Source organism: Idiotropiscis lumnitzeri, chromosome 6 (genome assembly GCF_059441095.1).
Source record: "Idiotropiscis lumnitzeri isolate Australia: NSW breed Sydney's pygmy pipehorse chromosome 6, RoL_Ilum_1.0, whole genome shotgun sequence".
In the NCBI taxonomy this organism is placed as follows: domain Eukaryota; kingdom Metazoa; phylum Chordata; class Actinopteri; order Syngnathiformes; family Syngnathidae; genus Idiotropiscis; species Idiotropiscis lumnitzeri.
This window is the reverse complement of record NC_142396.1, coordinates 19330103-19473927: the sequence shown is the minus strand read 5'-3', so window position 1 is coordinate 19473927 and position 143825 is coordinate 19330103. Positions and strand designations below refer to the sequence as shown.

Here is a 143825-nt window from a genome sequence, read left to right as displayed (position 1 = left end):
CATATTGTGGCCCTGATCGCTCAGAGGGGACAGTTTTCAAAGACATCAGCCTTGATAGTTTTGGACGGCTTGGTGGATAAGGTTGGCGATGTCAAATGTGGTGGAAATGCCAAGGAGGGAATGACTGCAATTGGGGAAGCCTGCTCGCTACCATGGACCGCCGAACAGGTTTTTGCTTTAAAAAAATATATATAAACACAGAAAATAGGGTTGGGCAATATAAATTTAATATTGGAAAAACATGTATGACGAGATTAACATTTTAAATGTTCAACAAATGAACATGATAGAAAGTAATCCGCAGCATAGTGTAGTTTATGAAGGCTATACTGTATTCACTTTTTTTTTTAATAGGTTGTGTCTTTGGCATTTGCACAAAAGAACCCCAAGAACCAGGCAGAGACTCTCAACTGGCTGGCGAATGCCATGAAGGAGTTTGGCTTTGCTGGGTAATCTTTATTTATTTATATTTGTTTTAGTCAATTTCAACTTAAAGAATTCTAACTATAAAATTGACTGGACTTAAGACACTGAAGAGTATTTTGCAAGTATAGAGTAAGAGGAAAGAAACATTTAACCTCTCCTTCCTAGTATTAATGTGAAAGGTTTTATCAACAATGTGAAGACGGCCCTCGGTGCTACTAACCCAGCTGTTAGGACAGCGGCGATTACCCTGCTGGGTGTTATGCATCTCTACATGGGAGCTCCTCTCCGCATGTTTTTTGAGGATGAGAAGCCTGCTCTCTTGTCACAAATAGATGCGGCATTTGAGAAGGTAATGGCTTTTTGTAATCCTCACAATGGTAACCATTTTTTTTGTTCCTGCTAGCAAGAGAACCACTCAACCTACCTTCATTTTCTTTTGCATTTCTGCACCATAGATGCAAGGCCAATCACCTCCAGCTGCGACAAGATTCACCAAGAAATCTGGAAATGAGGATGAGGGTGACAATGCAGAGGAGCAAGAAGATGATGCCGGAGGACAGGACATCATGGACCTTCTGCCCAGAACAGAGATTAGGTGATTTCCTGAATATTGAAGTATGCCATTTGCTAGTTGTGCCAATTACCTACTTTTATTGATTGGTGTGTGTATATAGCAGTTCTTAGAACTTTTAAAATAAGTTCAAATAAGAAGTAAACAAAAGCTAATTCAACCTTTTGTCCCGCCTTTTAGTGACAAAATCACTTCTGATCTGGTTTCTAAAATCGAAGATAAGAATTGGAAGACTAGAAAGGAGGGCCTTGAAGAGGTTGCAGCCATCATCTCGGAAGCAAAATTTATCACAGTCAATATCGGAGAGCTCCCTCTGGCCTTGAAAGGACGACTCGGTGATTCCAACAAGATCCTGGTAGGTGGAATATGATTATATGAATGTATGAGTTAGGGAGCAAATTCATCCTGTTTTTATCCATTTTGGTGGATTTAGTCACTTGTACTGACATGCCAATTTGAGTTGACAACAAGAGCTCAGCTTGCAAATGTCACATGACCAAACCTAGAAAACGGGTTAGCTGTGATGGTCGTTACCTGAGCCCTTAGGCACTCTGTCATTTTTAGTTGACAGCAAGTGGGTAAATGGTTGCTCCCTGAGATCTAGACTAGTGGCTCGACTTGGCGTTTAGAACATATTGTAAAGAAAATTTTGGACTTGAATTCCCCTTCAACATTAAGATACCATATTAAGAAACTGATGATTTACGTATGACTACATGCACAAACACCAATTCCATTGAAATTGAGCCATTGTGAATAAGGTAAATAAATACAGGGGTTCAATACCTTTCCTGCTGAACCAGCCAGCCAATAATATGACATATAATAATATTTTATATATTATGTAAAATATAATATATAAAAAATAAAATATTTTAAATAACTCTGCATATGTCCAGGTCCAACAGAGCCTGACGATTCTGCAGCAGCTTGCCGCAGCCATGGGGCCAGGACTCAAACAGCATATTAAAACACTCGGATTCCCCATCATAAATGTGCTTGGTGACAGTAAGGTACATAAGCTGAGGGCACAAAATATATCCATGTGCATTAATTCTCAATTTTCTGCATAAAATCATGTTTACGATTGCATTGACTGTCCATACGTGCTCTTAATGAACATTGTTTATCTGTAGACCAATGTCAGGGCAGCTGCAATGGTCACCTTGCAGGCGTGGGTGGAGCAAACTGGGATGAAAGAATGGCTGGAAGGAGAGGATTTATCAGAGGAGTTAAAGAAGGAAAATCCCTTTCTACGTCAAGAGGTACATAGAGCATGACAGACTTTAGAGTAACACATAATGGATGGCGGGAGAAAAAAAAAAGTGCTTATTCAAAAAAAGTTACCCTCTATCCATCCATTATCTGTTTGGCTTATCCTTATGAGCGATGATTGTAATAATTCCTGATAGAAAACGAGGTCCATATGCTTCTTGAAGTTATTATTTCTATTAATTGGCTTCTAAAACGTAACCATTTCCTTCCTCTTAAAGTTGTTAGGCTGGTTAGCCGACAAGTTGCCCTCCCTGAGATCCGTGCCAGGAGATCTGATGGGTTGCGTCCCCAATCTATATGCGTGCCTAGAAGACAGAAATGGTGACGTGAGAAAGAAAGCTCAAGATGCTCTTCCCACATTCATGATGCACCTTGGCTATGACAAGATGAACAAGGCTACGGGCAAACTCAAGGTAATAGAGAATGATTTTGAGCTTTAAATCGCAACATTTAAAAAAATGTGTTTTTAACAGTTATTCAACAGTACTACGTGCATCCTATAATATTTGGGGTCTATTCTTGTCTCCTATTAGCCATCTTCTAAAGACCAGGTCGTAGCCATGTTAGAAAAGGCCAGAGCAGTAATGCCGGCTAAACCTGCAGCTCCTGCCAAAACCGGAGGAACCAAAGGCCCATCAGAGACAAGTAGGCCAGGTTAGTATCACTCAGTAACTTTCTCTCGGAGCATTAACTACAGGGACAAAACTGTTAATTTGTCATGATTATAGTCAGGGATATGTGCGTGTTTCTTAAATGAGCCCCCCTCCACCCTTTATAGAAAGATCTTTCAGATGTACACTTATGGCCAGATTGACATGTGTTGCTATATGACTAAAACTTCACATAGTCTGCTCTGTTTGTAGTTTACAAATGTTTTCCTGTTTTCTCCAGCCTCCAGGTCTCAGGCAGTCAGTGAGGATAATGCCGATAATAAACCTGAAGCTAAAAAGGTCAGAGGTGGAGTAGCTGCTAAGAAGGTACTTAATGTCTGTATCAACACTTGTTGTAAAGACAGTATCAGTTATTATTATGCAGCGATTTATGTGGATTTGGGATTTTCCTTTGTAATAGTCATAGGGCTAGGCAACATGGTGATAAAAATATTTCATATTGAGTGCCAATTGTATTTAACTATTCAAACTAAGGACCCGCAGAAAAAAAGTTGAATATTGGTAATTTTTTTCCCCCATATTTAACTTGTTAATACTAATAATTCAATAAAACAAATTATTAAGAGGGAGAATAACATTTAAAAATGTCTGATTATCAAGGAATGTACACGATTTTTGTGTTACATTGGAGTGTAATGTGCAAAGTTGCTCATTCGATGTTCATGCAATGTAAATTTAGCACACTAAAACTCTCTTCAGGTACACATATTACAGTTGACCAACTTTCTTCCGTCTACTTTATCCTTTTTTTTGTGGACTCATTATTGGCTGTCGTGCCAGGAGTGAAAGTTCATTAATCTTTTACGTGGGGCTTGGGTGCGAAACTGAAGGTCATAGCTGGCTAAAGGCTTCTTTCTACTCACTGTGTCAATATCGCTCTCAGTTGGCCTTCACGCTCTCACACACCCAAATACGTTGTTTTGAAAATGTGCTGGATGTCGCTTCGGCTGATAGGACGCCACAGGTTATGGCCAATTCTGGTAGCAGTTTTTATTTTGCGAAACGAGGAACAAAGTGACAACGATGGTGACTATCATATAAATCAGAGGTATTCAATTAAGTCACAGAGGTCCACGACTAAAATTTCTTCCAATTAAAAGGTCCGAACCAAAGTCCAACTTCCCTTAATGTCTAGCCTATGTTTACATTTTTAGTTTCAATATTTAGTCATTTTCAACAGAGCACACTTATATACTAAATATTTAGCAATGTTCACATTAAACACCTTTGCCAGTCAAACAAATATAAGGCGTTTATTTCACATTCAAGAAAATGTGGCTCCGGGAATTTAAGGCTGCCACTTCCAGAAAAAAAAACAGTCAAATATCTCCTGCAGAAATATATCAAGTACTAAGCATTGAGTTAACATATTTTACTTTTTTTTTCCTCAAATCAAAGAGATATCAGCCTAGAAAAAAACGGAAAGCCAAGTAAAGTATCCAAGTAAAACAGGTCGACATGTTCAGTACATAATCAATAAAAATGGCTGTCCTCATGAAAAACTAATTCAAAATGAGCTTTGACACCACCTTTTTTTTTTTTTTTAATATTTTTTTAACATCTCTTAATGAGAAAAATGAGTTTGTGACTGCCCTGCCAGTGACTTAATTCTGGGTTGGAATGGAGTCAGGGCCATTGGGATTTGGTAGATTATTTCACACATCTGGGCTTTGTGTTTTCCTTTAAATATTGTTTGTGCAACAGCATTTAAGCACTCCTTCACAACTTCCCCATCACTGAATGTTTTTTTTTATGTTTCCCCAAAATCCACGATACTTTTAGTGAACATTCGTTTGCATGCCGCTGGGCTGTAAACGAAAATGTAAAAATCTGTTATACTGCACTCGAAGTTCGATGTTTTTGCGTGCGCTCACCTCAAACTTCAGCGGATAACTTTGCACAAAAGGGCGGTGCTTTGTTTCGTAGTGGCGCTTCGAAATGTTGCGACTGTTTCGGAGCATATGATGCACACTGGTTTTGAATCGGCTGCAGCCAGAACGAAACTAAATTTCTCCGTCTATTCATTGAAAACAACACGCTAACTTTTTAGCAAGGCATAGTGTCAGCAGCACTCTCTTCCGGTCTGCTGCGCAATTGACAGTGGATCGTAAACAAAAGATTTGATTGGCTCAAATCAGTGACGCCTTTTCCGTATTAACTAGAATTGCTGCGCCGACCTTTGCGAATGCGCCCTGAAAAAAAATTCATCGTAGATTGGTCATGGGTCCGGTCCGAACCATCCAACCATCCGGATCCGGACCGCGGCCCGCCATTTGGTGATGCCTGATATAGATGAATACATTTGTGCACCTCCTCTCATCAACCGGATCCATGTTTGGTGTTTTTAAACATGACGGTATTGTGGAACCTTGCCGAGCAACCTGATTACGTAATTGCGGCCAGTCACGACAGAGAGAATTTGCGCTGCAACCTCTGCGCAGCAACAATTTCTGACGCGTGCGCTGCATTTGTTGCAGACGTTTTATCAACGTGTGTGTCACATGTTGCATTGCGGCTGTTGTCACCCGTGATTACGCAGGAGTATAAAGAAGCCTTAACACCAGAGCTCTAGTATGTCAAAGACGCTGAATTGTGTAATTATCGATTTTGATGTGTTTAATCACATTTGTGGGCACAAATAATCTAATTGCAAGAATTGATTCGACTGGTCAATTATTTGAACAAAGTTACGCAATACTGTGTGCGTGCTTCACATGTGCGAGAGTGTGCGCACATACTATCATTGGGTTAGCTTCTTTGTACTCGATGTCCCTTTTTAGATGCTTATAGTTTTGCCACAAATGTAATGCTGCACTGTAGTCTCTCCCTACATGCACAATGTCAGGTTCGGAGTTTGTGTCCACATTAAATTTTGATAACCCGTGTTTTAGACGTGTTTAGTGTTGTTTGTCTCTGTGTATTTGCCACCCCTCAGTTAGTTCTTGACTGATTATCAACATCATTTGGTTTTTCTGTTCGCTCAGCAACCCTCTCCCCCCGAGGAACCTGACCCTACCCCTCCCTCAAAGGACAAGGACAGTAATGCTAATAAAAAGCCCCTCAACAAAGGGAAGACTGCTGCTGGCAGTCAACAGGTAGATGTGGAACAGATGTGCTCCTAATGAGACAATTGTTGCACAACTACCACTGATTAAATGTTTCTGTGAGCTCTTGTTGTCATTGAGCAATGGTCCAGCAAACGTACAAACGTTTTGATAGACTAATAAGTGTGCACTTAGTTTTAACATTAGTCGTGGCACTTGGCTTGGTGGTTACACTGTTCAATCCTGAGACCTTAGCCACTACTTGTGGTGTTAGTATTTTAATGTTTAATCTAACTAATACTCTCCTCTTTCTCTGAGGTAATAGCTTCCTAACCCACCCACAAATCAGTTTTAATGAAATGAATGTCGTTCTCCTTTAAATTGCAGTACCTGCATGCTGACTGCGATCTCATGCGTGTGCCATTTTTGTCTTTTTCTCTCACTCCACTGCATTGAAGTTGTGGCATGTTTAGGAACTACTCATCACTTTCCACTTGTCACAGGCACTTGCATATTTCTTTCGTTTCAGTGTGATATACATTTATCGTAAATAACGTTTGTCGTGTTTAACTGAAAATCTATGACATTTTGATCTTGCCTCACTTGTATTTCAGAGTGTATCTGCCAAAAAGCCTGCAGCCAAAGGAATGAAAGATGAAGAGGACAGGTCTGGGCCCCTCTTCGTCCTTGTCCCCAATGCTAAGGAGCAGAGGATCAAAGAGGAGAAGCAACTGAAGGTAAGTGACTGACTGTGATGATCTATAAACAAGAGAGCAGAGCATATAGTCTTCTGGGTTGCCTGTGTTTTGACAAGCTAGATAGTTGTCTGGAAATTTCGCTGAACGGGACTGCTTTACAGACAGAACAAGTGATATGGATGTTTAAAAAAAAAAAAAAAAAAATCATGGGACACATTGACAAGACGCCTATTCGCTGGTGGGTCCGGTGACGCAAGCGTCTCTATGGAAGCTACACAGATACTAGCAGTCCAAAGTTAGCTGAAAACTAACAACTTGTCTCTGCCCCAATCGCTGTTAGTTTTAATAGATTCATATAAGCATTGAGAAACAAACACCGACGAACGCAGACCAGTCAAGAGTTAGCTGAAAGTTAAAGATGTTACTTGACATTGATCACTGTTAGCTTTAATAAATTCATATCAGCGACCTAAACAAACACAAAAGCTAGCAGACAGAGCTGGGCAGTCCGTCCTGGGGGCAGAATGGAGGTTTTATGAATAAGGCTGGATGGGCAGTGAGATAGCGGCCGGAGGGCGGGGGACTGACCGGCAAAAATGGGTCAAGTGCCCAGCTCTCTTCGCAGTTGTGATCAAAGTTGGCCAAAAGCTCATGACCTGCTCCATTGGCATATTATGTCCTTTAATGCCCAGACAAGAAGTGTGTGCCAACAACTGCTTTATCCATCATTTAACAACAAACGCCACCACACTACACTTTGTTGTCAGTGTCAGAATGATTACTTGTATCCAACTCTCTATTTTCTAAGTGGCTTCTCCTCACAAGGTTTGCGGGGGTGCTGGAGCCTGAAATTTAAAACACAGTTTTAAGTTGCAGACCATACAAGAATACAATTTATTGAACAATCTCGTATCGTCAATGCTTTATCCAGGAATATTGACTTTATACTGACTGCAAAATTGTGCATTCCTCAGTGAAATAAATACTAAAAACTTTTCAGCCCTGGAGTTTCATGGCTCAGACCAGCCCCCGTTAGTTCACAACCTTTTATTAATGATATATGTGATCATTTTGCCCTTGTTAGTGCAGCAATAAATTGCTTACCATTTCCATCAACGTTGATATTCATACCCTACAAGATCAAATATCCAAATTAAAAGTAAATGTGCTTACAAGATCACGGTCAGTTCAGGATGAGAACAATCATCCATTGTCTTTTTCGCTTCTCCTCACAATGGTCGCGGGTTGTGCTGGAGCCTACCTCAGCTTATCATCGGACAGTAGTTGGGGTACACCCTGAACTGGTTGCCAGCCAATTGCAGGGCACACAGAGACGAACAACCATCCACGCTCACATTCACACCTAGGGACAATTTAGAGCGTCCAATCAATCTGCCATGCATGTTTTTGGAATGTGGGAGGAAACCCACGCAGGCACGAGGAGAACATGCAAACTCCACACAGGAAGTTTGCTTGTTCTCCCCGTTACTCTCCGTCAGGACCTTTTAAACCTGACATTTATTGGTGCCGGTCAACCCGGGAGCCACACCCGGGCGGGCGAACGTCGCTGGATATTTCGGGGGCCAACGAATCTGACGTCAGCGCTTCACCATTTGAAAGCGGGTCCCTGAGCTGCGGCGCGGCCGTCCGCCCGGATGTCGGTTCCCTGTCGGACCAGGCGGATCCGGAGGAAGCCAGGTATTGTTTTTCAAATTATTTTGTGCCACCATTTTAAAATTTAAAATATTAACACAATTCGTAAGGGGTGATTTATGTGAGTAAGGAAGAGCGCGCCGGCCGTTTTGCAGTAGTTCGGTCGAAAAGAAAAGAAACTGGATCGTGCTCGTCTAAGGAGTTATAGAAAAATAATTAGGCCATAACTCATTGAGAAACTGGGTTTCTCGGGAGACTGGGTCTCCCTTACGGAAAGCACGGTTGCGTTGATTGACGGTTCTGCGGTCCGTCTGATAAAAAAAAAAAGAAGAAAAGAAAAAAACCGGATCGCGTTATTCAAGGAGTTACAAATAGTATTAGGCCGTAACTCATTGAGAAACTGGGTTTCTCGGGAGACTGGGTCTCCCTTACAGATAACGCGGTGGTAAAAAAGAACGTCCTGCGGTACGTCTAAACCGGATCGTGTTGTTTAGGGAGTTACAAAAAGAAGAAATTAGGTCGTAACTCGTTCAAACCGACAGCACGGTAGAGTCTATTAAAAGTTCCTCGGTGTCGATAAATAGAAATTATCGACGACTTAGAGGTCTACTCACAATTTCACATTGAAATTTAGGGAATAACAAGGCATTATTTTTGGTGGTTTTTATTATTTTTATTTGAATATTCTTTGTAGCTGCGCAGCTGTGTGTGTGTGTGGGTGTATGAGGACAAAGAGAAAAAAAAAAGGTGAGAAAGAGCATACGTGCGGGGGTGTGCGTGTGTGCGTGCGTGTGTGTGTGTGTGGGTTTGGAGAAGTAGCTGACCAGACAACAGCAAAAGAAGAGGTCTGGCTGGGCCAAGCCTGAAGGATCAGGTTTCAGGGTAGTGAGAGTGCGGGAGAGTGAACTGGCAAGACGTCTACTTCACTTCCTGGCTTCTCCTCCCATCGCGATGGAGAAAAGACAAAACCTTCCCTGGTTATTCCTCTGGTTCTCTGCATTTAATTCAGTCTAATGAAGGCGTCAGGACCTTTTAAACCTGACACTCTCCGATTTCATTTACAATATAATCGCAATTTGACAAAGTGTGATTTTTGTAATTGTAAAGGCTGCAGTTTAAATGGTCGTGGTAAACGATACAAACAAAAAAATACATGGTTGAGGCTAATTATGATTATACATTAATGATTATGTTGTGTAATTGAACGGGTAGGTTTTTTCAAATTTTTGCATAACGTAGTAACGGGGTTTTGTGCTAATGTTCTTGACAAAAGGTTCATACTAAGAAAATTCAGACAAATAGTTCTAGCTGTGAATTTTAATAGGTTGGCACTCTTTGTTAGTCTTTCACTCAGTATTGAGGAAAATCCTATTCAGTGAATTGCAAAAGACACTCCTTCAGTGTATTGAAATATAATGGTGCGTGGTCTTATGTGACCAGAATCACTGAAACATAAGAACCAATATTTTCTGTAAAATGTAACACCTGCTTTTAGCTTTGAACTTAGTTGTTGTGTCCGAATAGATTTTGAAGTGGAACTTCATCACTCCTCGAGATGAATATTTGGAGCAGCTTAAAACTCAGATGTCTACCTGCTTTGCAAAGTGGCTGCAGGATGAACTCTTTCATCTTGACTTCCAGAAACACGTAAAGGCCATTAGTGTCATGATTGAGGTGAGAACGGATGTGTTGATTTTTCTTTTGAAATTTCCGACGTACATGTAGGTGCATGTTTCTTTGGATGCATAGATCTCACCGTATTATCAAAGCACTCACTGAACTTGTGTTATTTGACAGAGGTTGGAGAGTGAGAGTGATGCCACAATAAGCTGCCTGGACTTAATTCTCAAATGGTTCACTCTGCGCTTTTTTGACACCAACACAACAGTCCTCATGAAGGTGCTGGAGTATTTGAAGTTGCTTTTTGCCATGCTCGATAGGGAGAACTATCATCTCACTGAGTATGAGGCCAACTCCTTTGTCCCCTACCTTCTCCTCAAGGTAAGGACACACTACACTTGGCTCCACACTCCTTTTCTCTGTGAATGATCTTTAAGTCTTGGTTCCTCTTTCTTCCTTTTCTAAGGTCGGCGAGTCTAAAGATGTGGTTCGCAAAGATGTTCGGTCAATACTGGCCATGCTATGTAAGGTTTACCCTGCATCTAAGGTCTTTCCTTACCTCATGGATGGTACAAAGTCCAAAAACTCCAAACAAAGAGCTGGTGAGTCACTATAATATCCCATCTCGCTGTCATTGCCTTACATTCTTTTCACATTTTATTGCTGTCTATGATTGTAAGCTTTCTTACAATGTTTCTTTGGATTTATGTCTTCAGAATGTCTTGAGGAGCTGGGTTGTTTGATAGAAGGCTATGGAATGAATGTATGCCAACCAACTCCAGCCAAGCCTTTGAAAGAGATCGCAGTTCATATTGGTGATAGAGACACTTCTGTCCGAAATGCTGCTCTAAACACAGTGGTGGCCGTCTACAACGTCTGTGGAGACCAAGTCTATAAACTAATTGGAAATGTGAGTTTGCGGATTGCAGTTGACTTGCTTTAAAAAAACACAACTCCAAAGTTGTCATTGCCCATCCCCTTGCATATTTTCCAGTTGTCAGACAAAGATATGAGCATGTTGGAAGAGAGGATCAAACGTTCATCTGCAAAGAAGACTGCTGCTGCTCCAGCCAGGCAGAGTGTAAATGAGCGGTCTCCAAGGGATCACCCAGCTAACCCCAATGGCACTTTCCTTCGCAAGTCTGCACAGGAAGAACCAAACAAACTCAAGTAGGTTTCCAAAGGGACGTTTGCACCCTGAATGGGTGTTTAAACGGAACCAACAATGTTTTGACATATGAGAGGCCCGTTCATGAATGATTTGGCGGAATCTTTATCTCCCCCAAAATTATCAAGAGAAACCCCCAAAATGGCAAGTTAGTTCAACTAATATCATTGCACAACAAAGAGAGGAAGCCATTTGCAACTGTAATTTGTAAAAATAACACATGAAAACTGACCAATAGTGAAGTTTGATTTTCACACTAAAACAATAGTAAGTTATGGAGTTGTCATAAAATGTTTTCTTATGTGAATAATTAATTGGAATTTAATTTTTTTAAATGCTCCGCCACTGAGTAAATGTAGAATGTCAGAGCATTTTAGCATGCGCAATACTACTAAAACAATAACTGCTTAAATGGGGAATTGAGATTTTCCCCTCAATACTTGTATTGATTATTTTCTGTCAGTTGACGTCGCTAGGACTTCCCGGTGTCAACTGATGAAAAAGTTTATTGTGATTTTGACTTTTATTTAACCGATGAAGGACTGAATCTTACTGGGTCATAAACTCCTATCTTCTCGGAATAGTCAAATGAATGAATGAAATGGATCAATTCCACTGCTTGCTTTCCTGTAGGTATCATGGCCTGATAAAATAAGTTTGTTCGTGTATGGCTCTTAATTGACAGGATCTGAGAGTGAAAGCAAGCATTGTGTGGTTTTTTTTGCCTGGAAGGTGGGGTTGCTGCCTGCATGTCTCTTAACTCCTCATCTTTTTTCCTGTGATTTCCTCCTTTCTGTATTCTTCTTGCCTACCTTTCCGGAGCAGAATTATGTATCGCACCTATAGGATGTGAGTACATCCTCCTCCTCCTCCAACTTCTCCTCCTCTTGTGTCCGTGTCCTTTGCTCGTGTCCTCAAAATGTAAACTAGAATTTTATCATCCTAATGCAAGTAGACACCATATTTTGGATTTGCCTCATTCAACAGATGGTGTCGTGCGAATGATCATCAAATGTAGCTTTGGAATTATTTACATATATATTTAATTGAATCATCATCCATTTTTACTTGCGCTGCATAGCAACTATGGCTGCCATGATTAGTCGACTAATCACAAGGACGTCGACAATCCTAATCGTCGACAATTAATATAAATGGTTGACAAGTCGTTTGTTTATATACATTTTTTTTATTATTTATTTGCCACATTGGCTTTCTCTTGAAACAGCCTCATCTCGCGCATTTCATTGCTGGCTGTTTTCCTTTCTAGGGCGCACATGCGCCGTCGCGGTTATTCACGTCATCCGTGGACGCATTGTGGGTAGTGAGGCGGGGTATCACAGCTACCTGGTGTTAGCAAAAGAATGCTAAAGTTACGGCATAAGTCTTACGATGCATACATCCTGATGGATTTTTTTTTTAAATGTCAATCAGGTGTTTCAAATAGAGGTGGCTATTGATTCTTAAATCCGTAACGTTTTTGTTGATTTTTGTATCAAGTGGAACCTAAAATGTAAGTATAACACCTCCAATGGCATGGCTGATTTCCTAAATTATGTGCAACTTGGGTCTCAGATGTGTTTATATTGACAAAAAAATAATTAAGGTTGGAACCACATGTAGATTAGTGACTCATTGGCAGCATTTAACGTATTAACCTTCTGAGAATATGGGAACGTCTTAGTCAACAACTAAAAATATTGAACTTTGACAGTTTGAGGATTAGTAGCGTGAAGTTGATGAGATGAATTCGGCACTTGGGCTCATTTTTAAACAGACTGTACAGATTAAGCTGTAGCTCTTTTTTTCTTTTGAAATTTGCCATTTCTTTTCCACTACAAGAAGCTTTGTGTTTTGTTTTGTTTTTTTTAACTGTTCAATGATTAAACATCACAAACTACGCTGTGAAATTACATGGCTTGGCTGGTCCGTTTTTGTAAGATGTCTCCATGGCTTCAGTCAAAGTTTTGAGTTTTGAAGGCAACTTTGGCAAAATATTTAAAATTCATGCCTTGGGTCAAAAGTCTAAAACCTTGATACATCCATGATTTTTTTTTTTCTCTTTGGCAATTCTCAGCGTGAATGATTTCCTTTCAAATCTAGTAAAAGAAAATATATCATTGAGAAGTCCTGAGCAATAAACTTAAAAAAACAACAAAATCTAAATAAAAAATCACCCTGTCCTACCACACTTAACCTGACGTTGGGTTCTCTTCTCCAGCCAAGCCCGTCAAAACGCCCAGCACAGTGAGTCCTCTCACATGCCCATCCCCAAGGAGTTCCAATTAGACCTGGACATGATTGAGATGGACCAGGGTAGAGTAAACGAGCTGCCGGACCTCGTCCAGCACAAGCTAGATGAGCTGCTGGAGCCCATTGTGATCCCTGAGCCCAAGTATGTCGAACTAACGCACACAAGATCCATATATCTAACAGATCTCGAACGTGGAAGTTGATGTTCATTTTAATGATGTTGTGGTTTTTCCTCAAAAGGATGCGTACCATTTCGCCACACTTGGATGACCTCCATAACAGCACTGCGTCCACGATAAACTTTGTCATCTCTCAAGTGGCCAGTGGAGACATCAACACCAGCATACAAGCACTTGCACAGGTAAAGATCACTGCTTAGCGTTTACTGTGTAGGTTTTCCCGACAACTTTGGGTTTCTATTTAATATGCCTGCAGCTGCGATAGGCTCCAGCAAGCCCGCGACTTGGATAAGAGTAAGCGGCTTGGATAATGGTTGGATTTCATTTCTTGCATTAGATATGTTACCTCACCTGTAGGAAGTGTTTTGAATTGTATTTGTCAGAGCTGTAATGATTTTTATTTTAATGGGTTAGCTGATCAGCAACACAATGCAGAGGAGACTCAGAACTACAACACAATTGGTTAGCGTCTTTTCATAGTACACTTTGCCAACATTGGACATTTTAGCATTGTAATGGAAATTTATCGAAATAAATTGTTGGATGTCATCAGATAAAAGATGTGTATATACAGCATGCCTTGTTCCAAGTAATGTTAACGGTTCGCATGTTCGATTCCAGTTGTGCGCTTGTTTAGTGTGTGGAAGAGATACTTATGGCCTCCTGCCCAATTGATCTTCCTTTTGTGTTAATTAGAATTAGAAATTAGAAATTCCTTTATTGTCATTGTACTCAAGTGTGCAACGAGATTAGAGGGCTCCCCTCTCCAGTGCAATACAACAATAATACAGACAAATATATAAATTAGATAAATAAATAAGAGTGCAATGGAATTTAGTACTGAATAGGGTACATAAAAACACATCACGATGCTGTTCTGCAAGGTAAGGGTGTTCTCGTGTGTGTGTGAGCGTTCAGAATGGAGATGGCTCTCGGAAAGAAACTGTTTCTCAGTCTATTGGTCCTCGATTTGATGCATCTGTAACGCCTGCCAGAGGGCATCAGGTCGAACAGGTGTGAGTTTGGGTGGGTATTGTCTTTGACGATGTTGAGAGCCCTGCTGAGGCACCGGGCGGTGTAGATGTCCGACAGTGAGGGGAGAGGGCAGCCAATAATCCTTTGCGCTGTTTTGACTGTCCTCTGGAGCCTCACTCTGTCCACCTCAGTGCAGCCGCTGTACCAGGTGGAGACACAGTACGTCAGCAGGCTCTCGATGGACGAGTGGTAGAAGGCCAGCAGCAGCTTCCTGTCCAGGTTGAATTTCCTGAGGACTCTCAGGAAGTGCAGACGCTGGTGGACCTTCTTTACCACTGCTGTGGTGTTGTGAGTCCACGAAAGGTCATCGGAGATCTGTACTCCCAGGAACTTGAACGTGTGGACCCTCTCCACACACACGCCTTCGATGCAGAGGGGGGGGCGGCACCGTCTTGTTCCTCCTGAAGTCCACGACGATCTCCTTTGTTTTTGCAGTGTTAAGGTGCAGTCTGTTGTCCTTGCACCAAGCCGTCAGCCTCTTTACCTCCTCTCTGTAGGCTGTCTCGTCACCTTCCGAGATCAGACCGACCACTGTCGTGTCGTCAGCAAATTTGACGATGGTGTTGTTGCCGCGGGCCGGGCTGCAGTCGTAGGTGTAGAGGGCGTACAGGAGAGGGCTCAGCACGCATCCTTGAGGGGAACCGGTGCTCAGCGTACGGGTGGAGGACGTGTGGGGGCCGAGCAACACAGTCTGGGGTCTGTTGGTCAGAAAGTCCTTAATCCAGATGCGTGTGAGGGCAGGGAGGCCGAGAATGTCCAGTTTGGCGACGAGGATGTCTGGGATGATCGTGTTGAATGCCGAGCTGTAGTCCACAAAGAGCATTCTTGCATAGCTCTGCTGTTGTTCCAGGTGGCCCAGCACAACATGCAGAGCAGTGTCGATGGCGTCCTCAGTGGATCTGTTAGCCCGGTATGCAAACTGGTAGGGGTCCAGAGTGGGAGGAAGGCAGTCCCTGATGTGCTGGAGAACCAGCCTCTCGAAGCACTTCATGATGACTGGTGTGAGAGCAACAGGACGGTAGTCATTCAGGTGGACGGCGGGTGACTTTTTGGGGACAGGAATAATGGTGGATGTTTTCAAGCAGGAGGGGATGACTGCTTGAGCCAGGGAGCGGTTGAAGATCCTGCAGAAAACATGTGCCAGTTGGTGGGCACATGCTCTGAGGACCTTGCCTGGTATTCCGTCGGGTCCAGTAGCTTTCCTGGGGTTAACAGCCAGGAGCGCGCGCCTCACATCGTGTTCCTCTACGGTGAGTGGGGGGGAGTTGGAGCATGAAGTGCGGGGGTGTGACGGTTGGGGCGAGTCAAAGCGAGCGAAGAAGCAGTTAAGCTCCTCTGCCAGCGATGCACTCGGGTCTACAGAGGTCGTGCTGCTGCCACGGAAGTTGGTGATGCTCCGTAGACCCTGCCACACCTCCCGTGGTCTGTTACTGGCAAGGTGGGCCTCCAGCCTCCCCTTGTAGATTGCCTTGGCTAGCTTGAGACCTTTGCTCAGGTCAGCACGAGCCACCCTGTACTGGGCTTTGTCGCCTGACCTGAAGGCAGCGTCACGGGCTTTGAGGCGAGAGCGAACCCTGCTGGACATCCAGGGCTTCGCATTTGGGAAGGTCCGTATAGTCTTTTGTTGGGACACAGTTTCCATGCAGAACTTGATGTAGTCCAGTACACAATGTGTGTAGACATCAAGGTCCTGATGTCTAATGGATGGATGCTTGGAATAAAATGACAGAATACACTTGTTTTGTTCCTGTTTATTGCAATAATGGAGAAAATATTGCCTCAGGCAGTATTAATTGTCAGTGCAAGTGCAAAATGAAGCACAAATAGGTTTTTAGCTAGCTTTTTAGCTGCCTTTTGTGAAAAGCCCAGTCAATGGCATTTGCTCATCTTCTCTGAAATGGATGCCGTTGTTCCACATCTCTTTAATAAAAACAAAGATGCACAAACCTGAAGACATTGCAAAGTATTACCATACATCAATACGTGTGAAATAGCAATTAATGCCGAATTTTTATTTATTTTTTCCACATAGATTGATGAAGTCTTGTGGCAGGAGAACAAGGCAGAGGTCATGTCAGGACACATTGATCAGTTCCTCATTGCCACCATCATGCAGCTAAGGCTCATTTATAATACCCACATGGCAGATGACAGACTGGACAAGAAGGTCATATTTAAACTATATAGCTGCATCCTTGGCAACATGCTGTCTGTAAGTATGTCCCACATAGAAATGTTATTGAACAAGTCCGAGGTTGATACACTGTATGCATTCATGGATCGCCTTATTCTTGTCTTCAGTTATTCTCTTTGGAGTCTTTGGCGAGGGAGGCATCCATGGGTGTGTTGAAGGACCTGATGCATGGCCTGATAACATTGATCCTGGACAGCAGAGTGGAGGACACCGAGGAGGGGCAGCAGGTCATCAGATCAGTGAACCTGCTCGTAGTCAAAGTGTTGGAGAAGTCTGACCAGACCAACATAATTAGGTAAATGAGCCCTAAATGTTGGCAAACAGGTGCATGAGCATCAACTTTAACCTCAATCTTAATTTAATTTCTGAGAAACCATTGAGGGTTTACATTGTTCTTCAATAACAAGAGAAGCGAAACAAAATTGTTCCAACAGGAACAGTTATTGCAAAACATTTAAAAATTATTACTGTCAAATAGCACTGTGCCAGTTTTGAATTTTATTATAAAGTAAATGTTTGTTGTAGGGCTGAACGATAATTCAATGTCATAATATATCGCGATAGACACGTGATCATGGTCAGCAGATATTGTGCTTGATTATATCTATTTAAGAAATCAAATAAAATTAAATATCGGAAATAAGCTCAGACCCTGGCATTCAGCGCGCTGTTGGCAGGGTCTACATTGTGACGTGAGATTTGTCTCATAATTACAAGTGCCTAAGAGGACATTTGGAGCACAACAGTGTGTATTCATTGCACAAGAACCATTTCTGTGAACCTTATCCACAGAAGAAGTGCGTGCCTGTGTGCAACTGTGGCATTCGGACGCTGAATGAAAGTGTATCTTAACCTTAACTTTATTCAAATGCATGAGCAATTGCCTCAGTGCAACTGTTTAATAAATCAGATTAACAGAGAGGTGGGCGTGTCAGTAAATGTGGGCGGTCAGTCATTCTTCAGCGGTCAGCCCACCCACCCGTCATCGTCAGTCCATCATTACTTGAAGCAGAACCTAACTACTCGTCAGTCTCTCATTCTGTCATCGCCGGTCATCCAGTCTGTCATACTTATTTTAATCCACACTTCCTTCTCTTGATCTCTAAAACGCTAAAATGTAATCAAAAAGATATTGCTTTACGCTGTTTAACTCATTAACTACCAGCTGGGGGGAAAAAAAATAGACGTATTTGACGTATTTATCCGTCAATGGTATTAAACGAGTTAATAACGACCTAGTTGGTCTGATGTAAAACTAAACCCACAACAAAAAGAATTACCGTATTTTTACGGCCAAAAGACGTGCGGTATCAAAGGGCGCAGTACCAGTTGAGGGTGCTATTTCGGTATTTGATACATGGATAGAACGCACCGTATCATTGGGCGCAAACAGAACCGAGCAGTCGCGCTGGCTGCTCAGTCGCGCTAGCGTGTTTTTAAAATGGCAGCGGGAGTTTGGTGGTACTTTATTTTAGCTTTTAACAACGTGCTGAAGTTGTCCTCATCCAAAAATGCACCAAGTCCTTGTCGTCTGTATCCAAGATAAACAGCTGGACACGTTCGCCACCAAAGACGAGAGTCATTATCAGTCTGCCTCGCCGTCTCGTTGCCGCGCAGCCCCTCAGATGGGATGCCGACACAATGCCGGTGTGAGCAAGTCACTAATCAACAAACGATGTGCGGTCACGGTGTTACATCAAAACTAAAACTATCATCCCAAATCAACTGAATAGCATAAGAGTGTAGGCCCAGCAAAATCCCGCCTCCCAGCCTAGCATACAATACCTTAGTTTACAGGCATGCACACTAAAACAGAAGATAGCGTGGCTAGCTGTTTTTAAAAAGGCAACAGGAGCAAAACTGAGTTTGGTTGTATTTTATTGAACTATTTAACAATGTACTCACATTATTATTAATCAGTCATCATCCACAAATCCATCAAAATCGTCTTCTGTATCAGAAATAATCAGCTGGGCAAGTTCTCCGCCAGGTTCCCTCTCGTCATTGTCAGATTCCCCGTGTCGCTGCTGCGTGCGGCTCCTCATGATTGCCGGCTTTTGCGAAAGCCTGAACAACAGAGCTAGCAGACACGGTTGCCCATATAAGGGCATTGGGGGCTGCTTTGCACTGGGGGCGTGCCTTTGCGTTGTCATTCACGCCCATCTCCCCTCTCACGTCCGCCTGCTGTCGTTAGCCACGCCTGCCTTCTCTCTATAGAAGCAGTGTGCCGGCAGTTCATGTTCGCAGTCAGCCCAGCGGTGCACTTGGTGCACTTAATGGGCGCTCCGCCTCAAAAGGCGCCCTGGCTTTTTTTGGACGAGTTTCAGGACTTTAAAGTGCGCCTTATGGCTGCGAAAATACGGTATTAACATTGAATAATTAAATACAAAACGTGCTTTGTTTTCAAAACATCGCTAGCACTAATGCTAAAGGGAAATTAGCATCAACTTCGGGGGTGATTTTCCTTGAAACAACGAATATTCACACACAAACTGTGTGGAAACGCATACACGTAGGTAAGATTACACTTCTCAAAGGCACAGATTCTTCCCAATCTGTGAAAAATGAGATTATAGAGTTCAATCACAACTTCTGTTTTCATTCTGTTCTCATGCACATCATCATGCACTGCACCACACTGCCCCTAAGAGGCCGTGCAGGAATAACGTTTTCTTTGTTTTTTGCCATTATTGTTGCAAGTATGTCCTTATTTAACCACGTGTGAAAATAACACAAGATATTATATGAAAAAGTGGTAAGGGTAATGCTTATTTAAAGCTTCAGTGTATATAAAGATGTAATGCATCAGAAGTGTGCATTTAGCAGAATGAAAATGTAATCGGCTTAAATTTCACAGATGTACTAGTTAATTTTGTACTTGACAATAATACTAGAGCATTCACGATTAGGTGACTCACAAGGATTTATTTTATTTGTAATATATCTCGCTTTTGACTCTTCAGTGCCCTACTGGTGATGCTTCAAGACACTTTGGTCCCAACAGCTGGGTCTCCCTTGTTCTCGGAACTGGTGCTAAAGGCAAGTTTCTCAGCTAAGGACGCGAACCCGAAGTTGCAGAAACTGGGACTCCAGACGGGCTGTTTAAACAGAAATCAAGGCTAATGTGATGTTTTTTTCCCTCAGTGCCTGTGGAGGCTGATCCGCCACCTCCCGGAGACCATCAACAGCATCAACCTAGATAGGATTTTATTCGATGTCCACAATATCATGAAGGTTTTTCCCAAAGAGAAACTTAAGCAGCTCCAGAGTGACATTCCACACAGAACCCTCAAGACGTTACTACACACGCTTTGCAAGCTTACTGGAGCTAAGGTAACAAGCCCTACTGGACTGTAGCAGGCAATGTTTTGTTTTCCTTCTTCTGGACTCTTTTGTCATTGAAGTACAATCTCATTATAGAAGCGTGCACTAAATACAATACCAGTAAATATGAACCCTGATAACAGAGGTACACTCTATTGTAAATGCCTCTGTAAGCACCACGAGAGGTGTTAGCAAACATTTTAAGACGGTTAATTAGGAACTCTTTTGCTTTTGATAAATTGTTAATCTTTAATTTATATATTTAAATTATTACCACCGTAGGACTGTTTTGTTTTGTATGTAGTCATTCAGCTTTTTTCCCCCCTCCATGATCAACAGATCCTGGACCACCTTTCAATGATTGAGAATCGAAATGAGTCTGAATTGGAGGCCTATTTGAGGAGGGTTGTCAAACACTCGAGTAACCTGTTTGGTAGCAAGAGTGACCGAGGTAACGAGAAGGGTGGCCTGGTCGTGGTGAGTAACCTACTGAATGCAAGTAATTGTTTCCAGTCAGTGTTGTATTGCTTTTAGGTGATAAATGCATTCAAATGGAAATAGAGGTCATGTAACGTAAAGAAGATTGACACAGTAGATTATGACTGTTAGAAATGCCTTTGTATGGTTTTCAAATATTACTGTTATTATTTTATTGTATTAATTAATTTTTTTTACAAACTGTCATTAAACCTGGACTATGTAACTATTTCTCCCCTCTTCTTTACGTCCGCCATTGAGTGTTTTAATAAAACAAATGTATTTGAAGTATGTAGGGAAATGATTTTGAAAGTTTCTTTGACTTTGAAGTTTGGAAATTCAACTTTGAGAAATTAACTTTTGTTCCCAGGAGGATGGGATGTCAAAGGCAAAGGTCCGTGACATTCTGCCTGAAATCTTCAAGAAGATTGGCTCCAGGGAGAACACTAAAGAGGTCAGTTTGATCATTTACGCAACTCTTCAGCTTTATATTGTAAAATATCCTATATTGGTGGAGTATATATTTTTTTTAATATTGTACCTGAATATCCACAGGGTTTAACCGAACTATACGAGTACAAACAGAAGTGTAGTGATGTGGACCTTGAGCCCTTCCTCAAAAGCACGACACCATTCTTCCAGAGTTACGTGGAGCGAGGGCTTCGGATGATCGAGTCCGAGCGAGAGGGCAAACCTCGCATTCAAAACCCTGCAGGTACGGGAATTTGTAAAAAGCATGATGTAACTTTGTCAACAGATAGCAATTGGTAATGTGTGGTTCTGCAGTGATTGCACAGCATGCTGCTGACACCAGTCTCAGCAGTAACGATGAAGATCTGAAGCCAGCGGTCTACTACGAGAGACTCAAGATCCTACGTCAGCGACAAGGCCTGGAAAACACCAGGGTGAGGTTCTCATGCACACGTTCAAATGTTCACTTTATAACACTGTTTTACATGACCAGAAAGTTGTCAAATGTCACAATTTCTCTCTTGGCCTAAGACAGTGCTCCTCAATTGTTTTTTGTCACGCCCCCCCTACCAAGAAGAAAATAATTCGTGCTCCCCGCACCACCATTTATTTTTTTTTACATTTCGGTACTAATGTGCATGTTCTTTGTATATTGATGTACCCCACTATTTGAGAAGCACTGGCGTAAGAGAATATTCTCATTCAAGGTCCAAATATTCCTTTTTCAAGTTGCTCCAAGATTTTGTGTTCAAATTAGTTGTGTGGATCGTTGCGCCCCATAAAGCCTAAAATTGTTTCCGCTTTTTTTGAAATTTTATTTTTACTCTAAAAGTAAATTAGTAAATTTAATCACATTTTTGCTCAGGTGTCAAGGTGGCCAATTTACCATTCAACACCTAATCCACTTAATTCATATTGTTGGTTTGCTATTTTTGTCTTTTTGCTCCTGATGAAAAGCAACTTAGCTTACGTCTGTACACTGCCATCCGCCTAAACCGAGCATGAGTTGATTGCTTCTTGACGTCACTCTCGTGTATCCTTCTGACATTTTAATTGGATGATGGGGCCCAGTTAATGTGGCCCCATGGCAGTTTTGGACGTGCACAATGATTTGAGTGTCTCATTACCTAAACAGGCGCTCATGGTCTGGCTGGATTTTTGTCCTGTTTGGAGAAGTTAGACCATTTGACCTTGGCTTTGGTAAAGCCTTTGTATTATGCATAAATGTTTAGAACAAAATTGCCTTAGTAACACTATTAGTATTTATTGCTTATTATTATTCTTGTTATATTTCTAAATTATCTGTAATGAAGCCCAATTCTCGTTACAATTATTTTCAGCTTGCATAGGGCACAACAGCGCCATCTGGTGGGGCCAGGTAAAGATGTCACTGGAATGACATTTTTATTATCTAAAAGGAATCCAATTTATTATGCTGCAAAGTAAGCAAGCTCAATGTGTTCTTCACTAATTAATTCTAATTCCTCAAGATAATGTCAACTATTGGGTGTTGATGTACATTTGATTGGTCAAATTCAGGTAAAAGCATACAATTCCATAAAAAAATTGTTGCATGTCTTTACGATATGCATATAGCAGCCAGAGGTCATTATCATGATATTGATTTTAGTTGTAATATATTGTGCTTCCCTAAATAAGGAGGAAGGAAGGAATTTTCCTTAAGGTTGAGATTTGGTGCTAATGTGTGCACTGTGCTAATGCATGTTCATTGTCTATCTCCCTTCTTGCTCACTGTTGTGTGACCAAAATTCCCGATGAGAAAGTGGAAAATACATCCCAAGAATCAATTGTGTTTACCTTTGCCACTTGATTTTTCAGCTCAGCTCTATTGGGTTCATAAAGCACAGAAAAATGTTCTATACATCGAGGAAAAATAAGTCCTACAATAAACCAAATTAATAATGAAGTCTGTAAAAAGCGCCAACATTTGCACACTGTCAATAGACTTTTTTATTTTTTTTGTATTGTAGGCATATGTCTTAGAAATTCAGAAAAAAATATTGAAGTTATGTTTTAAAACAACTTTAGTCGTCGAGGGCCATAATCCTGCATGTTTTAGATGTTTCCCTCTTCTAACACTCCTGATCAAATGCCCAGCTCATTAGCAAGCGTTGCGGGAGCCTGAGAGCTATCCTCATAGCAATCTTATTCTGGTCGCCAATCTCTTTAAGTTAGTTCAATAATTTTACATGAAACAATGATTCTAATTGACTCACAACACAAAGCATAATATTTTCTAAGCAACAACTCTAAACTATGATGCATTTTCAATACCTTTCAGTACCTTTCTGGAGTTTAAATGGAAGAACATGATGTAATTTAGTTTATGTTCTCAAAGGCTTGCCTTTACCTATGTGTTGCAGAGCATCAGTGGGGGTGATAATGAGCCCCATGAGCGAGGCACCATCTCCTCTCTGCTGTCATCGAAGCCATCGGTGGCCTCCTCCACCGACATGCTCCACAGCAAGCTGTCGCAGCTCAAAGAGTCCAGAGAGCTCTATCAGCAGGAACAAAACGCTCAGCCCCGCTCACCGTCCAACGCACACACCCGCTCGGCCTCGCCAGCGGCGAACCTAGGCGACCTGAAGAAACGTCTGGAGCGCATAAAAAACAATCGGGAGTAGGAACTCCGGTATCCTCGTTTCACGGCACGGTTCTGTTTCTCTTCCTGCGCTTATAGATGGACCTAACAAGCATCTGGAACCTAAATGTCACTCTTCCCGTGTATAAAAGTCTTTTAAATCTAGTAGATTTTTTTTTTTTTTTAAGATGCTCATCTGTCTACTAGAGCTGCATTACATTGTATGCAATCTGATGCATCTCAGAATTTACAGTGTGGCGCAGTTCTTACTATTCTCCTTTGATTAAACAGTTGCCAGACTTTCTCTTACAACAGATTTTTGGTGTTTTAAGGCTGTATAACCACTGCTTTTACTGTGACCGACAAGTTACACAGTAAACGCGAGTCTTGTATTGTCGCCATTTATAATCCGCAGAGCCATATCTCTGTGTTGAAGTCGATTGTGCTGTGCGTGGACTACAGATGAAACCATGTGAAAATTTCACATCACCTTTATCAATATTGTATCCATCCAACCAATTCCTGTGCCACGTATTCTTCGTAGGCTTGCGGCTGAGTTGTAGCTTTTCCCAGTTTATTTTGGGTGAGAGTCAAGTATCACAGATAAATGCTCCAGAAACAGTTTTATTTTGGGGAAAAAAATAGCAACCCATTGTACTTTCTAGCCTTATAACTTGTAAACTGCTGTTACCAAAGGGAATTTTCATAGAATTAATAACTGTGGGACTCAAAACAGTCTAATTAGAGGCTACGTTCATTCTCTTAATCAAATAGAAATATTTGACAATGTGAAGTGAACATAAACAACAAAAATCAAATTTTAAGCCCAGAGACTACAGGGTACAGATTACATTAATGCCGATTTTAACAAAAGTGCAATTATAGTAATTAGATTTAAAGGTGAATTTCAAGCAGACAACAGATTTCAATTCAAGTTGGCTTCACTTGATTGACTCTTTAAAGGACAAGCAATTTCCACATGCGATGACGCATTGTACTTCAGGCTCTTGACCCGCCGTCGTCTGCGACCCGAGGGCTCGCGACACTTCAGGGATAATTCCCGTTCCTCATGCATCCCCACAGGAATGAATGGACAGACTATGATTGTGGTTTCTCATTTGACCCACCTTTAGTCACGTGAAACGTGTAGCCCGCTCTTTATCACTCACTCCCTTGTTCTCTCACCATGGAAGAGGCCACGCATAGCTAAGCACATAAAGTTGATTTAGAATTGAAATTTTATTACCGTTTAGCGATCTACCTTAAACAGCTTCATCCTTAGCGTGGACACTGTGAGTCCCTGTAAATACTGTTTGTATGTACTAATGTCATGTCCTTGTTTAACACAGACGTTTCTTTGGAACGTGAGTCCTAAGCCAATATGAGTGTCATGAAAAGTGCTTCAAACCAACTCTTGTGTTCAACCCTTCATCCCACTGAAGGAAATTCTCGCTGCCCCAGGGTTGAAAGAGTATTACATTACATCTGTGATTGTTTTTATTTTTGTGATGTAAATAAACTTTAAATTGCATAACATGGTTCATTTTTAGTTTATTCTTCCCTTTTGGTCATTTTTTTTGTTTTTTACTGCAATTTTTTTTGTTGTTTCTATATGGGATATTATTTAAACGCAAGTACATGCATGCGAGCACTCACATATGCACATGGTGTTCTGATTAACATTTTGTTGGTGCAATGTGAGCTAAGCAATAAAATACACCTTTTATAGCCATGTTTGAGGGTGGCCATTTTGTAACTTATGTTGACTGCATATGACATCACAGTTGCTCACGACTCTGCTAAGGACCAATCATGGCTCAGCCTCAGAAAACATCTTTTTGGGTTATGCAGATTTACTGTATTGCAAAGTAAGTGATCTCGCCACATACAAATTTAGTCTGCTGATACAAATTGTTGAGGTAAACTAATGTGACATTGTTAGACTTTTTCCAAATTTATTTATGAAAATAAAAAATAGTCTGTTGAAATTGTACTGCGTCTTTAGGAGTTAAAAAAATAGAGTATTGTACACAGAGTCAATCTAAAATTGCTCAGTATATATTTTACAATGTGTAAACAATATATTGAACTAAAGATAAAAAGTCATATGCAAAACACTGTACAGAATTAGAGATTAGATGCTGATAGAATGTAGGCCATTCACAAAGCCACTAGAAGCACTTGTGGTTTTCACCTTTCATCATCCCACCTAACTGACACTTTAAAGCAAATACGTAGAGCAAAGAATGAGTCTTTTTCAATCCTGTTCTTATGAAACAGTGATTTCTTCACTCTCTGACTCGGATTGTTTACTGGACTCTGATGGCGAGGAGCGATGATAGTGGTGATGATGATTCTGATGATGGTGGGGCAGATGTGACTCTTGGCTCACTAACTGTCCTTGACTGGCAGCTGCAATCCTCTGCAGGCCACTGTGGCAGTCGGTACTGCCCACATCGGTGAGGTCTGGGTGGGGGTTGGTTTTGGTGGGGAGGGTCTGCTGGCGGCAACCCCCTGTCGACAGGAGCTCCCTTTCTTTTGAGTTCCTCCATTTCATCCTCCGGTTCTGAAACCAGATCTTCACCTATGGGAATGCATAAACCAAAGTTCTGTCAGTCCTCTTTTTGTTATACATACAGTATGGCAACGGGTGTATAAGTTGGTAGGTTGGGTGAAAAATTGATGACTTTTGATAGTTAACTGCTGATTGCCAACCCAATGGACGAGGCTGTTCTTTACGTCTGTTGTCTCTGGTACCGGTCAGGAAACATAACATATTGCTCTGTGATTGGCTGACAACCAATCATCAAAGATCGGCTCACCCATGACCCTAATGAAGATCGAGCTATAGAAAATGGATGGATAATGCCACCATTTTTGCCAATTTTAGCATTTAAGGTACATTCATTGGATTTTATTTTATTTTTTTAACTTCAGGCTTTGTGTTTGTTACATTAATGGTTTACACTTTACAGTTTTTGTATTTACGACAGTGACTTAAGCAAGAACTCAAGTCCAATATTTTCAATACAATATGTTCTATGCAAGCCCACTAGTCTGGCATGGCATTCTGATTAATATTGAGTTCCTGGACTATGAATTAAGTGGGAAAATATACCCATTTTTATCAATCTCTCATTCTTATCAATCTGCTATTTTGCCACTTTCAGGGCTCAGTAAACAATCAACCTGTTTTCTGGGTTTGTTCACGTGAAATTCGCAAGCTGAGAACATTTTTGACTTGACTTGTACTTTAAATGTAGTTTAATGTTATAGCTGTAGCATTACATAATATTACTAAGAACAATATGTTCTGAATTATTAACTAATCGTTTGAAGGGAACTCCATAAATAGGTTTGAATAAACTTGACGTTTTATTTTTAACCTCATAAAATGTATAAATGGGTACTTAACCCTATTTTTCCGGTCTGTCCTCCATCTACAACCTGGGCACCATTTTGTCTTTACACTTTTTGTTCATATTCATAAAAATAAGAAGAGACGGAAGGACGGACAGACCGTTCCGTCCCACGGACAAAATGCCCATCTCTGATAAACTGATTGTAGAGTGTTAAAGATTTTTTCCCAGAATAATGAAATAGTAATTTAATTGGCCTTCCTTTTTTTTTTTCTTTTTTTTTTTACATCCATCCATCTTATATAGATAGCGCTTGTCCTCCTTACAGTCACGGGTGAGATGGCGCCTGCCTGTCCCAGCTGATTTTGGACACAAAGTGGGGTGCACTGTGAACTAGTTGCCAGTCAGTCGCAGAGCAGAAAGAGGCAAACAGGTTCACACTCACAGTCACACCTATGAACAATTTTGTCCTTAATTAACCAATCGCGTGGCCTGATCTTGGAATGTGGGAGGAAGCTGGAGTACCCAAAGAAAACCCACACAAACGTGGGAAAAACATCTAAATTGCACACAGGCCGATTTGTGAGGCAGATTTATAATTATTATATTTAAAATTATAATGTAACTTTTCAAATGTTTAAAATCTATTTGAGTTCATTTTGGCTCGTTTTTATCTGTTGAGCAAATCTGCATGTAATTATGTTCGGGAACGTGTACACAATGAATATGAATATTAACCACATCCATAAAGTGGTCTTTAAAGCTTTCTGTACCTGTGAGTCTTTGAGTCCAAGTTTACTGGCCAATTTCTTCCTGTCTGGCTTGCTGATGTACTTTTGCTTCTGGAAAGTTCTCTCCAGGGCCTTTCTCTGAAGATCTGAGAAGACAGCTCGTCGCAGCATGCCCCTTCTAGGCTTCCCCCTTGGGACCAGGGGCCATGAAAAGGTTCCTGGGACAGGGACCACAGAGGAGGAGGACGCTGAAGTGACAAAATGCAACATGTGGTCAAATAGAATTGAATGTAAAACACACACACACTTCCGAGAGCCACCTCCATGCTGAACTCTCGCACGGAACTACCTTTGCCTTGTAGAACTGCAACATAATGTGTGTTTTTAATTTTTATTAATTTTATATTTGTTTATTATTTAATTATTGATTGTTTACTAATTTAATTGATCTATTTAATTAAATGATTTATTATATTTGCACTAGAGAGGGGAGCTCTCCATTCTCGTCGTACACTCAGTACAATGACAATAAAGGGCATTCTGATTCTGATTCTGAACATGTTCTTTTCCTTGGTTGCCTTCGAGGTTGGTAGAGTAGCACTCCTGCTGTCAGTAGTAGGAGCATGTCAGGACTTTCATCGTCTTGACTCTGCCTCAAATAGAATTGTTCTTGCTGAAATGTGATGTTTAAAAGTCCAATTTGTCAAGTGGCGCAAACAGAGCCAATGCTAATGAGACCGGCTCTCCAAAGCTCAGCTCACACTACCTCTAATGAAGCATGAAGGGGGATTGTATAGGCTGCAAATGCATAGAGAAAGCTGATTGTGTTTCAAAGAATTGAGTGGAGAAGGCTGTCGACATGCCAGTATATTACAGGCCCATTAAAGGCAGGTCAGTATAATGTGCTACTGTTAAAAGGTTTGAGCTGCTGGGATCTTAGAGATGTTGCTAGTTATGTACTTGCCTTCCTGATGCTAATGCAGATGGCATATGCTTAATGTCCTGACAACGTCATCCAGTAAATCTTGGCATTTGTTTTGAGGTGATGTAAGGATATGTGCAGAGATGCCTATACACACCGCATATATATAGAAGTAGCAGTGTGACACATACTGTAGCTCTAGAATCAAATCTGCAAAGTGTGTGTGCGTGTGGGTGTGTGTGTGTGTGTGTGTGAGTGGGTGGTGTTGTGGCTTCTATTGGTCACGGTATTGGGAGTTTTGTGAGCAGGCAGAAGAGCTTGGTGGGAAAACGACAGCGCGTGAAGAGGCACTGAGTTCCTGAGCTGGGAAGATACCCGCCTCACATTTAAACCATGACAAACGGCACTGATATATGTGGAGCGTGACAAACCAGACTAATTTGTAGATAACAACAACTGGTGCTAATGTCAGCAGTTAGATTGTCCCCTAAATAGGTCTTCAAATTGGCGAAGCTGATTCCATGCTGTCCGGGGGGATTCCCATAATAAAAGGCTGACAATGTCTCGGAAAATGAGAACTCGTAATTGACAGACTGAATAAAATGCATGAATTTCTATTCTATTTTTTAGCTTCTCAAACTATTAGGTGTAACTTACAAATTCCAGCAAATTGAATGAGAATTGCATGTCGCATTTTCTCATAGTTTAATCAGATTTAATTTACTAATAAACCTGCACATAATTGTGCCATTACAAAGATGATAACACTCAATTTGACAAACACTTTCAGAGCAGGATTAATGAACAAATGTTTGACTTTTTGGTGTAAAATTGCCTAGCATCATGCTGAGAATTGTTTCTAATATTTGGTTACCTCTTTTAGCAAGCTACACAAGAACACAAGAATATTAGCCTCACCTCTGAGGATGATACCACTTCAAAAGACAAATAAAATACACAATAATGAACATACATCTTATTGTTGTTTTTGGATCTCTGAAGCTCAACACCTCAAGTGGTGTTATTTAGATTTGCAGGTTTACTTTACATTGGCTACACATAAATTGTCGTGTATCACATCCCTTCCATAAAACTCTGGTCACTCTTAGAGATGTTTTCAGTCATCACTTTGATTCAAATTTACATGGCCTTTTGACTTATAGCAGAGAGAAAACATACAAGTCCTAGTGTAAGGCGCAGCGAACCATTGCCCCAATTCTATTACATTAACAATGTATTATAAAATGAGAATTGGCAAATTGGATCAATCTAGCATTAAAAATGTAAAGTAAAGATATAATAACCATAATAATAATAATAATAAAATAATGTCATTCAGTTTTTGGCTGCTTTTGTCTATTTGTACGGCTGAGGAAGGGCTCCCACCTGTGAAATAGGAAGCTCTGATGAAAGGATGAAGACTTGTATCCAAGAAAGGTAGTGGGAAGGATTTTGTCTGCAAACTGTGGACTGGAGGAGAAGCGCAACCTGGGAAAAAACAACAGGGGCATCAGTTATGCTGTCCTGTGGTTTACAATATTACATAATTTAATTTAGTACAGTACACTCATGCCTAGAACTCAATTTTTTCCCAATATATGCTCGAAATAAACCTCTGTCAAAAAGTACTTTGAAGATGAGCTGCATCAAAAATAGAAGTTAAAAGTTAACACCTCTTCGACCTGGATGCCCTCTGGCAGGCGCCAAAGGTGCATCAAGACAAAGACTAACAGACTGGAAAACACTTTCTTCCCGAGAGCCACCTTTGCCTTGTAGAACTGCGACATGTGTTTTATTTATTTAATGTAATATTTATTTTTATGTAATTCTTTAATCTTTAATTAATTTAACTGATATATTTAATTAAATTATTTGTTATATTGTACTGGAGAGGGGAGCTCTCCAATCTCATTGTTAGCTGAGTACATTGACAATATAGGCCATTCTGATTCTGATAAAAAAAAAGTTTGAGTTCGATACCAGTAGAATGAAGAATAGAATTGATCACGATACAGTATCAATTACATGTAATATAAGAGTAATAAGAATAATAAAAGTAATAAGCTTGATTTGAAGTTCTATATGAAATAATTTTTTAAAAATAAATATATGTAACTGCATTAGTATGGAATTACATTTTAAACACATGTTATGATACATCAATAGATACACTGCACTTTATATAAATTGATTTATACATGTCACAAAATATAAACAGAAGAAGCATGAATAGATCCAATGCAAGCACAATTCAATATTCAATACTTCTCACCACTCCTGGTTGACGGTGCCAGTATGGCACTGACGCCGAATTTGAGACAATTCGAGGCCGGACATACGGACGGTGTGGGGCCGCCGCTGTGGTTCGGCTGCCCGGAACACTGAAACACAGAGCGGGCAGTGCTCGGCCCCAACGCCCGTGGTGAGGCGCCCTGCTCCGGGCTCAGCGAGAGGACGTCCCCGGGGTTTGCGGCCGAGAACGTCCGCTGTATGTAGCTATACGCCGGTTGGCTGATTCGGAGGAGATCTTCCACGCGGTATCCCGAGGGAGGTGACCGGGGCAGAGGGGAGGTCAGCGCGGCCGGGGGTCGCAACAGGTCCGGATAGATCGGATGCGGCAAGGCGCTGCACGGAAACATCATGGCTGGCGCTTGCTGACAACAAGCTTGTTCACTCTTGTCCTGAATGCGGCCAAAATCACAGTCGTGGTCACCTGTGTTTGTTAGAGCAGCAAGGGATTGGGTGGCGATTGGGAGCAACTTTTATACAAGCGACGTTGGCAGACAAGTTTACCGCAGCCTGTCATCGGAGTGGATGAGGCTACCACGGATTGGTCAACGCGTCTCTGCTCCGGGCCTGATTGGACTTGAGACAGCAAGATGGGGACTCTTTTTTCCCCCCCTTTTCTTCTCTCTTTTTTCCCCTTCTCATTCAAACTTTTATGGACTCAACAATAGTTAGTCGACAGGACGGGGTAAGATGTGGGCCATTCCAGAAATAGAGGACAATTTTGGAAACATTTTGGGAAAAATTATTTTCAATTCATATAGCTCAACCATCAATGGTACACTTTTTTATTTAATAAAATTTAAAAAGATATATGAAATACCTTGCTGCGTTTTGCTGCAATGCTATTGGGGATATTAAGGCACAGTGTAACATACATTTAAATGAAATATAGAAAAAATATATTCCTGTAATGCCATGACAATGAAACGGAATTACATTTTACGCTAATTTAGTTCAGTATCACGCTGAAAGTACAGTAACAGAGTTGCAAGTAACTGCATTATAAATCATTGCAAATGTTTTTTTTTTTTTACTCAAGGTACTCTGTAGCTGTGTTTGTTACCATGATGCCTGTTCAAGAACAAATCCAGCTATATAATTACAAAAGGAAAACTTAAATCTAAATGTCTTTTTCTGATATTTTGAATATAAAGGTTGCAATGGTATGAATGAAAAATAAAAACAATAAAAAAATGTAACTAAGAGAGGACTCACCTTGGCAATTGCCTTGATGAAGCTTGGCCATGATTGGTCATTAGCTGAGGCCAGAGGGACTGTGATGTCATTTTCAGTCGACAGCAAGAGGCAAAATGGCCGCCCGCTGAGATGGAAAAAAATGGCTGGAACTCATATTCCACGAACACAATATTAATGACAATGCCATAGTTCGACTAGTGAGCCTGCATTGGACATTTTTTGTAAAGATTTTTTTATGAGTCGACTTCCCCTTTAAACAAACTGTTTCTCTAATTGAAGAATTGTTTATCTCTTATAGTTGACATGCCAATTGGTAAAGAGGGAGGGACAAGAGAAGAAAAACATTTTAGGGCGTGGCCAAGAGCTATTTGGGATTTTAAATAATATTTAGGAATCATGTTTGCTACAGGTAGTTATATTTTGAGTCAGGCCAACAATAAATTGCACGACAAGTCCAGCGATCAATTCTGGAATGAGTCATATATATATATATATATATATATATATATATATATATATATATATATATAGGTAGATAGATAGGCAGATGGATGGAAAGAATTATAAATAACGTCTATTTAAATCTATCTTTTTCCACAAGTATGTTATTACCAGCATGTTTGAGGTGTAAGAGGTGATGGGTGAACAAAAGAGCGTTTCCAAAGAGGTGACGAGGGACTCGAAACATGAGTCCCAGGGGGCATCTGACAAGATGCGTGACTAACATCATTTCACTCCATCTATCATCCTTAAATGGCATCATTTAAGAAACTGGAACTCTTAATCACTGCAAATTCTTGGGTTATGATTTTGACTCATTTTTACTCTTCATGCCCCCCAAAATTGACTTAGCTTATTTTTAGATCCAAATGACTAAAACACCCTCAGTGTTATTTCTGCATTACAATGGCTATTCATACTTTTATATATATTCATGGTTTTAAACTACACATTGACTTACAATATGTTCTTTCAACTTGTATTATTAACCTGACTGAATGTACTATGGTTTGGTTATTACTGATGTAATAATAATGAATATGCATTTTAAAAATCTATGCAAATGTCAACGTCACCAATAATGGAAGCTTGAGCATGACAGCACTTTACAGTGCTTTATTTTACAATTTTTTACACACATCAATTCATTCCTCAATGAAAAACATGTATGGCACTGTATTTCCAAATTTAGTGTGTTTTAAATGTTTTTTTTTAACACAGAAATCCAGACAGTATTTATTTTTATAGAAAAATACAGTATTTGGACACATTATTCACTGGACAGCGATTAAAACCTTTTCACCATACAATAGGCTATATCGATAATCAATATTCAATTTATAATGTAAATAATTTTAGTTGGCACAGAGAGATGGGCATTTGTACTGGTAACATTTCGTTGAAAGATAACTAAATAAATAACTAACCAAATGACTAAATAAATAAATAATAAACCTACTAGTTTAAAGCAAATTGTCGGTTTTAATGTTGAAGTCAGAGACAGACTCAAACATAGCAGAAAAGTGAACTGGGCATTATATCTTTAATTATAAGGAGTCATTTTTTTCAAAAATATTTCAATAATTCTATTTAAATTATGATCAAAAGGAGAATTTATGATAAACATAGCTAATAGTTCAATAATGATAACACTAACCAATGATATCACGATAGCAGCATTGCAGATTATAATATACGTACATTATAAGGTTGACAAGACAGGCATATATCTGTACAAATTTTGGACATATTTAAAAAGAAAAAAGTAGACTAAGTTGGACACATTCTGCAGACTCATTATGTGGGCATTATGATGAAAGGATCCACTCTTCAACAAAAGGAGGCAATCATTAAAAGTGCAGCTGATTCGGGGAGCACCTGACCTGCTGGGAAATGCGACACTTTAACTAAAACTTCTTTCAAAGGGAAAGAACAAGAAATTATTATGTTCAAAGCATTTTATTCCTTCACAAAATCCCTCTTTTGTATTGAAGTAGAGCAGATGGTTCTCTGGGAGGGAAAAAGGACATCAGCAGAACTAATTTCTCCTCCTGGTTCGAAAAACAGAACAGCCTGCTCCGAGATTCTTAACAAATGTAACAGCTGTTAGTGAATTAAACACCAGTCAACTCATTTTAAAGCTCTTTGCCCGGAGAAGTCCTCCAACATTAACCCTCCCCTTATAACTGCCTCAACTGATAACACATGCAAAGAAGGTCACACAACTGAGGCTGTGTCGGTGGGCTTCTAATAGCTGTTTAATACTCATGCCAATGCATTAACTCTTGATTACTCTTAATCAACAAACGGATGGAATGCCAGGGGAACTTGATGTCGAAATACACAACTCAAGTTTTGTCGAATTGATGATGAGAAAATATTCCGTTTTTTCCAATTATAAATGTAAAAATTGCCTAGATGAAAACCTCAACAAAGACAAGTTATTTTAGTAATGTTAGGAATGACACATTTTTTTTTTTTTTCCTTGTTAGAGACAAATCTCACACATGATTGCATCACTTTCAGACATTGACGGCGGTTTGTTTTGTAGAACTTTATACAACATTAATCCAATATCTTTAACATTCCAAATACCACTGCCAAAACTATTAAAAAACAAACAAACAACTTGGAATTACCCCAAAACAAAACGATGGGGATGGGTAAATGGAAACAGCACGTAATAAATATATTTAATTGATGAATACAGTTTTTTTTAATTGATCATTTACTATTATACATTCATGACTGACTAGCCCCTCCCCACTGCTGAAATGGCAATGCATATTTCTTACCAATGATCTTAATTAGTAAATAGATGATCAAAGTCATGTTTCTCTTTGCATGCTTCTTCTTTATTCCGTCTCTCTTTCTCTCTCGCTCTCGCTCCACCAGAGCATCTGTTTCCAGGCGGTGTGGAACAGAGTGGATTAGTGGGGCCCTGGGTGTCGAAGAGCAGCGACAAGCATTAAAACCATATTAACTTTCCATTAAACATCACCTCGCTGTGTAGTGGGTGAGCGAGACAAGCCTGTGAACAAAGCTGCTTAGAGAGTGAGAGTGAGAGAGAGACAGACAGAGACGGAATCCTCCTCAGCGCACCTGTTCGCTCAATGTAATGTGCACTGAAAAAGAAAACCAAGTTGGTCAGACATTATGAGTGTTCATATAGAGTAGAATTAGATAAAGATTTGATTTTTCAGGGTATAAATGTAGTTTGTCATCAAACCACAAATTTTAGCAGTGCAGTGAGTTACTGAATAATTTGGTGGAAGGGTGAAAGGTGGTCTCCAAGTGCCCACTTTGTAGGTCTGTGATCTCCCTTGCCAACTTTGTACAGTATCATTCACCCATGGAGCTCTGCAACCTTCTTTGACCGCCTCAAAATGCCGGAGGACTTGAGCAAATTAGCGTCTTCTTCAGCACGCCTCTCGTCTGAAGCATTGTACTTTTTCACTGAAGAAGTAGATCAATTCATTGCATTTATCTGTTGAGAGGAGTTCTGGCACTATTTGATTCGGGGGATTTGTGAGTATGTCGACCACGGTGAATTGTTGAGGTTCTTACTAGTGTTGTAGTTCTCCAGATCAGTCTTGGCCTCGATACCGGTCTTGGGACCACTTTTTAAGAGTCTTGGCCTCATCTTGGATTCAAAGGCATTTTTACTCTTTATTGTCTCAGTCTTGGAGAGGGTGGACTCTGGATTTTTTGAGACCAGGCCAGTACTAGTGAAGGAGTTAATTTGCCAAATGAAATGAAAGCGGAGCACTCTGTAACATTCATCATATTTCAATATTCATCACCACATTGACAGTGTGCCACTCATAGCAAGGTTAGTATGAAAAAATTATGTAAATAAAAATTATAATTAATTGTGTGTCATTTAATATATTTAGTTGTTTTTTTGTTACATTTTTAGAGATGTAAATGTTCATTTAATTTTTAGAGACAATACTTTTTATAGTAAGATTAGTGAAAAAAACAACATTTATTGTCACTCCGACATAAGTTGAGACTCAGAAAGATTTTATGACTTGACTTACAAAATCTTGAACCAAGTAATGACTCGACTTGAATTGCTTGATTTTTTTTTTCTCAAACAGTGACTTATTAGAAGAGACTTGAAGGTTACGACTTGACACTACTACGTGAACTCGTCACATGCAGGTATGTGACTTACTCCCAACTTTGTGAACAGCCAGAAATGTCACTGGCTCGCCTGCGCTTGAGCTCGTTTGAAATAGACTGAGATGCAAAGTTAAAAAATATGCCGTGGTCTAATGAGTCCACATATGAAATTGATTTAGAAAATTATGATCCTTGTGTCCAAAGTTCAAATGCAAGTATGGGTAACGTGCACATCTGTGAAGAGACCACAAACGCTCAAAGACACATCCAAGTTTTGGAGCAGTTATGCTGCCTTCCAAGCAACATCTTGCCCTTGATTATTTCAGTCAGAATGTGCCGAATTATTTTTAACTATATTGACAATGACGCATATGCACGTTACAACAATGTGGGTTCGTACTAAACGAATGTAAGGGTTTGTCTCTCATTGAAAATGTTTTGTGCATTAGGAAGCACAAAATATGACAACAGAGTTGTACATCAAGCAAGCATGATAAATAATTCTACCTAAAAAGCCTTAACAAATCGTGTCCTCAATTCCCAACTAATTATTCAGTGTTTATAATGGGAAAGTTGATGTAACACAATGATGAAAGGGATGAAAAGTCCCTTAATTCACAGTTTTGCTGGATGTCTCCTTAACAAGAGGCACGACTATGACAAAAAAATATATATATATTTTTTTTTGGGGGGCGGGGGTTGGGGGATTCACAGAGAACCCCAACAAGCACTTGGCTTTCCTACTCACTGCTTCAAAAATTCAGTCCCTTAATGCCTTTGATTTCACTGTGAAATGCTCATTGGCCAACCCCATGAATTTTCATCAGTGTCAGAGTGTGAGAACATCCCTCGCCTGAATTCATGCGTGCAACAAAAGTGAAAGTGCACCAAAGCAATTAGACTGAGTTGCAGACAAATATGAGAAGTAACATGCCTCGGTGTCCCCATCATTGAGGTACTTTTGACACGTAGCATGCTCATTACTTGCAGATTGGTCATGGGAGCTAAAAAGCACCACATCGCTGTTCCACAATCTTTGCCGTTATAAGAGCAGCCATTCTTCAATTCAAAGGCCATTCTGCTCTAATCTCATTGCAGTCTCATAATGTTCTACGGCCTTTTAGTGATGGTCTTAAAGCACCTGGCAGGTTGTTTAGAAAGGAGCTTGTAAATGTCTGTGGTTAAAATGGGCCCTGGGGTTCAAACACAAGCCAGCCGCTGCACAGGCAGAAGGAGGGGCTCCGATTTGCTTGTCAAGTTCAGTTTGTGTTGTGATTTTCAACAGAGTGGGGATAGTGACACACTTCTCGCAACAACTTGTTGCTTTAGGTCGCTCACTCACGCTGTCTTCTTGCTTTGGGAGAACCACAGTGCATGTTTTGCACAAGTTAGGAAATCTGTTTAAGCTCGTTTTATTTCAGAAAGCATTTCTCTCTGGCGTCATAAAAAAGACAAAAATGCACAACAAACATGGGAGGCTCTAGTTTCATTCCCTAACGTGATGTGCAGACTAGATTGGGTTTTGGTATTTTCGCAGACGCGAGCTTCTTGGCGCAGTTAAAAACAGCCACTTTGTGCTATTGTGGGTGTGAACAAGGGTAACTTGATTCGCTGCCAATCGGAGCGACTCTTCTCATTCCCATTTGAAAATGTGTGCATGAGAGGTGCTGTCCTTGACATGGCGGAGGAAGAAAAATATTTGCCAGATTTATTGAAGGAGGATGAAGTGTGAAAAGTACTTTTACTAGGAAATGCAAGCAGACCTCCGCAGGTCGATAATGTAAAGTAGGCCGCGGACTTCACAGATCTGTGAAGTGGGCATTTGGAGACGGCCGTCCAACCCCGTCGTTCCGTGTCCCTACCTGTGTACCGTCCACATGGCTGATTTTGTAAATATAATGAAGATAATAATGATAATTAATTCAATTGATTAATTTCAACAAGGATTCACCAAAGTCGTGTTACACTAAAAGTGAGAAGTGGTTCCAGCAGGCATAAAATTTAGTTGACTTCCAGGCATGGAATTGTCAGGTGCGCCGAGCGCATGTAAAAGGAAACGCACTTGGTATGCTAGAACGCCCACTATGGCAGACGGATCTGCCAAATTCACCGTCACTGAGTGGGGAACCGATCCCAAGTGGCTTGCACACAGGTGACTCCCTTTGGTTGCAAATTATTGTATTCTGTTTTTATGTACACATTACACAATGTCCCAACTTCAATAGAATTGGTGTTCAAGGTATATTGTATAAATACTCTACATAGAAAGGAATATAAAAATGTTAATGTATTTCTGTAGTGCAATCCCAAAAAAATACAGATATTATATACAAATTTATACATTATTTTCCAAATATGTTCTTCCTATTTTTGACATTAAATATTTTTTTATTGTAGCTAATTTCATATTCATATTTCTTGCGTTGGTGAATTTTTCTTTTTTTTTTGTTTTAAACTGCGTGTGATTATCACAATTGTGTGTAGTGAGTGTATTTTTAGAATTGAATCTACTAATAGAACCAATATTTATGTTCTCTAATGAGCATCCATATTTTTTTGGCCACATTGACGCGTATTATTTTCGACACGACGTCATCCGCATAGAAAGGCTGAGACCACACAGGGCCGCACAACGAAAAATAAGAGAACAAATTTTGGATTTCTAAACATAGACGTTTCTTTTCGCCTTCCCTTTTTTTTTTTTTTACTCTGTATATCTGATTATAACAGTAGCTATTCATTTTAACGGCAGCATAGGTCTTTTCATTCCAAGTTGAGAGGGGAGTTTCTTTCACTTTTGGAGTTTGGGGTGAGCCAGGGGAAGCAAATAGTGCTGTCCCAAAAGGCCTTTATTAGGCTGAGTTGAGCTCAGAGTTGAGGGCAGAGACTCGCAGCTAGCTGAGGTGAAGCGACAGAAAGGTTAGCAAGAGGCTTGACGCTGAATGGAAAACGCAGTCTAAGTTCTTCGGCTGAATACAAGGACGCCAGTGCAACTCTGCATGACTACCAGGTATTGAAGCGGACCACGCCACATAATTGGATTGAACGCTGGCTACGGTATTTATGTCACTTCTTGTCTTGTCAATCCCATAACAGGCATGGCAACAGCGTGGGGATCTCCCATGGTGACGGAGCTTTGCCTTATTCAGACAGAATGGAGAGAAAAGAGCCAAGCCTCATTTAATTCACGTTTAATTCTCACTCAAAACATTTTAAGGGCTGACGTTATTTGCATAACAGGGAGAAGGGACTCTGCCTTTTCAGTGTCCCTGCGTGTGTGTGCGTGCGTGTGTGTGTGGGAGCGAACAGGAACAGTGTTGGAACTGAAAGTGTATAGCAGGCTTATATATGCATATGCCGAGGAACACGCTTTCTCACACGGATCAGCAAACAGAGAGATTCTGTTGCGATACACTCATGCATGCTGCTGTTTATGGACTAATTCACATCTTCTTTGTGATGGCATTTCAAGCAAGTAGTATTTCCCACTTACTCAGACCCAATCACACAAAAGATTTTGTTGGAACGTATGATACCAAATTAAACAAATACAATCGCATTGTTCCTCAAAGATTCAGTTTCACAAAAAAACGTTCACATGAAAAAGACTTTGAACAACAACAATCACTCCTTATTTTTGTGTTAAAAAATAATCACTGACCTCATTCATCATCAGCTCCATTGATATTTGTGTGAATTTACTAACTAAAAAAATATATAATATATTAATGCTTGTGGACCACAATATATACAAAAACATGGAAATTGTGAGGGGAAAAAGTATCTTTCTAGACAAAATACAAAAACAGTCAAATATTATTTGACTAGTAGATGAATTGCATGAATAATGTCTCGCACAAACCGAAATGTAACAATCTGAAGTCAGCACACGGTACAGCAACTTATTCTAGAGACCTGCCATATATTAATCAATCAATATTTTTGATGAAAATACTTCTGGTTAATAATAAACCCAACAAAACAATCTTTTTTTTTCTTTCCGGGCTCTAATACTAAAAAAAATAAAATAAAAAAAAAATCAACTAATAGATGGTGTTCAGCAGTATCTTCTGCAAACTGTCTTGTCTGTTGCTATATCTTTGTTTTATAGTGAGACAAGCATGATCAATGATACCCGCTCCCGTCGCCACGGGCGGACCACAGGGGGGCTGTGCCTGCCCACCAAGCTGCTTCTAAGTACCCCCACTTGAGGAGCGGATCTCTAAAAAGTAACAAACACTTTTTTTGTGGTAATTTTCATTTGAATTCATCATAGTTGCTTTTTTGTGTGAATAAATGCTACTATTGAGTTCTTTATCACTCAGATGCTAAAAATCAACTTTAAAATAATGGGGAGATATTGTTTAATTGATAGGAATCTAATCTGCAACAATCTATGCACGGAGAAGGCGGAAATGAAAGAGAAAGCAGAAAAATTTGCTGACATTTGCGGTCTAAAAATAAATCGTACCCGGTATTTGTAATTTGAATTTCCCCCCAAAAAAAGACTCAAAACCAGAGCGAAGTGTTATGCATGTCATGCTGTTTTCTCACGCGTGCACGCATGCAAAACGAAGGGCAGTCATGCACAATTTTTATAGAGTGAATCATAATTGGGCCCTTCCTTATGCATTTCACAAGTCCCCCTAACAACTGAGGTTTGGCGACGGGTCTGATGATACCTAAGAATAAAATGTAGTTATTTGATATACGCTACAGAAAAACAATGTCATTTTCGGAGAAACCAGAAAGAAACAACAACTTGAGACACTTGCAAACATGATGGCTGGAAGATGAGTCAAATTATAGCATTGCTGGATCAAAGTCTCAAAGCAAAAGTTGAACCTTAAAAAACCCAATAAGATTGCGATAGAAGAAGAAAAGATGAAATGAGGGCATCATTTTATCGCACTACCAAATCTTCACAGGCTTCCCAACGGTTTAAAATATTTTGACGTTCGCCTCCAAATATCCCAAATTAATTTGGCATGTTTGCCTCCTTCAGTTTGAACTCCACAAATTGTGCTTAACTCACGCGGAACAGAATTTGCAGCAGCCCACAAAGGCTGAGCCACGTTCCCATTAAATTTTAGGCCTTCAGAGAATTCACGGATCAATACATGATAAATTCAACGGACCACCATGGAATGTCCTTTGGGGTTGAAAACTGTTATTACACAGAAGGAAAACAATGAATTAAAAATAATGCTGGGCAGCACGCTGAGTTAGTGGTCTGACACATTTACACAAGAATTACGTTTGGAATCTCAGATGTGGCCTTCTTGTGTGTTGTTTGATTGTTCTCCCTGCCCTTCCATGGCTATTCTCCACACGCTCTGTCTTCTCTCCACATTCCTAAAATGTGTCCATCAGAATAACTGAAATTGTCCATCTGCGTTAATGTGAGTTGGAATTTGTTGTTTGTAGGTGCCCCGTGATTTGTTTGCAAGTATGAACCATTTCGTGATGAATTTCAGCATCTCTCAGCATTCAAGGTGCAGTCAACAAAAGAAGTTCTAGTAACGCACAGTGACTCAGTTTTCCGCCCCACAGATAGACAATTTAATCTCGTTTTCACTGAAAGTCATCCTCTCTATGTGCCTCTACGACTCTCTTTTAATCCGACCGCCCCCCTCCCTCCCTTCAGAATCACCCCGCCCCCTCTGCACCCAAGGCTAATCCCTGGTTTAGCCTTTGATTTTAAACTTCAACTTTCTCCCTTCATCTCACCGTCTGCTTTAGCAAGGAGAGATGGCTGGGATAGAGTGACTAGTCAGCTTCCTGCTGCTCCTCTCGTCTTGATCTTTGTTGGCTTTCGGCCCTTTAGCCTGCCTCTTTGCTCCCAGCAAGCGCCACGCAGGCACACGTTATATATGCAGAGTCTACACATGTATATGAGTGTGTGTGGTTTGAGCCTCTTTCCTAGTGGACCCTATTGTGTCGGGGCAGGAAAGAGCTAATCCAGTCGGATCTAACCCCAGTCAGGGGCCCGATGCTCTTATTATCATCATCATCATGGCTTTGGGGCAGCTTTTTACTCAAGGAATAAATACAAATCCTATTTCTACAGGGTTTCTGTACCTGTTGATTAGAAAGTAGATATCACCCAATTTGATGCCGTTTGAAACATGGTGGAATTTTCAATTTGAGGTGAATGCTGTCAACTCTCAGATGTAAAGGAGGGTAAAATCATGAATAAGAAATGCGATTAAGACTGAAACATAGAGTAAAAATTGCTATGTGCTTCAAATCACAACTGAAAATAGACAAAGCGTGATAACTCAACTGGAGACGTGGCGGTTGACCAGATTAGGTTAGTTAAAAAGCATCATGTAACTTTTGAGAGCGTTATCCAGTGGGAGTTGTTACAAAATTTCTCGTTTGGCATGAAAGTCGTATTTGCTTCTTAAATCAATCCACCTTGATTCAATGAAAAAAGAAAAGGGAGCCATCCCAGCCATAACAAAGCACATCACCCAAGTTCATCGCCTATAGGAATGACATCATGTGGTGGCACTTTTGTATTGGCTGTCTCTAGATGACGTTGCTTCTTGGCAGCTCTAAATTAAAGGACTTCAATTCCCAATCGACTGCTCGACCTTCCTTCTAACGGCCGTGTTGCAATACAGAAAAAAAATCCATTTAAAATCAATCCCAAAGGCTCATGTACTGAAGTAATTGAGAAAGACAAAGCTGGACCATTTCACTATAATATAGTTACTATAGATTATCACTAAATAGTTAGTTTTTATTAGGTATGTAAACAAAAAATATAGTTTCAGTTAGTTTTCTCCCTCACACAGGGGGTGGGGGGGATTTTGATATCTGTGCTTTTTAACATGGCTGTAGTCTTCTTAGACCCCTTGATATTATGTCACACATTTTTCTTATTAAAGGCATATTTAAAAAAATAAATGTACAATTGATCTGAATGCACACTCCAAAACAATCTGCAAATCAAAATTTCCCAACACACCAAGCAAACATCATAGCCAAAAATGCATTGCTGATCATACATGCCACATGGTTCCATGAAATAAAATGCACACACATACCGAGCTAGAACACACACACACACACACCCACGCACACCCCCCCCCCACACTCATAATACATACAGGAACAAACGTAACAAAAGTAAAAATAATCCCTCCGCTTCTCCCCACACGGGTCGCGGGCGTGCAGGAGCCTATTCCAGATTGGTGGGCCACAACGGGCTCAAACATTTGACAGAGGGGCCGGACCAGGAGCAGATGGATGGAGTGTTTTGGTAACCTCACCTCATCGGTGAAAAAAAATACATTTCATTTTAAATGAAAGTTAACCAAAGCATTACCACAATATGTATGTCTTTGAAAAAACCACAGCATTTAGAAAATAAAACATAAACAAGGTATATTCATTTAATTTTTTCCAAGTTTGGCGGGCCGGATTAAAACGTTTAATGGGCTGTATGTGGCCCCCGGGCCGTAATTTGCCCACGCCTGATCTAAACAATCAAATGACTCATTTGAATGTCCATTTTGGAGAAACAAAATGGTTTCAATTTTACATGCAGAAAAGAGAACATCACTGGACAAATCGTGCCAATATTTTTTTCAGTAGAGATTCAAAAAGAATGTCCAATTCAATGCTGCACACGCAAAATGAAAAATAGAAAGAACAATATAAAACATTTTAATTTCCTGGAGAACACTGTCAAGACATTCTCATACAGCAAACGTGTACCAAGACACACACACACACACACACACACACATTATGCTGTGGTCATGGTGCCCAGCATGCCTCCATTCATTTGACTTCCTACTTCAGCTTTGTTTGATAATTTCACAAGCACCAAAGTCAGCAGCCCACGCCAAACATCCTGCACGTGCACACAAACACACATTGACTGACACCCTGGAGAAGAAAGGAACAGCTAGGAAGGATATCCTCATTTCTTCCATATCAGGGATCCTTTGAAAGCTTTGACTGCGAGCTGAATGAGAGGTTTCACTGAAGCCATTCACATCAATGATCTGCTCTGATCCACTCACAATCGGCCATATCTGTTATACATGGCTAGGCCTTTCAGAGCCAACGACAAGAGAACTGGACAGGGGAAAAGAAAGAGTGAATGAACGAAAGAAAAAAAGAAAGAAAGAAAGCAAAGCTGAACTAATATCAATTTACTATACACGTTACCAGCACAAGTTGATTTTGTTTTTTTTCGCAAACACAAAATGATCATTTAGCAACAAAAACAGGGAGCACACTCTCATATAACTCAGGATGTAGCTGTCTTTAACTAATCACATTGAAACTCAGGTTACATTTAAAGTGCCTTTAATTAAACTTCAAAGAAAGTTAAGATGTTTGAGAAGGCTTCTTCTGAAATTCTTGAGAGAGCTTCCATAGCATCCGAGGAATCTAATTGTTCCAAAAAAAATCATTCGGGTTAAAATTACAAAAAAGGTTTCAAAGGCAGTGAATACAACATTGAACTTGTATTCAGTCATCATCAAATGGAGATTGAGGAACACGGCTCAGGGAGGCTGTCTAGAGGCTGAAAGAAAAATTGAAGGGGCTGCAGAATTTCTGGCTAGTACGTGTGACAACAATCTCCCATCTTCTTCATATGTTTGGGGTATGGGTTACAATGAAAAGACCCTGCATAGAAATTGCAACAGTTACAGAGAAATCACCATATTTTTCACGTGTTATGTCTTTACGCACATTTTTGACACAGAGAACGAGTATCGCAATATGGAACGACGGAACTTAGAAATACTGTACAACTGCAAGAACGGCACCATACTTGTTTATCTATTTATACAGTACAGTGAACCCCCGGTTATCGCGGTTAATGGGGACCGAGACCACCCGCGAAAACTGAAAATCCGCGAAGTAGCGTCGCACCTTCAAAAAAAAAAAAAAAACAAAAAAAAAAAACACCGTGTATATATATATATACTTCGCACCTATATATATATATATATATATATATATATATATATATATATATATATATAAATATATATAGGTGCAAAGTAGCGGCACACCTTCAAAAATGCTTAAAAAAAAAATATTATATATATATATATATATACTGGTAGAGAGAGAGAGAGTGAAATTCATGTTATAACAAAAAAACAAATTATTATTAAAACATTTTTTTATTCCCCAGCCATTATTTTTGTATTTATTCAATTACTTCTTTTTGTATTTATTTAATTACTTCGACTTTTACCTGCTGGTACGCCGTCCGGTATGCCCTGTGAATGTTATGATCCTCCAGCAGAACTGGAGGATTGAACAGGACTCTCCAAACGCAGACACGGGAAAAAAGGTGGTGATACAAAGATATTTATTATAATCACAATATAGTCAGCGTAATCAGCGCGTCTCGCAGCAGCTGACGGCATGGCGCGAGACGATCGCTGGAGGAACGCCCACACAGCTGAAAAAACAAAAACACACGCGGCATGACAGGCACGGATCATGACAGTGAAATGAAAGGTGGCATTCTTCATTTATTTATTTATTCATTTATTCATTCATAACTGACAGCCTCGCGCTCCGCCGGTACCCGGGCGGAAGGTGCTCCTATTCGGCTTAACTACCACGCATGCCGGCCGGTCTCCTTCGGAGCTCACGCACGGTCCTGAACGAAGCAAAATGTCGCCGCGCGAGTGCCCGGGCGGAAGTTGTTTCTCTTCGGCTTAACTGCCATGCACGCCGGCCGCAGCTCGGGTACGGTCCGAACCGGGCGAAACGTCGCCCCCGATCGTGTCCGTCGCCATCAATCGTGTCCGGGGGAACCTGCTCTTCTTCGTCCACTCTCCTCTTCGGCGCACGCCGGCCGTCTAACCGCTTCAGCGCCCCCTTGTGCCGCTCGGCGAAACTACAATGCCCCCGAATATTTTTTAGACCCGCGAAGCACTGAACCCGCGAAAGGTGAACCGCGAAGTAGCGGGGGTTCACTGTATATCGAAGATGTGTGTGTGCGTGCGCGTGTGTGTGTGCATGTGTGTGTGGGGGTGCGCGGGGGCGTGTGTGTGTGTGTGTGTGTGTGTGTGTGTGTGGCCTGCCCTCCCAGCATCCTAAATCCCTTTAATTGAGTGGAGCTTATGAATCGTCCTCCATTCTTAGTCGCCAGCTCCACTTCAACATATGTCTGATAAACGCTGCTGCTCAAGACAATTTCTTCTTCTCGTTTCTACTCAAAGAAAGCCAGACTCTCTTTTACTCCTTTTCTCTCATCCGTCCACATCTTTTTGTGTCAAGATAATTGTTGCTTTTCAGCTCGTAAAAGGTGCCGGCAAGGAGGGCCGACCATGCGTGCGTGAGTGGGTAGTCGTCCGCATTTGAGTCAAAGACAGACCAATCACATGAGAGGTTTGCTCAATATCCTGTTTAATCCTGAACAGAAGTATTTTAAAGAATTGGCTGTCATGCATTTTTATCTTTTAATCGAGCTGTAGACCACCACAATGGATTTTAAATGAAATGATTAATATTCTATTGACGGGACGACTTGCATCTTAAATTTAAGAGGTTTACACACATTGTTCTGGGCAGAATTTTCTTTTGTTTGGTCTCAGTTGTGCCAAAACTGAAGATTTTTTGTAAATTACATCTGCTCCTGGTTTCCAGGTGAAAATGAAATGTACTAAGAAAAGAAGACTGCGGAAAATAGAAGGCCTTGTTTATGTTTTTCGAGGGCTGTTTTGTTCGAACGAATATTGGATGGATGGATGGATGGATGTTGTATGAGTTATCACCCTCAAAATTCTGGCATTTCAACATTGTTGCCACCCATTCAGTCCACACCCGCTGACAATTGCACTTTTTACCCTCCAATCTTGTGAAAATCAACGTTTTGCTTGAGTGCTCTTTTTATGAGGAATGAAGACAAAAACAAGACTGTAGTATTTAATCTGCAGGCACAAATACAATCTAAGCTCGGAACCAGGTCGAGGCAGGGCATGACTATAAAATAAATCCCTTGCCAGGACACAATCTGAGTCACCACTTCTCGTCTATTGTATGCGTGAAATTAAATTTGTGTTCTAATTTGCTGCAAATTTATACATTACACCATATGGAAGGTGTTTTGTTCCAGCTCCAGCTGTTGTGAAATGTGCTATATATATCAAGTTGTATTGTATCCACCTACGACTTCTTTAGAAGCCAACCCGCCCTCCCCTCACTCAAAGGTCTAATATTGTCTCATGCTGACCAGCGACTAACAAACAGTTACTGACCTTACTAACTGTCCAGATTTCCCATTATTGCTAGTACTACGCTAAATAAGGCTTGTCAATTTGGTGGCTTAAAAGTATTCTTATGGGTACATTTTTGGTTTTGAGAAACACCCAAACAAAATATCATTACTCACACGTTTTTTGATAATAAATGTATTCGTGAATAACAATAATTTGCTGAAAAATAAATTATTTCAGAAAATCACTTCTTTGTCATTAAACATTAAACCACTTAGTGTAAAAGAAGACGTGTGTAGAGCAACAAGGCTGGAACATGCTGTAAGGGGTGCACATTTCCTCTGTGTTTGTTAAGCTTGCTTTGTCTCCCTCCTGACATTAAATTGACTGATTGCATTTGCGACAATGGGCAATCAGCAGTGATACTGACATAATTGTTCCGTCCCACTCCAGTCTCCAAGCACTCAAAGCAAGAAAAAAAAAAACTTTTATGTTGGTAGAATGGTTACATTGAGTGTAACTGGATGACATTGAAATATTCCATGTACATATCATGTTGTACGTTGATCACACAGCACTACATCGGCACAGGATGGAGTCACACATCTCCTTCGCGCATAGCGAAGCTGATGGGCGACGTAGCTCGCCTCCGACCGTGAACATGTATCACAGATGAACATATTCATTATATTGCCAAGGTTCTTCGCCGCCGGCAGCAGGCGTCTCAAGAGGAGAGGAAGGGCGGGCAGGTTTCGCGCATACAAAGTATACTTGGGGTTTTGTTGACGAGCATCTTAACTATTGTGGAATATAAACCGTGAAAGCCATCTCAAACCAGGCTCGATACATACGGAGCTGCCAGTTAGATGTTGGCTGATTCTTCTCTTCAAGTGCTACGATCTCAACTGGACTTGGAAGTCCAACATTCAACCAGCTTATACCTTCCATTCTCTCACTTTTTAGTATTTGTGTTTTACATAAAAATGACATAACGAGACAGAGGAGGAAGACGTTTTCATTAAGACATCATCTCTCTCTCTCTCTCTCTCGCCCCCACAGCATGTCATGGCTCTTATTGTAAGAGCTGTCGGGCCACAAGGGCCCTCCGAAGGCAGAATGGGGCATTCCTCATGCCACTTTGGCGAGTGCATGAGAGGATAAGAGCTGATCAAGGGGAAAAAATAGCGTGGTAGAAGTGGAGCAAGACCAAAAGAAAGAGAGTTAGAGAGAGAGTAGACTTGGACTTTAATTAAAATCACCAGTGGAATTCTAAACAACTCGCTTCTTTCTTTCTGTGAGTGCACAGCTTAATGTGTTGGAAAACTTGTTGGCAGCTACAATGGAAGAGGGATGAGAGAGTAGTTGATAGGAGTAGGTACTGAAAGCAAATGAGAGGATGTTTAGAGATAAAGCCACTGCGGTTGATCATTCATCAATTAACGCATTCAAGGCTAATGAAAAGTCTTATTAACTTTAGGTTAAAGGCCATGGGAGGTTTTTGAAGGAAAAAATGTTGCTGAATTAGAGAAGTGCTATAAGTCACAAGAAAGCAAAAATAATCGTATAACCACTGTAAAAAATCAGGTTGTGTGAGTGACAAGACTTTTAAGACCAGTAAAGTGAATTAAGGCCGCATTGCACCAACAAGGTTTAACTTCAAAACTAAATGAAATCATGGTTGAAATTGAAATTCGTTTGCAACAAACTTTAAACCTAGTTTCTTGACGACAATTTGGCCCTCCATTTGGCACTCCATTTGGTGCCAATGCTCCAAGTGCTAATGAAGATCTTGCCCACTTTAGTGTCTGTTCCCTTTCTTTCTATTTTGGGCGACTATCTGTGGTGTTTCTTTGATTGATGGAATGGCTACTGGAATGGTTGACTGCTTATGCCCCCTTACATCCATATTTCCTTGATACAGCTCTACTTCCTGTTTTGATGTTTCACCCTCACTTTTCTTTGGGCAAGAGTGATTTGACAAACTTGTTGGGATCTTTGAAAATTTGTAGTCTTGATGGCACTTTTTTCCTTCTTGATTCCCACAGAATCCCTGCTCATGTTAAGATTGTTAGACAATCTCTAATGTTGCCGAGAAGAACATTCCTTCTCGGTCTCGGAACCATTTTTCCAATGCTTCCTCTTGTCTTGAGCTTTGTCCTATGTTGGATTGGTTGGTCAATCACCTTTTGGTGCCTCAATGTTTTGGAGCATAATATTAAAATGAGTTTTTGTTCTCACTTTTGGGACCATAAAAAAGTACATTTCATAAATGAGCAAGAGATTCCAGTGAGAAATGACATTTGTGGGAGTGAGCATCCAGACCCGGTTTAGTCCGAGACTGTATAAAAGAGGCACTGAGGCATGTCAGAGGATGTGGACTTACACGGTTTTCTCTACCTGAGAGGAAGCACACACACACACGCATGCGCACGCACACGCACGCACGCACCAAAGGAAAGTGCTGTCAAGTGCAGCTTAGCGAGGCTGTGAGTGGGTCTGTAACAATTGGCTCATGGGGTTACTGGGTGACCCCTAGGAGTCTATAATTCAGAATGGGGTAAGTCTATCATTCACACGCTCAGACCACCACGCGCACACACCCCCACACACACACACACACACACCCGCACGCACACCCCTTCACAGGGGAAAGATAGAGGCATTTATTTAGAAAACTAGTAGACGAAAGAAAAGCATGACTGAATCACACGTCATGCTAATAACATAAATCCCTAACTCATCTTTTAACTCTCTGATTGGCATTTTTGCAACATTTGTATTGGACTATAGAGATTAATTTACTGAAAAAAGCTAATTTATCTTGCATTTTATTAGCGATGAGATAAGCAAGTTTAGAGACCAATTGTCAAGTCTGTAGCGACCACAGTGTTTAAGACCCCCCACGGACTACGTTAAAAGGACTTCTAAACATTTGACCTTTGACTTGAAACTCCAGAAGTAGAATTTTCTCATTTCACAAATTGGATTTAGATTTTCAGTCCATATTGTACATACAATACATAAATAGGCCATTCATCCTGTCATCCTTTATACTTTTACTTATTTCTGTCAATAACATCCTCAACATTTTTATTATATTATTTTTATATATTATGTTTTTTTTCTACACATTTTGCCTATTGCCATAATTAATGAAGCCCTATAACAATTCGAAAGAGTTCAACAAACAAATTCCGCAGGCGATCAAACAATTATTTTGCCCACTGTAGGTGATCTTCACATGACCTGATTCCCAGTCAATGCCCCATAAATAATTACCCTGCCAGGGTGTCTTGCACCAAGACAGTATTACAGCATTATTTCTACATGCTCACTACAATAAAATGTGTTGAGCCAATCCATATAAATGAATATTTTACTGATTTTACTGGCCAGAATCTTGAGTAATTTAGTCGTCTCATGTAAAGCACTAACTCACCCGCGTGGGCGGAGTTTTCTTTCTTTTTGTATTTTGCGCCAGTAGAATTTGGCAGATAGGAGTGTTTTGTGGCTTTGGGCGATGTTGTGGGATGGAAATGTTTTCCCGGCCTATCCAATTGGCATGACATTGGCAGGTAAACTGCAAGCTCTTCTATTGCGGATGATGTCGTCTACCGTGCGTGTGACATGTGCAATTGGAAATTGCCTTGCACCCCTGATCGTGCGTTTGAATGTGATCTACCCGGTCCCTCCCACTAGTGACGGGGGAACTATTAAAATATTTTCTAAATGATAATGATTGTAATTTGTTTAAAGAAATAATTTCAACAATGATTTGCCGGGTCATTTTTATCGGTTCAAAATCTAGTCTCCAAATTGTCAGATGTGCTGGGGGCAAGGGAGAAATGGCAAATGAGGCAGAACGCATCTACAAAATTGAGAAATACGCTGAACTAGACCATTGGCCCGTCACGAAAATAATGGCGTGCCCATTTTTGTGGCGAACGCAGAAAACATTTTTACCAAATTGTCGAATGAGGCGAGGGAGAGGAAACCTTGTTTGTTGGTAAGCCCAGACATGTGCAACATGGCCCCAAAGAAGATAGACGAGACGGTCTGGCACGAAAATCAAATCATTTTTACGCAGAGCGCACGAGCACCAATAGCGCTCCGAGTATTTCTAAAGTGCTAAATGAAAAAAGGTCACTATTATATAATAAAGTGAAGTCATCTACCATTCTCAAAAGACTGTTTGATCGTTTCCTTCTTCTAATCCGGAAATTATTACAGTTAAATTGAACCTTGACAGCTCATATGATATTAATTGACTATAACAAAAATTAAGGACACTTTTTTTTTTTTTTTATTAGAATTATAGTTTTTGTCAATTACATAAACGCACAATGAAGTTTCAGTTAGTTTTTAGTTTTTCTTTTCAAGCAGTTTCATTTTAAACATATTTCCTTATGACAATGTTTTTAGTTTTAATTTTGTTGCTAGATTTTGTTAAATATAACAACCTTGTTTTATGCTGATATTTTAGTAACACTTGATTGTTTTTGTTTTTGTTATTTATTTTGAGTTCTGAGTTTTAATGTTTCAAATGTAGACTATCAGTTTGCATGTTCTCCTCAGGCCTGTATGGATTTTCTTCGGGTACGCTAGCTTCCTCCCACATTACAAAAATATGCATGGTTGGTTAACTGAAGAAATTGCACATACTGGACTATAGTGGTACAGGATGGCCATGCGTACTCGATTGCTTTGGTTCCGCATTCCCACTTAAGCACTGTTAGGTAACATTGTGCGGGGAAAAAACATCTGCACTTTAAAAAAAATAATAATACTTTTTTTACTTTTTGTGTACTTTTAGTGGTTTGAAAAGTTAAATGCAGCTCAAATTGAGAGGTTTATAATCAGAATCCAATTAACTACGTCTTTGGAGAATACATTAACCGCATAATGCCGACATACGGTTACTAGTGTATATGCGTGTTGGTGTGTGTGTGTGTGTGTTAGGAGATACCACACAGAGCTGTGACGAAAGAAGCAAAATGCAGACATTTCACACACACACATACACGCAGATACACACACACAGAGGAGTTTTTCAGCTCATTAGGCAGAGGGTAGCGTGTCAAATCTGGTTTTGTATAGAGTCTGCAGGGTCATCATGATCTAATTTACCTTTAGTGGTTATTCAGCTGGGCAGTCAAGGAGAGGAAGGAGGAGGGAATGGAAGCAGGAAAAGATGAGACTGGAAGGTAAGGAAGGAGTGACAGAAGAAAAAGCATCAATTAGGATCAATTGCTTTTTCGGGGACCATTCACAATGTTATTCATATTTGTTTCACAAAAGTAAAGAAAAATAAATAAATTATATATATATATATATATATATATATATATATATTAGGGATGTAACTAAATTATTAAAATAATCGCTGTTGATTAATTTATATTTGTTTCACAAAGATAATTTACAGAAACTTTAAAATAGTTATGGTCAATGCAATGAAGTTAACGGAGTTGAATCTGTCACCATGCATGTTGCGGTTGTGGGTAGTGTCTCGTAATAGTCTTTTCACTTCATTTCATTTCATATACATTATTGTCTCCAAAGGCGCATTTGTCGTGGACACTCAACAGGTCCTGCAGTTTGCGGTCGGTGTCATCATAAATACACAGCAGTGTGACACACATCATACAAGAAACAGGTTGCACCCACATCAAGGGTGATAAAAAAGCTCAGAATAATTCCGATCAGAATATCCTGACGACTGAATCATGGCTTTGCCTACTGTTGAGTCATGTTCCCAAATGAAAATACACACAAATGCAACAAAAACAGCAGCAAATGTACTCTGACGAGATCGCCGTTATGCCCATTGGAGGGACATGGGGATCGATACTGTTTGAGCTGTCGTTGCCTTTGATATCATACCTGATTCTAAAACCTAAAAATGCTGTGTTTGATACTTCACTCATTTGAGGCACTGTGGTAGTATGGCAAAAAAAAGGAAAAGCTACAACACAGACTGGTTGAGAGTCAATCAAAGGGTACAAATCAAGACAGACAACCATCGACACTTGCATTTACACTGCCAATGAGTGGGATCGTGCACATAAGTTGGGCTTGTAAATTGTGAGAAAAAATGTACTTTTGTTTGAGAGTTTCAAGAGAAGCAACACTGTCACATTGAGCCTTACCAGACACAACTATTGGATCCAGGTGCTGATTGAATTCTACACTGTTCTTTGTGGCAGGAACATGTATACATGGGGGTCTCCTGCCTTCACAGAAGTGTGCTAAATGGGTTAAAGTGTGCTGTCCAGAAGCAGCAGTGTGTGTCGTGGCCAGCCTGCAGGCATAAAGGCCTCCATATTGTGCTGGTCACTCAGCTCCAGTAGCCAGCCAGAGGGGGTGTCCAGCTGCCAATCAAATCGACCTCTGACAACAATGGGAAAGTCACCCTGAGCATACTCACACAAATGCATGCACAAATGTTACACCCTGAAACAGGGTGAAATAATCACAACAGTGTTGTGGGTTGTTTCCTCAGTAGACTTTACTAGAATCCAATCAACAATTCACAGCATGAACCGGAAAACAGTATTTTAAATTATTTACAACTCATATAAAATAAAAGGAAATTATACAACACTTTTAACCACTTCCATTTTCACCAAACAATTTCTGTACAATAACCAAAAAGTATTGTTACATGTTATATAAACCCTAGAATGCCCAATATTCAATGCAACACATCAATAAAGCATACATATTCTCATAACTGGGTAACTATGTTTACATTTAGCTTCAAACCATGACTTCCATGACTATTCATATTAGAGCAAGTCGGGTTGCAGGCGAATAGTGAGCCTGTAAGGAAGGGTATGGAGTCTGTAAGGCTAGAGCTAACTAGCGCTATGCTAGACTTAGACAACACACATAGCTTTTCTTCTAGATTTGAGCGCTACACACCATATGCTGTTACATCGCATACTGATATAATTTCTACAGAGGTGGCAATACATGATGGGTTGAAGCATTCCTCCTCGGTCGGTTTAATCGACGACGAACCGTTCTCTCAAAATAATCGCACTCAAAAGCTGGTAAATGACTATCCGCGTTTATAGTTGCTCGAGGTACAATCCGGGACCTAGGCAAGGCAATCTCCTTAATATTATGACCAGGAGTCCTGTTGCGCGGAATAACTTAGATAGACCTATTTTACTGAAACTCGTTTTTTTAAATATTAGATCGCTTTCATCGAAAGCCTTGTTAGTTAATGACCTTATTAGAGACCATAATCTTAACATGATTGGTCTTTGCGAGACCTGGTTAAAACCGAATCAGTTTTTACCGCTAAATGAGGCTTCGCCTCCAAACTTCGTGAGCTCGCATGTTGCGCGCCCTTAAAAGAAAGGCGGGGGTGTAGCCCTGATTTCCGAATCTAATATAAAACTTAGTCCTTGTCCTAGCAATTCCTTTAAAACATTTGAAGTTCTCATTATGCGATCCACAGCCGCGCTGCCGTTTTAGCTTGCCGTTCTTTATCGTCCGCCTGGCTCTTACTCAGGCTTTTTAGATGAATTTTCTGAATTTGTAGCTGATTTAGTAACTCATGCGGATAATATACTTATCATGGGCGACTTCAACATTCATATGAATCTCCCGTCTGAACTACTTACTGTGGCGTTTCGGACCGTAATTGATAAGTTTGCTTTCACGCAAATAATAAATGAAGCAACGCATATAAATGGTAACACGTTAGATTTGGTATTAACCCGAGGCTTAGCATCCTCAAAAATAATTGTATTACCATATACTAGTGCTATATCTGACCATTACTTTATCAAATTTGAAGTCTTGGCTCATTGTCATCGTTCTGACCATAATCAAAGCTATAGCAGCAGCAACATTAGCTCCTCAACCACCGCTGCGCTCTCTGAGCTACTCCCTTTAGCAACTGCTTCGTTTCCTAATTATATTGGTACGATTGATGATCTCACAAACAACTTTAATGTCGCTTTGTTAAATGCGCTTGACTCCGTCGCACCTTTAAAAACTAAAACTCGTCCAAAGAGGCTTACTCCGTGGTTTACAGAGGAAACGCGCATACTGAAACGGTCTTGTAGGAAGCTTGAGCGCAAATGGCGTGCGACCAAACTTGAGGTCTTCCGTCAGGCATGGTGCGATAGTTTACTAATATACAAAGAAGCGCTTGATCTAGCCAAAACTAATTATTATTCTAGATTAATTGTCTTACATAAAAACAACCCTAAATATTTATTTGATACCATAGCAATGCTAACGCAACAGCAACCAACCTCGGATAGCTCTTCCTATTCAGCTCACGATTTTATGCAATTCTTTGCTCAGAAGATTGAGTGTATTCGTGATGAGATTAAAGACACTGTTCTTAAAATTCCGTCGAATTCAGCGATAAATGGTGTTAATAGGGACATTAGGGCTGATAACTGTCCGATAACCTTATGTCGATTTAAAAAAATATCTCTTGAAAGCCTAACAAAATTGGTTAGTGCGGCAAAACCGACAACTTGTGTGCTCGATCCGCTTCCTGGCAAACTAATTAAAGAACTGTTTACGACCCTAGGACCGTCTGTTTTAAATATAATGAATCTATCGCTTACCACGGGTATAGTACCAGCAGCTTTTAGGACCGCCGTTATCCGACCGTTACTTAAGCAACCAAACCTTGACCCAGAGAGTCTCAACAACTATAGGCCGGTTTCAAATCTTCCGTTTATTGCGAAAATCGTAGCGCAACAACTTAATGAATATATGACTGCTAATAATCAATTTGAACCTTTCCAATCGGGTTTTAGAGGCGACCACTCCACTGAGACGGCCCTTGCTAAAGTTACTAATGATCTTCTCATAGCTATGGACGCCGACACCTCATCAATATTACGCTTACTCGATCTTAGTGCCGCTTTTGATACCGTTGATCATAACATATTATTAAAACGCCTTGAAACGTGTGTTGGCATTTCAGGTTCAGCGCTTTCTTGGTTTAATTCGTATCTGTCGGAGAGGACGCACCGTGTAATTCATGGCAATGCGACTTCGGATCTTTGTAAGATCACATGTGGAGTTCCGCAGGGATCGGTACTTGGACCTCTATTGTTTAGCATCTACATGCTACCGCTTGGTGATATTATACGGAAATATAACATTAGTTTTCACTGTTATGCTGATGATACGCAATTATACATGCCGTTGGATATAACGAATCCGCGCGACTGCTATAAATTAGAGGCATGCCTTGCCGAAATTAAACAATGGATGTCTTTAAATTTTTTGCGTCTTAACTCAGATAAAACCAAGATGCTCATCATTGGACCAGCGCATCATCGGTACCTTTTCAAAGACACCACTCTGAGTATCGATAAATGTAATATTACCCAAAAGGATTCAACAAAAAATCTCGGTGTTATATTTGACGCAACTACGTCATTTCAAATGCACATTAAAAATATTACTCGAACTGCGTTTTTTCGTCTGCGTAACATTGCTAAAATTCGCCCAATTCTATCAACGTGTGACGCGGAAATCTTAATCCATGCGTTTGTTACGTCTCGCCTCGACTATTGTAACGTTTTGCTCTCGGGTCTCCCCATGTCTAGTATTAAAAGTCTGCAGTTAGTTCAAAATGCAGCAGCTAGACTTAACTAAGACGAGAAAGTTTGATCATATTACCCCGATATTAGCCAATTTGCATTGGCTTCCGGTCCACTTGAGATGTGATTTTAAAGTTCTGCTACTTACTTTTAAAATATTGCACGGCTTAGCACCTTCCTATCTCGTTGACCTCGTGGTACCATATGTTCCGTCACGAAACCTTCGCTCACAAAATGCTGGTCTTTTAGTGATCCCGCGAGCCAAAAAGAAGTCCGCAGGTTCTAGAGCGTTCTCTATTCGGGCACCAATGCTTTGGAATGCACTACCCTCAGATATTAGAGGTGCCACCTCAGTAGAAATGTTCAAAACACTATTAAAGACGCATTTATACTCTTGTGCATTTAGCTGAAACATTTGTTGGCCTGTTTACTGCCGCTTTTTTTTTCTCTTTTCTTTTCTTTTCTGCCCCATTTTCCCCCGGCTGGGGGATTAGGTGACGGTGACCCACTGGCAAGTTTAAGGCATTGACCAACTGGGCATGCACCTGTTCCAGTGATGTCGTCTTCCTGCAGCGCGACATTTGATCAATTTATTTATATACTTTAGCATCTAATTTAATTATTTGTTGGCCTGTTTACTGCCGCTTCTTCTCTTTTCTGACCCCTCTTCCCCTGCTTGGGAATTAGGTGATGGGGACATGCTTTGAAGATTACGGCACTGACGAACCGGAAAGGGACCTGCTCTACCGAAGTCGTCTTCATGCAGCGCCTCTTCTGATTTCCTTATATTTCAGCACTTCGTTGAACTACTTGTTGGCCTGTTTACTATTTCTGTTCTTTCTTTTCTGTTCCCAATTCCCCGACTTGGGAATTAGGTAATGGTGATTCACTTGGAAGTGGCTGTTCTGAATTTACACCAACTGACCGGTACAAGATCGAAGGCTCATCTTCGGATATGCTGCCATGGATATTACGGCCCTGGATGAGGACCCACTCCACTGAAGTCATCTTCCTGCAGCACTTCATTCAATTGACTCTTATATTATCTCATCTATTATTGCATAGCATCATTGTATGTGTCAAATGTTGCCCAGTTGGCATCCATTGCAGCCTGGTCATCCTGGAAGGGGGATTCCCCCATCTGTGGTCCCTTCTCAAGGTTTCTCACTTTTCCCCTAATGAGGTTTTTTGAGTTTTTCCTTGCCCTCCTGGGGGTTAAGATCGGGGATGTCGATTGTGGTTATGTAAAGCCCGTTGAGACTGTCTGTGATTAAGGGCTATACAAATAAAATTGACTTGACTCCACAAACATAATGGGCACGACTCAGCTGCTTTCATGTGATCGAGGATGCGCGCGCGCGCACGCACACACACATTCATGCCCTCAATTATGGCTGCGTCACACGTAACTACTACGCTTTTTCAACGAGCGGGACTCGCACAGTACACACAATCGATGCTCTTAAAACACAGCGATTTACATTGGATTCACTTTACACCACTCAATGACAAACAATGAATAAACTCCTAGCCCGCGACATACCTGAAACAGGGTAAAATAATCACAACAGTGTTGTGTGTTGTTTCCTCAGTAGACTTTACTAGAATGAGGAAAGTCTCCAACGGCCGCCTGCTAGGTGCATACAGACATAAATAATCGATCTCAGATTGTTTTTAGTACAAACTATAGGAGAACCCAGATCGACAGCGTCACTAATGTGAAAAGCATGGAAATATTCAAAAGACAAAATTAATATTTAAATTCCTATCGTATTACAAATAATACATTTTTTATTTATACTTTAATATTTTAACTTGTTACACATGCACGTATGCACGTATGCACACACACAGACATGCACAAGCACACTATATTTAGATTTCCAAAAAGTGTGGATAGTAGTATGAAAGTAGACTAAACATTACACGTGCTGGAAGCAGGCCTCAATTGAGGCGCAGGCGGTGTAATTCGATGAGTTTTTCTCTCCCGTGGCTAAAGGCGAGCTTGACTGATGAATGGGGGGCCTGAAACTCTAAATTATAAATATATTTTAGAATATCAAAGAAAATGCTGGATGGGCATGACTGGGGCTAGACAGATTTCTGATGGGGCGAGAGTCCCCCAACAGCGGCATCCCTGTATGTGATTTCGGTGAATTTGATCATATTTTATTTATGGATATAACAACAGCTGCCATCAAAGTTTCTCAATCATTGTAGAAATCAATTAATTGTAATTGTATTAAAAAAAAATCTCCCTTCTAACCTACATTTATTCCTGACATTTTAAAATATAAAAAACCTCTTTGTAGATTCAAAGAACTGTATGCTTATCCAATAAAAAGACAGAAAAGCTATAACCAGGATCCAGGGACCACCTGGATTTCACCTGAACTGCATTAAAAAAAGGAAATGTCCATTTATTTGTTGCAGCAAAGTAAATTTTAATGTGTGGTTCATTTAGGAAAGGTTCGACGGCTATTGATTTGTTTTTTTATAATAAGGTGATTTTAAAGTATGGCAGTGGCCAGCAGAAAGTTTTCTCGACACTCACAGTCATGTTTGTTCATAGTATCACTGAGATTTATGTGATATACTCTGATGTAATGGTTTATTTATTTGACATTGAAATACAATGACAATAAAGGGATTTCTGATTCTGATTCTGATTCTAATTGGTTCTAGCTCATTGTACATGAATGTGGATGTCATACTCAGTGTGTTCAATAATCCAAATGATGTGTGCTGTACACACTTTATGCAAATTTACGTCAAATAGTAAAAACAATGTCCCCGTACAGTCCCAAACTTGTAAACCTTACAATAAAAATAATAAGAGCAAGCCAGTTAATGACATTGGCGGATGATGCAACTCTGACTATGATTACCAAATAAATACTGCATGAAATGATGAAAAAGGCTGCTCCAACTACAATGACTTATAGTCTTTTCAAATTATGTCATTTTTTTTTGTCATTGATGTCATTTACATATTGTGCACATCTTTTAGGGCCACATAAGTGGACTTTACAGTTGTGGACGGTCAGGGCTTGCAAGGCCTTCTGTGTTGGATGTAACACTATCAGAAGTAGGTCCTAACTTCTATTTGTTCAATTTTTGCTTTTATTTCGTTTTTATTTCTTCTCTTAGCTGCACTGATTCCAGTACACATTTGTCCAATCAAATTTCAACTTCTTTGTGTTCACCATATAAATCTTAGCTGTCCCTTTCAGAATAAGTAGTGCTGGCCATGTTATTTGCAATTGGACTCTTTCTTAAACCAATCAGAATTCTAAATTGTGTCACCTCACAAGTATTCTGCCATCCGCTGATGGGTTGGTCAGAGCAAAACCTGTTACTACTACGTTCAATTAGCAAAGATTTGCACGTTATGTAATAATTTGCTTCTCTGGTGAATACCATGTATTTTAATTTCTATCATTTGTTTTTGAGCGATTTTCAGATAAATTTAGATTTTGCTCCGCTCCAGACGATATACTGCACATTATGTAGTGATAGTGTTTTTTATTAAAAAGGTGGACTAAGTTATGTAAAAATCCCCACTGAAGATCCAGGTACCAAATACATGGCTCAGCACTGGTTCTGTATTTGTCTCAACAGTTTCTTTGACAGTCAAACAAGGCATGAGACATCTTCTCGGTGAATTCATGTCCACACGCCATTTCTGAAGAAATTGTAATTTTTACTTACGCCGTTTAATTGAAAAGAATCTAATTAAAAATCACGGTCCCCAGTTGTCATTACCAGTGCAAAAAACCTAATCTAGATATCAGAGTGCAAACTGTTGGAAGTACTGCAGTGAATTCCCAGCAGCAGCACTCAGTGCACGACCCTTCTTTAGTTCCATTTCCAAGGCCCTGCATTAATCTTTTGTAATAACACTTGAGGCCTTTCGCTTGTCCATGAGCCCTGGAATTGTGTTTATCTTTTCAAACGCTTTGAGAAGTCATTCAGTGACAACCATTCACTGCAACTACCCTGCCACAATGCAGCCCCACTACAAATCACAGCCTCTTAATGACCCCATTCTTTTGATGCTGAATTTCAACCATTGGCAATTCCTGGCGAAGCTTTTGGCACATTTGATTAGAAGATTAGAAAAAACACAAAATTGGCAGCAGTAAAAAAAAAAAAAAATGCGGCTTTTCGAGGTGTTTATAGATTTCAATTGTGTCCGTGGACAGAGGGCAGGGTGTGTGGTCGAGGTCCTCAAGTGCTACTTCACATCTTTGAAAGGATTGGAGCTGCTTGGATCAGTAACAAAAAAAGACCACATTTAAAATGCAGAGTACTGATTTTATAACGACTCATGAGCTCATGGAACAGGAATCCAAAACGTCTTGAACAAGCAACTCGCACTTTTACTAAATTTGATGATTTAATCTTAAAGCAAACTAAACCCCCAAATTCACCATCTCAAGAAACAAAAATACTGCAAATAAAACTTTTTAATCTAGAAATTTGTGAGGCATTGGATTTCTGATTTCTAGTCAGATTAATTGATGCATTGATGAAACTCATACTCTAAATTATGCAGTTAAGAGAAATGCGTTTAACCTTTTGAATTGTAATACTGAAATAAATAAACTTTTGGATATATTTTTTTTCCAGATGCATGTCATCACGCCAATACAATATCAAGAATAATGAAATTACATCAAATGGTGGATTATAATCCTATATATATTTTTTTTTTAATACAAGAAAATAGGCTTCAGCACGCCCGTTACCCTTGTGAGGATCGGCGGTTCGGATCATGGATGAAACAGATAAAAAGGGCAAATGCCCAAGAAAAAAATTAATAAATGAAAATGCTAACTAACTTTTGCCAGACCCTTTTCTACAGCATAAAATCAACAATCTTGCTTGATATTTTTTGTCATGTCATTATCCACACCGCTTATCCTGTACAGGGTCGCGGGAGGGTGCTGGAGCCAATCTCAGCTGACTAGGGGCGAAAGGCGCACCACACCCTGAACTGGTCGCCAGCCAGTCACAGGGCAGACAGACACCATCACTGAGTGGGAACTGAACCCACGCTGCCCGCACACAACTCAGGCGAGTGGTCCACTACACTATCAGTGACTTGCGATATTTTTTGTGTTGTTTTGAAATCATGTTTGTATGATTAAACCAGGGGTTAGGGGTTAGAATGGGTCTGCTGGATTTAAAAAGTCTGGAAAGGCTGCTTTAGATCATGCTAGAATGTACCAAAATATAAAGCAGCCTTTTGAGAAAAAAAAAGTGTAACAAAAAAAAGTGTAACAATTGTCCTATGTGAACAAATATCTCGAACACAATTTCATTTTCCTGCCCCAAATCCATCATTTTGTACTCTTTATCTTGTTTACTGGGCCCGAAAATCAGCCTGTGAATTTGAAATTGACCGACCTAATGACGAAAAAGAAAGAAAAAACGCTGGGCCACATTTTCCTGTCATGGACTATAGAACTTGTCCCAAATCTCCCGATTTTAATTTCAGCAAAGTTGGGGGGTTTTCAAGCATGAACACCGTTTTAAAGTTGATGCCACAGAATTTCAATCAGACTTTGACTTGGCCTCTCCAAAACCGTATTTGTTTTATGCCATACAGAAGTATGATATTGCTAGTTATATTTATCTGTTTGTGCAATCCGCCACGGAAAATCAGGACGCCGATAACACCAATTTGCGGGAATAAAACGATTCAATTGGTTTCTTTTCTTTAGTGCACTGTTGTCAGGAAAAAGCCTGTTCCGTGCTGTCTTACGGAATCCTCCTACCTTCAAAATGCCAACTTCACCCGGGGTAATAAAAACAAAAACAAAAAATGACAGCTTGTTTGAGTTTCCAGGAGGCTCTTCGTTCAAGTTATATTATAACTTATGTTGCTATTGCGCACTTACCTGAATATAACACGACCTAAAAAATACATTCAGTCGCTGGCATTGATTAAGATTCCAGTGGCAGCTGAGTACTTCAAACTCCGTGATCATGTGAAGCCGCCACCGTGGAAAAAGCCATCATCACAAACGCCTTCCTAAAGATCTAATGCCATGAGTGATGCAATGAATAAAACAATGAGATACCTAACTGTACTATTAAGTTGATGATAATATGAAACAGAGACTTATTTCCGGGACACATGCAAGTCCAGTCATCACAGTGATCGATTTTAAACAAACAAGCCAACTTAACTTAAAAAAGCCCCCCCCCCCAAAAAAAACACCCAGCCGTTAAATAGAAACGACAATTATGCCACACAGCTTCTGCGGAATGAAGAAATTGTAGTATTCTGCAACATTTCTCAAACATTAGTTGCGTTCAAGAGTGGCAGTGTAATAGCTTTTGTATTCGTTTTCAAGCTAAGATTCTTTTAACAAACTTTCTTGAACCTAAACCCTAAAAAAGAAATTTACAAGCGGTGTGGTAGCAGTTTAGTGTTGCTGCCGTGATCTCAATACTGGTCAGAGCCTCTTCCACAATCATCCTTTAAGTGACTTGTGACCTGTCCAGGTGGTAGAGGATACAGTCGAGTGTCTGGTCAAAGAAGACGATGAATCTTCAACAAGTTCTATCGTCTTTCCAACACATTCAAATTAGACAATAAGAACTGATTCTGTGTTCAATCCTTTAAAGTCTGCGTGTCAAATTCCAGTCCTTAAGTAGATTTATTTTTAAATACATCTTTCCTTTTTTTTTCCAAATGGAGACATTAAATATAACTCTTCAAGATGACAAGACAGATACATTTGTCCTGCATGTTTTCCACCTCTCCCGGCTGCAACACACCTGTTTCAAATGAGCAGGATAATTATCAAGCTTCTTCAGGGCTTGCTGATGATCTGATCATTTGAATCAGGTGGGTTGCAGCCGGGAGAGATTGAAAGCATGCAGGAAAGCGCCCTCCATGACTGGATCTTGACGCCTCTGCTTGAAAGCAAGTGTTTCATTGTTCCTCATCAAGGAACACAAGTCCCAGGTTTGTGGTAATTTGCTGCCCCCTTTTGGTGAATTGGGTGATCAACGGTCTCATACACAATAAGGGGTCAGAGTTCTCTAAAATTACCATCAGTTTTTTAAAGTCAATTTATTCATATAAAATGAAAATCAAGTTCATGTAAGATTGATAGTCAGTGCACAGCTATGTCTTATCAGCTAATCTCAGAGAAACTTTACCAATGAAAGGTTTAAACTGTGATTTATGTCTAAACATCGCTATGATGTGATAGCCAAGGCTTTTATATTTAACAAAACTAAATCACTTTTGTTCATAAAATGTGGAGAAAATAAGAGTGCTTTAAAAAAAAAAGCAACTGAAATTACATTTTTCGTTTAGGAAAATAATTGGAACTAACGACAGTATAACGAACATTTCCGCCAGTTAATATCATACATTTGAGGTTGAATTTATTTCCATATCACTGTCCTACTGCCGTTCGGAAGAAGGAATGTCGAACAGTTGTTTGGGAATTGTAGTTTACATTACTTTATTATCGCTCAATACATTATTTTATCTAGCCTATCCCAACTGTCTTTGACCAGGAGGTGGGGTACACCCGGAAAGCTGGAGAACCTAAAGAAAACCCACATAGGCATGTGGAGAACATGCAAAGTCGATATAGGAAGTCCTGAGCCCGGATTCAGACCCTCGACCTCTGCACTGTGAAGCGCATGTGTTAACCAGTTCCTGCCCCTAATTAAAACTTGAAATGAAAAAAAAAAGCCCTGAAAAATCACTAATTACTCTAACCATGGTGACAAGGCTACCGTTCATCTAGTTAGACAAAGGGAGCAGGAAAGGAAACATCAAGAATCGAAATTATTAAGATTATTTCCGGTCACTCCATTTTGTGTAAGCGCTTGTGTAGTCCTCATTCGGTTCTTGGGGCAGCTGAAGCTTCTCAGTAACCTTTGGCACTCTGGATGCGTCACCACCCAGTTTCAGTTAGTCAATTCCATATTTAAAAACGACAAAATAACCGTCTTTCTTTTTCTTGAGTTGAAACTTTTTATTTTCAGTAACAGAGCAGCATGTGCCTCTCAAAAGTACAGTGAATATTAAAAGTCCACATAACCCATTTCAAATGGCAAGTTTTTGTGACATTAAAAAAAAAAGACAATGAAATTAATTAAAAACAGAATAATTCATTTAATGTGTCCCTTTCATGGGGGCGTGGCCTAGTGCCTGAGTGACACCAGGACTGCTGACTCCAACTTCAGCCATTACCACATGGTCAAGTGTTGGTGTCTTCTCCATGCTCGTTGAGAGTGGCTTCACTTTTTATTCGGGCGTGTGACTGTCACATTCAACAAATTGCAAACTCCTTGCATAGCCAATGCCAAAAAAGCTTTTCAGCATCATGACTTTACAGTTTGCCACAGCCTATTCCGCACTGCCTTGTATGATGTCCCTAATTTTTTGTGTGTCTGCCTGCAGTGCTTCGTTGTTCGGGTCAATCTTTAAAGCAGTTTGGTATTCTTGTAGGCCTGTGGAAAGAGTTAGATGAGTTAACATATCATCCATCCATTCATTATCTGTTCCGCTTCTCCTCTCAAGGGTAGCGGGCATGCTGGAGCCTGTCCCAGCTGTTTCAGGCAGTAGGCGGGGAACAATCTGGACTGGTGGCCAGCCAATCACAGGGCACACAAATGAATAACCAAGTTACTATATCGTTGATAGTCAATCATGGGTGAATTCTCAAGCAAAACTGAGGCTTGAGGTGTCAAGAAAAATGATTTGAATTGAAAAATCAGTTTTGATGAAACAAATTGAATAGGTAGATTTGAAAATGGTTACATCCTTGAATCTTATCGCAGCGCTAGTATTCAAACATGAATAGAATGATCTATACGGCACAAACTAGTTTGCTCAGTGGTAAATTCACCATGTAGCACGAAGCGACCCGTTCAGTTACTGTTTTCCATTTGATTGTTTTTATTTTGTCTAGGAAGACTTTTTAAATATACATAAATAGTGAGCAATTGTACATCATGACAGTAAATCCATTATATTAAACCGGTTACAACTTCAACTCCTTCTATTTTTATGAACCCATTCTATTCGGATTTCCCATTCCCGAAAGGCTGAATCAATAATTATTCTGCTGCCATATTGCAGCATCACAGTGTCAAGGAATGTTGATGTTTTGATGTGCCAATCCTGTTTTGTTGCTGCTATGTTTTTTCCACCCTTTTTGTTGCAAACTCCATGTAAAGTGGCAGTGGGTGTAGTCTTCTGCATTGCACATGTTAACAATTGTAATTAGCGGGCTATTAGGATAATTGTATCTGTGTCTTCCGTCCAAAGCTCTCGTGCACCTACATTTGGTGAATGGAATTTTTCTTTAAATAAAATTGACCAAACCTGCTTTATTGTGTGTGCTTGATTTGGCACAGAGTATTGTCACTCTGGCCAACCATGGCCACCCTGTAGCTCCGCCCCTTCTCACGTTCGCACTTAAATCAATTCTTTACGGACCTTTGTTACGCACTTTCAAGGTGCAGCAATTCTCCCGTCTAAGTTTCTGAATCCTGCCTGCACCGCTCACACTCATACCGAGGGACAATTTAGAGTGTCCAACCCAACCTACCATGCATGTTTTTGGAATGTGGGAGGAAACCGGAGTACCTGGTGAAACCCACGCAGGCACTGGGAGAACATGCAAAAAAAAAAAAAAAAAAAAGCTCGACGATCCGACCACTTTTATAGCCTGTGGGTTTAAACTTTTGATCAGGTGCTAAACAAGTTATTTCAGTTTTTTCTTTTTAGATTATAAATTCCAAAAATGTTTTGTCCCACTCATTGAGAATCTGTGCAGCCAAAAAGTGCAGCCTATTCTGATTTAAACACACAGGAGAAAATGCCCTACAATGAAGAGTTTTATTTGGATTCAAATAGAGCTTTGCTGCCATCATGTGGCATCTAAATGCAGTTTTTTGGGGCGGCGTGTCAATTACTCACGGGTGGAAATAGGGCTTTACTGTACTGTGAGACTATATACTATGTGTTTGTGTCTTTGTCTGTGTGTGTGTCTTACATTGTGTTTTTGAAAAATCTAACTTTTATGGAAAGCTACAGTAAAGTACAAAGTGTTTGTACTTTATTTGCGCCCATTTTAAATCTGATGAGAAGATTTGCTATTGAGTGTGCAGCCAATTAATTTGAGCGCTTTCCTATACTGTCCGCTCTGCTTAGTCAGACTCAGTGTGATGCATTTCAGACCTTCCGCATAGAGTTGCAGTTGGCAGAAAGCAGAGCCGCGCCGCACATGAGCCCTTGCTCGGGCAGCCGCATTGGCACAAACGGCTGGAGTCAGCAGTTCAAGGGCCTGCAGAGAAAGATCCACTTCAGTCTTAACCACCACCTTAATATATTTTGAAATACAGCGTTATCATAAAACCTGGGTTGCATCTAAATTTAATCAGAGGCGATTTTCCAACACTAGGCAAGTCTGACTGCAGGAAACCAAACCGGTTTACTACTGTGCTGTTTTTCCTTTCCATATCAATCATTTATTGAATGTAGAATGATTGTTAGTATGATGGACTGTTAGCGACCATTCGAGGCATACCTCTCATAGTCATCAGGGATAGGATTCGAATTCCCCTTGCGCCTAATAAACACTGGCACTTTTCCAGCCATCATCTTGAGGTGTCTTTGTTAGTTGTAAAATTGTACTATTGTCGAGTGAGTCTTCTTACAGTTCACTAATTACTATAAGTCACTTAAATCATATCATTTTAACCTTCACATATCATGCAAGTCTCAAGTTGCTGTGGCAAAAATCAAGCCAAGTTGGGTCCTCACTAAATTTCACGCAAGTCAAGTCATTCAGGAGGCAGCTTGTCGATAGCGGGCGTGAAGGTGACTCACACACAGGTGAGTTTCATTGAAAAGGACACAAATTAAACTACATTAAATATTGTTTAAATGGAGTTACAATTGAAGTCAACGTCAGTTCTTGTTTTCATTTCATTACTTCAACAAATTTCCTGAGGAGAACGTGAAGCACAGGCTGCAGTGGATGAGAACCGAAATACTATTCAGATTTACAAACATGAAAAGGCAAGCCTTGTCATGTAGTTCAAGTCACGGCAAGGCACAATCCCAGCAAGTTGAAAATGTTGGTAAAATTAACAAGTTGGGTTCAAATTAGCAACACAGATGCTGTTGCTTTGTAATGCTTTGACAAATGGATTTGCATATTAATAATATAATGATATTGATAGTCCACGCAACACACACAAAGGAAAAAAATGAAAAATTGTCGCGTCGGCTTACGACACAAAAGCACGCGGCTCCAAGTGATGACGTCGCAGATCCAGTACGTTTTTTTAACCCCCGTGTCTTTGTCTCTCTAAAGAAGAGTTTGGGGCAGGGGGAAAACAAAGATTTAGGCTTAAGAGGAAGGAATGGGATTGGGCCCAAATATCCAAGTCAAAGTGTCCCATATTTCATCAGTTAGCACATGTCTGTCAAAATGCAATTGCCCACAAATAATAACTATAAGACAGACCTTTTTAGTGCAAAGCATGCACCATCACCTTGGAGTGTGTCAGGTTTAAAAGGTCCTGACGCCTTCATTAGACTGAATTAAATGCAGAGAACCAGAGGAATAACCAGGGAAGGTTTTGTCTTTTCTCCATCGCGGATGGGAGAAGGAGTCAGGAGGTGAAGTAGGCGTCTTGCTAGTTCAATCTCCCGCACTCTCTCTGACTTCTTCGACCATCCCTCTGGACTTTATTCAGAGGAAAAACGAAACTTATGGAAAGTGAAACTTAAACAAGCGTGTGGGTGTGCCAGTTGTGCGCATGTGTGCTGAAGCAATGATGTGCGTGTCTATGAGTGTGTGTGTAATTATCATTGATACAAATAGTGTATAAAAACATGATTAAAAATACACAAACTATTTACATACTCTCACAGAGTGATAAATGGCAATATGAGATTTTGTGCAAATGGCAAAAGCAGATTTAAATAATGAACAATAGTGTTGACATGACAATCATTTGCCGCACTGAATTAGTCAAGCAAATAACTAATTAGTGACCACTCTGACCTGAGAGGAGTCCTCAATGGCTTTGTGAAAGTTCCGTAACTTGAGATGACATGCAGCCCTGTTTGAAAACAAAGCTGGCATCTTTCTGTTGAGTCTGATAGCCAGGTTGTAGGCATTCAAAGCACTCAAGTAGTTTCCGGCTGCAAAACATTTGCTTGGGGAAAGAAATTGTTGATTTAGTAGTTTCACTCAGCACAAATCAGCATCTAGTTGATGGGAGCAGACTTCACATACTTGCCTTTGTCTTTCAACCAGTCAGGATTCCTCTCCTCCTCCCTTAAGTCCTTCAGCTCTTCAATATCCGCACTGATGACACGTCTGGCCTCTGCTTGCTTTTTCAGCCACTGTGGTTAGCAGGTGAGCGCAGGTGTTGGATGCCGTTTTTAATTCTTTATTTAGTCTCTGTTTGGATGCGTTGCTGCAGTAGTTGGACAGTTTTGAGTCTGGACTAAAATGTTACCTCTTCTTCCTCCTCAACTCGTGACTCTCGGAGGGCTGTGGGGAAAACTCGGGGAGTGAAGGAGACCTGAATGTTTCCTGCAACTCTTGGAGCAGGAAGATCCACTTGCTTTTTCTTTCTGTCTCCTTCACCGACACTTCTTTGATCTAAACACACATAAGTGAAATTTTCAACAAATGAATTTCACCTTCCATCAAGATTCTGAAACTTTCTGGTGTGTTCAGGTATGATGATTTTTTTTTTTTTTTAATATTTCATGTTCTGTTGCAATTTTCTTGTGTCCAATATGTTATGTTGTTATGTAAGTTTTTACGGGCATTTTGTCCACAGGTAGGTGACATTTAGGTGCCTGAAAAACGATCATCTTTGAGTGATCACATGTCACCACCCCTTGCATTTCAAGGTATGTTAATTGATTGCCCCTTGCAAAACTTTATTAATTATTTGGATATTCAATGCACCCTGTTTGCGAATTTTGCTGTCTTAAAACGTTTCGTTTTTTTAATCTTGCTCCTTTGGCTTGTCTCCATGCTTCCTTGCACTTGGGTACACCTTTTGCAACATAAATTGCAAACTGACAACTCATGACATAATGAACAGACAATGCCCGATGAGATCACGCGGTACACCTGAATATGAGTGGCTGAAAGGAGCTGATTGGTAGAAACAAGTGACTGGGCTGACAAAGACAGGTGGAAACAAAATCTTGATGAGAAAGACAAGATATAACAAAATGAACAATTGGAAAACATGACGAAACAAGAAAAAATGTACAAAACAAAACTGATTATAATCTGCACCAAATCAAGAACAGATTGTGTTCAATGCGAAATTAACAAAACGTTGTTCATTTCAATGTTGGTGTATTCATTGTATAGCGTTGTGCTATACAAATATGCAAATAGCATACTCAACAAGATATGACCTGAGCATTACTCACCAAATATGACCTTTCTTCCACCAGATCCGCCATTCTCGCAGTTGTGTTTCACAGCTCTTACTTTATTCAAATGATTGGCATGACTTTGGAGTTTGAGTGGCGCTTCTTCCTCAGCTTTTTTGTTCTCTTTCAGCTGCCATGCTTCGAGTTCAGCTGTGGTTCTCTCTCGTTCAGCATCCTTCATTTTCTGGATTTTGTCTTGTTCTTCATTTTCCATCTGTCACCAGATAATACATGGGGTTAAACAGACTTGTTGAACTTTTATTTTATTTCAGACCATCCATCCGTCCATTTTTTTCTTCTCAGTCAGGGATCCTGTCATGCTGCTTGTGTGGAAAAGACCATTGCAGATTGAGGAGTGAAGTCAACTCGAGATTTTTTTTCAATTGTTACCTTCTGAGGTACTGTCGTATCTGACTTGTAACTGGCATGGAATGTTGAATGTGGGTGAACGGAATGCCAACTTTAACATCTGCTTTATCTTGAAAAATGAAAAGAAATGCCCCTGGTGCGCTGATTTTGCCACGCATCTAAATGTCTGAATGTGTGAAGCTGCAACAGCTCAAAGGCACTTAAATTATGGATCAGCTCTGCCGTTATGGTATTGTAGCAAGACATACATTTATTTCGGTGAGCTCAAGATGAAGGCACAGCCAATGTTCCCGCACTCGTCATGGTGGCTAGAGCTCCCTAGCACTGTGCCTGAATAGCAAAAATCTAAATGTGATTGATGCTCCCTCCACCAAGAGGTTCTTAATTGCCAAGAAATGCCACACAATGGTGGCATAACACTTCTTTTAATCAAAGCCCCTCAAGTCACATCAACATAGTTCCTTAGTATTAAGATGCCACAAGATGGAAGCTTCTCGTCTCACTTCTGCATAATTCCCTGGTGCCAACATGTCACAACATGCATTACTATTATTCCATTCCATGAGCACAATAACAGTGAATAACAAATATATCTATAAATAATGGAGGGTAGGTTCATATTATTCAGAAATGTATTGTTTGAGTCTCTTTTGTGTCATCAGTGGAGATAAAAACATTATTTTAGACAACCAAAGGATTTCTTACATTCATCATTGTCCTCAGAGTATATTTCTTCTCATTGTGCCTTTTTTCTGATTTGGTTTTGGCCTCTGCAGCAAGCTTTTCCTGCATTTTGGACAGAGCTCTCTCTCTGACTTCCCTTTTTGTTTCTTTATCATCTGAAACAAAGTAGACATAGAGAATATCTCACTACAGAAAAGTCATACTCTTATAGTAGGAATAGCAATAACAATTTAAATGATAATCTTAAACACAAAATGCCATTCTTTTCTTCATTTACATACATTGGAAACTCAAGTTGTAAACTAAAAGGTTCATTTGCAACTTTAAATGTTCATTTATTGAGGAAACATTCCCCATCGAAATGAATGGAAATGCAATTAAAATTGTTCCAGACACAAAACAGCGATATTTGCCTTACATACTTTTTCTTATGATGTCTGTTTCTTGGCAGCACTCCCCAACTGCTTCATAGTCTTGGACAGCTGTAGTTACCTTACTATATGTGTATGTGAATATATTTTTTTGCTATTTGGTGCGTGAAAAAGGTGCTGCAGCAGGTGATATAACCATTACAAGCTTACTGTGCCGGAGCCTATAGAGGACTGTATATTTACCTGAGGTGATGACCTATTTACCAAATTAACAATCGAATAATTTACTCTTCACTTGTCGCTATAATAATTGAGGGAAATTATCATGCAATAATGACAATCACTTAGGCACAATAACACCATGAATATTTAATTAGCAAGAATACACATTTAATATTCTTAGAAATAATTATTCAGCCAAATTACAATATCCAATTCACCCTTATATAAATGCAGTTGAACTCAATGTCCTTGTATAACATTAAATGGTACCAATTTGATGCCCGGGTTGGTGGAGCTCATGAATGGAGGCTGACGTTGTGGAAATCCTCCCCTTTGATGTATTCCAAGCTATGCGCGGCGAAGAAGGTAGATCCAAGTGCGCAATTCTCGAGGGGGGGGGGTAGAATGCGCCGGTGCGAGCGGAGAATTGTCTTAATCCGAGAGGGGGGGGCGGCGAAGGTCGATCCTCAATCCGAGAGGGGGGGGGGGCGAAGGTCGATCCTCACTGGCGAGGGAAAGGCTTGGGTGAACTGTCCGAGTACAACGGGGCTCCGCCGCGAGGGGAATGGCCGCACTTAGCCCGCTGAAGCCAACCAGCCCGGATGCTCGCCAGCTCGATCTCCGACAGAGACGCCACACACAAGGCGGCACAATCCTCCGCGCCGAAACCTCCTTTTCTGAGGCGACACTTCGTTCGTTGGATGACGTGGGTTAACGTCGCCGATCCACTTTGCTGGCGTTCGAGTTAGGGATCCTTCTCGGCGATGAGAACGGATATTTCCAACTGACTTCTTGCCGCGACTCGCACACTTCCTTCTCTTCTCGTCAAGTGCACACTCCTTTCTTCAAGTGCACAATCTATTCTTGTTCAATCGGGATCGCGCGAGACATCCCGCGACCGGCAAATCAGCACATTGTCCATCATATGCGCCACACCAACATCAAAGGCAAACAGTATTAACAATACAGCAGAATGTCAAACGATGCACAATTATTAATCATATAACTGTGTATATCATAAAGCCAAAACAAATAACATTCATTTAGAAAATATTCCCTTCCTAATCAGAACTCAAATGGGTGATTCTATAAACATGCAAACCTTCAGCACAGCCGCCCCCTGATTTACGGGAAGGAAATCAGTTTTAAATGAAGGTTTGCTATCAAGTAGGAGCAGGGTCGGAGTGCGGGGGGAGCTCGATTAGGCGGGCCACTGGTCGGTGGTAGGTTCTATGGCCGGTGTCTACCATAGCTGAGCGGACTTTTCCATCCTTTCCCTTGATGACTGTCTTCACTCTGCCCAGGAGCCAATGCGCTCTGGGTAGCGCTGGATCCACGATCATGACGGGAGTGCCAATCTCCAAGTTACTGCGTTCTCTTTGCCACTTGCGACGGCATTGCATATTGGGAAGATACTCTGAGGTGTACCTCTTCCAGAACTGGTCAGCTATGGCCTGACTGTACCTCCATGTACGATCACTGATGTCATCTGTTGATCCATAGGTGGCCAGGGGAAGAGCTGTGTCTGGCCGCCCCATGAGGAGGGAGTTTGGTGTGATGGGATCCAGGTCAGCCAGGTCACTACTAGTGTACCCCAACGGTTTAGAGTTCAGGATCGCTTCAACTTCGACCAATACTGTAGCGAAAACTTCAGCTTTGGGAACCTGTCCTCCAAGTGCGAAGTTGAGAGCCGCTTTCACTGACTTGACTGTGGTCGAGTCTGACCACATTGACACCTCGTGTTCCTTGAGGTGTAGCTCCTCCTGCAACAGGCGTCCCATCTGTGCTCCACTGACTGCGGCGCATAGTTCCAGACGGGGAATTGATTGGAGCTTCTTTGGCGCGACTCGGCTCCGAGCGAGGGCGAATGACATATGGATTGTGCCGTTGGGCTCGACCGCACGTAGGTAAGCTACTGCCCCATAGGCGAGCTCGGAGGCATCGCAGAAGATGTGCAGGGAGACTTGGCTATCCTTCCAGCACACACCGGGGGGAAAGTAGCGTCTGGGGAAGTTGATTTCTCGGAGAGCAGGGAGCTCCTCTTCCCACTCGGACCACCTGGCTCCGAGTGACTCCGGGAGGGGGTCATCCCAGCCCCTCTTCTCAGTCCACAGCTCCCTCACTAGCATCTTTGCTCGGGTGGTGAATGGATTGATGTAGCCGAGGGGGTCGTATTGGCTGGCCATGGTTCGGTAGATTGCACGCATCGTAACATAACGGTGGGGCTCAATCTCTTTACACCGATAGCACAGTCTATCTGATTTGAAGTTCCACAGAAGGCCCAATGTCATCTCATGTACATCGTCACTCGACTGAGTGACCCAAGTCTCGCTGCTGTTAGACTTTGCTTCGGCGGGGAGGTCTCTCAAGACTTCAGGGTCATTGCTTGCCCACTGGCAAACATCAAAGCCAGCGGTGGCCAGGTGGGCACGCAGATCGGAAATCAGGCGACGTGCCTCTTCTGGGGTCTCAGTGCTGTGGAGACAGTTATCCACGTAAAAACTGTTCAGGACTACATCAGCTACTCCTTCAGGTACAGCTCCCTCCTTCACATGGGCCTGCAGAGCATATGTGGCGCAGCATGGGCTGCAGGTGGTCCCGAATGGAAGCACTTCCCACTGGTAGGTCGAGGGAGTCTCACTGGGGTTCTCTCGCCACACAAACCTCATGAGTGGTTTATCCTCATCCAGCAACAGGACCTGGTGGAACATGCGTCTAATGTCACCGCTGATCGCCGTCTGCTCCTGGCGAAAGCGCATCATGACTCCGAGCAGGGAAGGAGTCAGCGTCGGGCCAGGGAGCAGGTGCTTGTTTAGGTTTTGTTCGCGAACCTGGAAGCTACAGTTGAATACAACTCGATTCTTGCCATTGTGTTTCACGTTATGATGTGGGAGGTACCAAGACTCGGCGGTAGCTTCCTCCTCCGCAGGTTCCAATTTCTTGACCAATCCGGACTCAATTAGCTTCCTCATTTCTTCGGCGTAAGCAGCTGCTGATTCTGGGTCCTTACTCAGCCTCTTCTCTGTGCTTCGCAAGCAGGGCATGGCCACTTCACGTGAGACGCGGAAGGTTGGCATAGGTTCCTTCCGCAGTAGCGGTGTGGCATAGCGAAGGGCGCCACGCATCTCTACACGACGGGTATTCTCATTCAGAAGTGCTATGGCCATCTCATCTTCTTTGGAGCGCATGTGCAGCTTCGCATTCTTAAACGGAGTAACATCCAGTTGCCATAACTTACGAACGTTCTCCAGAAGGACACCGTCGTCGTGTTCAACTCCGAGGAAGTGAGTCCGGGTGTGGCTGGTCTCGTGGCTCTTGAGGTGGATGGGGCCTTGAAGAGTCCAGCCAAGTGGGGTGTCCAGGGCAAACGGACAGCCATTCGGGCCCGGGAGAATGCGCCTTGGGAGGGTCAGCTTCGCGTAATCAGACCCAAGTAGGATAGTTGGTGCTACTTCCTCTTCTTGATCAAGACACAACTCCGACAGATGGGGGTACCTCGCCTTGAGCGCCTTCATAGGATATCCGTATTTCGAAAGACTCAATCCGGCGGCCGTGAACACATTGCGCAAGGGGTGCGCCTCTCCTGGTCGTCCCCTTGCCATGATTTCCAGGGACACTTTCTCACCTGCGACTTGGGTGGGCTTAGGACTGACGGTAAGGATCTTCATCTGATAAGGAAGGCCTTTAAGTCCCAAAGCAATGGCTGCTTCCTTAAGGAGAAGGGTGTGCTCTGCACCATCGTCGATGATTGCATAGGTTGACATCTCTTTACTGTCATGGCGTAGGACAACAGGCACCATCTTGAGTAACACTCGGGGGTTGTGGCCACGCGCTGGGCCTACGTAGTAGGTGCGACCCTCCTCAGTCTCAATGGATGGGTCTTGGGGGGACTCCTCAGTCTCTGGATTAGCTTCTCTTGTGTTGATATCGTGAAGGACTGTGAGGTGGGTCCTACCACACTCCTTTATGCGGCAAGGCTTCTTCAGTGTGCACTGTTTGGCCATATGTTCACGTGCGCATCTCCAACACCGCTTGTTGTCTTTGATCCACTGTTTCCTTTCATCAGTGTCCTTCTTCTTGAACTCAGGACAGCGGTCAAGCCAGTGCGACTCCGAGCAACACGGGCAAGGCGGTGGAGGTCTCTTATCGCCCTGCAGGGAGCCACCCGGTTTCCTTTGGGGCACGTCCTTCTCTTTGGTCTCAGCCTCTGGGATGGTCGTCAACACTCGGGCGGATCCTTCCCTCTTGTTGAAGGCTCGAGCAGACCGTTCGTTTCTGTTGTTCTTCTGCTCATCTTTCTTAGGGAGACGGATGTGCTTCACCTCACCTCGGAGAAAGTCAGACAGCTCCTCTAAGCTGGCTGCTGGCTGATCAGGGTATAGCTGGTCATGGCGCCGTCTGAATCGCTCCTCTCTGTGTCGGGGAAGCTTCCTTATAAAGCGCTCAACAGTGGAGCCTGTGTTCAGTTCCCTGGCTCCAGTTGATCCTTGTAGCTTCAGCATTGTAACAAGGGAACGGATGCGGAGGGCATAGTCGTCCAGGGCTGCATCACTTCTGATGTCACCTAACTCTCCAAGTGCCTCAACCTCATCAAGGATGTGGTCCCATGGACATCCCCAGCGACGGTCCAGTTCACGAATGCTGTCGGTGTAGGGGGTGAGGGACTTGGCGTGGGAGAAACACAATCTCTTAGCTATTGGTAGCTTGCAGTGTAGATGGAGCGTTAGCCACTTCTGCTGCTCACTGTGATATGCCTGTGGTTCTCCTAACAGGTACTCTAGGCTCAGACGCATCTCCCTGTAGTTCTCCCTGTCGTCTAAGGTGAAGAAAGGGACGATTGAGCCGGGCGGATGAAGAGGGAGCGGGTCATATTGCCGGGCACTGTGACGGGTTGCTTGCGAGGGTGTGGAGGGGGAAAGCGGCGGAGTGTATTGCACTGGACAATCTAGCAAAGAGCCTCGGCGTTGGTTGAGCTCCTGTTGCTCATTCTCAGGGGCGCGCTGGGGGGTTTGGCATGTGGTACATAACCCTTCCTTATTCTTCTCACTGTCGTGCGGGGAACCCGGCCTAGGGCGCGTTCTTAATATCTGTTCGGGGGGCTCGGGCTCTGATCGGCGGACAAACGCTAGCTTGGCGAGTTCCAAGTTCTGGGCAGTCGCCCTTTGTAGTGCCTCCGCCGTGATCTGTGCTTGTCTCTCTAAGCGCTCCTTGTCAGCGCGGGCTTCTTGTCGCAGGCGCTCCTTGTCCGCGCGAGCTTCTTGTCGCAGGCGCTCCTCTCTGGCGAGACCATCCTGGCGCAGATGCTCCTGGGTGTCAATCATCTGCTGGATTAGCTTCTCTGAGAGTGCACTTGCAATGCTTGATCGTTCTGATCGGTGACTACGATAACTACCTGTTCGGATGCTACGGACGCTGCCCTGTCGGCTGTGGGATGAATGAGATTTCCTAGGTTTGCCTTGGGAATTGGAGTCGGTGAAGAACTCTCCTGGTTGGAAGCTTAGGGGGTTGGGCCCATCTGGTGGAACCACAATATCGGGAGGAATCATCTCCTCGCCGGTCGGCGAGCAGGCATCTCCTGCTGCATCCTCTTCTTCGCTTGGCAGTGGGGGAGGGGATGGTGGACTAGCTTGTGTAAACAGCTCAAGCCCTGGTGCTACAGTAGCACCCTTAGTCTTTTGTGTGTTGCTCTGTACGCTGCTGGGGCTATCATTCTCGTCTGGCGTGCCCAGGTGATAGTCCGCTAGCTTGGTTGGTAATCGGCGCTCTCGGGAAGAGCGTGTTGGTACTTCAGGGGAAGGGGTTGGGGGGCTAAGAGTGTGACTCTCTAACTCTTTGGACATCCTACCTAGTTCAGATCCGGCTCGAAGGACCAAAATGTGCCGGAGCCTATAGAGGACTGTATATTTACCTGAGGTGATGACCTATTTACCAAATTAACAATCGAATAATTTACTCTTCACTTGTCGCTATAATAATTGAGGGAAATTATCATGCAATAATGACAATCACTTAGGCACAATAACACCATGAATATTTAATTAGCAAGAATACACATTTAATATTCTTAGAAATAATTATTCAGCCAAATTACAATATCCAATTCACCCTTATATAAATGCAGTTGAACTCAATGTCCTTGTATAACATTAAATGGTACCAATTTGATGCCCGGGTTGGTGGAGCTCATGAATGGAGGCTGACGTTGTGGAAATCCTCCCCTTTGATGTATTCCAAGCTATGCGCGGCGAAGAAGGTAGATCCAAGTGCGCAATTCTCGAGGGGGGGGGGTAGAATGCGCCGGTGCGAGCGGAGAATTGTCTTAATCCGAGAGGGGGGGGGCGGCGAAGGTCGATCCTCAATCCGAGAGGGGGGGGGGCGAAGGTCGATCCTCACTGGCGAGGGAAAGGCTTGGGTGAACTGTCCGAGTACAACGGGGCTCCGCCGCGAGGGGAATGGCCGCACTTAGCCCGCTGAAGCCAACCAGCCCGGATGCTCGCCAGCTCGATCTCCGACAGAGACGCCACACACAAGGCGGCACAATCCTCCGCGCCGAAACCTCCTTTTCTGAGGCGACACTTCGTTCGTTGGATGACGTGGGTTAACGTCGCCGATCCACTTTGCTGGCGTTCGAGTTAGGGATCCTTCTCGGCGATGAGAACGGATATTTCCAACTGACTTCTTGCCGCGACTCGCACACTTCCTTCTCTTCTCGTCAAGTGCACACTCCTTTCTTCAAGTGCACAATCTATTCTTGTTCAATCGGGATCGCGCGAGACATCCCGCGACCGGCAAATCAGCACATTGTCCATCATATGCGCCACACCAACATCAAAGGCAAACAGTATTAACAATACAGCAGAATGTCAAACGATGCACAATTATTAATCATATAACTGTGTATATCATAAAGCCAAAACAAATAACATTCATTTAGAAAATATTCCCTTCCTAATCAGAACTCAAATGGGTGATTCTATAAACATGCAAACCTTCAGCACACTTACAGTGAGGCTGGTTGAACTGGTCCCTGGTTTTTACTGACTAGATTTTGAAAACAATAAATTGTCTTTCCAAGGATTGTGGAGTGTCATTAGTCAATAAACTAATTTCCAACAAAACACAGCAAATGCACCAGTAGCTAACGGAGAAACAATCTCGTCATGAAAAGTGCACACTCCTTTTGCTTGCTTGCACGTCTTTCATCTGTATAAAGACTGTGTCCAACAGTCCTTAACCTGTGACACGCATAAAACTTGCCAGCTCAGGGAATGCAGAAAAGGAAATGTGAACTTGCAATTCATGTGTGAGTCAGTGTATGTGTGCGCGTGTTTGTGCACGTGCATATAGGAGTGGGATAACCTCTGCCCCCCACAACTGAACATCCTGCCAAACGTTTGCCACTCCAGTTAAAGCTTCTCGGAACCGCCACCGCAGTTAAGAGATTTATGATTTTACTATTTTTTTTATTTCCTCACTCACGCTATCACCAGAGAGAGCTTTCTACACACAGACGGTGCACTTGGCGTAGATGTGGCTGATTCTGGCATCTGTGATTGGGTGAATGTATTTTATGTGAAACTTATACCTCATGTCAAAACGCGTGGATGGCTACTTAGATGTGATGACTCCGACATTAGCCGTTCATTGCTTAATTCACATACATATTTTTTAAACTATTTTCTAATGAAAAAAAATATTTTCAGACTTCTTTTACGTTAAATGTCATCATTTGTGAGATGATTGATGATGATGATTGAAGATGTTTCCGCCAACATATGCAATGGATTTCCACCTTAACTTGCGAAAGGATACAGCTATGGTCGTTTCAGTTTAGTGCAATTTTTGGCACATTGCCAATGATGGTTACACAGCACTAGGGGAAGCACAACATGCATGCATTAGTCCATACCAAGACCATAGCTAGGAAATAGTATGTAAATAGAGGTAATGATTCTGAGAAATGTTTGTACGTCGCTGCTGTTTGTAAACAGGGACATTCGTAACTGGAGGTTCCACTGTATTTTCTGTACTTTGTAATTTAGATGATAAATTTATGGACCTCCCAGTGACACAAGGGGCAAAAAGGAACATATATCCATCCATCCATTACCTGTACCGCTACTCCTCACAAGGGTTGCTGGAGCCGATCTCCGCAGTAGGCGGGTTACACCCTGAACTGGTTGCCAGCCAATCGCAGGGCACACATAGACAAACAACCCTCCGCGCCCACACTCATACCTAGGGGCAATTTAGAGTGTCCAATCAACCTGTCATGCATGTTTTTTGTGGAATGTGGGATGAAACCGGAGTACCCGGAGAAAACCCATGCAGGTACAGGGAGAACATGCAAACTCCACACAGGAAGACCGGAGCCGGAATCGAACCCACAACCTCTGCACTGTGTGGCCATCGTGCTAACCAATCGGCTACCGTTCTGCCAGGAATATATGTATGTACGTGTGTGTGTTTGACTCCTGGCTGCCACAATAATTTCTTATTGGCAATAAATGAACTATCCATCTCTCTAATTTAGGTACTACGTTACACTCTTTATCAGATCATATAAGGTCAAACAGTATGCGAGTCAGTGAGACGTGCAGTCTTACGTGTACGTATTGACAAATGTTCCCACAGTTTGTTGGTCCTCTTTGACAAACTGATGACTGCGACTCCATTTCCAATCTTTGCTGAGCTTTGCTCATCATTAACAAGCTCAAAAGGGAACACTTCCAACAGGAATGGTGGGAAATGAACCTAATGAAAATAAATCATAAATCACACATTATTATGTATTAAACTATAGTTTTATACTTACAGACAGGGTTATATATTTAATCACAGAAAATTCAATGCAGTTTATCACAATTTTATTTAATTAAAAAATAATTTGCATACTTTGTAGAGCCTAATTCAAATATTTTACCATGTTAGCAGTACATCTTGAGCGCATCATCTCAAAACAAACACCCAGCTTGAGTTACCACAGGGCCTTGCAAACCAACACTGCTGGAGTGTGGTGCTTGTGGACGGAATTAAATGTACTGTATACATTTTGAGAATTGAAAAAGAAAAATGCCTGTAAAGATGACTCCGTTTGGATCGTATTCAATGATGAAAAAAGCTATTAGAACAGTCTTTGAATCAAAATATACTTCATATTTGCTGATTTTTTTTTACACGCCTCACAAAAATAGTAGCTGAAAAATGTGATTAATCCAAATTAATTATGGAATTTTTTGTGATAGTTAAAGAAAATTATTCGCTTGATAGCACGCTATATAGCACAACACACACACACACACACATAAGCTCGCCATGTAAAATGACGTCCTTCAGGTGATCACCTTCAGGTACTCGTCTGACGACACAATGTCCACTTTCTTGGCTCCTTTCAGAGGCACGCTGATGAAAACCATTGACTCTGTTTGCGTCCACGAGTGGTCTGTCACAAGCAGCGGCATCTCGTTCGCGGGCCTACAAGAACAATACAGTGAGTGAACAGAATACTCAAACTCTTTCATATGCGCCGAAACCAGGGACTGAAATACTTGACCTTTGCTGCCTTCGGCTTTAGTACGGCGTCTTTATTATTAATACTGTCGAATTAAACCTGCAAGTCACACTTAATTTATTCAAGACGACTTGAATGCTATGTTAGCGCGAGAGGGTAACTGAAACTGTGCAAAGAGTCTTGTCGCTATGGAGACACGGTGGCAGAATGTTGCCTTCAAGTCTATGGGAAACACGATAATCATATAATGTCCTATAAAGCAGCTTTTCATTCTCACGAGAAATAGATGGCAGCGGCTGCAAATAGACAAAACATGTTTATCGAAGCTATATTTTACTGTTCGACTATATAAACGGTTAGCGCAGCTATAGTGAATAACAGTGAACCTCAAACCGCTCTGACGTCATATATCGAATATGACGAAACGCGAGCACGCAATCTCATTTCCTTGTAATATATAGGTTGTAAGTAGCCTACATCTCTCTCCTAAAAAAAATAAAATAATGCATTTAATACTGACTCCCTAGGACAGTAATAGCTCTCGTACTCTCATGTGTGAAAAGGTTTTATTTACTTTTTACACTATTCAAAAAAGTACATCTATATTGAATCATGTAAAATGTACCTTATCGTGTGAGCTCATTTTGACTGCCACAACCTCATTATTTTTTGCAGCAGCCTAAAGGCCTTAGAAAATGAAGGGAAACGTGTACATACACTGCCTACACTACAATCTATTTTCAGTAACAATAATACTAATGCAAACATATTTTATATTATTTTTGGAGAAGATTAACGTAATTGAAACGCTATGAAATAAATAAATTAAGTAAAGTTTACTGCACATTTCTGGTTATATTCGTATATGTACTGCAATATAATCATGCAACGCACCGCCCCATATGCATCACGTGACTCAGGTGGTAAAATTGTCGACTCCCAACCCAAAGGTTCTGGGATCAATCCTCAACCGTTGTGACCATGCCATTGTGTCCTTAATTGACCATCAGTCCTGGATGGTCATTTTTTACATAAATATACATACATACATATATACATACAACATACATTTTTACATACAGGTGTATCTTTTTTCTGCAAAATTATATTAGCTTGTATTTTCCAATTTATCAATTTGTTTTGGAGAAAACGGTAACAACTTGAGCCTTTTTTGCCGGTCAGTCCCCCACCCTCTGGCCGCGATCTCTGTAACGTACCGGCCTGGACCCTCCGGCCTTATTCATAAAAATTATTGGCCCCTGACCCCGCTCCGGCCAACGACCATAACTACCCTCCTCACCCAAAAAAAAAAAAAAAAGCATTTCATGCGAGACGCCGCCGCGGGAGAGATTCTAATAGCAGAGGTTTGTTTAAACATCATTCGGCGGCTAATTTACGATTCAAATCTGCCTACCTTATTATGGTCTTATTCGTCTCCTTCTTCTTATTTTCCCAGAAATGGGTGTCCAGCCCGGCCGGAGGGCCGGACCGTTCGAGGACTGCACGGACTGCCCAGCGCTGCCTTTAGGCAAACTACTCGTCACCAGTTTCCCTTGATGCACTGAAAAAATGGTGTGTTGAATTTACTCAATTTTATTTCATCAACTAAATTCACAAAATAGAATCATGGTGATCCAGATACTTTTTAAGTAGTAGTAGTGTAGATCCACTTGACAAAATAAAATTGCGTAAATTCAACACACCATTTTTTCAGTGTGCTGTGTCATCAGTCGGTGAATAAGAAGACAGATGAAGAGCTTTCAATAGTGAGTAAAAGCCCATTGTTCACTATTTTACTCATTAATTTTGAGTAATATTTTTTAACTGATAGCATTAGTACTAAAAATTTATTTGTTTTAATTTGAAACAGTAATTTAGTTCTATGTGATAAAGGTGGGATACACTTTACTCCACTTATGTAAGTATTTCATTGCTTTTGAATGAAGGTACTATTTAGCCAAAATATATGTTTAACATTAACCCAATTAAAGTAGCTGTAAATTGTTACACTACATTTATTGGGTAGATTCTACATTTTTTTGTGTGTGTTTTTTTTTACAGTGTTCTTACACCTCGTGGGGTATGATGGAAAAGGCTGACAGATTATAAACCTTTGCTTGCAGTTTATATTATCTTCATCCCCATAACAGTTTCCTGTTATCCATTCTGAACAGGCCAATTGTCATTTTATATTGCATTCCAAGGTTAGGTTGTGCATTAAAAGCATTTTCCATAAATGCTCACAAGCTTGTTGCAGCAATAATCAGATGGAGATAAGTTTTGGAAAATTGTTTATTTGTTGAACATCAGTCACTATTGAAGGTAAATGATTCACTACAACTTCGTTATATCTTTACTGTCTGACTGGAACAAAAGGTGACTTCTGCTGTTCTTTATTGCTTGTGGGTTGTTATACAAACCATAATCAACTCCATTGTTATGCAGTTCCGTTTTAATGCACTTTTATGGAAACCATTAAATCATTTGCTTCAAGAGGCAGTGAGAGTGCATATGCTGTCATTTTTTTGTCTGCCACTGGTATCCACAAGCATTCCGGTAGGATAGTAAACATCACAAAATACATATTCAGCAACTAAAAATGAAAGCCCCTTTCTCCTCAATAAATAGACTTCATCTGAGTTTTTTTTTTTAAATTAAATTTGTTCTAAAAGAGAAAGATTGTAAGATTGTACGTGTCAAACACTTTCGAACTACATCTGTAAATTGCACTTTGATAGACACTGTAGTGACTGTGAGTCTATCTGCAATAAATTTCATACGGAATTTCAAAAAAACTGACATAATTTTTACATGTAGTTAGTATAAGTAACAAGTATTGCTAATAGTTAATAAATGTTTTTAGTAATGAAGTCCTTGTTGGGTGACTACAGTTAAATGTCCCTGTTAATACCTCACCTGGTCCAGCGAAAAGGGAGGAGAAATCCTGTGCATGTGCTACATATAAAAGTTGACATTTTCTCTTTTGCGTGCACTGTTTCAGAGTGGGCTTCAGCTTCAAGCACAGAAATGGGGAAAGGGTACTTTATAAGTAAAGGTGTTGGGGTCGTTTGTTTTATTCTTGGAGCTGGGGCAGTGGCCACTATAATAGCTTTGAGTGTTGTTTATTCACAGGAAAAGGCAAAAAATGATAATCAAGTTTTCCCAACAAATGGAGCAACTACTTCAGCTACATCCAAGCCGCTTACCACGACAACTGCCCCATCCAACAATCCTTGGGACAAATATCGACTGCCCAAGAACCTGGTACCAGAAGTCTATAACGTCACACTGTGGCCTCGGCTTTCTCCAGATCTGGAAACTGGACTCTACATTTTTACAGGTAAAGTCTTTATTCATCAAATCGTCTCAAGAGAGCTACTGGGGAACAGGTCTAATGTTTTGACTCGTTTAAATTTTGTCACCAAAATACTGTTCTGTGTTGTGATTCTTGTGAATATATTTTGCCACAGAGAATATACAGTTTAAAAAAAGTGATTTTTATTTGTTAAATGCATATGTCTTTTCATCCTGGCTATTCAATATAAAATCCCTAAATGACCATATTCAATTTTCCAATCGATTTGAATTTTCTAGAATATTTTAGAACCACCATTTAGAAATGTGCCCAAAAGTTGCTACCTCAAGGTTTTTCTTTAATTCCTTGAATTGAACATAATTTCTACAAGTGATTTGCCACTTTATGGCATCACCCAGTACGTATTCACTTCTGCTCAGAGTATGAGTATTTTTCAACCTAAATATAATATACAGTATTCTTTAAATTGGTTGATGACTGCTTTGGGCCTATTCTTTGTTTACAAACGTGGATGTTCTACTATTTGAATTCACAAAAGTATTGGCTGCTTCAAGTACTTACTGCTGCCATGTTGCACCACAGAAAAGTTTTCGATAGTAGCTTCTTGTTTCATATTTGTCCATCCATCCATCCATCCATCCATCCATGCATCCATCCGCCTCTCACTGTTGCACACTGGCTCAGGCTCCTCCCCTACCAGAAAGGTGACATTCCATGTCCCTAGAGCTCGCTTCTGTTGCCGGGGAAGACCGCCAAGGCACCCTCACGCCTTTTGGCTGCCTCTGAGTTCACAGGGCATTCAGCCCGACTGGCCCCTAAAACAGATGGTGAGCCCCTGAAAAGGGGACCCATGTTGCCTTTGCGGGCTTTACACCATTTCGGGCCTGGCTACAGAAGCTGACCTCGGTGACCCGCGTCCATTCAGTTATATTGGTCATCATAAGGGTCTTGTGCCGAGATTTCGATGTTATTATAGTTATTCAACATTGTTTTGATGTATGTATTATTATCATTTAGTCCTATTGTTACCATCATATTATGCTAAATGTCATTCTAGGTGATTCCAGTGTAGAGTTTAAATGTGCTGAGGAGACAAATCTGATTCTCATCCACGCCAATAAGCTGAACCTCAGCAAATATGAGAATAATCAAATGGCAAAGCTCATTGCGTTGGATAGCGGAACCAAAGCTCCCTCAATAGTGTCCTCGTGGCTCAAGAGAGAAACTCAGTACCTCGTCTTAACGCTGGACAGCAAACTGGTGAAGGACCATCGGTACCGGCTTCACACAGATTTCACTGGAGAACTGGCGGATGACCTTGGAGGCTTCTATAGAAGTGAATATATGGAAGATGGAATGAAAAAGTATGTGTACTTGATTTGATTTATGTCTAAAAAAAATGCATGACTCTCTTGTTTTTTGTGTAAGATAATGCGCTTATCGGTTTTCTTATCTATATGACTCTTTATTGCTCTTGACATGTTTGATCAGGGTTGCGGGGGCATTTTATTTTTACTCATAAACCTCATGAGAGTGTAATGATTTATATAGTAAATTGTATGTAACAAGCATGAGATCAATTCCCACCTAATGCCCACTCACTGGGTTACTTATGGATTTGGAACAGATTGGGCTACTTTTACCCAAGATTGAGGTAAATGGTTTTGGGCAGGCTGAAGAGCTGATGTTGGTTGACTTTTTGACAGTTTTGTGATTTTGGAGTTAATTTAATGCATCGTTCTTAAAAAACGATGGTGGCGGCTGAACGGCTCAGGGGTTTACACGGCTGGTCAACATAAATGGTAACATCCAGTTGGGTTGCTTGGGAAGACCCTTTTTGCCACAGGTGTCAAACTCAAAGCCTGGGCTTCAATTTATGTGGCTCGGGAAAGCAAAGCTAATCACGAAAATAAATCTAATCTAATCCCCCTTTAAAATACAGTAAATTGAAAAATAGTTTAGTGGCTTCTGATTAAAAAAACTAGTTATTCATCAATTTGTTGTGTATATATGATAACGCAATCATACATTTACCGTATTTTCCGGACGATAGGGCTCACCTGTATATAAGCCACAGCAATTCTTTTTTGACCCCCCCAAAAAACGATATACAAACCGCACCAGACTATAAACCGCCGTTTTCTATGTTGAAAAAAATTTGTTGTTTACTGCATGTACAGAACAATTTTGTACAGTGAATGCACTTAAGAATTAGTTTGTCACCCCTAATTTAGAGTACTAATGGCAATTTCAAGCCTGTATTAAAAAAAAGGTGGTTTGCAAAGTAAAGGGCATCCAATGTAAATGACTGGTATAATTTAGCCAGAATTGGCTCAGTTCCTTTCGGACCTAGCGATTGCCTAGCTATTTCCCCCAGTTTGTTACTTTTGACCGAGCAGTTTAAAGAGTGTACCAGGAGTTCACCAAAGTATTGTAATTGATGCAGTAATTGTTTTTGTTATTTTTCAGGATTGTTGCAACAACTCAGATGCAGCCAACAGATGCCAGGAAGGCCTTCCCTTGTTTTGATGAGCCGGCTATGAAAGCAATTTTCCACATCACTCTGATCCACGACAAAGGAACTGTGGCACTCTCTAATGGTGAACAAAAAGGTTAGGACACACAGCAGTGTTGCACTGATTTATTTATTGTTTTTATGCCCATTTTCTATAATCCGTCACATTGTCTTCTGCAGAAACAAGAAACGTTGACATTGGTAATCAGACTCTGCTGCAGACAGTTTTTGAACCAACTGAGAAAATGTCCACCTATCTTTTGGCATTTATTGTCAGTGACTTTGGCTCGATCAGAAACACAATTGATAATGTCACGGTAATGTATTCAATTAAAAAATACCAACAATTGTATTACTATTTATATGTTTATTGTTAATCATACAATAGCATGATGTTCTAAAAGTTTTTTTTTTGCATTGTATACAAGCTAGTATGTTACAACAGCAAGTGTTCATAATGAACAAAATATAATGGATTTTTAATTTTTTTTAATAGAATGCAGTTCATTCAAGCACGTTTAATAATTGTCCATTTTGGAAACAGTTTACACTTCGGGTATGCATGGCGTTACGCCAGCGCTAGGGACAGAGGGCCTGTTGCCCCATCAGAGAAAAGTGTTGGGAAAATTAACCCGGTCCAACTCGTGAAGGAGCTCCAGTGGAAGTGTTTTGGAGCATTCCCAAATAAGAAGAGGGCAAAACAGCGAGTTGATGTACAATACACAATATGGGCATTTATGTCACTAGGCAGTGCGCACGGAAGGTAATACAAAGACAATTACCGCGATTGGACTGCAGGGTACAAATCTCAACTTTTGGGCAAATTCCAACCTTAAATTGAATACACGACTAGTGTGTATTATATATATATATATAAGTGAAGTTATCTCATATAACGGTAAGACTTCATACACTAAACGTAACTGGGGTAGCCGCTAGCATGACAGAAATATACTAAAAAATATACTTAAAAAAAAAACAACTAACCTCTTGGACAAATATATCATCAAGCTTTGAGTGTTCACATTTAAAGACAATTGATGTCACTCATATTTGTTCAAGTGAATCTGATACTGTAGATTTTCATTTGGACTATGTTTTGCTTGTTTAGATCCGGATCTTTGCCCGCAAGTCTGCTATTGAGGCTGGCCAAGGAGCTTATGCTCTTAGCAAAACTGGTCCCATCTTGAAGTTTTTTGAGAGGTATTATGATTCCCCGTACCCGCTGCCCAAGTCAGGTATGTCAAATGCACTGCTTCTCCTTTAAAGGGAATAGAATTAAACAACCTGTAAATTATTTTTTTATTCTTGGGGTTGATGATGTTATTTCAGTGCTTTGTATTTATGTACTTATAAGGGTCAATTTAGGGCGATTTAAAACAAATTCACAATCAAAATGATCTTAAAAACGACAATGGTCAAATAAGATTAAACAACAATTTTGTGAATTCACCAACAATTGGTTTGGACTTACTGTTTTGTTATGTTATTTATTTATTTTTTTCGCAATCACGTTTTAAATGTTTGATTTCCAATTCAAACCGTCTTGCAGAAATATTTTCACTTACTTTCACTTACAATAAACTACTTTGTCATTACTGAAGTGTCATTCATCATCAGTTGTTGAAAAATGGCAGACGTTTATCAACTCATCTCAGGGATTATTTTATCGCTTTGTGTTAGTCTTTCGACTCGTTTGGGAAGTGCATCCTAAATGGTCATAAATTATATCATTTAACAGAAACGACAGTCATTCAAAGGCAAACATAAACATTTGTTGTTGTACTCTTGCTGGATACAGATCAGATAGCCCTGCCGGACTTTAATGCTGGAGCCATGGAGAACTGGGGACTAATCACCTACAGAGAGACTGCTCTCCTCTATGATGAAGCTTTCTCCTCCAACGGCAACAAGGAGAGGATAGCATCTATCATCGCTCACGAACTGGCTCACATGGTTAGTTTGATGGTGATGAACACCTTACCCTTCATTTGCTGTTTTTTGGGGTGTTTTTTTACGTATTTTGCTGTCTTCAGTTGCAGCAAGGAATGAGATCTGGCCTCTAACTTGGAATCTTTTTCTTTAAAATGTCTTTAATTTCTTTCATTGTATGTCGAGGGTCACTATTCATCGGCGTCATAGTTTGCTCTCTTTAGTGGTTTGGGAATCTGGTGACCCTGAGGTGGTGGAATGACTTGTGGCTGAATGAAGGTTTTGCCTCATATGTTGAGTACCTTGGAGCACATGAAGCTGAACCTCAATGGAATGTGGTGAGAATTTCAATTTACAGTCTCCAGAATCACTCTGACATTAGATGATTTTGACCAAGCACTGTGACAATCGGTTACTATTTGTAATATTTCTTTCAACAGAAAGATCTTATTGTGCTGAGTGATATGCACAGGGTGTTTGCCATTGACGCTTTGGCCTCCTCTCACCCTTTGTCCTCGAAAGAAGAAGATATCCAGAAACCGGCACAAATCAGTGAGATGTTTGATGCCATTTCATACAGCAAGGTAACCGCCTACATCAGGTCTTTCACACACGTTTGACATCAGAAACAAAATATCAAATTTCTTTGATGAAATCAGCAGATTATCCGTTTGATCTACACATGTTTCCTTCATCTTTAGGGGGCATCTGTACTGAGGATGTTGTCAGATTTCCTGTCTGAAGAGGTCTTCACAATGGGGCTCAGGGTAAGGATTACACCAATTTGAAGACTACTCATGTGATGCGCTTAAGAATTTTCCCTTTGACAGTTTGCAGACTCCTCGTCTTGGAAAATACGGGAAATTACACCTTTATTTTGCTAGTTGACGAGTCACCGATAATAGTCACAATTAGTTAGCTAATGGGATCATATGGAAATCGCAGCATACCACACCAGCAAGCTGCTGCTCTAATATAACCACTATGATTTGACTTGAAGTCTTTAAGGAAATTGCAGATTTAAAAATAAGTTAAGATGATTGTACAGTGAACTTTGAAATTTGCACCAGGATAAAAAACGTTTATTTATAAAAAATGGGGCAATATTGGACAACATTTTTGTGCATCGTAAACAAAAACTATTCACGATGCAGTTGTAATGATCATTATGAAATTTTCTATAAATGCACAATTTTCAGTGGTCTGTACTCTCAATTTACACGAGCCACTGTGGTGGCGTAGGTTCGAATCCCGAGTAGTCACAGGATCACCAATCACCAACAAGTGATTTTGGGGAAAATTTTTAAGTTCTTTTCAAAAGTATATTTTTGAATGTATGTACAATGATAGTTTCTGAACTACGACACTCCACTTAGCTGTATATAATGGGAGACAAAGATAAACCCGTCAGGAAAAAAAAAACATTTACATTGTTTATTCACTTTTACCTTTTTTGTCTCTCTCCGTTTAGACCTACCTGGCGGAATTCGCGTTTGGAAATTCGGTTTATACAGACCTCTGGGACCATCTGCAAAAGGCAAGTATTTTTTCATGTATCAAATATATGAATAAAAGAAAATAATAATACTCTATAACATCAAATCGTGGCACCCTCTCTACTTGATGATGTGTCCAAGTTACTGATGATGTGCTGTTTACATGAAGAAATAATGTCTCTCACCATATAAACGCCTCCTTTCTCCCCCTTGGCAAAGCTTGCCTCCCCGTGCCTAAAATATGTGGCATCATAACTGCCGGACAGTTACTTGTAAATCAACTGAAAAAAGAAGAAAATAATGGTCTCTTTGCAGGCTGTTGAGACTGTTGGGCTCAAAGATCTTCCTGAAACTGTCCACAACATTATGAACACATGGGTGTTGCAGATGGGTTTTCCCGTGGTTACAATCGATACAACAAATGGAGATATAACCCAGAATCATTTTCTCCTGGATCCAGACTCCAACGTTACTGTTCCATCCCCTTACAAGTATGTACTGGTTTCAATTGTAATTATTTTAGAATTTCTTCACCCGAATGCAGGCATGTCATTCATGCTATTTTTTCTGCAAATGAATAATAACAGTTATTTGAAAAAGTGTACGATCAGAAATTAACGAATGACAACCATAACTGTATTATAAGAATAAAAGTCAGTTAAGAGCTTCTACTCACTGGTGTATTAACTAAGAACAAAGACAAAAATGATTTTGACAGTTATTTAAAAACTATACAATGGATGTATAATTAATTCTGTCTTTTGCAGTTATCTGTGGTTTATACCCATCAAGTGGATGAAGACTGAAAAACCCCAAAGTCAACTGTGGTTATCGAGCAAAGCAGGTAATTTGTATTTGTAGTTTCAAACAACATTAGGCTTGTAAATGCAAAACTCAAGTACCATCATCATATCATCATTTTATAATGTCCCCTGCATTTGATTACACTAGCAAATGAATAAAATGCCGTAACCGGGTTGGGGCCCACAATTATTATGAATAAGGCCAGAGGGTCGAGGCCGAAACTGTACCGAGATAGTGGCCGCAAGGCGGGGCTTGACTGGCAAAAAAGGGTCACGTGCCCAGCTCTGCAAATCACAATATGTTCGAGAGTCACACAATTTTTTTTAGCTTTTCTGCCAAAAGAACCTACTGTTGAAATGGAGACCTCTCTGATGCTAAACATTATCGTCATCAAGGCAGACTATGATAATAATAACAATAATAAATATTATTATTTATTTTTATTATTTTATTTTTAGTTATTATTATTCTTTTTGTAGCTCTTCTATCAGATCTCGTGTGTATTGCCGCCTTGAGTATTAATTTCCACAGCCCCACTCCCAATCCCTTCATCAGCTGTAGTGACTAACCCATGTTTTATCTTTTTTCTCTAGATCGAGTAGAGTCAATGAAGTTAACAGGATCTGATTGGCTCCTGGCCAATCTCAATGTAGTAGGTTACTACAGAGTTAACTATGACCAAGGCAACTGGGACAGACTGCTGCAGGTTCTCAAAACCACTCATGCTGTAAGACATTTAATGACATCATCACACTGTTTGTACACCTTTTGATTTGTTTGTGTCAAGTGATTTGACTTTTATTCTGTTTTCTCAAGGTCATTCCAGTGATCAACAGAGCCCAGTTAGTGGATGACGCCTTCAACTTGGCAAGGTACACAGTGTTTGTAACATGTACATCATCTGCTCAGAAATGTATTATTCAAACAACAATAATTGAATATCAGAAGATGATGATGATTGAACAAATAGGCTATTTGAATTAGTAGTACTACTAATTGGGTTGCGGGGAAAAGACACTCTGTAAAAGAGGAAACTCAGGGCCAAATTCACTTAAGATAGGATTGTGCCTTGTGCGTGGCGCTAACCACTAAAAATGGAGCAATGAGTGTCTAATTCAGAACGCATTGGCAGATGGTGAAATGCTTCATGAACTGCGATGACAAATGTGTCTCTGTACTCATGTGGTATTTGCACATATTTAAATTGCGGTAATATGCATATATTTGGCTGAGAAATTGCCCACCTCTATACAAATGAGGCTCATTGATAAACAATGTCTAATTCACCGTTGCTAATAGCTGCACGCAGTTTGAGTGAGGCAAATAACATCTTTAGAAAACTGGTGTAAAATTGGCGCTTTCCTTTGGCAGCCTAGCAGTAGCACAGCTCGCTACATATTTTGTCTGAGATTTATGCCCATGTGAATTTTCGTGAAGATAAAACATTTCAGTATTATGCTTTACTTATCTTCACTATTTCTTGAACTCCCAAAGGGCAAAGCTCATCCCTACAGTGCTAGCTCTTGAGACCACGAAGTATCTAGATAAGGAAGTGGAATACATGCCCTGGGAGTCGGCCCTGAACAACCTGGACTTCTTCTACCTCATGTTTGATCGTAGTGAGGTTTACGGTCCCATGCAGGTAGAGTTTCTTCCTTTCATAAGAAATACATCAAATGGCCTACAATGATGATGTATGTGCAATGATCAACGAATCAGTGTTCAGTTGCCTCTGAATCATCATTTTGGAAATTAACTTTGTGGCAAAAGTTTTGTGAAGGCCACAAAGCAAGGCGCAAGAAGGCACGGATGGATTTTCATGATGAAGGTCTTGTCTGGTTCACACGGAGCAAGAACTTTTGGATGAACCAGAAAAGAGAATGTGATGCAACACCAGTGACTTATGATTTCATTTACTGTGATGTTCTCCTCAACAACATCCCTCCATCCGTTATCCGAACCGTTTATCCGCACAAGGGTCACGGGTGTAATCGAGGCTATCCCAACTGTATTTGGGAACTAGGCGGGGTACACACCGGACTGTCTGCCAGTCGCAGGGCACTTGGGCGAACAACCATCCATGCTCACACTCATACATAGGGTCAATTTAGAGTGTCCAATCAACCTCCCCATGCACGTTTTTCGGTGGAAATCCACACAGGCACGGGGAGAACATGCAAACGCCACACAGGAAGGCCAGAACAGGAATCAAACACCCGAGCTCTGCACTGTGAGGCCAGCGTGCTAACCAGTTGTCCACCGTGCTGCCTCCTTAACAACAAATAATTGCAAATATTCCCACGAAAAACCTCTCATAGAGACACGTTCCAGAATGTTCTTGTAAGCTTCCCAGAAGAGTAGGAGTTTTGGCAACAGCTGTATAAAAGAACCAGATGTTGCCACACTTACAGAATGTGTAGCGTGCATGTACCACAGTATATTCATATTTCAATGTTATGTCCTCTCTATTCCTCAACTGATTCAAGCGCCTTCTTGTTTGTTTTAGGATTATTTAAGGAATCAGGTCATCCCACTGTTTAACTATTATAAGGAATTGACTGAAAATTGGAAAAAAGTACCAGAAGGACACATGGAACAGTGAGTAAAGATTAAAGCAAACATTTGTTTTTGCCCCTGTGGCTAGTGATATAATCTGTCCCACTGTGTAGTAGACCAGACAAATGAGACTCGAAGTAAATCATGGCATCTTTATTTTTTTTTTTTAGATTTGCTCACACCGGTGTGTATAGTCCTGATCAATCATACTCACAGTTGTTATCCAAACTGACAAGTACCCAAAATACATTGTTGATCTTTTTACCTAGACCGATGTTGCCCCGACAGCACTAAAAATAGTAATGTATTATTTAGCACTTGTTCATAACTTTGGATTGGCATACAGGTACAATCAGGTGAATGCCATCAGTCTGGCTTGCAGGACTGGCCATGAGGAATGCCAAAACCTGGCCACGACATGGTTCAAGCAATGGATGAACGGCGCAACCAACCTGTAAGTGGATAGTAAGATAAGTACATTTTGTATTTTCACTGGGCTCTCATTGCTGTTTCTGATTTACTGAAAAATCAAATGTGTCTCCAGAATACACCCCAACCTCCGTTCCACTGTGTACTGCAATGCCATTGCAGCAGGGGGCGCTAAAGAGTGGGAGTTTGCTTGGTCTGAATTTCAAAAAACTCCCATTGCTACTGAAGCGGAAAAACTCCGTGCCGCTCTGTCCTGCACAAAGCAGCCTTGGTTGCTCAATAGGTATGCTCAGCCTATGTCACTTTTCCGATTTTAGCATACTTTTTCGTAAATGATGCAAATAATTTTCGAGTGGGGTTTTTTCTCAGGTACCTTGAATACACGTTGAATCCCAGCATGATCCGAAAGCAGGATGCCACCTCCACCATTGTCTACATTGCCGGCAATGTGATTGGTCAGTCACTGGCTTGGGACTTTGTCAGGGATCATTGGTCATATATTTTTACCCAGTGAGTATAAAAGAATCATTTTTCAATCCTTTTTTTGTCAAATGAAGTCTGCTTATCATTAAAGTTCACAAGCGAGACAGCTTAAAAATGCTGAAATCAACTTTACAGCCAAGAGTAAAAGCTTGCCATAATTGCAGCTACTTCAGTATATGGTATGTCGGGTAACTTATTTCCATGACATTTGACATAAAGAGCTTAAAGCAATGACATGGTCTCACAAACTCCATTCCCACTCATAAAAAAACAAATGGCAGCTTTTACAGTCAAGATCATTGTGGGACTTGTTGTAATTCAAACTCTGTTTGTGCTGACTGTTGCTCCCATGGCGAGTGCAGCATGTTCGCGTTAACAATCAATCAAGTACTTAAAACACAACATGCTAAAAATGCAAATTGAACTGTTGCACCCTTGAGTCAAGGGTTCAGTTTGTATTTTCAACTTTACAATAGTTTTATGCTCATGGACCTTGGACATAATAGGAGTCATGATGATTTTTCAAAACATTATATTTATTTTAATATCTTTAATTAATTGTTTGTCGTATTTTAGAATTTTATTTGGATTACTGCTTGGTTTTAATAATTCCTCAAAGGCACATGTGGTGTGGAGGCTCCATTCAGTCAGACCAATAAGGATAAATATATATATATATATATATATATATATATATATACATATATATATATATATATATATATATATATATATATATATATACACACACTAGGGCTGTCAAAATTAAAGCATTAACTCAGGTGATTAATCCAAATTCTTTTAACTCAGTTAACTCAGTTTGATTTACTTAAAAAATAATTAGCATACTTTGCAAATATTGTGCCATATTCGCTGTCTTTAGCACGTATCAGAACAAAACACTGTGTTTAAGTGTTTAAGTTACCACTGGGCCTTGCAAAGCAACACTGCTGGAGTGTGGCGCTTGTGGGCAGTTTTGAGAAATGTTTCGAAAATAAATGTTTGCAAAGATGTCTCCATTTAGATCATATTCAAGAATCAAAGAAAGCTATTAGAACAGTCTTTGAATTAAATATACTTCATATTTGGTGATTTTACAAGATATTATTCAAGTAAATATCTGTTATAAGCTTCGCAAATATGATGAAGCAAACAAATAAATGACCGCATACTGTGATTATTTCTTCCAGTGCAAAGGGTTCCTTTGCATAAAAATTACCAATCAAGGATGACAAATAACTCCTCATTTTGTACATTTTTGCACAAAGCATAATATTACTGACATATTTAGTATTATTGACTTACTTTTTTTCCTGCATATCATTCCAAATCCGCCCCAAAATATTAGGCCTTTTCACATTGTATATAAGACCCAGTGTGAACACAGCCAAGACATGTCTGCCATCTAGTAGTGATTGATGCAATTACATCTAATTACAGTCGCATCTTCTCAGTTTTTTTTTTCTCTTTCATTTTTTCATGGTTTGCAGTCATTTCTGTGATTACTCGCCAAATATATTAAGTTCTGGTCTTTCTTCATTTACAGGTATGGAGGTGGATCTTTTTCCTTTTCCAACCTCATCAATGGAGTCACCAAACGGTTTTCCAGTGATTTTGAGCTTCAACAGGTTCAGTTTCCTAGATTATCTAACAGTTTTTTAACAAGTTGCCAGACATCATTCCTGTCACCTCCCAACCTCATAAAATATTATAACCCAATATTGGATGCTGTAATAATAATTATGAGTTTTGTTGGTGTCAAGCACATATTTACATGTTGGGCCTTATTTTGGTAGAATGGCACCTGTGCGCTCAGTGTAAAAACAGGAGTTACTTAATTTTTGTTACAGCGAAAGTCTAGTCCACCGTGTTTGGGGTGGTATTGTGCCTCTCCTGGCATTCCGACGCACGTAGTTACCTTGCCCCCGACTCATTCGACAATTTGGTATCAGAAAGTAGTCTGTGCTGACTTGTAGTCTGTAGAACCGTGCACATTGCCTTTTTGTACACTGTGAGGCAGCTGCAAATTTGGTTACAAAACATAGACTCAATAGAAGAATACTTAGAGTGCTTAAGTAGCAATGGCAGGCCGTGAATTTCACACCTAGGCCTTCAGTGAAGTCCTACTTATTCCGACTTGAATAAATACCCATCATAATAATCATTCACCACGGCTGGAGAAATAATATACAGACATACACACTCAGCTCTACTGAGTGTTGGTCCACCCCCGGCTCACAAAATCGAGCTTCTCTTGAACGGTCTGTCTTAAAAATGGCCTTGCAAGTATAACTGCAATCAAATCCTCACTTTTCCCTCCTTCAACCATTGTGGGTTAAAAAAGCAAGAATATATTTTAGATTTTCTAACGGTTAGCGGCAAAGAGTGATGTGGATTTTTTTATTCTGAATTACAGGACACGTTTGCACTTTCAATGTACAAGCATTTCAAGATTGTATCATCTTACTTGTATCTGTTCAACAACAGGATAGTATTACATTTTATTGACCACTTGTTGGTGCATTGAGCAAATGAAGCACCATGAAGCTTTGGATGACGTGCAAACCAATTGGCTGCAAAGCTTCATTGCTTCATGAAGCTTCATTTGGACATCACTAGCCAGGATTGCTGGAAAAAGATGACGTCCATTCCAAAATGCCCTGTTAGGCCCAATTCCACCTGTGCAAGGTCTACCAAAATACCCCCCCCCCAAAAAAAAGAAAACTCTTCCTATGAACAGTAAGACGACTTGCGCTCGGCACAAAAATAGGCCTCATTGTCTGTTTTTAGAGCAAATAAGCAGTCCTGTAATTAAATTTGTTATTCTGGACATCATAACTTCGTAAGCATAAACATCATTTCTTTGCCATTGCAGCTAAAGCAGTTCAAAGCAGATAACGCTGAGGTTGGTTTTGGCTCTGGGACCCTGGCAGTGGATCAGTCCATTGAGAGAACCATCGCCAACATGAAGTGGATAGCAGAGAACAAGAAGAGTGTCCTTGATTGGTTCAAAGCTGCAGCTAAATCTTCATGATGGCTTTACTTGCTGTCATATGTATTGTTTCACAAATTATTTTTTGAACAAGTTGGTTCTTTCTGCTTGACAGAGTAGGCACAAAGTTTGATATTTTTTTCCCTCCTTGGAAATGGAAACTTAATTTACGATTTGTTTAGACTTTTCAGACATTCAAAAGTAAGACTCCTGTTGAAAACTATGAAAGAAAAGTCATTTGAATACATATGATATTTTCAATTGATACATTTGCAATACACTGAATTTATGTTTATTCAGAATCTGAGCTTCCCTTTTCATGATTTGAATTAAAAAACAAACAAACACACAAAAAATCTAAACTTTCTGAAACGTTTTGTCAGCTTGGAATACCAGTTTGCGTACTGTAAATTCCATTATTTATTGCATTTATCATGTCCTAAAGCTTTATTCTTTTTCTCAAAGGTTATTCCATCAGCATTCTTCAATAAATGTCCATATTTACTCATTTTGTCATTGATTATTGTTTTCTTACTGAATACAACATGGGTAGCACGGTGGCCCGACTAGTTAGTCAATGGCCTCACAGTAAGCGACAGCAGCGGCTGTGGGTTCGATCCCGGCTCCGGCCATCATGAGTGGAGTTTGCATGTTCTCCCCGTGCCTGCGTGGTTTTCCTCCGGGTACTCTGGTTTCCTCCCACATTCCAAAAACATGCATGGCAGGTCGATTGAACACTCTAAATTGCCCCAAGGTATGAGTGTGAGCGCGGATGGTTGTTCGTCTCTGTGTGCCCTGCAATTGGCTGGCAACCAGTTCAGGGTGTCCCCTGCCTACTGCCCGAAGATAGCTGGGATAGGCTGCAGCGACCCTAGTGAGGGAAAGCGGTAACGAAAATGGATGGATGGATGAATACTACATACAGAAAAAAAAAATATGCGAAGCAACAACAACAAAAAAAGCAATGTACCAATTTTGGTGAATATCTAGATTTAAGAAAAAAAAATATTTTGCTTCTACTAAGGATCTCTGCTCTCACATACATTTACTGTGCACCATGAAAAACTGATTGATCGACATAATGTATGTGGTAGTAGTATAAAAGTGGTCTTCAACTGGATACTAATGATGTCCATATAATCATTTAACCCCCCAAATAAATTAATATGAATGTTGGAATTTATCTTTAAATCAATGTTAGAATTTAATTTTAAACCAATGTAAACTCAAATTAATAATCCGACTCCAATTTGTGACTTTACCCAACTCTCACTCATCCAACAATATGCGCGCTCGTTCTGCAATAGAAAGGTATCAGGAAGCCGGCATTTTCACACACGAGTGGATTTATTCCTAACACACAAATCTACAACTTGAGTTTGGGTCCCTCTCAATACAGCTCTCTTTGTCTTCGCTGTTCAGCATTAATTTATAGACACAATATGCAAATGACACAGAGACAAAGGCATCCTGGCATGATTCTATTGGCTATGTGTATGCTGCAGTTAACTTTAGCTTGCTCCTCTTGGTCTTTCTTCAAGTGGTGGCCCCTCCTGCTTGTGGCTGAAGGGTCCAGTTTCTTGTGCATCCCTTCCCCCTCGAAGTATCTGTCTGCGCCAGGCACCGACCTAAAACCTCCCAAACCTCACATTCTTTCACTTTCTTTTTCCAACTTCACCAGCCACCCACACAGCATTCCACAGAATAACAGTGACACAAGATGCAGGACCATTTGATAATTATTATATAATTTAATAACCATTAATAAAGCTGCCCATTAATCTTATATCCTCATTAACTTTAGCGGTTGACCTTGAGTTTACAATGTTAATATATCTTGGTTTGAATTAAGGAACCATTTCAAAAAGGAAAAAAAAACAACTCTCTTGTACCCTCTGATAAAATATGGACAGAAACAATGCTCATGTATATTTAAATCTAATTTACGATCGGGATTACTAACGATTGAGTTATGATCACTGTGATAAAGGAAACTCATCTTAGCGTTTTATGAGGTCGTGGGAACATGCACTGGACATTGTTAAAGATAACATTGTCAACTCCTCTTATCGCTCCCTTGAGCCAATGGTTATCAGCTGTTTCGGTCACTCCCGTGTCCGAATACGTCAACCGTTCCCTTGCAAACAGTGAGAGGACCGAATTAAGAAGGAACAAGAGACTAAAACTTTTACAGTGCTGACTTTCACTTCTTATTTTGGATCTGAGGCCTGGAAAGTAAGTTTGCGTTGACAAAAATAACCTTTTACGTTGATTACATTGTGACTGGCACGGGAGGAATTATGTGTTTTGGTGCGTTCAGTCTGTGAATATTCGGCTTGTGTTGTTTTTTTTTTGTAGGCGATGGAGAAAAGATGTCGGGTCAGCAAGTTGTGTATTCTGTATGTGCTCTTAGCCCTTGTCTCGGTAGCAACCATTATCACACTGTGGACTATTGCCCTGACAGGAGGAGATGAAGGTGATGATGTTGCCGCTCCCTGGGACAGGTACGATTATTGGCCTCAGGAGATGTTTCACAGTTTAGTGATGCTCATAGAATTTTTTGTTTTCTTTCACGTTTCCTTTAAACTGAGTTGATTGATTAGTCTGGTCACTACATCTCTCATTGATATGATTATTGATTTAGGATGAAATAACAAGCATTTTCTTGCTTTGGCAGAAACTTTGCTATAACAGACACTCAAACTCATGACCACTTCCTTATTAAGAGATACTCCACATGGAGCCCAGATATTTAAATTTATTTGCATTGGATACCTGATAGGAGAAACAAAAATGTTTTTTTGATGATTTTGCTTTGTTTTGCTTAACATAAAATTGCCAGATAAGATAATTCTGCTTATTTAAGTATGCTTATTTGAACTTGGCACTTTTAATGCCAACCAGTCGTGACATTAACAACTAGTTCGATCCCGGCTCCGGTCATCCTGTGTGGAGTTTGCATGTTCTCCCCGTGCTTGTGTGGGTTCCCTCCGGGTACTCCGGTTTCCTCCCACATTCCAAAAACATGCATGGCAGGTCGATTGAACACTCTAAACTACCCCTAGGTATGAGTGTGAGCGTGGATGGTTGTTCGTCTCGGCGTGCCCTGCAATTGGCTGGCAACCAGTTCAGGGTGTCCCCCGCCTACTGTCGGAAGATAGCTGGGATAGGCTCCAGCACCCCCCGCGACACTAGTGAGGAGAAGCGGTCCAGATGATGGATGGATGGATGGTGTGCACATTTACCTCACATTACAGAGGTGCAGCATTCGATCCCGGGCTTCGGACTTCCTGTGTGGAATATATTTTAAGAAAATATTTCAAATTGCTACATCTTGAAAATAACAAAATTACTTGTTTTTAGTTTAAAACTACTCATTTCAAGATTGCTGTGGTTAATATGGGCCAAGTATTATTTTCTCATTTTGCGAGGTAAAATTTTCTTGTACTGTTGGCAGATAATTTTGCTTAAGTACTAGTTTAGTAATTTAGTTAGTTTAATATATTTTTTAAAATATATTTTTTCTTAAAATTTCCAGTATAATCTTTATAATATACACACCAGACATGATATCAGTCGACCAATCATCGTTTATTTCAGTTTTTTTTTTTTTTTTTTTTAAATCTTCTGACAACTGTCAAACTGTCATTAAATCTTAGCCTCTCTCTATGCCTCTCTCTAATCAATGACGATAAAGGGCATTCTGATTCTGATCTTATCTTTTTTTGTATCGCTTGTTTTTGCTGATGTAGATGTCTTGTTAAATATCCACTTACATGATTATGTAGGTCCACTTTTGTTATTAGATAGTAGATGTGGGCTTTTGATCTTCCCTTCATCATTCTTCATCATTTCAAAGACAAGCTGCAGGCAGATCTCTTATCAAATCTGGAAAGTCTGCTGGCGTGACTTCAAGATCACAGTTAAAGAGGCCCAAAGAGAACATTTATCAAACCTCATTTAAGAACTCACGTGTACTATTTAAAACTGTTGATTCTGTACTAGAACCCCTTTAGCCTGTTTGCTCAGACTCTTCCCCTGAAATGTGCAATAGATTCCTGCAATTTTTCATTGAAAACGTTTCTACAGCTAGGACTCTTGTTTCAAACATCACAATTGATCCCTTTGTCTTTATCCTGCGTTCAACAGTGTTAAATTCTTCTGAAACAGTTTCTTTGACATTTTTAGAATATTTGGTTTGTCAGATTAGGCCACATGGCTCCCCTAATGTCTCTATTTCGCTGCATTTCTTTAAAGAGGTTCTCCCAAGTATTGGTTTATCGGTCTTGGCCATTATAAACAGAAGTCCGGCTTCTGGTGGAGTACCCCAACAATTTAAACATGCTCTGGTGCAACTCTTGCTTAAGAAACCTGGCCTTGATCAAGATATGGTGTCAAATTTTAGAACCATTTCCAAGCTGCCTTTTATTTAAGAAATTCTGGAAAAAGTGGGGGCGGCACAGTGGAAGACTGGTTAGCACGATGGCCTCACATTCACCTCTCTGAGCTCCTCCACCATTACGCACCTGCCCGCTGCCTCAGGTCTGTGGACCACACGCTATTAGAGGTAGCGAGGAATAACCAAAGGCTCAGGGGATCGAGCATTTCTCATTCCTTTTGGAATGACCTCCGCAAAACGTTAGGCAAGCCACCTCCCTTCCCATCTTTAAAACTCATCTTGAAACAATTTTTTATTCTTAAAGTGCTTTATAAATACAGTTGAGTAGAGTAAATTCTTTCCCACAGTAAATCCTTAACGGCGCACCATCCTCTGTCCCCCCCCCAAAAATCACATGTGTGTGTTATCTCCTCAGGTACCGTCTCCCTACTTCTCTGATCCCTCTCTCCTACAACATTATCCTGTGGCCTCGTCTAAGCCCTGACCCTGATTCTGGTCTCTACCTCTTCACAGGTGAGTTACAGAAATAAGTACTTTGTAGTTGTATTGGGGAAGCATTTGCTGATACACGGGACATTATATGAACTTTTGTTTACAGCTAAAACCTTTTCATTCAGTTTTCTAAACTAAAGGTTGGTGCTATGGGAAAATGAAGACTGACTTTCATTAATTTGGCCATGTACACCAACATTGCGTATTTCCTGCATTTAAAAAATAAATAAATAAATAACCGCTTTAGTGAAAATCATATCATAACCAAAAACGCTGGAAAACCCTTATCTGGACTGTCTTTTATTTAAAAGTAGATTCATAAAAAGCATGACAATAAATTGATAAGGAAATTAAGGTGCCATGAAAAAGTATTTCTCCCATCTCAAATTCATTTTTTATTTTTATTTTATTTTTTTGCATAGTTTCCCCACTTTAATATATATCAACATCAAACAAATGTGAAAATCAGATTTGCTTGAGTCCTGCGGCAATTAAAAGGAACAACAAGCAGACCTCAACGAGCAGATGATGTAAAGTTGGTTCGAGGAAGATCACAGATCTGTGAAGTTCGCCCCTCAGACATAAACACCTATCCCACCTCACACGCCATAGCTTACCAAACGTAATAAAAATAATAATTTGTGTAATATCTTCAATGATTCAGAGGGTTCCATGCCCACTGTTTCAATATTTATAAATGAAATACGACATCAACCACAGATGTCAACAGAGCTCATGATATGCCTACTTGTGCCACAAAAGCCTCCAAGATTGTGTGACACTACCAGTGCCAATACATAGCTGTGGTTCCAGCAGGTGTTAAGTTTAATTGACTTTCAGCCACCAAATTTTCTGGTGAGCTGGACACATGTATGTAAGAATACCCGGCATGTCACAAAGAGATTCCCCAAATTCCCAAGCAAACCCACCGAGGCTTTCATTGGCATGAACATCAAAGTACGCTCGTTTTTACGCTGAAGCGCAGTTGAGCTGTCTGCAAATAAAGATGAAAGAAAATGTAATGTTAGCCAACATTTATTACAAACTTTGATGTGCGTTATTCTCTTTTCCAATCAGGTACTTTGACTGTGGCGTTTGAGTGTGCAACAGAAACCGATCTGGTCCTGATCCATTCTCACAAGCTCAACTACACTTTGCTGCAGAATGAACACATTGCCCTGCTTCGTGCTTCAGGTCCAGCCACAAACACACCAACACATACTGACAATTATGTGTGTTCCGTTATGCAGAAGTTTTAAGCTGTACAGTATGTTAATTATTGTTTCCACCAATTATGCGGATTTAACCACGATGTTGGTTGAAGTGGCTGGGGAGACTGAAACTCAAGACTCCTTTGCTTAGAATGCTGCCACAGTGATTTGACCCCAGATAATTAGTAGACGAAATTGGATAGATGGTTGTCTCAAACTAGAGAATTTAACTCATTCACTGCCATTGACGGATAAATACGTCAAAGATCCATTTTTTTCACTCGGCTGATAGTGAATGAGTTAATGCATAAAAAAAAAAAAGGTTTTCCTCATTGGCGTAGTTTGGCATGTGGTTCGCCTCTCGAGCTCACTGTCAAAAATATCCGGGTTGGAATCATGGCTCAGGCCTACATTACCTTAAATGAAGACTTAATTGCTAGAAAGTCTAAAAAAAATAAATAATAAATGAGCGTGTGAGTGTTTGTCTATCTATATGTGTACAGGGAGATTTAGAATCAGAATCAGAATGCCCTTTATTGTCATTGTACTCAGTGTACAACAAGATTGGAGAGCTCCCCTTTTCAGAGCAACAAATAATTAAATTAAATATATCAATTTGATTAATTAAAGATTAATAATGAAATAAAAAGTAAATATTAAATTAAATTAGGTGTGTATTTTTTCGCAGGCAATGGTTTTGTTCCAAGTATTACGTCCACCTGGTTGCACCCAAAGAACCAGTACTTAGTGGTTCAGCTAAATGGCTTTTTAACTCAAGGCGAGACATATCTTCTGTACACGGAGTTCACTGGAGAGCTGGCTGATGACTTAGCTGGCCTTTACAGAAGTGAATATGTGGAGGATGGAGTCAGAAGGTAATATTTACTGTGCATGTCCGTGCAGTCATTTAGGATTTGTTTTGCATGAGGTAAGGTCAGATGCTCATAAATGACGATGGCTTATTCACAGGATTGTTGCTAGTTCTCAAATGCATCCAACCCATGCAAGAAAAACCTTTCCTTGTTTCGATGAACCAGCTATGAAAGCGGTTTTCAACATAACTCTCATCCACTCACCAGAAACGGTAGCCCTGTCCAATGGCATGGAAACAGGTCAGTTTGAACTGCGCCGTTTATTCATATTATAGATAGGCCCTCATTTGATTTTGTTTTTCACTTGAATTACATATGGATTGATTTAAATATCTGAAATCTACTTTTCAAATATTTTCTGTCAATTAATTGCTTGTCATTTTAGGTTTAAAAGAAAAATATATGATACATGAAATAAAGTTATCATAATCCAACAGCAAAATATTTTTTTATTCATTAACAAAAATATATTGTTGAGCTTTAAAGTAGTCGCGCATTGCAATTAAGTTTTATTTTTGTCTTTTGTGAGGGTGGAGGAACTGGCTCCAAAGATGACGATCGCTTCCTTCCCCGTGCTCTGAAATGAATGTGTCTATCATTGATTTTCCATAATTTGGTGAACATTTTCTTGTGTTTGGGTTCATTTCAGATGCAGTTAACACCACTATTGATGGCGTATCCGTGACAAGCACCAGATTTGAGCCAACTATGAAAATGTCAACATATCTATTGGCCTTTGTCATCTCAGACTACACACACCTCAATGACACACAAGGCGACATCTTGGTAGTATTTGAAAATTTGATCAGTGACACTAATGTTTTTTGATATTATTATATGTTCTCTATCCATTTACGATAATAACTAACTCATGCAATAAAAACATGGCTGTGTTTTCAGTTGCGTATCTGGGCTCGGAGGAAGGCCTTGGAGCAAGGGCAAGGAAACTATGCACGCAATGTGACGCGACCCATATTGGAATTTCTTCAGTTCTATTACAACACCTCCTATCCTCTGAGGAAGTTGGGTCAGATTTGGAATGTTGGGCCTCATTGACAAATACACATTTCCGCTCAAATTTCCACTCATATTTCTTCAAGTAAAATGATTCTGGAGTTCTTGGATTGTGGAAGTTTGTTCAACTGCCAGCGACGCTACATACAGTACATGATTTTGGAGCGCTACATTCCAAGAACGACAACAACAAGCATCATGATACACGCTTATCTGTGTTTTGTTTGTGAAAACATTCGATAATGCCTTCAACGACCATCCAATCAATACGTTCTCTCCTGTTCTCTCATCTCCTAGATCAAATTGCTCTCCCAGACTTCTATTATGGGGCGATGGAGAATTGGGGTTTGGTGACTTACAAAGAAACCAAACTGCTCTACAGCCCTTTGACCTCCTCCAGTCAAAATAAACAGAGCACAGCCACCACCATTGCTCATGAACTAGCCCACATGGTTTGCTGATGGTTGATTACATTCTTCTACTTAAAATGAGTCCTGATTCGCTAAAGGTGTTGTATGATGTCATTCTTCCATGCAGTGGTTTGGTAACTTGGTGACCCTGAGGTGGTGGAATGAGGTGTGGCTCAATGAGGGCTTTGCTTCTTATGTGTCTTATCTGGCAGCTGACTATTTTGAGCCAACATGGGGCTTGGTGAGGATTTCAGTTCAGTTTTTACAATTTCAGTATTTCTCTCTATTTGCAGTTTCTCATCTTTTCTTTGTAATACACATGAACCGTTGTCTGACTTATTTTACCCACTACGGTAAATATTGGACATTTCCTGATGGTTGTTCAAGATGTTACAGTGCCACTTATGCATTGATGCTAATGTCATTCTTTGGAGTGATATAAAGTGCTTGTGTTTTTTTTTTTTTATTGCCTTGCTATGTAAATCTGTATTTTGATCACAAGAAACTGATTACATCACTGTTTCGTTGTTCTAGAAAGAACAGATCCTTCTCCGAAAAATCCACAAAGCGTTTGCAGTTGATGCCTTGACCTCATCTCATCCTTTGTCTTTGCAAGAAGACAGTATTTTACTGCCTGAGCAGATCAGTCAGCACTTTGATACCATCTCATACAGCAAGGTTTAACGCACACACACACACGCACCCCCACGCGCACGCGCACACACTTCTCTCTGGAGGAACCGGCGTCTTCCTTGACTGACACCAGAGCCTGATGCTTAATCGAAATGTAATCATGATTTGAAATTACCCATTAAAGACATTTACTGAAAATAGCGTTTGATTTAATTTAAGCTCCTCAATTTTAACGAATAACTGTTTTCTTTTTTTCCCAATCCATATGATGCTTTGACACAAAAAATAAATAAATAAAATACTGTTATCATGTGAGCTTTGTTCAAAAACAGCCGAACCTTACTCCAAAGGTTGATGACAAATCAGAGAAAAATACATAAGAATTTGCATAATCATTTGAAGCATATCTGTATTCCCATATTGATTTCCTCTGTTGCCTTCTGTTCCCTCAGGGTGCTGCAGTCTTGAGAATGTTGTCTGGTTTCCTATCAGAGGCTGTCTTTGTCCAAGGACTCAGTGTATGTGTTGTTGTGTAAACAAATATTTGTATTCATTAATATTGCATCAGCAATTTTTATTGCTAAAGAATAATCAGCAATATTGTTCACAGCCAACAAACTAATTGCAAATCCAATGCAGCAAAATGTGCTTGTCTTTTTCCCCTCCAGAAATACTTGAGCCACTTTGCCTACAGTAACACAATAGGACACGACCTATGGGACAATTTACAATCGGTAATGAGTTTGCATTCATCTATTTCTCTTATTTGTGTGCTTTTTGAGAGCCAAAGATTTTATTGAATCTGCTGCAGCTTGTTCTTCATCAGAATTTTTTAAAATTCAAAATAAAGTTCAAATCCCAGGTAGAGTAAAATCTGATGTTGTGGATGTGGGGATTGTATTAGCAATAGTGTGAAATGCCTGGACACACAAACACATAATTTCCGCTTTAGTTTTTTTTAAGTACCTGAATCATATGATGAGGTGAATGCAAACAAATATATGCATGCAGTACAGTTTTATGGATTCCTTAAAAAAAAAAAAAAGATAAATACTCTCATTTCGTGCCCGACATAAACCTAGCGTAGCAGGTGGCACAACTGAGCACAATGAGTGCGTCAGACGGGGAACGGTGCTAACTCCATCAGAGATCTGTGCAGCTCCAGTTAAGCCACTTCAGCTGCCATGGTCTGTGTTTGTTGATTTTAGTTAAGTATTTTCTTTCACGTTTTTCCCTGTGTTCCTTTGGTGTGTCTCTCGTTAAAGTTTATTGTGTCCACCTGCTTGTCGTCCACTCCCTAGTGTTGACCAATCAGCTCCCTCCAACATTTTGTGGCTTGTCCAGGTGTTCCTTGCTATCTCGTCAATTTGTTTCTATTTAGTTCCCGGGTTGTTTTTGTTTCTTGTCTGATCATTGTCAATGTCTGCTGTAAATGTCGGTTGTCCTCCTCCCTGTCTCCTTATGTCAACTTAGGTCACAGTCCTCTGTCCTAGTGTTTGTTTAGTTTCTCATGTTCTATGTCGTTCTCGTTCACGCCCTCGCTCTCGTTCACGCCCTCGCTCTTGTTCACGCCCTCGCTCCTAGAGATCTGTCACTGTCCATGTTTCCTCGTCATTTTGTTCCGTTTAGTCACGTTTAGTTCCTCTTCGTTATTTTGCACTCTGTCACGTTTGTTTGTTTCTCCCAGCACCTTGTTGCCCTGTTAAGTTCACTATTAAATTCCCTCTACGTTACACTTTGCCAGGCTTCCCTGCATTTCGGGTCCTCCCCCACCTCGCTACAAGCGACCCTGACAAGTGGCTTAAGTGTCTCATTATTAAACTCAGATTACTGATGATAAGAAAGTCAAACTGCGATAGTGGGTCTCAATGTTATTAAGCGTTGTATTATGTTCTACTTTGTGAGAATCGTCAACATCTATGAGTGAGGGGGTGCTCAGGGTCTGACAAAAGCGTTCAGGGCTACACAATGCTAAAAAAGTTCAGAACCACTGATTTAGAGGGCTTGTTAATGTGTTAGAGGGTGTGTTGCCTGCTGTTCACATATTTATGAATGAAATACATGTAACATCCCCCACCCGTGTTTGCGGAGATCACAATATGCATGTCTGTGCCCGACCAAATTCCCCAAAGTTGTGTTAGGGTATCTGCAGTTATACATGTATCCTTTAAACCAGGGATGGGCAAACTTTTTGATTGACGGGCCACAATGAGTTAAAAAATTTGACAGAAGGGCCGGACCAGGAGCAGATGGATGGAGTGTTAACTCCATAGCTAACTAGTCCTGCATCTAAGAAGCTAGCCCTCTTGTAGCACTTTGATAATGCTAAAGAGTGTGATTTAATTAAAATTTTAAATGAAAGTGAACAAAAGCATTACAACAACATATGTCTTGGAAAGACCACAGTATTTTTAAATAAAACATCTACAAGGTTTATTCATTTAATTTTTTTCAAATTCGGCGGGCCGGATTAAAACATTTAATGGGCCGCGTGTGGCCCCAAGGCCGTAGTTTGTCCATGCCTGCTTTAGAATGACATTCTGTCACCAGGCCTATCTTCAATGGCACACCCGCTCAGAAAGCCCACATCTTCGACCGGTTTTCTGAAATTTTTTCCAACCATCGCGACATACTGCAAATGCCCAGTGCGCTTGCACACGCATGCTCACAACGCAAATAGTGATTCCCCAGGAATTGTGTAACTTTTTGTCCTATCTGTCATATGTTCCGTAAAAAAGCGGCAACACTTAGGGTTTGGATTAGGCAATGGAATTAGTTCAGCACAGGTACAACATTTTGGCAGAACAGCGGTCTGTCAAATTGGAAAACAATTACAGCAAGCCTTTTGCCTGCGCGAAAATCAGGTTGTGCCCATTTTTTGCACTCGGTCGCATTTGTACTGTCAAGGAAAATAGTGTGACATTAGTGCAACCTCTGTCAACAGGCGGTGGAAGCCAACAATATATATCTTCCTCATTCAGTTGATGACATCATGAATCGTTGGGTACTCCAGATGGGCTACCCTGTCGTTACCATAGATACTGCAACAGGAAGAGTAACACAGAAGCATTTCTTGCTGGACACTGAGTCCGACGTCTCTGTGGAATCACCATATAAGTATGTAAATACTTTTTTTCAATAAAAGACATTTTACAGTATTTGACTAAATGTAACTAATTTTTGCATGCTTTCCTTTTATTATGAATTCTACAGCTACGAGTGGCTGATTCCTATTCAATGGATGAAATCTGGCGAGGTCCAAAGAGATATCTGGTGGCTGATGAACAAATCAGGTCTGGAGCAAAAGAACACATTTGTTGTATCTATTTTCAATACACTACACAAAGGGCTTTATAGAGTAAAATTAACTTTGTGCACTTTGAAGGGTGTTAATTTTTGAAGTTGAGTGAGGTTGACGCATGGCAAGCAAAGTACTCTGCATATACTCGATTTAACGATATAGTGCTCTATAGACTATGTATTAATGTCGATGTCAAACGCTATATGAAACGGGCCAGTTTCAAGATTCCAGTGTTTGTGGGTAAACTAAGTTTATTGAGAAAACCCACGCCAATAGACTGGAGCTGAGCTTCAAACACAAATCTTATATGTCTGGTTACAACTTGCACCTATTCTGCTGAACTGAATGAAGCAAATGTTGCAGGATGTGTCTTTAGAGGGGACATTACATGTAGTTTTAGCTTGGGCTTGAAAGATAACTTTTAGTTTTCACACCAGTCCTGGAACTATTCTGACAAAGCTGGCATATCATGTACCGTTTATCCTACGCTTCCTTGCCCTTTGTAGATGTAAACTTGGCGATGAGAAGCAGCGGCTTGTGGATTCTTGCCAATATCAACGTCACAGGTTATTATCGTGTAAATTATGATCTAGGAAACTGGGAAAGGCTTCTGGCTCAGCTTACCAGAGATCATCGGGTACGGTATACTCTGATTTCAGCACATCTCGATTATGTTGTGGTTCTGTCTTACTTTTTCATGGAATAAATAAACTTGCAGTCATGTTATACATGCAAACATTCAAATCTCTTTTGCAGGTTATACCGCTAACAAACAGAGCTCAGCTTGTGGATGATGCCTTCAATCTGGCCAGGTAGAACATTCAAGTGTGTGTGTGATTTTCTTCTCCATTTCAAAACCATTACAACATTAAGTTGACCATATTGCTCATAGAAAATTCCATCTATTGTCTTTATTTCTGTTCAGTCTCCCAATGAAAATGAAGGATAACATTCATTATTTCCCAGAAAAACCAAATAAAATTCAACTCTGAATAGGGAAAACAGCCGAGAAGAATATTCATTTTTTGTCAACAAAGTTCTAAATCCTATAGTCCAAAAACAAGTCATATTTAAGCATTTCTCTTCACTTTGCAGAGCTCGGCTCATCCCTGCCTCACTTGCTCTGAGAACCACATCTTATTTATGTGCTGAGACTGAGTACGTTCCCTGGCAGACTGCTTTGAATAACTTTCACTATTATTACCTTATGTTGGACCAAACTGAGGTCTATCACCCTATGCAGGTACGTAAATTGTCACCTCTAAGCAAAACTGAGACACATGATCATGTTTCTTCATCCTTGTAATAATGGAAAACAACATTTACATCTGTATATTTATATATATTTCACTCATCTTTCTGAAACACTCCCAGGAGTACATGAAGAAGTTAGTGACGCCTCTTTTCCTGTATTTTAAAAACATTACGTCAGACTGGATCCAGGTTCCACAGAGACATACAGACCAGTGAGTATATTGTGGATTTCAGCGCATGTTCTAGCTGGCGGCAGGAAAATGAACTTTCATGCACAAAAAGATGTCAAGATAATTGCGATTATTTGGCTTCCCCACATGACATCCTGTGTTGCGGTACGGTCCATGTATAAAGTATCCACAGAGCACTTGGTCAGCTCGTATCAAGGCTGTGTCATAGACATTGCTGTTGACATTTGTTGGTTGTTCTGAGTTGTAGGAAATTGTACATTTACTGATGTACAGTCATCAAGGTAGACAATGTTTTCAACTGTTCAGTAGCTTTTGAAATTAAGAAAAAAAAATACTTGCCTCAGTGTAACTCGATGTGTCTTGATCGATAACATTCAAAGCTTCTGAGAGAACCAAGGAAACAAATTTTCATTAAATGAAAGGTATAGACTATACATTTTCTCACAATTTAAAACAGTTCCCAGAGCTTAATAACATGTACCGTGTATTGGCATGCTTGTGTTAAATTGAAATCAACTCGTTGCTGCTTATCAGAAGCTAACATCGTTATCTAATGCTAATCCGTGCCTCCTACCAACGTCCCCTCTAATTTTCCATGCGTCTGAGCATTCTGACAAACTCCCTGAACATCCCTTGGACCATAGTGTGCAACATCAGACAAGCACATGGCGGCCGAACCAGTACTACACATGTTATATAATGTAGATGTTACAAAAACATTCAAACCGTCTACATATGAAAAAGAACAAATCATTGAATACAGATTTGTGATGAAATCTTAAAATCTTAAAAACAAATAACCATCATTTTAAGCATAATTTATTATATCTGAATATAATCTGTTTCAATATGGTCTCACATTGTTCACTCATAAATAACTAAAATCATGCCGTCTAATAAAACACAAAACAATTCTAAGTCACCTGACCTCAGAAACACGCAAACAGCCTCATTGAAGGAGCTCGTAAACTATTATGCCCATATTTGGACTTCCGGAATCGATCCGTCTGTGTGTCCTTTGTAGCGGCACGTCTGTGGTGGATGAGTGAATGTGTGAGCTTCAAACTGTAGTAGAACAACTGACTGTGCGCTCTCAGCCGCGCTACTGAAATTGGAAGAAACGTGGGAATAGTGTGTTGTCCTGGATGTAGATTTGAATGCGTGTATGAATGTAATGTGTGTGCGTGGTGCGCATGCTAGCGTCGCCATGCGCGCTGAGCAGTGCGCAATTGCTCACGCGCGCGGCTCAGAGAGAACATTGCCCCCTACTGACCTCAGTGCAATTCTACATACTTTTTGGCTTAGACCTTAAGAGTGTTTAAAAATAACTGAAGAAGTATTGCAATACTAGCATTCTTCATGGAGGATGAACATCGTCTAGCCAAAGGCGCACACAGAGCAATTAAACCAATGATTGCCATGTTGTTTCTCTCCTACAGGTACAATCAGGTGAATGCCATCCAAATGGCGTGCAGGAGTGGAATAACACAGTGCCAAAATTTGACCAGCACATGGTTTAAGCAATGGATGGACAACCCTCAACATAACTCGTGTGTTCTATGTGTTATTTAATTCACCATCATTGTTGTTGAATAAACATGAACCATAAAACTTTGTATTTCTCTTGACAGAATCCATCCACACCTACGGGATGCAGTATACTGCAGCGCCATAGCATCTGGAGACAAGGCAGAGTGGGAGTTTGGTTGGGCCCAGTTCAAGAATGCCACTGTTGCTAGCGAGGCAAATAAACTCATGTCTGCCCTCGCCTGTACCAGCAACACACAATTGTTAGAAAGGTGAGCACATTTTAGTCATTCATGCTTTGAATACCAGTGATCTCAAATGGACTTAACCTGTTTCTAATAGCTGTAATCCTGATTTTACAGGTATCTCTCATACACGTTAAGGCCAGATATGATTCGTACACAGGATGCCGCTGTCGTCATTTGCGCCGTAGCCAGCAACAGTTTGGGTCATGAATTAGCTTGGAACTTTGTCAGGCTACAATGGGACTACATGTTCTCTCAGTAAGTATTCTACAGAAATGCATATTTGGGGTAAATGGATGGATGAAATGGTGTCAATTTTGATTCTTCTGTATTATCTTTTTATTACGGAATTTAATTAATTGAATTTGATCTTGATCTGTATTTTGTTCATCTTCTGTTTTCTGTTTTTTTTGTTTAACATTAGATCAGAGATGAATTTTAGTTTCCCATTTTGTAATTTAGTTTTTGTTGTTTGTGACATATAGCTTCAATGCAGCAATGGTAAAATCACTTTCAAGTAAACAGTGGTGGGAAAGTGTATTTTCTATGGGAACAAGTTCAAAGTTCAGTTATTTTTTAATGAAATTGTTCAGTTCACATTTCATGTCAGAAAAAAATATTTTTTTTACATTGTATATATTTTTCACAATACATTCCTGTGAGCCAGGTGGCATGTTGGACGACTGGTTAGCACGTCCGCCTCACAGTTGCAGGGTTCGATTCTGGCTCGGGCGAAGTTTGCGTGTTCTCCCCATGCCTGGTTTCTCCCGGTTTTGAGGGCTGGGGACTGACCGGCAAAAAAGGCGAATAAAGGCATTGTAAATATGTGGTTAAGAAAGTCAAAATAACTGGACTAACCTTCCTCAAAATGTATGTGGACATTAATAAGTAAGTTTATTTTTTTATCCAACAAAATACATCTGACATATCACAAGAAGCAAACGATTTAGTTTAATGTTAATATTATGTCATCACTGAGCTAGTGGTCTGATTTACTTTCAGCTCTGGCCTCTCCAGCAGGTTTGATTGAGGTAATTGTACTATAGTTTTAAGGTTTAATCTCCCAGCCAATCCACTTTTGTAACTGGCAAAGGTTCACCAGGCAGTCCTCTGAGAAATGATGATCAGGCAACCAGCTCCTGAATGGTCAGTCGCTGGGGAGGCCAGCGTCAAGTGGACAGCCGAACGGTTAACGTGTCGCAGCGCACATCATAGTGAGGATCGATCGGAAATCAGAATTGTGACACTTGCACTTTGTAATTTCTATCCAGCCTAGTACAGATAATACCTGCTATATTTTTGCCCGTTAAAGTGTTCCAAGCTGGTCCAACCATGACGCCCCTTGTACATGCAGGAGGGATTATTTCTCGCAAAGAATCCTCCTGACCAAGATAAATGGATGCAGTTCAAACTGTTGTAGTTTAATGCGTTCTTCTTCCCAGGTATAGTACGGGCTCCTTCCATTTTGCCTCAATAATTCATCAAGTCACAGCAAGGTTTTCCACACCTGCCCACTTGCAACAGGTCTGGCAATTTCCAGAATAATTATGTATTTTAGCTCTGCATGTGTCTGAATTATTTCTTACGTTTCTTCTGGTAGCTGGAAAATTTTGTGAGCGAGCATCATGCTACAGGCTTTGGTTCAGCGACTCTGGCGGTGGAGCAGGCTGTGGAGAGCACCAGAGCCAATATCAAATGGCTACAGCACAACAAACAGGAGATCCTTGACTGGTTCACCAGCCAGACAGACCAGTGAAGTGTTAAAAAGTCGTTGTTATTCACTTGGTTACTCAGTAAATTTCTGCGAAAAAAATGAAATGAATCAAAATCTGGATTGCTCAAGTGACACATAACATAGCTGGTGCTCTAGCACCTGCATCTTTTTTCGCTCTTCATCAATAATGTATACAACTAATCTGTCCAGCCCTGTCATTAATTCCACCCAAATTGTTTTGATATTTGATGGACATTTATTGGTGTCATTGGGAGGGGTCATATGCGCCCAATTTACTTGCCCCATCTCTTTCCTTCCCCTCCTGCTCCTTTGCAGTTGACTTAGTTGAATGTTTTTACATTCATTGACAAGTTTTGTGCAAAATTAACCACAGCGCTTGACATTATTGCGCTGTGGAAAACATTTTGTGTGTTAGTGTGTGTGGGGGGTGTGTGCGCGTGTGTGTGTGTGGGTCATGTATTGTTGCTTCCACTGTTGCCACTGCAAAAGAGTCTGGTTGAGCTCTGGGAGGAAATTGCTCTGAAGCATTCCCATATTTCTCTTATTATAATAATAATAATACGTTTGTTTGATTGTTTTGATGCTGATGTCCTCTCTAATTTGTGAATATTTGGATACAAATTGGCATCATAGTTATTTTTTTGGTCTCTTATGTGTAACCGCTGTCGTGCATATGCGTCATACAATAGCCAATCTGAGTTTATGTAGAAAGTATGAGTATGAATGTGTTGTGTTTCAGTCCATGAATAAATAAATTATGTTCAAAGACAAAAAGAGAACTGACAATTTTGCTTTAATGATCAGATTTGTCATTGCCACCAATACACACGTAATAAATAGAAATCAAATCAAACCATGAACCATCACTGAAATGAAAGACAATAATTTCAATCACTAGATACTTGGAACAAACTGCGGGCTTTGCTTTCACTTGTTCCAGACACAGATGATGACACGGGAAAATAAAATAAATTGACAAGCTATGAATACTGTATGTTACTATTTCATTGTCATAAGCAATTAGACATCAAAAAATGAAAACAAAATTGGTTGATTTGCATTGTTTTGCAACACTGCAGCATCAATTACGATGATTGGCAATAATCTGCAGTGGTGATAGCACAATAGTTTAAAATATGAAAATCAGTAAGACTAAATGAAAATTCACACTAGTGAAATTAGAAAACCAAAACAAAATTTGCACTTGATTGGCTGGTTTAATGTACGCTATAAATTTGGAATCTTTTTGAGGGAACCCACTTTGTGGTAACATGGTTCTTATCACTTTCCTGAAACTCATAAGAAAATATTCTAACCTGATTCAACATAATTGCAGTTGATAGCAACAGCAATTATCGTGCATCCAAAGTATTGCTTGCGTGTGTTTTCTGGTTCTCAGAAGCCTCTCTAACAATAGCGGAATATGAGATTTGAGTCCGATGCAGAGAAATGAATGATTTAGACTTTAGAGGAAGCACTGACCAGGTGAGGACATTTTTTAAAGGTGCACATGTCATACAAACAAGATAAAACATTAGACAAACATGCAGTTAGTCACTTAGACAACCAATTGCGGCACAGAACCACTTGCAATACATACGTCAACAACAAATTTTACAAGTAAATGAAAACCTTCAGCTCCATCACTCACACATGTAGTGTTCTTTCGTAGCTGTGTGTTGATCAGCTCATCAGTGGTAGGAGATGCTTGGAACGCAATAATCACTTGCCTTTTAGCAGGAATCTTTGGACACTTTTGCTTCATGAGACACACCTGCACGTGTTGGCAATCTCTTCAATTGTGTTAGTTTTGCCTTTACAAAGGTAAGCTATTTCTGACTGACACGATTAACTGTTTACTCCAACATTCAACTGTAAATGAGTACATTTCATTGAGGTAAATTTATTTATTTGCCACAGCCGCAAAATAAACATTAAATAAGTCAGGAGTCATTGACAGCAACGTAAAGTAGCTATGATAAATAACACAACTTGTAGTTGTACAAACCTATAGTTTGGCAAAAGGCGATTGAGCACTCATTTAAGCAAACTTTTAAAAATGATTTAATTCTCAGTTTATTCTCCCTTGAATGTATCTGTCATTCCAGTCAATTCAACTGACAGGTTTAGCAAGAACACAATTAATGGCAATTGGATATTGTAGTGTCATTTTTATAACACAATAAAAATGGACTTTTATTTTTCAGACAATTCCAAACTTCTGTTGTCACTTTGCTAGGTTAATTCACAGTATATATTCAACACACAACACGTAGATTAAAGATCAATCACATCATGGGACGTGTGGCATAATATTGACTGGCACGTAATTTTAATTAGTGTGGGAATATTCTTTTGAAAGTTCATCTGATCCTTGATCCTAGAAACAAACTAAAACTTTTTCATCATCAGCCTTTCAAAACACGCATAGTCAACGTAAAAAATAAACATTAGAACATGGCATTTTCTATTGGAAAAGTGTTAGTTGTTTCCATCCTTGCTTTGGAAAGAAAAGTGCAGTAAAAGTCAATTGGTGCTGCCAAGACTTCAACATCAAGCAAATACAGTATGTCTTAAACGCATGTGACCTCACTGAAGAATTTTCTCTCGCGTGTCAGGCAGTTTGAGGGCAACCATGCCGCCGCAGACCAGTGCAGCAAATGACAATAGGATGGGAATGGCCTTGGTGATGCCCACAAAACTGGCGAAGATAGAGCTGCCAAGAACCGCCGCCAGCTTACAGAGAGCATTCAGGACGCCGAAGGCTGTTGCCCTGGGATACAGACAGATGTAAGATGATTTTTTTTCACCAAGCTTAAAATAAAAAATAAACATAAAGTTGATATTGTAATTCCGCAGAACTGGCGTCTCCAAAATACAATGCCAGATGAAGAAATTAAATGAGCACTATATTTCTGGTTAGAGCAAACAATAACGTAACATATCGATTCCGCAGATACTCCCCCTAGTGGAGGTGTGCAATATAGTGACTACACAAAATTAATCTGATTGGTGGTTGATGTTAAATTCTTTGGGAAGATTTATTCGCATAATTTCATTAATTAATCATCATAATAACCATTTCATCATGACGAAAAAAAAACATTCACAACCAGATCAAGAGCACTCTCCTGGAAGTACACGTGACACGAACAAGAAGCTCACGTGCAGTCAGTGCTCTGAGTGATTGACACACATGGCAGAAAAAGTAAAATGATCCAAAGTGCAGGCCCACCTTAACCAATGGCCTTACCTGGGCTGAGCACAGGCCTACATTAGTGCATTTGTTTATGCAGCCAAACTGAAATCTCACTTTGATGAAAAGGACATAATGAGATAAATATGCAAGATGGACAGGTAGGATAGCACAGATGCACCAGGAGTGGCTTTTCAACTAACACAACGGCAGATGGGGAGCACTACCCCGATGAGTCCTTGTGATCATAAAGCTTGGAAGGTTACAGATTTATCTTACAGGCTGTGTATACTTAGAATTGCAAGGCAAGGCTTTCATCTTTGAGACAAGCCTTACTGGCAGGAAAAACCAGTTTGTCTTGGAGCCAGGGCTGGGCTGAAGGGCGGGTGGTGAGCAGCGCTGGTGGGCTGCTATGGCGGGATGGGGACAGGCCGGGAACCCTCGCCCGGCATCCAGGCTCCGAGTGGATGAGAAACACGGCACTTACCAGAATGCCCGCCACAAGCTCGCAGGGCATCCTGCTTCTGTCACCGGGGGTGGTCGAGGAGGGGATGCCGGGATGTGTCTTTTGATTTGTTGGCTATTCTAGTTGTTAAAAATGGATGAAATGCATAGATATGCGTTCTGATCTGTTTGCCAATCGTAAGAAATTAGTTGAGCATCTTGGGGAGCGGGGCCTATATTTGATGGTTGTTACATTTCCCAAAGGTAGATGGTGACAATGCACGTGGCCACAAGGATAATTAATCATTTAAATGCACGTTTCAATGCTTGTACAAAAGCAACTTTAAAAGTTAGCAAAAGTGCATCACATTCAGATGGAGAAATGCATCATTTTTGACTGACTAACCTCGAACCTCACAACATCTGGAACTTGAGCACATTGCGCCGTTAAGCACAATATTTTTTTTCAATTGTAATGTTTTTAAGACCTGTCTCATACAGATGCACACACATACACTCCCCGGTGGTGTCTGGACCCCGCGTCAGGCCCTTTTGGCAGTTGCGACTCCCTTGCTTTCCTGGGGTGGTGGGATTGGTGGCAGCACTGAGGTGAGCTGGGGGTGGTTGTGAGCTCGGGGGTCAGCAATAGGGTTGGGGGAAGCCCTGGGTCCCAGGATGTGGGTGGTGTTCACCGACAGCCCTCACAAGATGGTCGCGCTGGCAACGATCCCCTTACGGGTGGGCGGGGCTGAGCCCATCCTCCCTCAGTGTGCCAGCAGAGCAACGTCGTACCCCGCATGACTAACATGCATGTGAGACGGTGTTTCTTGACTAATAAGTTTTCATAGTGATGTAATAGAATATAGTTGCTTGTGTGATTAGACACCATATAAGTACTCCACCACACATCAGTAGCACTGCCATGCTCACCACCCCGCCCTGTCCGACCCTGTCCAGTCCTGTCCTTAATCATCTTGTCCTATTGGTTAGTTGTTCCATCCCTTTCTCACAATGTGTTCTCTTTGTTAACAAATAACAACACGCCACCTTTGTGGTGTTATTTGTAGTCATACAGTATGCAGCATTGTGATTATTCCACTATGGTCCTACTATGGTTTGTTTTCCTATTCTCCATGTCTGTTCTGTCGCTCTGCCTGTCCCCTCAATTCCTTTTCTGTCAGGCTGCATTTTCAATAGAAATCACAATATAAAAAACAACCACAAGGGGTGTTATTCCACACTCTCCCGTTGCATAGCAAAAACAAACACAGAACAAAAAAGTCTTCATGACCATGTAACAGGTCAGGTTAAAAGATAAATAAATAAAATAACTCACATCATCGTGACAAAACCAGGTAGGTACCTTTTTGATGCAGGGTAAAGCTCTACTGTCACCACTTCAATGCCGTTCCATGCAGCCACACTGACACCACAGAAGAGACACTGTAGAGCGATGATCGCAGATTGGCTGAAGCTCAGAAACAGGAAAAATGTACAGCCTGCTGAGATCAGCATCGAGCCACCTGAGGAGACGATAGGTCCAATTATGACAAAATCCTACTTGCTAGGCTTGACTTTCCTCCCCGACAAAATAAATACTTCTACAACACACTTAAAGCTTTAAAGACTCTGGCTTTCTTTTTGAGACAGACATTGTGCATAGCATATCTCTGCACAGAGGCGGGTTCGACCTGATGTTAGTAAGTTTGCAAATTTTGCAAGCCGGTGTACCCACGAGAGGGAGCGCTGCGGCATTGTGGGAGTGGTCAGAGCCGACTTCAATCATGGCCAATCAAAGCAGCTTCTTTCTTTCCCTATGACTGCACTAGTCCTTAGTCGCGCAGAGTGTTGACATGGACATGGAGTGAACTGGGCACTTGGAAACTGTGTTGAAGACTCAATTGTCAATAGGTGTGAACGTGATTGTGAATGGTTGTTTGTCTATTTGTGCCCTACGATTGACTGGTGACCGGTCCAGGGTGCACCCCATTATTTCTTTCCCAAAGTCTGCTGGGATAGCTCGCGACCCGAATATGGAGAAGTGGTATAGAAAGTGGTGGTTGGGTGGATGTTTCTCAGAATCACTACTGGATAAAGAGAATACATGAACAATAATACAAGTCTTGACCAATGGCAATGCGGATTGGTTATTTAGGAATACTTTTCTGAACTTTATAAACTCAAAAAAGGCTTATGATGTATTGAAACCTGTCCCCAGAACGTCAAATATCACAGAGCCTTTCAGGTACAAAAATGAGCAAATCCCGTGAGAGAAATCAGCAAAGTAAACTGCACATCACCTATAATTTTGACTCTGCCAATCTTCTCCATGAACAGGGCAGAGATGATGTTGCCAGGCAACACGGCCAGACTGCCAAGAAAGCTGACCAGATATATGAGGACATCATTCTCTTCACCAGTGTCCAGGTGGCAGCCGTGTTTGTCGTGTTCAAAGGTGTTGTTTTCCATTTTACAGTCAATGAACTTCTCCTTCAGATCTATAGAGTGTCACAAAGAACATCATGGTTCAGGGAGGGTCAGGGTGTTGTCCCTCTTTGTACTGGGACAGCTATAGGAAATAAAAAATAAAGAATACCAGGTGTTTCAGGAAAAAAAAATCAAGACTTGTATCACTAAAATATATATTTCCAATCCAAACTACAAATGACAAGTTTCCCCCGTCTGCACAGTCTACATGTACTCCTGGAAGGATTCTTACGGGATCCTGTGCAGCTCCGTCATCATAGCCATCATGATGTCATCCATGTTTTCAAAACGGGTCCTTTTGAAGGCACCTTGAGTTTGTGAGGCAGGTAAAAAAAAAAAAAATCACACAGAGCTAGAACGAGTGAGTAGGGAGGTTGCTCCAGCACGACTCTTTTTGCCAACTAAACAAATCAAACCGTAGGGTTTCGTTGTAGACGTGCTGGTTGCTGGTCGAGCCAACACATTAAAGAAGGAAACTCATAGTTTGTAGGTTGGGTTTGAAACATCTCTTTTCCATTCGTTTTCTGACAGACCTCGTGCATGGAGCTACAAAGGGGTTGACCAACCCTATAAAATGAGTTTTTTCTTTCCACCTCGAGCCATAATACTGAGTTTACATCGCAGCCAAACCACTGAGCCTCACCAAAACGAGCTCCTTAACCTGAACCTACCTGTATTTGTGAAGACAGTGTTGCGTATGGTGCAGTTCTCAAACACTGTGTCAGTGGACTTGATATCCTCAAAGAGACAGTCTTCAAACAATGAGTCCTCAAACTTCACAGACTTCAGTTCTATTTTGATGAACCTATGGGCATGGGATGGGACACACAGACAAGCCAATAGACAAAGAAAACATGGACTCGGACTTCTATTGCTGGGGCTTTGCAGAATGAGCAGAATGGTCTCAGTAATACAAACTGTAGCAGTCAATCACCACTGCTATATGCAAACAAGCTTTGCCGCATGCGTAGATATCAACACCATACAGTGCATACATGTATGAATACATGATGAGCTCCATGGTAGTATCCCATTTTAAGCGGAAAACTTGTTATTGTATTAAAGTGAAGTTCCATTCTGTCGTTTCTTTAATTCTGCAAAAGCATAGAAGTCAAGTAAGATACAGTAGTAGTTGTCACATACTGTATACTGAAAACTTGGTTTAATGTCATTAAACATAGTCATGTACAGATGATTTAAAGCCTAGCAGCAACAAAATTCTATATTTTCACTTTAGATAAATTTATATTTGTAGGAAAAATGAATGACACAAAATTGGTGATGTAAATTCAAATGACTGAAAATGGATTACTTCCCTGAATTGAGTCCTGATTCTATTTGCTATGGCTGATGATGTCACTTGATTAATTGACATGATTAATGTCCCTCTACAGTTCTGCATCTCATTGTAAGTATCCAAACAACAAATGAAAACATTTCATAACAAATATTTTCATTGATTGCCAGAACAGTCTCTCAGGCACTTACACTTTATACAGCTCGCCCATTCGTGACCACTCGATTGTAATGTAAACCTAGTTAGTATTAATGTACCTAGTGTTGACCGCCTTCGATCATGAATGAAATATTTTGTGCTAAAGACCAAAAGTAAAGATGTATTTCCATTGAACCGAGTCTGATCGATGCATTAAAGTCAAATCGGGCTCTTGGCACACAACGCCATGACATCGTATTGTATCTGTTGTGGATATACAGTATATGGTTAATACATTTTCCAGTTTGGTGCAATATGACAATTTTAACTTAAAACATAAAATCATAATCATAAATCAACATTGCTGTGTTTCTAATGTGAATATCGCCATCTAAAATGAATGCAGTTTAAGATACAAACAAATTTCCCAGCAATGTTGAACTCAAGATTACGTACAAATGACGTTGATCTGTCCCACAATCTGCTTTCCCGAACACTTTCGTGTCATTCAATTAAAAGGCGAAAAAGACATCCTTAAAGAAAAAGTAAATTCTACTTTTGGATTAAAAAGATTGCGATGACGTCATTTGATTCTGTGTAATGCAAGATGGGGAAAAGCTATCCATAATGTTAAGCATTACACACCTGTCTTTAATTGATAGTAATAATCTAAGCACATTAAAAATCAACTAGAACCTCAGTACACACAGAACAGAACACAATGTTAGATATTTTCTGCTTCAGTTACTACAAATGTTCATACTAACATCACTACACACATATTTTATCACTGTCCGGGATTGTTTAGGGTTATATTGATAACCTTTAGGAAACGGAAACATAGTGAGGAAGAATAATGACTTATCGTTCATGTCATTGGCTGTAAACAAGGAATACATCTTAAAATATCGCTCCAGCCACGATGGCCCATTTTTCACTATATATATATATATATATATATATATATATATATATATATATATATATGTATTGATCAGGAATCTGAAATTAGTTGTCATTTTCTTTTTTTATGCATTCATTTTGGAGAAATTTGGAAATAAGTGACAACTTGAAAAACGCCTTCTTTTAATGAGGAATATGGCCATGCCACTCTCCCCTGTCTCCAGAATTCGGTGAGTCATTAAAGGGACCGATTACAAACTCCATTGGAAATCATTGCTTATAATGTCCAAAAACGGAGATTAACCTCTCCGTGGCTGATTTATATGAGAATGAGGAACCGTGAAGCATGCCAGCCCGCTGCCAGCCGCCGTCTGCCTCCTGAGAGCTGACACGACTTTAGCTTAGTTAAATATCCGAAATATAAACAGTCGAGGTTTGTGTGCTCATTCTTGAAAGATGACTTAAGAAGATGTATGTCTCTACTGATTAGTGTGAACACCGCGTGTAGATTAACATATTTCTAAACCAGAAAAGATCAATGTCGTAGATTATGTGCAAAAAGTCCAATGAGTGGAAAATCTACCAAGAAACGATGAATTATAACTAATTCAGGTGTGAATTATATAGTAAATAGCTGGATGCTTCATAAGGTCTGTAGCATGAAGCAGCAGTTTATTGATCTATTCGAAATGCACTGTACAAAGTGTCAGTATCCGGCACTTAAATGATGCCTTGGCCGAAAGCTCCTGAGGTTTATCATCTTCACAACTCAAGCATTTGGGCATTCATATATGCAAATGCAAAATGAATAGTAACTAACATATAGCCAATGTTTGACATACAGCACAGCATGCACTTTGTGATAACAACAAATGAAATGATTGATATGTTGCATTAACCCTGTACTTGGCACAAGGTGCTTAGGATGCTTATTAAATTAGAAGGCATAGAACCCTGACCACGTTCACAATACAGAAGCATACGCTGCCCATTAAGTTGATTTATAGTACTTTCACTGAGTAGGGCTGTGAAGAGAAGGTGAAGTAGTTCCGAATGTACAACAATTTAATATTTTGATATCAATTTAGTAACCTTGTGACTTTGTTAAAATGTCAATTCATATAAATGTGGAGTAATCAACTTGAGAGAATGAGAAAGAGGCACCTACTTGTCATGGATGTATTCCCCTTCTTTATGGACCTGATTCTCTAAAGAAAAGTTGAAATGGAAGTTTTCCACTTTCTCTTTGTGGAATATCTGTAGACAGAAACAACTTCAGCCAAATGCAAATATTCATGAACTGGTCAAATCAAATCAGATTTATACAGTCAATCTATATCTCTGAGTCAAGTATTACAAGTTGGTCACAACTTAACATTTCATAGAAGGGATATGTGATTTATACAAATCAAAACCTTGATATGCCATAGAATATACAGTCTGTTACACGCTACAGAAAAAGTTACATGACAATGAGATGTTGAAATTCCACATTTACGTTGTGATGCTACATCTCGTTCGCGAAGGCTCCCACACAAGAGGTACACCAAACAGATCAATGAATGCAGAGCAGCGATTCCATTACCTTAACTCTCGACTCATACTCCTCATATTGAAGGTGCTTGATCATGTCTGGGAACCACACAGATAGGCCATAGTAGCTGTAACAAAGTAGTGCCGCAAAAAAAAAAAAAAAAAAGCAAATGTTTGAAATGCAATGACAGGGACGTTTTCTATACAGTGGGTGACACTGTGAGCAAACCTGAAAGCCATGCAGAACCAGATGATGGCCATAAAGAGTGTAGCAAACCTCAGCTCAGCAGAAAAGAGCGATGCTACGTTCTTTAGAACCTAGGACCAAACACAAATACATATTACAGAGAATCTACATCAAATGAAACTAATTAAAAAGATGATGTATGGTGAAAGATGAGTGATCACTGATCACGAGATCCATCATGGGACTGACACGTGTTGCTCAATATTCGTAGTCGTATGTAAATTTCCGTGCAGGTCAAAGGTTCACTTGGCTTGTTGGCCAATTCATTAATTCATTCATCAAAATTCAAGCTCCAGTCGGCAAAAATAGATTTCCCGACAAAAAGGCCATCCGTTGGGCACATCTCAGCAATGCGCGGAAGTTTTAAGTCATGAGAGATGGCCCCAGAATATTTATAGCTTTCTTAATCTTTATTCTACTTTCAAAAAGTTAGTGTCATTGCTAAACACAGAAACTAATAAAATTTTATAATAAAAATATCAATCATTTTTATTAATTCCCAAATTAAATTACAGGATGCAGTACACAAAACACGCAAAGCAAAAATTAATGAAGATCCAAGAATGAGTCAAGTTTTCTTTTGCTTTTGGACCACCGTTTTGAAAATAATACTATAAATATGAATACAAAAAACTAGATTCTTTAGTAAATGTTCATTGAAAAGGCTGCTTTAATCAACGTAAAATGATCTGATACTAGAAAGACGCACTTGAAAAGAAGAAAGAATAAGAACTGCAATCAAATTACATGACTCGTTAGTAGCAACACAGTGCTGGAGGTACACAGCTGCTCGAAGAGACACGAGGAACACATACATTGATGTCGGTGATAGCGACACTATCTACCAAATCTACACCATAGTTAAATATCAAGAAGAGTACTTAATTTTGATCTACAAAAAAAAAAAAGAAAGTTTCCAATACACAGTTTTTTTTTCTTTTTCCTGGACAAAAAAGGAATGACTAAAAATGTCAAGTCATCATCCATACCGCTTATACTGTACAGGGTCACGGGAGGGTGCTGGAGCCTATCCCAGCTGACTATGGGCGAAAGGCGCACTACACCCTGAACTGGTCGCCAGCCAGTCACAGGGGAGACATAGACATCGTCACTGAGTGGGAACTGAACCCACACAGCCCGCACACAACTCAGGCGAACGTACCACTACACCATCAGTGACCTGACTACAAATGTAAAAAAAAAATAATAATAATAATAATAATGAAACACTGTATACGTTTTTAATATGGGAGGAAGCCAGAGGAAACCAACGCAGGCACAGGGAGAACATGCAAGCTCCACACAAGAAGGCCGGAATCAATCCCACGACCTCTGCACAGTGAGGCCATCTTACTAATCACCGCGCCGCCAGCCCAAATGCCCAGTTACACCCAATTCTACAGTTGAGCAAAATATCAAGAGAAAACATGATTTTGAATGTTTTGAGGACGAACTTCCACCGCCGGTCGAGTGCCGTTGCTCACAAAGAATACTTTACAGCAAATAATGAAATTTGCACAGTTCATTTTCTATTGGTCTGAGCCACGGTGTAGAGGGTGAGCTGTTCAAACCTATTTTTTTTCCATGTAGAAACAAATTGCGTTTGGCTTGCTGGGCTATAATTAGTAATTAGTAACTCAGCTGCTTTTAATATAAATAAATGATTAAAGTAATAATGTTACTTTTTTAGAGGACCGTAATCATGGAAAGACTGGCTGCTAAAGAACGAGACCCATTGTCTACTTGGGAAGGTCTACATTAGGCCAGAGCAGCAATGTAAGGTTGTGAAACGTGATGCATTTGTCATTTGAATCTGTACTCTATCTTAAATTGAAAATATATTCAAAGGAACTTTACTTGGTGTGATGTACATACCAGTTTACAGAGATTTAGTGAGCGGACAGCCCAGCGTTGTACGGCTGTTCCTGTAGCACTTTGAATCTCAATTAACTCGTCCTCTGCTGTCTTTGGAGCCTTGATGTGCGTCACCTAAAAAGGTAAAGGAGATTTAAGAATCTTATCTTTGTCCAACGACCAATGAAAATTCTACATCTCAAATGGTGTCAGTTGAAAAGTCTTAAATTAAAAGCAACTTTTAAAGAGGAAACCAAACTTTTGAGCCCTTACAGATGCTCATGAAGGGTGTTCATGATATCACCAACTCTGAAACAAAAAGATATTTGGTCTTCCTCACTTCATCTGAGGCTAATTCCATGTAAATGCTACAATGTTATCCATTTAAATAAAACGGTTGCAAATGATGCCCTCCAGATGTGTTAGAATATTCAAGGCCGACATGAGAATTATAATGACTGATGCAATTTTTTCCTCCAAAAAGGGTTCCGTTTCATCATTAAAATTATTCAAAAACTTCAACCTGACTGAATGTAACTATGACTATGATCATATTTGAGAAAAATATTGAATGTGATTTATAGATTTATTTAACTGTCAGGGGCTTTTTTTATGAGTTTGTGCATCATACACATTGAACTGACACTTTTCAGTCATTGGAATAATTTGCATTTTCTTTTGTGCCAAGGGAAGGCGTGTGTGTGGTCTAACTCAAAGGCAGTGAAACTCTTAAATTTCACTGAGGGAAGAAAATAGCATTTGTTTGGGACACACAACAGCGGCCCATACCAGTCACAGATACCCCGATACCGGAATTTTTTTACCCGTGTGCGACCTGTATCTGTTTTTTTTTTTTTTGTTTGTTTTTTTATGACAGTCTGAACGGCTCAATTACAACTTTTTCAAATTTGACTAGGGCCACTTTCATGTGTGGTCCTGGGGAAGCATATGCCCCACTTCTCTGCACTGTTGGATAGTACAGTCTTGTTTTCTTATTTTAATTAATTTTATGAACATGACGTATAAAAACATGTATTTGGATATTTATTTTGAGATTTTGAGAGTATTAAAGGGTTCATTCCAACGCACATGGAAATTCAGGTTACATCAACCAGCATAGGAACGGAACTCATTCATAAAATGAGAACTTCCTGCATTCATCAGAATGCCACGTTTTGACAAGTGAATATTTTATTGCGAAGATGTTTTTTGGGTTGACTTCTCCTTTAATGTTGATTTTAGCTATAACAGTCAAGTGGACTTTCTGTATATTTCTTGGATCACCTCTGTTGGATCATTACAGTATTTACTCACGGTGAAGACTTTTTCCGGCTGTCCTTTTGCTCTCCAGTTGGTGTCGTGCACCTGCTTCAGAATCATCCAAGCTTCATCGTGCTTGGCATTCTGCCCCAGACAAGATCACAATTTTAACACCAATTCCGCGCATTGCGTCCACAGTTGGAGTTTATTAAATCAATGCAAGATAAAAAAGATGCCCGGACATATTCAATATGCCTGTGTATTTAATTTGACCTACTATTATTGCCCATTACTGAGTTGCATTATGTTTTTAGTTGAATATTCAAGTCATACCGATGGCTGCACTGAAAAAAAGACAACAACGTGATAAACTTTGTAAAAGTGAGCAAACGTGGTGGCAGTCTCACCTCAAGCAAGAAGCGAGGACTCTCAGGCATGAATGTTAGTCCGACCAACGAGGCGATGGCAGGAAGAGCTGCAACCAGAACAAATAACCTCCAACTGTGGAACTGGAACTCTGTGCCCATACTGAAACCCCAACCTACGCAAAATACAAACGCAAATGCAAATTATAGAGCTTGACATAGGACGCCAAGTTGTACTATATATGTAGATGTCATCATAGTACATAGAAATATTATGATTTTACCATATCTGGGAATGATTCCCCAGGCAGTGAAAGAGGCATAAATCCCACCAATCATCCAAAACATACATAACCAGGAAAGATGCTCTCCTCGCTTTTCCATCTGGAGGAACTCAGAGAAGTACGAGTAGACAATCGGCACTGTGCCACCGATACTGAAAAATAGATGGGCTCTTTTAACTATACAGCTGCTTGCTTGAAAGAATTATTGACATAGAATTCTTTTCCTCATATTGAAACAATTTAATACAATTGTATGAAGTAGACACAAGCTGTGACTAAAAATAATAATGGACATCAAATCATGAAAACAACAACAAAGCCCACTTGGACCACAAGAATACAATCTCGTCTTCCAGTATAATCTGAATATCTGCAGGTTTATAATCACCAGAATGCATATTTGTATTTATCTTGCTCATGTTGAGACTATGTCTTACAATGTGTAACGTGAATGTTGCGAGTTGCACAAATGAGGATGTGTTAAGGAATGGACCTGTATATTGGTTACTTTACCTTATGCGAGCTTGCTCGTATCTTTAGCTTTGCTTATTATCATTAGTTCTAAGTTCTTATTTCATATCAGCAGTGGGAGAAAGTTGGCCAATTGGTTAGCGTCTGCTTCTCAGTCGAGAGGTTACGGCTTTGATACTCGGTTCATGCCTTGAGTTTGCCTTTGATTGGATATGCTTCCCCAGCTTCTACTCCAAAATTTTAATGTTTGACTAACTGAAGACTTTCAATTGCACATAAATGTAAATGTGAATGATTGTCTTGAATGTGCCGTATGATCAACTGGTGGCTAGTTCCACTTGTCCAGAGTCAGCTCAGAGATTGAAGATAAGCAGTATAAAAAGTAGATGGATGAAACAGTAATATTACGACTAGAGCTCCAAAGTATGTCTAAAATGAGACAAAGCCAGCCTACAAAGCCGACCACAAGCTCTACACTAGTTTACATACTATAAATAAACCACTCATATCCATCCACCCTGCTAAATGTACTAGAAAACTAGACATTTGTACGGTGACCCTAAGGTCCATGGTTAAGGCACACGTACAATGAGGCAGGACATGGCAGACAAGCTACACCTACAAGACATTTATTGATGTGGTGCAAGCTGTTTGTGGGTGGGATCATTTGTGCAGTGCCGTGACCTGATTTCTGAGTGTGTGAATCCCAGTGGACTTGAGTTATTCTGAGCTTAAGCATTGTGCCTGGTGCCTGCAATGAAAATCCAGACTGCATATATGGCGCTGTAAATAAATGATATGAGCGCCACTGCGCAAGGAAAAATGATTTAATGTTTAATATGCGACATCATATGACGACAAAGTAAATCTTCAAGAAATGCAGTTTCATTAATTAACCAATGAAAGGTTAATGAGTTCGTTGGGGGGATTTTTGTTTTAATTACATTACTGACTACTGTCACCTTAATGCCAAACATGCTTAAGCGAGCACAGACAAGGTTCACGTGTCAAGTAGGCGGTGTCGCCAATCCACACCGAGTAATTCCACAACTGACCATTTAACAAACTCCATGACGAGATGGATGCCCATCACTCCCATAGTCGAAGCTAAACATGGTGCTACAGATTTCGCCGGTCCCAAACAATTTTCTCATTTCACCCCAAACTTTCTCTCTGCAGCTCAATTTCGGTTTTCAGCTGCAAATTTCACTACTTGCAGCTTTGTAGTCTGCATAATATGATTCTCTTGAGGAGCATTTTTATTCAGTTATTCTCAGTTGTTTTTGTAAGGAGTCGGAGAGATTGGTGCAGAAGTCTAAAGTTTTTATATTGACAAATGTTGATCAACTGCAAGGTTGCTAAATGTGGTTTTGTGGTTTGTTTGGTATTCATCCTCAAACATGTCAAATGTCTATGTGTTGTCTTTAATGCCACAACATAAGCCTCATGCTTATGTGGAGATAAATCGGATATATGAACATGTAAATGGTTGTTTGTTATACAACATGATCGCACATGTGCACACATTCAAATTGTAGATCATCAAAAGCCCAATATGCGCTTTGCTCGAACAGCATTGAGTGTTTGGGAGGCAGACGACTGACAATCATCCGTGAATCTGCAAAGCTGTTTTTCCTAGCAGTTCGGTAACACACCCTGCACTGTAAATGTAGCCATAGTTATACTGTGTTTTATTTATTTGTTTGTACATTATTTTCTGAGGTGTATAATAAAGTCTGAATGCTCTGAATGTGGAGGCAACAACACAAGTGTTACATAAGACAAACGTTTGTTGCTATGTACCGTGTGTGTGCGTGTGGGGGTGCGTGTGCGTGTGTATGTGTGTGTGTGTCGTTATGCACGAGTTACCCGATGCCTGACAACAGCCTGAAGAAGAGGAAGAAGCCGTAGCTCTGGGCGAAGGAGGACAGGAAGACAAAGACACAGTCTATAGCTAAGGCCACAACCAAACAGCGTCGACGGCCAACTTTGTCTGCGAGACCACCCCATATGAATGCTCCCACCATCATACTCAGGAAGACAATCAGACCTGCAGAGGGAGACGCAAGTGTTATAAACCTGAGTTAGAGAGGGAGTTTTTCCTTACCTCCGTCACCTACTCATGTGGGGTTGTTGCTTCTAGTCCTTATCAAAATGTAGAATGCCTCAAGATATAGCATCTGTTTTGAATTGGTGCTTTGTAAATAAAATGTCAATGACTTGGCTTATGTTAAACATACTTTTGCATGTTAAATTCCCCGTGTTTGATGTAATATCACATATTCATGGCAGAAACAAAAAGACAACCAAAGAAATGAAAATAATCACTTGGAGTGCGACGTTTACTCTTCTTAGTGGATGACTCTGAGATTAACTGACACATGACAATCAGAGAAAACTATGTGAAGAAATAAAAGTCAAATCTGTACAATCTCATAACTCTTAAATCTTTTGATAAATACTGCATTATGATGGGACAATACTGAAGAAATGAAATGTTGCTACAATATAAAGTAGTCAATGTACAGTTTGTATCAAAATAACTCAACACACAGCCATGGTCTAAACCACCAGCAACAAAAATACCAGACACCCCGAATTCAAAATGTCCAAATTTGTTTCAAAGTGTCAATATTAGGGGCTAATAATATTCCATCACTCCATGGCAGCATCACAGAGCTTGTAAGTGTAAGGGCAGCTCCACACTGCTCGATGCTTCCGAAACCGACTATCACAAAAAAATTACAGTTGGCCATGCACATTGGGCGAATTAGCCTAAGGGCACCTTGCGATGCTAACCGTGTGAGCCTCTATCGCATTTTGAGGTTCTTCATACAATTAGTGGTACCATCTCACTTTTTTTAATACATCAAATGATGGAGTGTCATTCAAGAAAGATGCAAGTTGCTTCAGAAACATTTCGATATATATTGAAAGGTGGGGCTTGTTCCCATTCATTTGAATTTAACCGGTGCAATACGTACGCTGCACATGTGTATTTTGAAACGCAAGCTTTGCATCTACAGGCACATAGAACATTTCAAATATTGTGAAGTATTTTTGTAAAACACAATGTGTGTATTCTATTTAGTTTTCTATCGCTTGGGAGAGTGAGGTGTCACCTGTGTCTTGCCCGCTTACAACCCAGAAATGGATTTTTTAGCCCATGTGAACACTTCCATGCATTTTGATTGGCTTTGCGACAACGCCACATTGTGCTTCTGTTTTTCAAAATTTCAAATCGCTGCAAACTCAGTGCAAACTCACAGCCACTTGTGAAATTTTGAGAGACTTTCTTTTGCACCTCAGAAGGGAACCTTGCCCTTTGCTGTAAGCGTGTATTTGTTGTATGTGTGTAAACATGGATGTGCTAAAAAAACATTTCCAATGGCTGATCAGAAAACTAATGACATACTGTAGTGCATAAATCAAATTTTTACATTGTTTGTCCTCAAGGTGGCCACCTTACTGGACAAGAGGCGGCATGCAAACATATTTTTTATTTCTTTACTTCGCTTTATATTGTATTAAATCATTTTGTTTCTATTTTTTTTTCAAGTTTTAATTAATGTGAATCACACCGAGCTACCGTATGTATGAAATACGCTATTGACGCAAATGTGCTTTTCCACTCTTCTTTCTAGAAAAAAATCGGTGAATTTTAAGTAGATGATTATATAATGGGCTCTAACCTTAAGGTTGATATCTGTGTGAAGTAAGGAGATTGTCTGTGGAGAATGGAATTACAGCATTTCCTCAAATGACTCAAAGAATTGTGTGCAAATAATACACTTGATCTATTTGTTGCATAAGAAGCACTCTTGTACACACCACCAGTGGGCAGATGGTCATACAACAGGGGGGAGCTGTGCCTCTGACTATTCATATTATGATTTTTTTTCATGCCGCATACATGTTAAGTGAATAAATGACAACACATCAGAACATTTCATATAAATTATAGACTCCAATTTAGAATTCTGATCTTCAAATGAAATGGCTCTCGGTGGCTGCACTGCAGCACTCTTTTTACTCCACCCATATTTTTCCACGTCAAGTCTCCATTTCCCCTTTCGCATACACAGCCCTGCTTATTCATTCACGCACTTAAGTTCTCTCTGTATCCCCCTGTCGGCATTTGACCGCTATTTGTTTTCTTGTTGCTTCTGCTATTTATTGTTATTTCTCAGTCCTTCTCCCCCGGTGGAGTTTGTTTGGTTGCTCAGCCTTTATCCCGCTAAATATTTCTTCTCACAATTATAAAAACGTCAGATGAACAAGTATGTGTTTCCACTTCTAACCTGTGGGCCCAACATAACCTGTGGAATACAAATAAGCCTGTGAGACGCAGAGCAAAAAAGACACAGTCTGCAATTCCAGCAAGCTGATTCATTTCTGAATCCTCAGTGCCCACTGGCTAAATTGACTCGGGAGGTAATTTCATAATTTAGTGCAAAAACAATTCGCTACACTACTGACACTCAATCAAATGAATCTGTCCCAAAACTGATTTAAGAAGGTACATAAATCCAAAAGCTTGATCAACGCACCTTTAAGCAGGTATCCCAACCGTGCCTAGTGTGCGCCTAGACTTATTTTATTTATTTATTTTTTTTTTCGTGTGGAGCAATTTTGTGAATCAGTGACTTCAATTGAATAGCAACTTTGTACTTTTGTGGATCGTCCCCCACCTCCACAGGACCTAAAGCTAACAATACAACTATAACAATATAAAAAATTAATTTTAAAGAAATTAAATAGAATAAACCATTTTCATTTCTTCAATTCATATTGCAGCGAATTGTACTTGTGAGCAAAGCGAAATTGATTTTAAAAAATGATTACATCCACTGTAATTTAATTGCGAGAACATTATTGTGTCAACCTCAACCTCAAAGTCAAACTCAAATCTCAGCGCTCTTTTGTAAAAACAAATAACATTAAAAATAAAATTAATACAACATTAATATACTTTTATTCTTATAGTGCAGGCTATTTTCTGTGCAAAGTTGAATACGCTCCTATTTATCACGCTTCTTAGGCTAGTTTGGCATTTGACATGGCATGTGGCTTATTCGGCGCCATGATTACAATCTTAGGAGCCGTGAAGCTGATCAATACAATCACCAGATACACACAAATACTTCCTTCCGGCCTGAGTGGCAAGAGGAGCAACTCTAGCTGTGCAGCTAATCAAGAGTGCTAGCCATTTTGATTACTCAATTAAGTTAAAAAAAAAAAAAAGTACAAGAATATTTGGACTGTAGCCAATCAGAAAAGGGCCCCGCTCTTCACTTTGTCTGATTGGCTGAGACCATGATATGCATGTCAGGTGAGGCTTTAAAGATTGGCAGGCAGGTTGCAACCTCTCATTGTATTCATTTGCACCTCTGAAATGAGGGCGCTTGTGCACCCAAAGTGGGTGCACGGTGGAGACATGGAACAAGGAGGCTGAGCTCTTTCAATGTCAATGTGAGGATTTTAGGTGGATTTTATTGCTCATTAAAAGTCTGTTGATGTTTTCCTTTGTCTTCAACAGATTGTCCATCAAGGACAAGAACAACATGGACGGCATTGTCAAAGTTGGTTCTAAAATCATTGGGATCAAACAAAGAGATTTATGATGCCTCTGGGAGAACCAGGTGAAAAAGAAGGCAAAGGCATCAAACTGTATTCAGCGACAGGAACAACGACAATGGACCAACGAGAACAGGAAACATCCAAGGAAGTAAATACAAACAGAGTAACGAGACAACGAGGAACACCTGGACAAGACACAAAGGGTTTGAGGGAGCTGATTGGTTCACACGAGGGACTGAGACGACAAGCACAGGTGAAAACAATCAGATTTGAGCCAAACCAGGAAAAACGTGAAACTAAATAGTAAACCAAAATTAACAAACACAGACCATGACGGCTGCTCACAATTCCATCAACTACAGTCATTGTAATGACGCAAAGGTGAGTTGGATTTTGAATCATTTGATTTTATTTGCCTCTATGCCTCTAACTGACTGAACGGCAATATATGGCGCAAAAAAGTTTGCAAGGTTGCATAGAATGTATAGAACAGACGGTGGAAGAGCTTTTCTCTTGATAGATTGCCAACATTTTCAGTCGTAAAGACAGTATTCCAATGAATCTACTTTTATTGCACTTGTTTCATGAAGAATTAAAAAAAAAACTCGATTTATAGCCAGCCTCGGACTTGGTTCCCCACATATTTCCAGATGACTAAAAGGGTGTGTCAGCAGTTTGGATGGGAGGATGTGCTTAGCTGAAAGGTATGAAAACCAGGCACATATAAAACAAGACTTGTGCACGAATCAGAAATGTTGGCCCTAAACGAATTAAATTGTTGACTGTAACTGGGTTTATTACATGACATTTTGTTACAAACTTGTAATTAAGACACCAACAAATGGTTTAAATTGTGCGAAATGAGCACTACATTGGAATGCAGCAACACTAAATTGTGGATGTGGACAACGTCAAACAGTATACTGAACATAACAGGTTAGCCAGTATGAAATCAGTAAGTCAGCCAGCCTTACCCAGCATCCCTTTCTCTGCATTGGACAGGCACAGGTCCTTTTCGGCAGATGGCAGAACAAAGGCAACCACAAAACATTCCACCCCATCAGCCATGAGAGCGAGGCCCAGTACCATGAAGAGCGTCCACTGGAACTTCCCATGGCCGCAATCTTCCATGATATCCTGATACTGTTCCGATAACTCCTGAAGTTCTGAGAGTGCACCGCCAGCTCGAGATTTCGCCCTAAGATTGCACGGGAAACAAAACAATTCTTAAGGTGCAATCACTCAATTGAGCTCATATTCACAATAAAACGATACATGATGTTAATTGGACAGAATAAATATTCAAGTTACTATAACAAGACTCTTTCCACACTGTGGTTCCGGATGTCACATTTAGACATCAAAATGTTATACTTCAAACTATCTAGATTTTACTATTGCAATTGTTACTTCGTTAATTTCACATGAGTTCAACTGAGCATTATTAGTGTTTACAGCGCTCCAATTTTTCCATATTGCGTTATATTACAGCCAAAATGGATTCAATTGATTTCATCCCCTCATTGCTACACAACATCCCACAATGACAGAGTTTCGGGAGATTTCAGGGAGTTTTTGCAGTAAGTACTCTTGAGTGTTCACAGCATTTGCTCAATATGGTACTTTGTTGCACATTTGTCAGCAATTAGTCTCACACATTTTTATATAAATATATTCTCACGAGCTTTTCATGTTGTCATTATAGTATGTTGAGTATAATTGTAAGGTCAATGTTTATTTATTCCACTTTGGAATGAGGCTAACAAAAAATGCAGAAAAAGTGGCCTGTAAAAACTTTATAAAGTGTTCACTGAAGCAGAGGGACCATGTTTTTTTTTAGCCACAGCATTTGCTTGAAAAATCACACTTCGTACATCAATTTATAGGACATAACATTATGGGCCCTCTTCGAAAAAGTCAAACCTCCTAATCTCTATACCACCTTTCGTCCAACTTTGTGGGTTTACGTCAACAGGTCAAAGCGAGACTAAAAGGTGCTCCCTTTCGACACATGAAAGGTCAGCACAGTTACAAATGTATTCGACTCCACTTTTCCTAACTGACGTCATCACGCGTTGATGTATTGCTGACGTAAGTCACAAGCTCGCGGACTTTACCTGCAAAATATTAACTTACGTAATTTATTAGAGAATGGGCATTTCCAAATCATTGACATTAGTGATCATTCACAAACAGAACAATCAGTATTTGTCACTTTTTTTATTGTATTATTACGCTAATATTTTGCATGCACAGTATGCAAGCCACAATACTCGCCGTTGTGCGATGACATCAGTCAGTCGAATGTATTTGAATAACTGCTGATTTGATGTGACTGCTGAAAGTCAGATCTGAAAAAATCAGCACCCCAAGATTTTGGATGGGTTCTTTGGCTTTATACAGACAGATAGTAATTTTATTATTATTTATCTTTGTTAACAAAAACAATTACCTCAGTTTTGCTTTGGTTTAGTTTTAAGGAAAATTTGGTTCATCCAGTGTGAACAAAAAGGGTCCAAGGGCTGGCCCTTTAAGGACCCCACATCATGGCCATTAAATCCGATTCAAAATGTCTGTCACAAAAATAACGCTTTTCCTCCAAGTTGGACGCAAACCATTTCAATTCTTCCACTTAGTCCGACCCAAGTTTCCAATCTGTTCAACATTATATTATGCTCTTCTGTATTATTGCACAGAATGATGTTTGTTTGCCCAATGTTTCACCAAGTGGGTGCATCGTCATGTGACTCACCTTGCAGCTCTCTTTGCAGCCTTCACCTCATCAGGATGTGGAATACCTTGGTATTCTCCTTCATACATTTGGTCTTCTTCATCATGTCCTTCAGTCGCATCACTGGCAGCGTCCTCTTCCTGGGGAGGGTATTCTGCCTGGTAACCATATCCATCGTGACCACCTCCTTCACCTTCTCCATAAGTCCCATAGCTATCGCCGTCACTTTGGTGGTATATGTTGTTTTGGTAGCGCTCAGCCATCCTGTCTGCTTCGACCTTGTCTCTTTGCCGGCAAACTAATTGGAACAAGTGAAAAGTGTCTGCCTGCCTATTTGATTTGTGAGAATAATCAGCAGCCTTTGACCTTCTACGGGCATAAAATGTGAACCTTCAGTTATAGCATGATGAATAAATTGCTTTGAAAGATCCGATCCGTTGGTCACAATTACTGCACTTGTTGCTTTCTTGTCGTGAGCGTGTAATAATGCATGCCTGAATGTCTTAAATCCTGATTTCAGTTGCTGCAGTGATGAATAGATGGATTCAGTGCACTAAAAAAGTGTCTCCAATATCCAAACCTAAAGAGAGGAAAAAAGGTTCAGTTAGTTCTCAAACCGCAATGAGCTTTTCCATTTTTAGGCTACATTTGCAATATGTTCACGGGTGCCACAACAGACCTATTTGCCAGTACGTTCCCTTAATGTTCTTACGGGATCCCATACAATTCAACCCTGTGTCAAGGCGACAGATGCAACATATATGCTTGGCAGCTTTCGAGCATGTTTGTGGCCCCACCACAGTCTAACAGCATCAGGTCAGAGTCGCATACGGTACAGCCGTTTCATAAATGTTTGATGGTATTTATAAATTTTTTTAGGAGGTGTGAGTGAGATGATGACCGACCACATCTAAGTTGTGTTATGTCCTAAAACTGATTGTCAGGTTTGATTGCTTGCTTTCTGCAAATGACTGGGATTGGGAATCTCGTCCACTGATATTGGTCCAGTAAATAAATAATCTCGGACTGTGCGCCATAAATAATTTCTTCAATATACTTGAAATATTTTACATGGATGGAAAAGCTAAGTTCATTTGCTATTTACTAGGAACACCCTAGTATCAATAAACCAACCAGATGTAATTTCTGTGGCATGTGCTTGATAATTGGGCAAACAAATGCAGGTACATGAAGTATAGTTGATCTTGATCTAACAAATAATAGTGATAGATGAAGTAGAATTGGTCATTAGTATAACAAGACAGACAGATAGACAGCAGAGGTGACAAATTCAGGTCTATAAAGTAATAACCATGCCACAGTTTGGCTTTTATCACTGGTGCTTTGTTAAAGAAATTTAAGGTTTGTCTTCCACCTGTTGGTTTTGTGTGTTTTGTTTACTTAGTTTTGTCATTTTATCAAGTTTCAAACTATATGTGGTAAATTTCGTTAATATCCAATTCATATGCATTCTTATCTTTCTGGCCTTTAACTGAAATTTTCGACAGCCTCCTATGGGTGCCAGGTACGGCCTCCTCGCGAATGTGACTCCCCAACGCCAGATCCCTTTTCTGTAAACACCTCCCTTGGGGTGTTGATGACCTCTTTAACCCTTCGTAGATAATGTTGAGGCCCGATGCCTCTTAAGGCTGTAACTTATGCATTAGGGAGGTCCAACACAAGGCTTGGTATTTCTAAAGCAACAATATCGTCATGGCCATAAAATAAGTTGTACATGTTAAGCCTTGTGAAAATACACTACACAGGTCAAATGAAGTTCAAAGTGAACATGCTCCCTTTTGCTGTTAGAATAAGCGGAAGTATGAACAAAAGGTGTCTTGTAAGCTGAAACCGTTAGAATAGGCAGGAAGAGGGTGGGCAAGTGGAATGGAGTCAAATGTCAAGTTTTCCATTCTGTATGAATTGCATATTGAAATTGCTTATGCTATGATGCAAATAAAAACCATGTGGGGAGCAGGAAGCTCCAGCTTCTCCTCTGACTGCAGGGGGCTGCTCCGCGCGTGACAAAAGACAATCTTGGCTGGTTGATTCATTTGTTCAGGCTTGTTTTGATAGAAACATCCTTGACATGCTTCAACTCAGGGAGCGTGTTTACCTGCCAGCTGATTTTTTTTTTCTAGACTTTCAAGCAAGCTTTACAGAAGCCTGAGAAGGATACTGATGATTTGAATCACGTGTGTTGGAGAAGGGATACATCTAACCGGCGGCGGGACGTGCATTTCACACCTGGGCCTTTAGTGAAATCCTACGTTGTCCTACTTGAATAACCCCCCTTCATAATACCATCATTTATGCCACCATGGCTGTAAAAATAATATATAGGAACACACTTAAACAGTACTGAGCGAGTGTTGGATGACCTAGCTTCTCTTGAAAGGTCCGTCTTGAAAATGGCCTCGCAAGTGTATCTCCTATTAATCCACACTTTTCACTCTTTCGCCCATTGTGGTTTTAAAAAAAGCAAGAATATGTTTTAGATTTTCGGTCGGCAGTTACGAGTTTTGGGTGTGTTGATTCCACATAGCACGAGTGAGTATTCAATCACAAGCCGCGTTCATCACCTTCAGCGTAAGGCCAGCGAGAAGGCTCACTGTACACCACTCGTGATCTGATTGGCTATCGCAACTGTCTATCAAATTTGAAAGTCCATTGATGACGACAGAAGAGATGCCCTCACGATTGCATCTGAAGGCCTCGGAAAGAATAGTGGTATTGTGGAACCTGTCTGACAACACGAGCTAGCAGAATTCTTATTGGATAAAAACATTCACCTAAAAATACAACACTAGGATATGATATAACGTCAATGTGAAGAATATGATAATTTTTTCTTGATTATGTTAGGCCAGTAGAAAAGGCCTTGACTGCCTTGATGGCCCGCTACTGCATCTAACACGGGCTGGATGGGGGCTCTTGAAGACCACATTTGAGCAGCCCTTACATAAAGAAAAAAGGCTGCTAGTGTGAAAGCACCCTTGGATCAACACATTCACAAGAAATTAGATGGTCTGGAAGTATGCGGTATCTGCTACATCATTGGTGTTTGTGAACAAGATAGATTGAATGCATCCTATATGCACTGTGGTTGAACGACTTTCCACTTTGTTTACAAAATTGCTGTATTAAGAGTTATTGTTTTCATTTATTTATTTATTTATTCCCCCAGCTGTGTGCCATGATAATGTGCTTTATATTGGGTAATAGCTGGTGTTCTTTTCATCCAATATATATCATCCTAAATTATTCAACAGCAGTTGACAGTACACCATTGGTGGTTTGCTTGATGGCCAGTGTATACGTTAGTCAACGATAACATTTTTTTCGGCACAGTTTCTGCAACAGCCTCAAGTTGGACCGTAAAGTCCTTCCATTGTATCCCACTTAAAAGGGGTTGCGTTGTGGGGTCAGCATCTTTAGTAGGGATGTTTAGACTTCCCTCTCTCCAGCTTCTTCATCCAGCTATCTCGGACATGACCATCAGTCACTCCCCATTGAGTCCAACCTTCAAGCCTGGCTCCAAAAGAGGGGCACGGAGTCCGGGTGAAAGAATATGATTGAGAATAATTATCATGGGGGATCTTTGTCTGGTCACTCGCCTTAACCTGTTTTCCATGGAAGCGGTCCAAAAGGACCTTAGTTTCCTGCCTGAGTAGCAAAGGCTGTGTCCAGTGTGAGTAGGATCAGCTGTCACCTGACCTGCACGTCCCCAGGTCCTGGAGACAGGTCCAGAATGAATGGGAGTTAACAGGCCATCGCCTTCTCAGCAGCATGCACAGTGCGCTGCAGTCTGTGCCTGTCACTAGCAGTGGCACCAGAGTACCACACGATGATGGAGACTGGTGGAGACAACAATGGGGGGGCAGGATGGACAAATGCAACAAGCCATGATTGGCATGGATGCCCAGTGTGCTCTTTTAATGTCATTTGCCACGCAACCCAGTACTTCAAAATGCAACCGAATTGTCTTATTTTTACCGTCTTTAGAGTGTAACTGATACATTTCTGTTTTTGTAGGGTGTGTGATTACTGCATCGCTGTTCGCTGTACTATTATTTTCTCACTCGACACTTATTAATTTACCCGCTAATTTACTGTTCATAACTAGTTGCTTTAACACGGTTCTAGCCAGACTACCAGACTACTGTATTTTTGTGACCATAAGGCGCACTTTAAAGTTCCAAATCTTCCCCAAATCAAACGAGGGGCCTTGTAATGTGACACGCCTATTATATGGCCAGAGCAACTCGCTCGACCGTTGAGCCTTATTCCCTTGGGATATTTCAGAGTGCATGTGAGCACACCCTGCTGGCCCAAGTCTGATACATCTATGCTTCGAATTGAGTGTGACAAATACATGATGTGAATACGTTTTTTGGTGATGGTAAAGGACAAAAGGGCAGCTGTCCACAATGTCGTCGTCTGTCTTATCATTTATGTTATTGCAAGCAAGAAACATCACAGGTTTAGACAACAGACTGCAAAAAAAAAAAATAAAATAAATGTATAAAAACACACTGCCCAAAGCACACCACTCACATCTCTCTAAACAGCCATGTGATTGGCTGAGGCTGAATGGCATTGCAGTAATCTTTCTGTGTTATTTTTATTTCTTTTGGGGATATGAATGGCATGAGAGATACATGTTTTGTGTTAATTGTATTTCTTTGTTTCATTGTTTGGTTGTATGCTGAGATATTTTTGGTTTTGATTTGAAACCGTGACTCTTAAGGAGTGTGGTGACCAGGAAAATCCCTCTCCTGACGATGAATTGCCACGACATCTCTCATCGGTCTGAGGTGCTGCTACTGACAGTGATCCTTTATTTATATGCGCGAGCTAGCATGCGCGAGCTAGCATGCGCGAGCTAGCATGCGCGAGCTAGCATGCGCGAGCTAGCATGCGCGAGCTAGCATGCGCGAGCTAGCATGCGCGAGCTAGCATGCGCGAGCTAGCATGCGCGAGCTAGCATGCGCGAGCTAGCATGCGCGAGCTAGCATGCGCGAGCTAGCATGCGCGAGCTAGCATGCGCGAGCTAGCATGCGCCTCGTAGTGCAGCGTGCCCAGTATAAGTATGAAATACAGAAATGGCACCCTCAACTGGTGTGGCGAGCTTTGATACGGCGCGACTTTTGGCCGTAAAAATACGGTACTATGAAAAATGTACTGTATACTGAAACACTTTTTCTGGTGGTTCGGTTAGCAATTAGCATGGGCTTTGTTTATTCTCTCTTGTTCATGTACAATGCTTCCCTCCTCCTCAACCGTCTTTACTGATAGCAATGCTTATAAGAAGTGTAAATCATTTGCCACAACGGAGGCTAAGAGTACAGTTACATAGAGGAGAGGATCTGCCTCCCAGTATCTCTGAGCTGATTAGTTTGCATGACCTGTCGCAAGTAGAATGGCGCTTCAAATTGGTGAGCTTGGTGGGAAAGGAGGGTGATGTCGTTTAAATATGAAATATTTGATAAAACAGATTTGGAGTCAGTCAGGAGTGCTGAAAA

The 143825-nt window shown here is 40.4% G+C and overlaps 6 protein-coding genes across 13 annotated transcripts in view; 3 read left to right on the top strand and 3 right to left on the bottom strand.

Moving 5' to 3' along the window:
• ckap5 (cytoskeleton associated protein 5) overlaps positions 1 to 25199 on the top strand; it is a 40956-nt gene extending 15757 nt beyond the window's left edge. The window contains exons 17-45 of one of the 3 annotated variants that reach the window (XM_088298196.1): positions 1 to 168; positions 355 to 449; positions 592 to 775; positions 882 to 1021; positions 1178 to 1352; positions 1897 to 2010; positions 2134 to 2262; positions 2491 to 2685; positions 2806 to 2926; positions 3164 to 3249; positions 5928 to 6038; positions 6602 to 6724; positions 9863 to 10012; positions 10136 to 10339; positions 10425 to 10560; positions 10675 to 10868; positions 10953 to 11128; positions 11952 to 11975; positions 13348 to 13521; positions 13620 to 13740; positions 16626 to 16805; positions 16895 to 17082; positions 19751 to 19826; positions 19932 to 20120; positions 20451 to 20588; positions 20959 to 21042; positions 21144 to 21303; positions 21375 to 21493; positions 23444 to 25199. The exon at positions 1 to 168 is cut by the window's left edge and continues 18 nt beyond it. In XM_088298196.1, the coding sequence (XP_088154322.1) occupies positions 1 to 168; positions 355 to 449; positions 592 to 775; positions 882 to 1021; positions 1178 to 1352; positions 1897 to 2010; positions 2134 to 2262; positions 2491 to 2685; positions 2806 to 2926; positions 3164 to 3249; positions 5928 to 6038; positions 6602 to 6724; positions 9863 to 10012; positions 10136 to 10339; positions 10425 to 10560; positions 10675 to 10868; positions 10953 to 11128; positions 11952 to 11975; positions 13348 to 13521; positions 13620 to 13740; positions 16626 to 16805; positions 16895 to 17082; positions 19751 to 19826; positions 19932 to 20120; positions 20451 to 20588; positions 20959 to 21042; positions 21144 to 21303; positions 21375 to 21493; positions 23444 to 23704 (4215 nt within the window). In that variant the 3' untranslated portion in view covers positions 23705 to 25199. The remainder of the gene's footprint in view (positions 169 to 354; positions 450 to 591; positions 776 to 881; positions 1022 to 1177; positions 1353 to 1896; positions 2011 to 2133; positions 2263 to 2490; positions 2686 to 2805; positions 2927 to 3163; positions 3250 to 5927; positions 6039 to 6601; positions 6725 to 9862; positions 10013 to 10135; positions 10340 to 10424; positions 10561 to 10674; positions 10869 to 10952; positions 11129 to 11951; positions 11976 to 13347; positions 13522 to 13619; positions 13741 to 16625; positions 16806 to 16894; positions 17083 to 19750; positions 19827 to 19931; positions 20121 to 20450; positions 20589 to 20958; positions 21043 to 21143; positions 21304 to 21374; positions 21494 to 23443) is intronic. The other 2 variants (XM_088298199.1, XM_088298197.1) reach the window with 2 other exon arrangements.
• A 589-nt stretch (positions 25200 to 25788) lies between these two features.
• On the bottom strand, positions 25789 to 31388 carry LOC148335520 (homeobox protein DBX1-B-like). 2 transcript variants are annotated; one of them, XM_088299214.1, is made up of 4 exons: positions 30946 to 31388; positions 30060 to 30161; positions 27794 to 27999; positions 25789 to 26245 (listed from the first exon to the last, which is right to left on the bottom strand). In XM_088299214.1, exons 1-4 carry the CDS (start codon positions 31313 to 31315, stop codon positions 25931 to 25933), a joined length of 993 nt encoding a protein of 330 aa, XP_088155340.1. In that variant the 5' UTR covers positions 31316 to 31388; the 3' UTR covers positions 25789 to 25930. The 2 variants fall into 2 exon arrangements, with proteins under 2 accessions (XP_088155340.1, XP_088155341.1); XM_088299215.1 differs by having other exon boundaries at positions 27794 to 27969.
• Positions 31389 to 65149: 33761 nt separating this feature from the next.
• On the bottom strand, positions 65150 to 81890 carry dnaaf4 (dynein axonemal assembly factor 4). 3 transcript variants are annotated; one of them, XM_088298702.1, is made up of 10 exons: positions 81746 to 81890; positions 81537 to 81666; positions 80799 to 80946; positions 71621 to 71754; positions 70544 to 70760; positions 69604 to 69749; positions 69378 to 69487; positions 69144 to 69297; positions 67307 to 67412; positions 65150 to 65571 (listed from the first exon to the last, which is right to left on the bottom strand). In XM_088298702.1, exons 2-10 carry the CDS (start codon positions 81651 to 81653, stop codon positions 65468 to 65470), a joined length of 1236 nt encoding a protein of 411 aa, XP_088154828.1. In that variant the 5' UTR covers positions 81654 to 81666; positions 81746 to 81890; the 3' UTR covers positions 65150 to 65467. The 3 variants fall into 3 exon arrangements, with proteins under 3 accessions (XP_088154828.1, XP_088154826.1, XP_088154827.1); XM_088298700.1 differs by lacking the exon at positions 65150 to 65571 and having other exon boundaries at positions 66068 to 67412; XM_088298701.1 differs by lacking the exons at positions 65150 to 65571; positions 81746 to 81890 and having other exon boundaries at positions 66068 to 67412; positions 81537 to 81711.
• A 1534-nt stretch (positions 81891 to 83424) lies between these two features.
• Positions 83425 to 98681, top strand: LOC148335518 (aminopeptidase N-like). Of its 2 annotated transcripts, XM_088298695.1 has the most exons (22): positions 83425 to 83469; positions 84836 to 85043; positions 86077 to 86383; positions 87489 to 87631; positions 87715 to 87851; positions 88646 to 88772; positions 89336 to 89490; positions 89691 to 89804; positions 89907 to 90050; positions 90168 to 90233; positions 90938 to 91003; positions 91278 to 91453; positions 91730 to 91806; positions 92360 to 92493; positions 92583 to 92638; positions 93261 to 93408; positions 94273 to 94364; positions 94669 to 94776; positions 94867 to 95034; positions 95121 to 95261; positions 96781 to 96862; positions 98110 to 98681. In XM_088298695.1, the coding sequence occupies exons 3-22, from the start codon at positions 86172 to 86174 to the stop codon at positions 98266 to 98268; spliced, it is 2505 nt and encodes an 834-aa protein (XP_088154821.1). In that variant the 5' UTR covers positions 83425 to 83469; positions 84836 to 85043; positions 86077 to 86171; the 3' UTR covers positions 98269 to 98681. The 2 variants fall into 2 exon arrangements, with proteins under 2 accessions (XP_088154821.1, XP_088154820.1); XM_088298694.1 differs by lacking the exon at positions 83425 to 83469 and having other exon boundaries at positions 84720 to 85043.
• Positions 98682 to 100351: 1670 nt separating this feature from the next.
• Positions 100352 to 116289, top strand: LOC148335517 (aminopeptidase N-like). Of its 2 annotated transcripts, XM_088298696.1 has the most exons (24): positions 100352 to 100461; positions 100585 to 100730; positions 103041 to 103138; positions 104195 to 104311; positions 105017 to 105203; positions 105298 to 105440; positions 105850 to 105986; positions 106101 to 106227; positions 106512 to 106666; positions 106752 to 106865; positions 107159 to 107302; positions 107710 to 107775; positions 107926 to 107991; positions 110202 to 110374; positions 110471 to 110550; positions 111065 to 111195; positions 111315 to 111370; positions 111654 to 111801; positions 111933 to 112024; positions 113443 to 113553; positions 113635 to 113802; positions 113893 to 114033; positions 115218 to 115299; positions 115376 to 116289. In XM_088298696.1, exons 2-24 carry the CDS (start codon positions 100588 to 100590, stop codon positions 115529 to 115531), a joined length of 2835 nt encoding a protein of 944 aa, XP_088154822.1. In that variant the 5' UTR covers positions 100352 to 100461; positions 100585 to 100587; the 3' UTR covers positions 115532 to 116289. The 2 variants fall into 2 exon arrangements, with proteins under 2 accessions (XP_088154822.1, XP_088154823.1); XM_088298697.1 differs by lacking the exon at positions 106752 to 106865.
• On the bottom strand, positions 116288 to 138682 carry LOC148335516 (synaptic vesicle glycoprotein 2B-like). The gene is made up of 14 exons (XM_088298703.1): positions 138322 to 138682; positions 136544 to 136767; positions 131859 to 132039; positions 129519 to 129670; positions 129277 to 129410; positions 128924 to 129013; positions 127631 to 127744; positions 125738 to 125826; positions 125561 to 125636; positions 125144 to 125232; positions 122309 to 122442; positions 121451 to 121648; positions 120514 to 120673; positions 116288 to 118283 (listed from the first exon to the last, which is right to left on the bottom strand). The coding sequence occupies exons 1-14, from the start codon at positions 138561 to 138563 to the stop codon at positions 118100 to 118102; spliced, it is 2067 nt and encodes a 688-aa protein (XP_088154829.1). The 5' UTR covers positions 138564 to 138682; the 3' UTR covers positions 116288 to 118099.
• Between the last annotated feature and the right edge of the window lie 5143 nt (positions 138683 to 143825).

What these genes read in the sequence shown, in the direction of transcription:
- LOC148335520 (XM_088299214.1), bottom strand. Translation starts at nt 31,315, where the DNA reads ATGATGTTTCCGTGCAGCGCCTTGCCGCATCCGATCTATCCGGACCTG. An exon ending in GGCACCGTCAACCAGGAGTG is followed by an intron (nt 30,162 to 30,945) that starts GTGAGAAGTATT and finishes GTTTTTTCCCAG; the next exon opens with GTTGCGCTTCTCCTCCAGTC. An exon ending in TTGGACTCAAAGACTCACAG is followed by an intron (nt 26,246 to 27,793) that starts GTACAGAAAGCT and finishes GCATTCCCATAG; the next exon opens with GTGAAGATCTGGTTTCAGAA.
- dnaaf4 (XM_088298700.1), bottom strand. Translation starts at nt 81,653, where the DNA reads ATGCCGCTGCTTGTGACAGACCACTCGTGGACGCAAACAGAGTCAATG. An exon ending in ACATTTGTCAATACGTACAC is followed by an intron (nt 71,755 to 80,798) that starts GTAAGACTGCAC and finishes ACTTTGTTTCAG; the next exon opens with ATGATAAAGAAACAAAAAGG. An exon ending in TGGTTGAAAGACAAAGGCAA is followed by an intron (nt 69,298 to 69,377) that starts GTATGTGAAGTC and finishes TCTTTCCCCAAG; the next exon opens with CAAATGTTTTGCAGCCGGAA.
- LOC148335518 (XM_088298694.1), top strand. Translation starts at nt 84,731, where the DNA reads ATGGGGAAAGGGTACTTTATAAGTAAAGGTGTTGGGGTCGTTTGTTTT. An exon ending in GTACCCGCTGCCCAAGTCAG is followed by an intron (nt 88,773 to 89,335) that starts GTATGTCAAATG and finishes TGCTGGATACAG; the next exon opens with ATCAGATAGCCCTGCCGGAC. An exon ending in TTCTCAAAACCACTCATGCT is followed by an intron (nt 92,494 to 92,582) that starts GTAAGACATTTA and finishes TGTTTTCTCAAG; the next exon opens with GTCATTCCAGTGATCAACAG.
- LOC148335517 (XM_088298696.1), top strand. Translation starts at nt 100,588, where the DNA reads ATGGAGAAAAGATGTCGGGTCAGCAAGTTGTGTATTCTGTATGTGCTC. An exon ending in TGCCCTGCTTCGTGCTTCAG is followed by an intron (nt 104,312 to 105,016) that starts GTCCAGCCACAA and finishes ATTTTTTCGCAG; the next exon opens with GCAATGGTTTTGTTCCAAGT. An exon ending in GATGCCTTCAATCTGGCCAG is followed by an intron (nt 111,371 to 111,653) that starts GTAGAACATTCA and finishes TTCACTTTGCAG; the next exon opens with AGCTCGGCTCATCCCTGCCT.
- LOC148335516 (XM_088298703.1), bottom strand. Translation starts at nt 138,563, where the DNA reads ATGGCTGAGCGCTACCAAAACAACATATACCACCAAAGTGACGGCGAT. An exon ending in GTCCTCGCTTCTTGCTTGAG is followed by an intron (nt 129,014 to 129,276) that starts GTGAGACTGCCA and finishes TGTCTGGGGCAG; the next exon opens with AATGCCAAGCACGATGAAGC. An exon ending in CACTGTCTTCACAAATACAG is followed by an intron (nt 121,649 to 122,308) that starts GTAGGTTCAGGT and finishes GACACTCTATAG; the next exon opens with ATCTGAAGGAGAAGTTCATT.